The following is a 144,179-nucleotide window of genomic DNA, read 5'->3' as shown; positions in this document are numbered from 1 at the left end:
TGACAGAGGAAACTACAGTAAATCTTGTGATTTCACCTGTTGAGAAAAGTGAGCAGAGTCATCGAGACCCACCCTCCTCTGGTGTATACTTTTCTTTCTGTAATTTCGCCTTGAATAATCATTTGGCATTGTACCCCACTATTAAGTCATTTTCCAGGAATTTGGCTTGGTTGTGGTGAAACAGTAGATGAAGTGGTTCTGGCTGGGCCACGCTAAACCAGAGCTGGAGAGTGTGTTTACTCTCCTCTTCCTCCTAAGTGTCATTTGTCATGCTCTTGGCAGACATGTGCAGTTCCAAAGGAGACAAGTGAAGGTCTAAGACCTAATCCACACTGAACGTGTGGCATGTGTGCGGCGCTGCTGCTTTGTGTCATGTTAGCGGATTTGAGTGTTCACACTCTAATGACTCAGTTTCAGTGTTGTGTATTGTTCACGCCTAATGCACGCAGTTCCTAGCAAAAATAGACTGGAAAAACGGCCTGATGTGGGTGATATTGACATTCTACCAGCATTATTATATATACAACGTGGTTTTAATGTCAAAACATTCTCCCATTAGGGGTCGCCACAGTGGATCATCTGTATCGAAAAAAGAATAATGAACAAACATTGTGATAGTGAGCAGACACGTGTACTTCCAGAGAATTCAAACACTCCGCATATCAAAATAGTCCATTCCAACTGAGTGCTTGATGCATGTGTACACACACTCAAATGGAACGAATGAATGAATGGAATGAAAACATTTTGCACATGTAAACATAGCTTCTAACTCCTTTGAACCGTCATCACCAGCAGGAGGAGCAGCAGCAGCAGCAGCAGCAGCAGCAGCGTAAATAAATATCTCAGCTGTCCTCCTAATGAAGCAAAACTAATTCGAATCGAGCAGCGAATGATCAGTTTACAAACATCACCGGGCCTCCCCTGTCATCCCGCCGCCATCTGTAATAATAACACAGTTGATGCTAAACCCTCCATGGCTCATCCCCCTCGTCCTCTTTAAACGCAGATTAATTTCAGCTCTTCTTTGACAGACAGACACGTCATCAAAATCTGCTCCAGTATACAAGGTTACTGAGTCAAGGCTGGTATCAGGAATGTGCGTACACCTGTGTGTGTGAGTGTGTGCGTGAGTCTCATTGCCTGCCTTGTCTACATCACCTGCCGAACCCACTTCCTTAAACATGTCAGATATAATCCTTTCATTGCTGGAAGGGAAATAGCCAATGCCGGCAGGCGAGCAAGCCAGGGAGAGGGTGGAGGAGTAAAGAGAGAGGCAGAGGGAGAAAAAGATGATATCCTCCAGGTTATATGTCCAGGTGTGTCTCCACCACACACCTGCACTCAAGACATATTTAGAAATTACTTTAATTATTCTTTCCAAACCCAGTGTCTGCTGGCATTTATGGAGGGAGGATTGCTGTATTTTTATGAACACAAAGCCACAGAATGAGCGGATACTGGATGTGGGTTTGAGGTGTTCCTGTCTTTTGGCAGCGTGTCTCCCTAAGTGGAAAAACACAGATGTCAACAAGCCTTTTCTGGAATCTTGCACCCCACTCCTTTCTCTCACTCACGTTGGTAACAATTTCAAAACCAGATGCAGACATTACGAGTCACCACAAGTGTGCACACTTAAAGGATATATCATAATGCGGGTCTTATTTTGGTATGTTTGGACATAATGTCTATTATTTCTGATAAAATTGTACTCATCAGTGTAATAGCAGAGATCTGGTAACACGCACACAAAAGAAATACGAGCAGTTCAATCAGTCATTCTGGAAACAAGCTAAACTACATTTCTGCATATAAACGGCTTTATTTGGAACTGAGAATGTCAAGTATAAATAAAAAGCCCACTTTGCACAGGAAAACTGTGTCAAACCAACCAATAATAAAAACCTGGTTCCCTTATAACACTGGGTTTGGTTTATTTTCTGTTTTCATGCTGAAAAAAATCATTGTGCTCTGGCACCAAATAATAATTGTAGTTATATTCCTCAGACATTCTATGTTTTCTTTAGCGCACAGGCTTAGATTAAATTTGTTCACTGTTTATGTAATATATACCTTGATTTTAGTATTACATTATTAAAATAATTGGGTTAATGAAACTTGCATATGCAGACATATGCAAACAGCCAGGCTTCAAAACCTCATTGTATTGATTGTTAATGTTTCTGAGGATTTTTGTATAGTTGTGGCCCTCATGGTATCATTTTAAAGTCATATTTTCTTAAAGAAAAAGCTCCACTCTGAGTCACAGGAGGAATAACAGATGGTACTTATTGCTCTTTCAACTCACCTTCACCTCTCAAATGTGGGAATCCAGAGCAGCAAATTTGCAAACCTGTGTCACTGAAACAGTATGTGAGCGTATGGAAAACAATGTGAATATATGTTGTTTCTCCTGTCACTGGGTGCTGTAAATGTGCATCACTCCATAGCAACAGCAAAGAGTGAAAGACCCCACCACCAAAAATGATGGAGGCACCGACAAAGAGTGAACCAACAGGCTGGCAGGAAGAGATAGAAGATAACACCCTTAAAATATAGGAGTCAGCCTCTCCATCCTATCTGTCACTGACACTGACGTGCTGTCTCCTCTGCCTTAGATTGTATTGTCACCCTCTGCCTTCCCCTGTTCACGTGATGTATTTTTTATGTTATTTTTTTGGCTTACATACTGTACATGAAACAAATTCAAAGAGCACTTGCAGTAATTGAAAATGGGCTCGGTTGTTTTGTTTTTTTACCCGTAGCTTGAGGCTGTACATGGGAAACCATGAGGTGGTGTTTTACAAAGGAGCTGACTTTATATACCAGAGAAAAAAACTGATATTGGGATGTGAGCGGAGACTTCCACTGTCACTTTAACTATAGAGTCAGCTGGCATTGCATCAGTGGTCAAACAAGTTGTCTTTCAACCTTGAAGGTTGTTTGATTCTGGCTACATGTGGATGTGTCGTTGGGTAAGACACTTAGCCCCCACATTGCTCTTGACGGCTGTGTCAGTAAATTGTTGTGAAAAATGTGTGAACACTAAAAACTGTAGTGTAAAGCACTTTGAGTGGCCGTCAAGACTAGAAAAGCCATTTAGTTAAAAACTTCAGGGAAATCAACAAACACTGTGGGTGCAAATAAAAGCACAGTCAAAAAACGAATGCACTTTAGAAGCTCCATAGCTTCGACTAAACCAAGCTCAGGCAGCATGACATACCGTCCACTTAATCAGAACCTTGTAGCCTAAATGAACATGCAGTCAACTTTACTCTACATGAATTATTGAAATAAACATGGGGAGCTTTGCAGCACTCAATTTAGAAACTTCATACTAATTGACCGAGTGACAACTCACCATGACGTCTTCCATTGCTTGGTGAACTAGCCGAAGTACCAAACTTGAGACTTCAAGAGACTTGAAGTCTTGGTTTTTTGCTTTTCCTAAAACCACAAGTAACCTTATTAGAAAGAGCAGGAAAGCCTGACAGAACAAGTTCATTTGTATCCAGCCTGGGTGGTTTAGTGGTACAACGATTGTTTGATCCATCAAAATGGACATCTTACTCTCTGAAGAGTGCCTGAAAAAATTATTGATACTGTTTACTGATGTTATAAATCAAGTAAAAAGTATGCTTAATTTTCTTTGAAACAAACAGTGCAAAGTGACTTCTTTTTACAACCAGTAGAGTCACCCTCTGATGACCATTAAAGAGAGTACAGCTTCCAGACACTTCCGCATTGGCTTCCTTTTGGAGACCTGGAGATAATCTCCATTTTTTATATTCCGTCTGAAACTGACAGAAACATTTATGATTTACACTCATCTGTCTTTAGAAAATGAAACTTAACCTTGCAACAGTTTAAAATTTCAGCTGACTCTCTTCCCCCAACAACAGTTGTTTCTTTATTATTCCCCCCTCACCAAGTTTTAAAGTTTCTCCCTCTTGACAAAATGAAGGACAGCATTCCAGAACCACTACCATGCAGCTGCAGTCCAACATTAACAAAGTCTTCCGAACCATATATCACCCTGCCATGGAATTCAATCTTTCCCAGAGGTTCAAAAACAAACCGTATCCCCACGAACCAGGGCTAGAGGTAGCATCTGTCAATAAAGTATAACTGAAGGGCTTGATTATACAGCTGGCTGGCTGGGAGCCATCTCTGCAAAGACAGGAGAGGAGGAGGAGTGAAAGAAAAGAATAAGAAAAGTAAGAATTTGGTTGTTTTACCTCGACCGGGCCCTTCCTTGCCCATGCAGCTGCTGTGAACGCACCAGTCAAAACAAATCAGGGATGCCAAGGGCTATTCTGCTTTCTGCACACACCCTGACTGCACCTATACACACAAACCTGTGCTTTATTTCTTTACTGACTCCTTCACTCCCATGTATGCACATGGTGAGGTATCTCTCTGCGATAGTCTTCGTCAGTGTTGGGTAATATGTGAGGCTTTGCTGCCTCAGTGACTGTTCATCCACTTCTGCACTGAAGAATGAACTTTCTCATGTGGACTCAAACACAAATAATTTATTTGTGATTGGTGATGTTTGGTTTAAGGGCCAATGGATGCAGCAGAAGACCGTGGAATGTGAACAAAATGGGGGCCCGTTATTCAGATGTATGTGCTCGTTCTCAAAACACGTTACCTGCAAACTATTCCAGGTCAAAAGCACACTACAAACTTGCCTGATGATGAAGTTTGAGAGCAAAACGGCAACTGGAGATGATGCAAAAAGCAGAGGCCAGCTGTAAAAAACTGTCTGTAAATACATAAATATGCACAAACATCTTTGGAGGAGAAAAAGACAGGTATGCTTTTATGCTGAAATGGCTGTTTTTGTCTCTCGAGGTTAGTACGTGAAGACAGACCAAGGGGGGGCGCTGAACCGCGGCACATGTGTTTGTGTGGAAGATCCGCAGCTCCTCACTCAGTGGAGTCGATTGTGCTCACTGCATGGAGTGCTCCAGTATCCCACCTAGCAAAATAAACTGGCCGATTCAAACACAACAAACAGGCCCAGTTCCACTCTGGACCTACACCTAAACTTTTCTGTGCTACCCCCTCCTCCCCGTCCATCCCCCTTTCTCCCACCTCCTATCCGACTCCTTTCTTCTTTTTCACATGCTTTTACAGTGAGGTACGCTGAAAGCTGTCTTTGTTGCCACGGTCTGTGGCGTTTGAATGGTACCAAACAAGTGCCCAAGTGCACCGAGCCCCCAAGACAGTCACTGAATAGAATTCCTCCCCTGACTTCTCCCTGGCCCAGTGACAATGAGTAGGACCACTCCTTTCTAGTCAAGCCCGCACTAATGGCTAAGACAATATTTGCAGGAATGAGGGGGATTTAATTTGCATTCAGGCTGTCTCCGTTTCTTTTCACAGGACTCGGGTCTGCTCAGTTCAACTGTGCCGCGGCTTCTGAAAGTACGCATTCTGCCGATTCCGCTTTGATTTTCCCTTTTCACCTTCTTTGCCAACTTTTTTTTAATTTGGGTGGGTGGGGGGGATTTCGTCTTTTAAACACCACTTGCAGCCCTGTGCTTAGTTTCTGTAATTCAGAAGGGAGAAAGAAGCGAGGGGTTCTAAGGAACAGGTGCAGGTCAGCAAAGGAGAGACAGTGTGGATTCTGAGGTGCTGCTCAATTTTCCTTATTAAAATATTAGACTTAGCTTTGTTTTCTCACTCTAATTGCGGTGGTTTGCAGATTATCCTCAGGTGAAATGCATCAAAGTCCTCGTGATTTTGTAGTGTCCATGCCTTGAAATGCACAAACACAAACGCCGCCAGGATTAACTATAAAAGCTTATTCTAATCTTATACTGATATTCAGAAGCCATTGATACTGTTTCAAAATTAGCTGTGGGCTACAAAAATAATTTCTTGGCCAGCACCTGATTAAATAAAGTAATTAGCAGAGTGTTTTTAAAAGGACGGTGCTTTAGATTACAAAAGAAAAATACAGCGGGCAAAAACAGCGCCTAATGCTGACTGACAGCAGAGAGAGTGGTGAGATGTCGTAAAAACACCAAACTGTGTTTTTCCTCCAGGCTTTCTGAAGTTCTTTAAAGCAGGTTCCACACAAACCACACACACATTAAGCTTTGCACGCAGCACTAATTATCACGGCTATGTTTTTACCCATTTGATGCTGGAAATGAAAATGTTCCTGAGGATTGTTACCATAGAAATCACCTTACTCAATGCCTGTCACATCAATTGCTACCATTTAACTGACTTTTTTGTTGTCTTAACACGGCGAGAGGCGCCGCATGGCGCAACATCAATTTGGGTATTAAAATCAGAAGGAGAGGAAAGCAGTCCATCTAGTGACAGACAGATCATTTCCATACTTAACGCTGGGAGTGAAATCTATATTTGGATTGCAGGGCTATGAAGCAGTGATCTGTTGTGTGTTTACTTTGCTCACTGGCAATAAAAGCAAAAAAAAACAAAAAATGAGCTACTCACAGTGACAGCCTCTCGTAAGCACTTTTATCTCCATTGTTTTTGTATTTGACCGAAACAATATATTATGGAGAAAATGAATTTACAGTGAGCGAATAATTTGACATTATGTGAGAATAAAACAAGATTTTTATAGAATATGCACATCACATTTGGCCTTTAATATCTGCTACTGTAGGCTGTATCATTATTCTGAGGATTCAAACATGCTGAAACAAAAAAAATTGTATGAATTAACCTGAGTGGCAGGCTGTCTATAAACGAGAAATCAAGTTTAATTTTGTGAACAATTTAACTGAATACAAGGCTAGTTTCATTTCATGGCGTACAGAAATGCAACTGAGGTGCAGTTTTAATGTCGTAGAGCTAAATCTGGAGCTCTGAATCATCCAAGAGAAACCAAAGAGACATTCACAGGCTGTTGAGGGTTGCCACAAATGGTTATATACATTAAAACATCACTGAGATTTTCCCCTGCATATTATGTGTTTCAGTGTAATGCAATATTGGCTTTTAAAATGAAATCAAGTCAATTATGTGTTTATACTTTATTTTGAAAGGAGAGTAACCAATTCAATTCCATGAAAGAAATGTGTTTAGCTTCTGCGTGTCTCAGCTGTCAATTGAAGTGCTTCACGCTTGTTCTCAGGACAGAGACCCATGGCTGGATACAACATATGGAGATCATCCTCATGACTGACTCATGGATTCTTTTTACACCATTTTCTCTCTGGACTTCTATGTGAGGACAATGGCTTTTTTTGACATTTTGCATCAAATGTGAGACACAATCTTGCTTTCAGTGGGTCACTGTGCTGAAGCTGGCCATGGTTTACGACACATTTTCAAAAGCATTGTCGACAGCCACAGTGTGGGAGTCAGTAATGGATGACATGTAGCTATTCCTGATCCTGGTATACATGATTACCTGAATAACAAACTCTTACAATTGTTTGTCACATTTTCCCCCAACATCAGGTACTGTGTGACAGATTATTTATGGAATTAGATTTGTGTCAATATTTCACAGATTAAGCAAAACAAACAAACAAAGCAAACGGCACTTTATGAATTCGGGGGTTTTTTGTGGTTCATTTGTTTGCTCAATTCTTTAAGTGTTGCTTGCTTCATGAAAAGTGTTGTTTGAAAATATTGACACAAATCTAATTTCATAATTATTGGACTGGACCTCTTGGAAATATATTTGTTTTGACCTGGTAGCTGTTTGCATCATTGATGTAGCGTGGAGGATACCCATGTTGGCTGCACCAGTCGACCTCATCACCCCATTACCAAGCAAGAGAAAGAGTGAAGGTGTTCCCTGAAAGTGTGTGTAGCACTTGGTAACATCTGCAACACGACTGTAGACATCATGGTGCCCCTGCCACCACCTGTCCGTCCAAATCACGTTTGTTTCATGCTGCAACGTAAAGAAATGGCTTTCCTGATACATTTTGGAAAACAAAAGGATACGTACAGCGCAGTGAGTCAGACGATGGTGAGAGCAGAGGTTGAGAGAGATGGAAAGCTCTGACAGAAGAACACGTTTTTTTGTTTGCGGATCTAAGCAATGTGTGTTGCTCACAACAATGTGTTACTTAGATTTCATTCAGCAACTAAAGAGGCTTTGCTTGTAGTTCTTTCAGTGAACACAACATGACTCCATATAAGTTATTTAAAGATTTTGAACAAGCTCAGCAAAGAGGCCAAGAAATTGTATTCTGGAAATCCAGAGCAGCTTTTCATCCCCTGTTAAGTGGAAGCAGGACTCTTTCTCACTTACTGTACCAGCAGGGTGAACATTTATTTTGAATTACCTCATTTTTATTGAGAATTTCAATGATGCACACATACAAAAAATAGCACTGACAACCCCCCACCCCAGTGTAGACATCACAAGGCATAAGAAGACAAATACAAAAACATACACACACACACACACCATCGGTCTGTACGTGAGACAAAAAAAAAAGTATAACAAGGCCTGGTCTTCTGCCAGTTAAGCATAATACAATATGATATACCTTTATTGTCCCACAGTGGGGAAATTCCCATAAGATGCAGCAACAACAACCATGTCATTTATCTTTATAATCCAAAGATTTAGCTATTTTCCAAAATCGCTGAATAATATGGAAGCTGTGATCAAACTGCACACAATGATCGGACAGACATACAAATGGTATCCATCTTTCCATGGTGTTGATCTTTTTGTCACCAAACCAAAATAAATAACTGACTTTTTAATGCAACCTGCCACTTCATTGTTAAAGGTCTCTCCATATTTTCAGCACTTCATGTCCACTCATAGTTATGTGTATCCCCCAGTCAGATATTGTTGTGTTCGGTTCCAATTATAATAAAATGAAGATCTGCGTCAGTCTAACATTACGGGCATGAATGCCTGATCTCACACATCACAAATGACCGAACACATGCAGTCGGCAGACACAAATATTCGGCTGCACGTGGGAAATGGGTGATACTGACATTTATTTCACAGGGAATTAAGCCGACATCAGCAGACATGGAAACAAAGAGTTAGCCTTAAGGTGTGGGCTCTTGTTCAGCAGGAGAACAAACACTCTCTTACAAGACAGTTTGTGTTGACTCTAATTTGTCCATCGAGGCTGTGACTCTCACATCCCTCCCACCTTAATGCAAAGCGAACTGATGGTGTTAAAAAATACATCTTTGGACAGGAAAAAGGGAGTGGGCCTCTAGGAACATGGAATAGTGAACAGACGTCTGACAGGACACACACACACACTTCAAGAAAACAGTGAGTGCCTCACTCGGGTTTAGTGTAGATTTTGTGAGCTTTGCATACATGCAGGTGTGCCTAAAATGTGTCTTTTCAATATAAATATTGAGGACAAAGTAAATAATAATGTGGTGGATACACAAGACCTAATGAAAGTCTGTCTGAACCCGTGGTTGACCCTCAAAATAATGACTAATACTGTGTAAATATTTAATTCTGTTTTTGTTTAATTCGGATTTTCGTTGTGTTACCTTGGAGCTCATTCTATTTTCACGTGCGAGACTCTAATTATGTGTTATCCTGCTCCAGTATGTAGAGACAGTGATTATGCAGACAGGATTGTCTGCATAATGTGGGATGACTGTTAAACAAAGGTACCAGGTACTTCCTCTCTGACTCGGGCGTTAACTCCTTATCACTCTTCAAATTGACATGGCTGAACTTTGATCGCCTCTCAATGGGGCAGAAAATAATGTGTAAACTTTCAGGTTGGAGAGCAGTGCACACATGGCACACACCACCACCACCAAAGTCCTGTAAATTTACAAAAATGAAATAAAGGTACTCTTTGCCCAAATCCAACCCTCCCGCTCCAGCTTTCTCCACATTCTGCAGGTCTGCAGGGTCAGCAGTGAAGGGAACGAGAGGCATCTACTGTCAAATCAAATCTGCTTGTCAGAACGCCGTGCCACACAAACACGCACACACACACAGACACACACACACACACAAACCAGCAGCACTCACCTTTACAAAAGAGTAAAAAAAAAAATCATGTATAACTTAGAACAAAAACAAGGAGGGGCAGAGAAAGTTGGATTCAATGAAGTGGGAGAGTACAGCTAAAGGAAGGTGTGTGTGTGTGTGTGTGTGTGTGTGTGTGTGTGTGTGTGTGTGTGTGTGTGTGTGTGTGTGTGTGTGTGTGTGTGTGTGTGTGTGTGTGTGTGTGTGTGTGTGTGTGTGTGTGTGTGTGTGTGTGTGTGTGTGTGTGTGTGGTGGTGGTGGTGGGGGGTTACAAGGGCTGAAGTTTTGATATGTGCATTGGGATGTCTGACGGGAGAGGCTTGCTCATACTGAATCATCACCACGCTCGTGGTTTGCTGCTCCAGCCAGGTCTTGGATTGAGGGGGACCGACTCCACCACCTTTTTTTTTTGCCTGCGGTCATATTGACTCCAGCCAGGCTGTTGGGTCTGATTTGACTCCAGGCTATGTGTGGGCCTGGCTGCCTGGCTGGTTTCCCCACGGGTGGAGTGCAGTGTGTGTGTGTGAGGGGGGGGGGGGGGCTAAGGTTGGGAGAAACTCTGAGTGTACTTAGTTTTCCACAGGGCAAATACCCGCACTACCAAATTAACAAGATGAAGTCCCGACGATAACGATTCTGACAGCTTGTCTGTCTGCTGTCTGCCTCACCGGAGTGAGAAGGAGATACTTGAGTCTACATGGCAAGAATTCCAGTGAGATCTATCCAAGGACAGTTTGGATTGTGATTGCATTCCCAGAAGCCATTTTGATAAATCAAAATAACCAAAACCTCTATTTCTAAGTCGATGTCCGATCTGGACACTATACTTCATTAAATGTGTATATATTAAGTAGTTACAACTCTAAAAGTAACACATTTACTCAGAAACAAAGGAGAAAGGCTCTCTCCACGCAGAAATGGACCAAACCTGAATTATCTTTTTCTTTGCCAATTTAAAAGTGCTGCATAAATATGGCATTGTTTTAGGAAATTCCTTCATCCACTAAAAAAGCCCAAAACAAAATCGAAACACTGTAGTACACATGCCAGGCCTGTATGTGGCGCTGTAATGCTGCTACACCAAAATCAAAGAAGAAGACGATGACCATGCATACCATGAATAGAAAGGAAAGGAAATAAAAGCAATCATAAAGCAAACAATCGCCAAAACACAAGACTTCAAAACTTAAGAGCCCTGATAAACTATTGTCGTAGTTTGAACGATGAACAATGAATATACATTTCATAAAAATGAAAAACAAGAAAGGTAATATGCTTTTAGAAGGCTTATTGGATATTATTTCTAATATCAAACAGAATGCTGAATGATACACAAAGCTTGTGTATGAAGCTGCTACTTTTGCCGTGGATGGGTCACATATTGGTTGTCTACATAAACGCAACTGTGACGTGTTGAGATGTTCCCACTCTGCGCCCGTTATCATTTCAGGGTCCCCAAAACATCATTTCATTGTGAATAAAAAACTCACCTTGACTCATTTTTTTCGTGTGAACAGCCTCTCACTTAGCAATAAAAATTCCATTACTGTAAAAAGCCCCAACTTTTTACATTCCTGTACATTTTTAGATCACTCTGTAAGGTGCATACCACAGGTGAACTGTTCCTGTGTTAGAACTACTGTACACTTAAACAATGACAGGTGTCCACCCTCAGCACCGTAAATGTCTCTACTGTAGCAACTCTTCTGATTCACGGTCCTGTGCTTTACAGCTTCCTGTCAATTCATAGGTGAATTATGATGACAGCTCCTTAAACAACACGCACATCTGTATGTGCTTGCACACGTGTGCACACTGATTTAATCATGTAAATATAATGTAAAATGTCTCTCTCTCACTCTCTTACACATGGACACTGGTTTGCATAGCTTTTCACCTTAGGACACTGCATTGACTTCCATTTATTTTGACAGGCTACACAAATTATTAACCCAAACCTTAACCATAACCTTCACTCATTCATGTTCTACCACTTTTTCTTGCACATAAAGCATGTCCAAGCTGACATTGGGCAAAGGTTGGGGTACACCCTGGACTGGACCTCAGTCTGTAACAGGGCGTACTGTTGTGATGACATAAAATGTGCCACATAAGACAACAATGGAGGACAACCAGCAACTCTTTTCTTCCTTCTCGGTTTGTGGCTCAACAAGCTCTATAGACTGTGGTTCCCTGACCCTGACCTTGACCTTACGGAACCATTTTACGTACCAAAAAGTCCAAAGAGTAGGCACTGGTTATTTTGGTACTAAAATACATACCGTACTGTAGCAAACCGAACCGTTCCAATTGATAGAAACAGCATACAAGGACTACTGTTCATGTTCATACCAGACAAGGTAATAAATACAAGCACACACACACACACACACACACAGTCAAGGTTGTAGTGGTTAAATGAAAACCAGAGAATGTTCAGAATTGCAAATGAAGTATCTCAAGGGGAGCCTGTGTTTACTTGTATCACCATTCCAGATCGAGCCAGTGGCCAATCAGATAGAAGAACACCCCCCACTCATTTGGGTCTCTCTCTCTCTCTCTCTCTCTTGTCTGTCTGTCTGTCTGTGTGCAAGACTGGATTCCCCCAAATAGGAGACATTAGCTAGCTCAAATGTGCTACTAGTGAGTATTTCCCTGGGTACCTGATGCTGGTCTCATGCAGAAAGCTACTTTCATGTCTTTCTGTGTTGTCATGATCATAGACGTCTCTCCTGTTGGATCATCAAAGTGAAGACATGTTAACTAATGATTGCACTCTCTCTCTGCTGGGTGGTTAATGGGTTCATATATAAAGACTGGCAAGGACAGTACAAGGCTAAAAATGTATGTATGCATTCATGCATGAAGAAATTTAACACAAACATTATAATCAAATAATACATGTTTTAATGTGTTTAAACAGTCTACGTTGGGTGCATTACCCAGAGAGTTGACCCACAAAAAAAGCCTTGTTTCAATGACATGGTCTACAGAACATGGAAGGATGTTTACCTGGAAGACAACAGTGACCAAAACAAACCTTAAGGCCTGTAGTGGCAGAGCTGAAGGATTTGATCATGTCACGCAATCCTAATAACCACACAAAGTACATCCAGCTGTTATAGAATGTGTGACAATTTTTATTTTAAGCACTTCTTTGCACTATGAGACTGAAAACTGGACTGGAAAATGTCACGTAGTATATTGTTCACTGTTTTCCATGGATGAATGAGCGAATGGTAAAAAAAAAAAAAAAAAAAAAAAAAAAGAGCTTTCAGTCCCAACTGCTACAACAAGCACAGAAGATGATTCCTGTGCTCAGTAAGATGGAAATTTGAACATCAACATATAACTCTGTTAAGATTGTTCAGACCCATCATATCATTGATTATGCTGCAGAACAGCGAGTGTATTGTCCTTGTGGTTGAAGCATTCCACCAAATATTTATTCAGTTACAAATTTTAAACTAATGTTTGTTTGACAAAACATGCACATTAAGATAAAGATAAATCAATGTGGTTCACTACCTATGAGTGATAAGTTAATCTCCTTTAACAAAAAAAAAAAAAAAAAATGGCTTAAAGGGAGAAAATGAGTCATCACATTTTTACTAGAAAACACTCTCTCCATTTGTACTTTGCGAGCGGAAAGCAGTGAAAGGTTAAAAGCTGAAATGCTCTACCTCATATGGGTTGATGAGGCCAATTTTTTTTTTTCACGCCCCACAAATTTTGATGTTATTGAATAAAACAAGTCTTATGTGTGAAAAGTCACCCCACAGCTTTGACAGTGGTCAATTATCACAGTTCATGATGATAGATCTTGCCTTGGCGCTGTGTGCAGATTTATAGCACATGTGTTTAAGGAAAACAGTCAAACAAAGAGACATTAACTGGGATTCTCCTTCTTCTGGGCCAAATCACACTGAACTATGTGATGATCTACAAGGGTGGACACGACATCACGAGCAGCTGTATAACACAGTACTGTTCAGTCCAGCAGCAGTAAATCAAATGTGAAGTTTAATGGTATTGTTTTTTTTTACTCTGTGTCAGAGTTGATTCCACTGTGTAATACATGCATTAATACTGCATTTCATTATATCAGTGATTTTTGTTCCTGTCACAATTTATTTTAAAAGATCAAAAAGTTTAAACGTATTAAACAAAGTTGAGGTTGCTGACTCAATTATATGAATAGCTATGTTTAGAATGATTACTTTTGTAGAGGGTTTTTTCACAGCAGACATTCTGACAAAATGAACAATGGCTGTGTTCAGTTCATGTAAGACAGGACAATGCAACATGAGCCACCATGCACCCTGAAGCTAAGGCCTTATCCACATGGAAACACAACTTTACCTACACAATCTTTTTCTAGATCTACATACCAAATGACTCTAAACCCAGTGGCGCTGTTATGGAAATACACCAAAAACAGAGAGGGGGACATTGAGTATGCACTTTTATTCAGATACATATTCATTACAGTGTCGTGAATAGAAAAAATAAAATTACTGAAAGTAAACGCTGATTCTCTGATTCTCCTGAACTTGTTTCCTTGTGTACGGAAGGCAGGTAAATGGAACCAAATTGATTGTTTATATCTTTTCGTTTACTCTGATCTGATAAAATGTCATAACAAAGGGTAATGGGTCCTTTGCACAGCAGCAATTTTGCTTTAGTTGGCAAAGTAAGTGTTTCTGATGGCTCAGTTCAGTACATGTACTGCTACATCAGGGTTTCCCCCAGAAAATCCGCTAAGCCCGGTGGTAGGACCTCTTGGGCAGCGCATTGGCGGCACACAGCGTTTTTGTAAAAAAAAAATTAAAAGTTCACAAGTTTAAATAATGACTATTATGTGTTATTGAAACACCAACTATAGAGTCTTACAAAAAGACACACTCTTGAAATAAATAATATTTTTTTTTCACTTTAGTTAAATACTAATTAAGTAATTGGCCGGTGAATCTTAAAACTAACTAAAAAATAACGGATGCATCAGATGAGCTGATGTCTTTAGTTAACTGCTCAGAGAGAGAGAATGTTCTCTGCTGTGAAGAGTTCATGATCTGCGCCGTATGCAGCCAAGCTTCGCTTTAGCGCAAAGAGACTTTCCAGCATTTATAGGTGCTGTTCCACAGTGAACTCACTGTTCTAACAGCCGCCGAATTATCGGTGCAGCCCTAAATATAGCATCTGTATTGACAAGAACAATGTAACCGTAATAATGACGCACTCGATAGCGTGACTTGGGTTTCAGTCGGCACCTGGACAAGCGTGCGCTGCGCCGATTACACGGGGGCGCATGGGCCCTTGTTTCCATGGTGTATAAAAAAATCGGAAGCGACAAACAGGGAGACAAAGGGGTCAACTGCTCACATCAAATCAGAGTGACTTGCTGCTGCTGATTTTTAACAGGTGTGACGGATAATGAGCTGAGGCAGGAACGGGCAGGTGAACTGGAGCAGGGTGACCCAATCACGGTGGAGGAGAGCAGGCACATGATAGGTAGAGGAAGACCAGGCAGGAACCTGAGGCACCAATCAGAAGAACTGGCGGCACACGTCATCAGCATACTAGAATTTTATGACAGACAGCGGGGCAGGGCATAACAGCCAAGGGTGACAGTCATGTTTCTTAATTAACAGATAAAAGGTTGCCATGTGTCCATGAAATGACTGTTTGCTGGGGTGGTCTTGCCCCTGAGACAAAAGCTCTATACCCACACCTTTGTCTACCACTTTGTCAGAAGGCTTTGCTGAATTAGCCTCTGCCACCTCTCTCAGCCCCCTCTCCTCCGTGAACCACCATGAATTCATTGCCATTGTTGCGCCACATAATGTCACAGTCTCATTATTATAACCTGACTGCAGAGGTTGGACATGCAAGACCTAAGCAAGGCGGCAGGTGGTGGTGTAGGTGTGAAGATGCAACAGTGGCTGGAGTCTGGGGGGGACTGTTTTATCAGGCTCCAATTAGATCTAATTGGATTGCTAGTCACCTCTTAAATTAGCCTGACTAATGGGGTCTCCTGCTGTCACACAACTGTGTGCAAAATAATGAATAAACGCTGGATTTGAGTGTGTGTGTGTGTGTGTGTGTGTGTGAGAGAGAGAGAGAAACTAATTTCACATGGAAAACCACATAGATTCAGAAAGAAAGAAAGAAAGAAAATGTAATATTTGCCTTCCTGAGATTGAATATTTGCTTTAAAGAGTTACACAATGCTCAGGCATCGATTTTTCTATTAATTTTTAACCAACTGAGCTATGTAGTCTGTGGTGTATTCTCTAAAATCAGTTTTGCATATAAAATTAGGATGCAACATGGAAGCAGGACATTTAAAAATTAATCACACGTCCAAATGGACACGGGCTTATTATGCTGCAACAGTTACAATACAGTGTTTATCAGCAGGCAGGAGTGGCTGGTGTTTTGACGGATGTCAAACCTCTCGGTGTGTGCGTGTTTGTGTGTTTGTGTGACCTCAGTGGCCATCGAACCAGAGGATATTCCAGTGACCTTGCGTGTAACGCTATCCCTGCCTGTTTTTGTTTTTCTACACATTTGTGTTGGGAGATTGTGATGTAAAATGCCTCGAGCAGACAGAATGAGACACTGTACCTCGATGTGCCATCCCAGCAGGAAATCAAGGCATATATGATTCAGCTGGCGGGAGAGAAATGGAAAGCTCCCCAATAAATGATAGTCAAAATTTTATACACACTTAATTTTTTAGGACACGTCTGCATCAACTGTGTGAAACTTTCCTTCTTCCAAACTCTATGCACAAGTAATTCAGAGAAACAGGAAATGGTCATGCATTTAACAGCTATTGTATGTGGATATGGAGGCTTATTGCATGAGCTGCAGAAGCCCCGAAGCCCACGAGGATGTACCATGTAGCACAGCCTTTTCAATCAAATCAAATCGCATGAAACTTTGGCCTTCACCATCGGGAGAAAATGTCTTATCCTCATAATTACAATGGGATGTAGAGATTGCATTGCCACAGGGCTTCAAAATACTCCCCTTGCTCAAACTTCTCAGCACAGCAGCAAGCACAATGAGCCCGAGACGTCTGACCATGTTTTATCCTTGCTGGAGAATGTGTGAGCTGGATGAGCACGTGACCAGACCAAGATACTGCTTTAAATTAACATAAGACGATAAAAATCTCTTAAAACCAAGGATTTCTTTGCTTATTCATTCATTGCTTACTTGTAGAAAATACAGAATTGTGACTGACAGTGAATACCTCTCCATAATTTCCTTGTTTTGTGACTGTAGAGAGTTGCACTGGCCTTCAGCTCATGCATACAAGCCATCTCCATTTGCACTAAAATGTGGGTCTGTGTGAGAGGATCTGACACCACATTCTCTTGTCATATCTAGCACACATGCAGTCAATGTGTATGGCTCGTGTGGTCACACATGACCACATGGTGTATGCGCATACGGGTCATGGACAGACTTATGTGGACTCACAGATAAAGAAATATGAATAAGGCTTGAGGTTTTAGCAACACAACATTCATCACTGGTGAATGTTATAAGTCTTATAACCATCAAGACTTATAAAGGTCCATATTTTCCGAACACAAACTTTGGGCTTCACGTGGGGGTAGGGTAGGAAATATGCAGTGGCTTTGGGCAAATGTATGTGCTTTAAGAAAAATATATTTTTCATTAGATCCATACTAATCCTCCATTATATAATTTAAACTGTTATGGTAAAGTTGGCATTAAATGTAATGTTAATGTCATGTGTTCTTAAAACATTTGGAAAACCCTGATTGAAGGAACTACAAATTTCACAACATTTTATAAAATTGCAATGGGTGTTATCCAAAATGCCTGTGAAATGTCACAGAAGCAACCAAAAAAAAAGTCCCTTTAAATAAAGTACATTTCCTATCCTGCAAGGTGGCGTAGGTAAATGATGACATTTGCATCACAAGTACCATCACCAGACTGGTAAACACAGAAATTAAATTGAATTTGGCTTAAAACCCTATTAGGAAAACTGAATTTTTCTAATGTCCTCCATTTTATGGGCTCAATTAGTATTAACGTAAACACAGCAAAAGTGATTTGTTTGCAAATTAAAACATAGTAGTGGTGGGTGCAGCCTGTTCCCTGATCACACAAGTCAGCAGCATTAGCAAGACAATGGGTCGTGTCTGCAGCGTTAAATGAAGCGCTTCTTTTTTAACTCTCCTGCTAATCATTTGTTTGCACTGACAGTCAAACAAACACCAAGCTGTGATACAGTAATGGTGTGATTCTTTAACTGTGAAGGCAGTCAGTGAAATCAACTTCTGCTGATTGTTGACACTGACACATTATGTGTCACTGCGGCTATAACTTTAAGAATAGGTGCTTCCACAACCAACAGTAAATTAGCTTCACTTGGTAAAAAGACTTTGATTGAAAATACATCAAAACATCAACACCCTTTTGTGTTCTGTTGTGGAGGCCAACACAGTCTTAATGTCAAAATCTGAGAAAAAAAAAAATTTCAACAATTTTTTGTTCTATCCTTCCACAAAATTAGGCGATAAGCAACTCAAATGTGACTCTGAGGAGTCCTCAAAAAACGTTACATGCTCTTAAATACTTTTTGCCTGTCAATTATCTATTTTTTGACTGTTCTCAGTTTCACTGTCAAGTTTTGGCAGCTGATGTATGTAGAATTGTGTCGAAAACAGGATAGTGCACATTTGTGTACAATAATAGAACAGGACAGCGAGTATCCATCAGTATGAGATGCTAAATATTGGTTGTGTTCTTCTATGTGGGTTTTATGGGTGCTTACATAAATCTTAAAGCAGACCTAGACCGGAAGTTCCAATTAACGCTGTTTTTTAGTGTGTATCTTCATCATTACCTTGCTTAAGAAGCCCTGAAGGTTCAAAACAAACAGTTCAGCCACTGCTGAGAACGTTGTGTTTTATTGTAATCTCGGGCTCAGCGAGATCTCGGAAAAAACCCGGTCCGGTGACTTATACAGAGGTTCTCCTGAACAGCAGATCCTCCTGCTCCGGGCACTAGTCCGGGTACATCCGGTTGCGTACATTGAACCGCAGAAGAAGAATAACGTCCGTTGTGGAGGTGTTTCACGAGCGACAGTGTCTTCTGACTCTGGGTCTGACTCTGGGTCGAAGGTCGTCAAAGGGACTGAGGCGTGGAGTCGTGAAGAAGCTATTTTTAAACACTGTTAAAACAATGTTTTGATAATGAGTAGCAGTGCATCCACCGTTCCAGAGGGGGGAGCTGTGCTTCTGAGAGCGGGTGTGCTGATATGTCACTTCCGGGTGTTGGCCAATCACAAGACAGTTGGGAAGGCTCTACGCTCGCTGGCCAATCACAACACACTCTGTCTTCTGGGGGGTGAGATTTATGTCTGAAATATCGCGGCTCAGCACAGCGTCAGAAATGACAGATTTCTATCGGCTCGTTTACAGCAACTAGGAGGTTTAACTCCTAGTTGCTAACATATATGTGCAACAGGACCACTCTATGTGAGCTTTAAGTTTATAATTAAACTTATCCTGAAGTGGAGATCTCCTGATGTCTGGCTTTTCAGCAGGCCACAATATAAAGTGTTCATCTGTAAAGTGGCTGCCTGATGAGGCGTGGAGGCCAGGTTGTAGGTTATGGGAACCTGGGCCATGGTCAGACCCTGGAACTGTGGACAAACAGGAAGACACATACAACAGATGAGATCCGATACTGGTCCCATTCACTCTGAAAGAAGAGGAGCGTAGACACAAGAGTCACTTCCTCTTGACTTAAAAGTTCAAATTACTCGTGTTCAGTGTAAACCTCCAGTGATTAACTGCTTTGGAATGATCGAACCTAAACCATTACGTTCTTCTGTCTATTTTTGGTTTTCCTTCAGGGGCAGTTTTGCATGTCCTTTCCTGTCTTGTCTCACTTTCAGCCAGGAGGAGGGATAGAGAATATTACAGTTTAGAAGACGGTTATTATCTCCGATCACTTAAGCAAAAAAAGCAGTTTATACTCTTGACTGCTGCTCTGCCTACTACGGTGTCAGATTAGGACTGACTTGTTCATGAATATACAGCTGGTTACCCACATTTCATAACATGAGTCGCTGTTTGGCTTAGAACCAGTACAGTAGGGGTAAATAGAGTAAATACAGACAGGTCTTGCAGATGCTAATGTACTTAGCGATAGCGGTAAACAAAATGAGATTACTGGGGAGGGAAGGCAAAGTCTGAATTTGATTTACTCAGGCTTAGCGTAAACAGCTTGTCAAACTCCTGCTCTGCTGCTATGAAAAGGCTGCAGAATGTGTATTTGACTAACAAGCACAGTAAGAGTTTCTTGCTATTCAGAAAATTACCAAGGCAATTGTCACTGTAATTGGTAGTGACTGTGAAAATAAAGTGTGTAGGCATATTGCCACAGAATATTGTTTTTTGTTTGGTTGTTGTTGTTTTTTTAACTTTTTCTCCCTGCTTCATTTATAGTGTTGTTTCTTTTGATTGATAGGGGAATTAACGCAAATTGTCAAGGATCAATCTGTTCAGTGATTATAATAATGGAATCTGCATAATGCCAAATTGAAAACACACAAACAAGGTTAGCAGAACGTACAGCAGGGAGAGATCACCTAAATGTTAGTGTGTCCATGTGTCTGCGCACACATTAACATAATCCTCCACAGTATAATCCATAGGCAGCAGCATGGGCCTCTCCATAACGAAGCAGATAACGAGCGTAAATCACCACTCCTTATGGGAATAAAAACTCAGCTAAATGAGATGGAACCAGGCTTAGTGTTGCTGCTCTTATTATATGATAAATAGGATTTTCTAAGTTAGAATTTTCTGGGAGGTTCGATTTTTGTCTTCACTTTTTTAATGGATGACTCCAGCACTCATAATATTTCTCCCTCCTCACTATGTGGAGAAAGTTTTCAGTGTCTCCCAACAAAAAGGCAGGCTAATTGCATGTCAATAATTCAATGCTTAATTTTAATGACCAGGAGAGTTCATTTATTCTCTGTCTAGGCTGCCTGACGATGTGATTAATAGGGATGAAAGATAAAGCTCGCAGAGGGGAGAGGGGGGAGAGGGAGAAAAGCACAGGGATAGATAATGTTGAAATCTTCTATTCTCTTCCTTCCTCCGCCTTTCCCTGATGGCAGAAAGGTCTCGCAGACTCCTGAGTCGACAGTTTGGAGGAGTGTATGGGCCGCCGGGGCACATACCGAACAGGAGGAAGTGGAGGAGGAGGAGGGACGGCACGGGAGAAAGTGTCTCTGGGTGCACTTGATGGCCATGAGAGCGGCAAATTAGCATTTTCTCATAAAAAGAGGAATTTTAGCACTTTATGGATGAGTTGAGATCATAAGCTGTATCTTCATAAACAGTCCAGAAACGTGCAGGGGGGGGGGTACATTTTGTTTAGTTGTTGTCAGGTAATCCACAGATGATATTGCATAATCTGGAGCAGGGTGCAACCTTTGTGCTAAAAGCTTGAAGGTATTACAGGCACGTTAATATGAACTGAGCAAAGATTTAGAAGTAGGAGAACCCTTGCCCCCCACCCCAACCTAAGATTTCGCCCCCCACCCATATTGGATGAAGATGAAGGCACCACAGACCACTCCTCACAATGGAACCACTTCCTCCAGGCCTAATGGCCTCTGAGCTGCAGCTTTTGTCCGCTGATTAGCCAGCCTATTCAGGGCTCAGCCCCCTAATTGCGTAGCCTGTTTAGCTACCCAGCATTACAGTAAGAATTAATGAGACACAATTACTGCACCCAGGAAATCTCCTGTCCCAGCGACCACTCCGATCTGCAGAGGAACCTCAATGAATAAAGCCTCCTTGAGTCTAGAATTCAACCTACTGTCAAAAAAAACTGGAGCACGAGGTTTTTCTCCCTTCTCGCAGGAGGAAAAAAAAATACATGTATTTATTCGAAGCTATCTCATAATTAGGCCCTAGAGTGAATGAGTGAGTGAGGGAGAGAATGGGGGGAGACGGGAGAATGAGAGAGTGGAGGAGGGGGGCGGGGGAGAAAGCAGCATTCAATAGCAAAAAGGCCTGTAGATACAAAAGGCAGAAGAATGACAGGCACAAGAGTGAAACCTGCTCAGAGAAATGAGGGAGACAGAAAAGATGGATGAGGGGGGAAGGGAGTAGAAGAGACAGAGTCAGACGCTGATCCAGACCTACAGTTCAGCAACAGATAAACATCTTGTCAGTACTGGTTTGTGAGAAAATATGGGAGTAGCCTGTGGCCCACAGTGCCTTCATCTATCCATTCCCAGATGGTCACCAAATTAAATTGCTCAATAGTTCCACCTTTTACTTTACAATGATGTTATAAATGTTCTCAACATCATGCCTAAAGTGAAGTTGTGATTAATTTAGCAAACTATTAAATAAATCTATTGGATTTATTCGTCTAGTTATGATTTATTATTATTATTTATTCGTCTAGTTGTCTAGTTTACCTTTCCAAATGTATTTATTATTTATTTGTAACTGAAGTACCATTACAGAATTAACTCACAAAACAATGTGAGTACCAAAATACTTAAAAATCAGTTTCCCCAGTTTAAGAATGAAATAATAGATGATGTGGTTTTAGTAATGAATGAATTAGTGGTAACTAACTACAACTAAAATCTTAACCAACCCTGATGAAAAGTATAGCTCATTGAAGGATTTGACAAGGATTACATCTCTGTGCATTAATGTAAAGCAACAGTTAGCTTAGCTTAGCATAAGACCTGATGCCTTTGCCAGGTCAAGGAATACTTAAGCTCTCAATTGTACCAATTTTAGCTGTTTTCGTAATGATTAAAGTGACCTGAGGCGTAACATATTTGTTCAATTTTGACATTTTGGTGTAAACTGTACTCTTTTCTTCCCCCTTTTCTTTTTGCAAGCTATCCATTTATCCATCAATCATCAAACCACTTTGAGAGATTGGGTTGTGATATCCATTTCCTTATCAACAATTGGCAAGAGAGGTAAAATGTGTCATTCCAATATGTAGAACTGTTGTATGAACCTCGGCCAAAATGTGGATTTACTTAGAAATTGTAGTTTAATCTTACACATGTATAGAGAGCAAGTTATCTCTCTTTGGGAATCCGTGATGTTTTGTTTCTACATACATACCTGATAATGATGATGATGGTGATTAATAAAATGTTCAATTAAATAAAAAATGTTTTACATTTGACCCATTCTGAGGCATAGTATGCTTTCTTTGTGAGCTATGTATTTTGTGACAGTGTCGCTAATGGAACTGAGCAGTTGAGTCATCAGTTCCGGACTAATAAGCATGTCAGTGGTATCCAGTCCCCTGACAAGAGTGGGCCAGTTACATAGATGAGATAAGGCTGAAAGGGTGAACATTTCCAGCCATAATTACCATGGATGTCTGTCACTCATCAACATTCCGTCTGCAGCACTTTGCTGAAGAGGTACTAATCAAACACAAAGCATATTGATTGTTAGCACATAGTGGTGTATTCCACAAATGCACTTTGGAGTGAGAGAGTGTGTGGGGAGAGCTTTTCAAGTCCTCTTATGTGGTTTGCAAGTTCTGAATTTGCCCAAGATTAGCCTCCGTAAAGAGGATTACTACTTTTGTATGTATTTTCAACACTGGCAAAGTCATTTCAGGAATGTTCAGAGGGGCTTTCAGAGCATTGTGTTTACTCACCTGTCAGTCTGATATTTTTTTTTTCGTTCACTGACTGAAACACACACACCTTACCAACCCTGAGCAGTCACTGCAACTGAGTCTAGTGACACTGCCTGTGCAAATGCTAGTGCATTAGCCTCAGTGTTATCTTCAGGGGGTGCCTGTCTGTCTCAGGCCAGCTCGGAGCAGTTTACCTGAATGGCCTTTGTTTTACGGTGACCCCCCCTGAGAGGAGGTCACAGCCTGGAGCCATTCCACCCTGGCTCTGGCCCTGCTCAGGTTTCCCCCCCTCTCAGAAAAATAGAAAGAAAGAATCGCGGGAGGGAAAGAAAAGGAAGACGAGAGCTACGCAGATTAAAAAAGGGAGGTCAGAGGCTCAGGTGGTCTTAGTGTGTAGCCTGTCAATCAGACATCATACAGCTAAGCTCATGTGAGGCTCACTTCCATGCACCGTCTCCTCAACCTCTGGTGCTCCATTCGCCTTCATATGTCTTTCACAGCACTCTTGAAACACATTAATGCCGCTTTTTCACCACATGGTCCCGACACGACTCGGCTCGCCTCAGCTTTTCCATTACGGATAGTACCTGCTCTGTCAAGGTTCCAAGTGAGCTGAGCTGATACTATTTGTGATGTCATCAGACTGCTGTGCACCGATTGGTCAGAGTGCCGTCACAGGAAGAGTCATGAGCGCGACGTCCGACCATGGATGTATTATATGAACTGGATAGAGCTCTGTCCTTTCGCTTCCGTTCATTCCTATGAAGCTGCTCACCCAGCGCATATGCCAAAAAAGTTTTTTGACATCCGCGTTAATTTCCGGGTTATGGGGCCTATAGAGCATGCGCAGTAGTGTCACTACCATATAGATATATATAAAAGCCTGTGTCCATGTCTCGAGGTGTCCTGTGGACACTTTTACAGGCGTCTCTTTTACTATTGCTGTCAATGGGAAAATTGCTTTTTGGGCTTTTGGGCTTTTATGTGGTTTCCTGTTGCAGTACCCACAGTGGCCACCATGTAAAAATTGTCTCCAAGGCAGAGGGGGCGGTGCTCTATCTAGTTCATATTACACATCCATGCGTCCAATACAAGAATCAAACTGAACTGGCCGAACTGTAGATCAATGAAAACGACTTAAAAATCCTCAACGTGCGTTAATCTCCGACATTTAGCAATCACAACCCCTGCCACTGTGTTTCAGTTCAGTGATTGTGTCAGATGGAGTCTGTGCTCCGGTCATCCAGGAAGTACTGAACGATTCTGTGAATTATTTTAAACTAACTGATTCTAATGAGTCAGTACACCGAAAACAACTGCTTTACAAGTCACGAGTTGTGTGTGTCGTGTGTGAAATAAAAACGACGTCACAGCAGTTTCATGCAGCTGTGCAGTGATGACTCCACCTACATTGAGGAGGTACTATATTGTAAGGGAAAACCAACCAAACTGTGTGTGCAGTCTTGGGCCACCATGTTTCTAAAGTAGCCCAAATGCATAAACCCTTACAATACTGCACAAGTATAGAAGAGTGACATCTTATCTGCTATGCTCCTGTAGTCCCCTTACACGTTTAGGACACACATTTGTACCAAGATGTTTCTGTTTGTCCAAATATGACTAAATTAGACTGTGCTGTGTTGATGGCATCAGATGTTAAACTGTGCCGCTCTGCCACACTTCACTAATCGTGCTTACACACTTACACATATAATCAAATGACTGACATGATCAACATTTAACAACTTACATTTCCTTCTGTTTAGCTAATTAGCAGGTCACATAAACCAGGCTGTAAGGCAACTCCCTAATAAGTGTAAAAGCTCAATAAGAATGCGGCCACAACCCTCATGTTTATCCTGCCTGATTGCACAATTAGTTTAGCAGCCTACTAAGCACACTTGCATTGTTAGGAGATACCAATCTTAATGGTGTCATTGGCTGATAGAGACGTCCTGTGTCTACACGAGGGCAGATAACATCATCAGCCAGAAAGTCAATGCATTATTAGCTTGTTCCTCACCTGCCTGATGCAATCAGTGAACATAAAACAAAGTGCACTCAGTAAGCAGTAAGCGGTCCAGCCTGCTTACCTCATTTCAGCAACATTTCAATTGATCCAATTATCGGTTGGTGAAGCGGAGACACGCTCCCCTCTGCGCTGTCAGAGACGGAGGAGAGTGTCAGGTGTGAGCTTTTATCACCCAGTGTTGTTGCACATTGCACAGTTGGATCTGGATGAAGTGGTTCGAAAAAAGAGCCAACACAAATTCTAATTGCGTGGGTGCATTTCCTCTCAGGATGGGTAATCAAAAGGCCGTTGACCTTAATTACAGCAAAGGACAAACAAGACCATTTTAGTCATACTGTGACATTGCTAGGAAGAGAAGTGTAAATCAGTAGTTTTATTATACTGTATGTAAAACTTTTTAACAATTGTCCATTATGAATTCTACAGCTCAAAAAACAAATATGAAATGTATGAATTAATGGGAGTCACTTTGAGTGTTTTGAAAGATGCTCAATTAATAAAATGTTTTATGATTTTAACTATTCCTCAGTCAGATCTGATAGTATGGTTTTACTTTAGTCTGTCCTCAAATGAAGGATGCAGCAAATACATGTTGAATCATCTGTAGCTTCAACTACATGTGTCAGTTTAAGGCCACAGTATACTTCTCCGACTGCGTAATGTGTTATCCAACTGCGTAACCACGGAGACCCCTCAAGCACTGCAATTTTCCGCCCGATCAGTAGGGGTCACTACGCAAGGCTGTTGTGCTTCTTGCTACAGTGAGCCTGTTGTTGTTGACTGTTGTAGTTGCAGATGAATAACATTGAAACAGTGGCCATTTCTCACCTGAAATAAATATTTCAGGTTTATCTTAAAACTCCGTTTTAAGATCAACATCATTTGAGGGCGAGAAGGGGTTTACGAGTTTACCAGCGTCGTTGTCAGCTCCTCGTCTGTGGACCCTCTGTGCGCACGGTGGCCAGCACAGAGCAGCGTTATCTCGGACTGTCCTTAGGACCAATCGCAGCCCTTGCCGCCTCCGTTGTCCCTTGACGGAGTGACGTACACAAAATATTTAGTGCACCCGGAGACGACGGAGAGACTCTCTGACAGCAACGTAGAGGGGTCTCCGTAACCTACGTAGAGCACTTTACGCAGAAGTATACATTGGGCTTAAGAGTGAAACAGCCTTCACTAAGCATGGTTCCAGTTCTCTGAATTACCACCTCTGATCTATTCAGGTCTGATCACACTGATCAGCCACGGGTTAGGGTTACCAAATATTCAAATATTCAAATCTTCATAGTCTTAATACTTATAATACTTATTGATACTGATATTTACTTCCATTTGATTTCACAGTGTCAAGATCTTCTTAATTTATTATGATGAGACACTGTCTGGCCTACACTCTCTGTGATGCATGGATAACAACAATGTACAATGGACATGAACTCTTTAGCTGGGAACATGGGCTGTCAGCATTTCTATGAGGGACAGTGGTTTGAGCTTGTTGAGGTTTGGAGGTGGTCCAGACTGTGGTGAGACACACGAAGGCTGGGATTCATGCAACAGAAAAGGTCATCAGTGTCTCATTAACTGGCCCCGGTCAGCCTGGGCTTTCCCTCACACACAGTGCCTCCAGCTTGTCACAGATGTTTCCCCCCAAATAAAATTATGTTTACTGTCAGAGAGTAAGCCCAATGATTAGCCAAACTAGATTATTAGAGTAAATAATGCCTCTGTTTACATAAATTAACATATAACGTCTTCATCAGACTGCTAATGAGTATGGACGCCCAAGGTTGCTTAGCTTACATCCTCTAATGTGAACAGTATGAACGTTTAGGGGTTTGATCACAGCGCGCCGAGAACAAGTTGCAAAACACCACAAGGTCATTTGTGTTTTACACATCTGCTACCTCAATGCTTCGCCATCTCTCGCCCCCTGGATCTGGTTTCCCACTTTCCTACCTTGTTGTTTTCTGTCTCTCACACTCGCTCCCTCCTTCCCTCCGTCTGGCGATCATCCTTGCCCTCGCCATCTGTCTCACAATATGCTTCACACTGTGACAGAGGAAGGAAAACGGTGCTGAGAATACTGTACATGCATCCAGAGCTAGACTGTCTGGAGTCATGTTCTCTGCCTGCTTTCACTAAAGGCCACATTATACTTCTCCGACTGCGTAATGCATTATCCGACTGCGTAACCGCGGAGACCCCTCGAGCCTTCATACTTCTGCGTCGTGATACGCACTGCAATTTCCTGCCGGATCAGTAGGGGTCGCTGCGCAAGTTTGTTGTGCTTTTGGCTACAGTGAGCAATGGCGTCCGAGAGAGAAAGAGAGAGAAAGACTGTTGTTGTTGAAACAGTGGCCGTGTCTCACTTTTCTGTGTGACAGAACGGAGTTTTAAGATAATTTGAGTTGAGAAATTGTCCATTTAGAGTCTAAACATGTGCTGTGTGTGTTAAGATATGACGTATTTATAGTTTGGCAGCGACGTTGTCGGCGGTGATCAGCTCCGCCTCTGTGGACGCTCGGTGCCCTCTGTTAGCGGGCACAAAGCAGCTTCGCTCGGCCTGTCCTGAGGACCAATCGCAGCTCTTGCCGTCTCTGTTGTCCCTTGACGGAGTGACGGACACTTAAAAAATATTTTGTGCAGTCGGAGACGACGCAGAGGCTCTACGACAGGCTCTGCGTAACCTACGAAGAGCACTTTACGCAGGAGTATATATTGGGCTTAAGGTGCCTCACAGGCTTTAATCAGGAGAATATTGAATGATAAACTAATTTATTAAAGATTAAACGGTCCGTAAAGCATCTTAAGCAGCACCAAGGAAAATCCCTCGAAGATGGTGACCCAATGAGACCATAAAAGACGCATGAAAAAGGTCAGAATTAATCAGGAGTTAAGAGCTAAATAGCCACCAGGGAGTGACTCCTCTGGTTGCAAAAGTAACTCTGTTTGATTGGAAATAAGTGGGTAAATTGGCCCTCTTCTTACTTGATTTATAACATCAGTGAACATTCTCCTGAGGAGTTCATGGTCTCATTTGCCAGTGTTGGTTCTTATTCAATAGCCCATGATGTCGACAGAGTGACCTACAGGTGCTATTGTATAACAACAGCCTGGTTGCAGATGGCATCTGTGAAATGCTGTGTGCAAAATATCACTGTGATACTGGTCAAATTACAAATATCAACGCTTCAGAACAGGAGTTCTTCTGTCATGGGCGGTTGCCACTTGGATTAGGCTGGTGAAGGATGAGGAATGATGAATCAGATGTGCCTTGGCAGTGATGGGGAGGTTTAGGGTGCACATGACCACAGAGCAACAGAACCAAGAAAGAAAGAGAAGTCATAATGATTGGCCACTCTCCTCATAGTAGCAATCTTCCAATAAAACTCTCAGCAAGTAAGAATCAACATATTTCAATATTGCAGAGTTAGCAGAAAATGTACATGTACATTTTATGTGCAACTTTATATCCATTTAAAAAAAATGTTTCAGTGGAAACATTTGTACCCTTGTTTTGCAGAAGAAAAACTGTTTGATATACTTTTTTATGGAGTTACAGGGGAACAGAAAGGGAATAGTGTGCAATAAATACAGTCATTTTGTTTAAAGACAACTCTGATACCTGAAGAACGGTGTAAAAAGCTCCATGTGAATCAAAGATAGATTGTATTACACTGAACCTTACACCAGACCTGAACAGAATCTACCAAGATGAAAAGTCAGATGTCTGTGAAACCTGCAGATTAGGAGTCTAGGGGAGCTGTACATACTAATGTTTCTATCACTGTATTTTTTTATTTTTTTACTGTTTCTCAGTGAGTTCAATAGACGCTGCAGGAGTCTCAGCTGACACTGTAAGATCTAAAAAAAAAAAGGGATTTCAAGCTCAAAGCAGTTTACGTGAGGAGACATCAATACCTTGAGAGGAGGGTAAAGGAGTATTCAAAAAGGGAATGAATAGCAATCAGATGATTTAATTAGGAATCACTTACTCATCCCTCCCTGTAGAAATGAATGCAGACACATTGTGGCCCCTGTGACCCTTCGACAATCTGGCCAGAATCCACATTAGAGTAACCAGACCAGCACTTCCACAGCATCACGCTATTATCAGCTGCTGCAACAACAGAAACAAGAAGAAGCAGAGCATGAAAATGGAACGACCATGTTCAGGATTCCAAGACAAGTGTTCCACCCCATGTGCTACAAACAGATGTCATGTCTACATGTGGAAGTGGTGGCCGTGCGTTGTTGTTCCACACACACACACACAAGCCTCATCTCTGGTTACACACAGGGGTTAAAACAATTAACTCAATTATGTGCATTTTTGTACCTGTATGTATATGTTTGTGAGTTTTAGTTGTGATGGTTAAAGCTGCAGTGTGTAAGTTATGGTGCAGTGCGTAACTTGGTAATTCAGCGTTTTCCCAAAAAAGACCTGCTGTAGCACATATGCCAGCACTCTGGGGTTGCGCTGTAACGTTAAAACCAAAAAACAGCAGAAGACGTTGCAATCATTAGATATAATAACAGGAACGGAGAGAGTGTGAACCAAGAAAGGGAAATAATGTGTGTTTGTTTTAGTTTACGTGTGCATATTTAGCGACTTTACAGTCCCCCGGTGAATTTTTTTTTTCCGAGCAACAAATCTAGCGATTCTCTGTCAAAAACCTAAATACTTTACGAGAACGCACAATTCTGCCGCACAAGTGAGACACACACACAGAGAGAGAGAAGCACTGAGGGAAGTCAAAGACACACAGCGCAAGTCACAGAAGCTCTGTGGATGTACAGCTGACAGTGTGTGTGGAACAATCACTGATCTGTTTTGTTTATTCAAGTACAAATAGGTTTAGGTGAGGTCACTAAAGACAGGACATGCTCTAGTGATATCTAACATCTTTTCAGATGGACTAGTTACTTTTCATTGACAATAGTTGGTAACACTGTCCAACAATCTCCAAACACATGACAATGAATGACAACACAAGAGAGAGCTGGGAATATGACATCATTGTTTTCCTAAAGTATTGCATTTGCTGTCTACACTGAAACAGAAGGCCGTGTGGACGGAAAGGCTCGCTGGCAAAAAAAAACTATACATATTCAATTTCAGTGTGAACAACTCCTTGGTTTAAGGGTTAGGGTTAGTATTGGGTTTAGGGTAAAGGGTTTAGGTTAGGCATTCATTTTTAGTGGTTAAGTTTAGGTAAGGGGTTTTGAAAACTGTGCAAAAGTATGTGTGCTTCCTGAGCAATAGTCTCTGCAGGTTGGCTTACCTTTCTGGACAGAGAGAACAAGTTCCATGCTGTTTTACAAGAGAGGAGATCAATCTGACAACAGTGTCAAGTAGCAGGCAGCGTAGTAGCCAAAAGCAGACCTCTTCTGGCCAGCCAGATTCTTCAGGCATCGGATGACTGAAAAGGCCAAATCATGGGACGATATCACATACAGTTGGCTGTGAGAAAGTGGTTTAGATATTGCTCCTGCAGGAAATGTTGTTTTTTTAATTAGCTGTGAAAGTGAGAAGTGAAACCGTTTTTCTCATGATTTTAGGAGGAAAAGGCTCCACACAGATGTTTGTGACATTGTGAAACAGATTCACACTGTGGTTTCACAACTCATTACATAGTAACTTGCAGTTTATGTCAAGACTTGTTGTGAAGGTTGCCACAATTTATAAAGAGTTTATTCACAAAATATACAAATATTCACATACAATAAATTGTCCTGTGTGTGGACGTGTGAGATAATTAAAAAAAAAAAAATAGAGTGCCTTGTTTTTAAAATAGGGTTAGAATACATACAAATCAACATTAGTATAGTGCCTCTTCTGAAAACATTACAATGGAGTATAGTGTAACAAATGTCTTTAATGCTTTGACCATCAAATTATATGGATTATAAAGAAATCATTTAAATGTCATCAGATCTGTGTGTAATTGTGACATTGTTGAATGTTAGATGTTAGGGACTATTTATTTGGGGGAAAGAAGTTCCAGTTCAATGCAAAGTATTGTTAAATCTGACAGAGAGAGATAGTTTCCCTAATTCTTAGGGAAAATTGACCCAAATATCTGGGTTCCATAAAGTACAATGTTTACTTTTTATTGTCCTCGTTTTTTTGTATATTTAGTTTGCTAATATCTCTGTTTTTTTTCCAGTAGCTACCTCTTGTTATCAAGCAAATTTAAATAGTGCTGCTTCAAATCTTGTTTTTTACTCTCCATGCAAACACTCACACACGGTCACTCAGAGGGACAGTGGCTGTAAGGAAGGATTTACAGAGGGCGGCTGTCCTCCCAGCAGTAGGCTGATTGGAGGGGCTGGCTGTGTTTGTTAAGGTAATGGGCCCAAGGTGAGCTAATTCAAAGGGTACACGCTCTGTGCTCTGTCACCTCAGGAATACCCGCAGTGGGAAGAGGGGTTGCCGGCGGGGGTTGGAGCTGGAGGGAAGGTTTTGAGCTCTCCAGCTCTCCCTGTGATCCCCTCAGCCTTGCTTCTACTCCTCCAGCCTCCACCTGAAAGTGATTACCAGGCCAGCCGTGAGCAAACAAGCCCCATATGGAGAGTCTATAGTGGGACTGAGGCTGAAGCACAGGGAGCCCTCCTCCACCCCCACGGAGAGAAGAGGCCTGAGCAAACACAGCTAATGAAGTCTTAACAAGCAGCCCCGGGTTAGCGCGAGCCCGCTAAATGCCACCGAGGCTCTTGGAATTGTGTCCAGCAGATTGGATAAATCTCCCCGAAGCTTTCCTTTACAAGATAAAGTTGCATTAGCATTTCCCTGTCCCACCATCTCAGGAGTAAATCTAGGATCTGGGAAGCAGTCACACTTGATGAGCATCCTTTCTTCAGCCAAAGCACTTGATTCTGGCGGACAGAATGGGACTTTCAATTGAACACATTAACTTTAGGTCTTGACGTGATTGTGGATTTTTTATTCATTGGCCACAGGGAAATTCACTGAGGCTTTGAGAGGCTTTCTCACAATGTGCAGAGCTGTGTCGTAAACAGGAGACGATACTTCCTCAGAGTAAATATCTTTCCAGACATGTTGCCCTCTCTTGCCCTTATCAATCCTCCTGCTGGTCAATCTATTATTCTCCCACATTTGTACTTTAACCTGTTATTAGAAGAAAAAAGTTACTCTGACCAAAACCAGACATTAAAAACACATGTAAACATGTCTGACTGAAATTCTACTAAATCAAATTACTATTACACCCTGGTGATATAAATTGGAGTCAAGCAGCTACTGCATGGATCATTTCAGTCGGACCAGAGTTGGACTCAATCTGGCGTGGGTGCTCTGTACAAGTCCCACAGTTCCCACTCCGGCTTATATCCAGAAATAATAAAAGGAACTGGTACACAGGAAAAGTGTGGGAATAAAACATGGAGAAATTCAGTCAATGCACAGACGCAAGTAGACGTGCATGTTGGTGCACATTTTTGCATCATTCGTTGAAAATGTTCAACTTTAGTGAAAACTTCGCCTCATACAAGGATGAGAGATTCTCTAACTTATGTCACGTACGTGACGCAACTCCATGTCCGTGTCCGGCACACAGCCAGACTCAGTTGGTTCACAATGGAGAAAAAAACAAAACAACCGGAGCTCTACAACACAAGAAGAAGAAGTTTGAATATATTAAATAAAAACAGTGAGGAGTGAGGAGGATAGCAGGTCTTATTACCACCCTCGCAAAAGATGTGGATGCAAACAAAAATAGCACAAAAATGATCTTGCGGCACGGTGTGACCACAGCATCAGACTAACAAGCTGAAAGGGGGCATTTTCGCCCCCTAGCAGAGCGGAGGCGCACACGCTTAATTCAATAAATCAATTCCCCTACTGTTAGTTGCTATACTGGGACAAGGGCATTAATCCAGTTGAACAACGTACAACAACTTAACTGTGTGTGAAAATGTACTGACTGTGACAGCATCTTACCCACACTCTCTTTTCATAATACCTCCTTTCACACATCTGAAAAACCAGGGTTTATTATTAGTGAGAAAATGTCTCACCATCCATTGTGTGTACAAACATACATGCTCTCACACACACACACACACACACACATACCTCCACTGCACCGACTAGCCAAACTCTTGTTTCCTAATCAAAAGCAAACAGCCATTAACAGAGCTCCTTCCTTGTTATCTCTCGCTGGCGAGTCACTTAATCAATCTGTGCTCAGCAGATGCTCGGCTCACTCTGGGTTATTCTATTCATTCTGCAGAAGGAAAGAATGAAAACTGCCTCACATGATAAAGCGCTGGCTCCACTCCAAACACTAAACTTAAACTCCGACAAAAAACCCTGACCCTGCACAGTCACGTATCGTGTTTGGATGGGAAACTGGGAGGAAGATGCTTACACTTTAAGACCACACATTGGCCTCTAGTGTGTGTGTGTGTGCGTGTGTGTTTGTGCATGTGCGTACTCATATTTGTTCATTCTTTAGGACATTTTTGAGCATAAACACTGACGTTGTCCTGACCAGTCATCCTCATGTTGACCCAAAGCTGCTCCTAATGAGGCAGAACCTCATTTCTGAGGAAGTGTGGGGCTAAAATATGACTTGAGGTGAGGTTAAGGTTATGGTTTGGCATTAACTACTTAAGGTTAAAGTTAGGGACAATGCAAACTTGTGTGTGTATGTGTGTGTGTGTGCTCTCACAGTAGAGGACAGGCTGTCTATTCAAAAGCACGTCCCCCTTGTTGGTGGAATGAATATCGAGTTTCGAACAGATGTGCTGATCACATGTCTGGCCTTGTTTGCTGCATTTTACCACAAGCTGCATTCATTTAAATTCTGGAACAGTCTGTGATAAAGATAATAAAGACGGTCATGATAACACAGTCTGAATTTTTAATTGGTTTACTTCACTGTCTAATTATCTATAATGGATATTTTTTAGGTGCCACATATAAGACATAAATTGTATACTTCATCCAAATAGAAAATGAATATTGAAAGGTTATGGCTTGTTTGCATATATATGGGCTTATTTGTAGCTGTAAAGATGGTCATTAAAATAAGCCCTTAACTGACAGTTCAACGGGTCGTTTTGTTTTTAATTAGTGAAAATTAACCCACAGTTATTGTGACTATAAGTACATTTTTTCAATGTAGCCTATAGTGAACAGCTAAAGTGTGAAATCCAAGTATTCTTTCACCCAATGCTTCCTCTATAGATTGCTGTGTGCACGTCACTTTAAACAGCCCATATCGCATAACTATGAAGTTATATATCTCAGGATGTATGATTAAATGCAGATGCTACAGAAGGCTCTTGTGAAGACCCTTCATTGAGATCAGTGTGGAATCACTGCAGCTCTGTGATGTGTGCGCTCCTCCTGCCTCTGCCAGTGTCTCAACAGTGTGTGCCGCGCTACTTGGTCTTTGCCTCGCGCAATTACGCCTCCCGCGGAGCTCTGTGCAAGCGTTAAACGAAACATTAGCACCTCATTTAAAAAATAAAACAGCTTTTCACAGGGACAGACAGCTCCCTGGGCAGTCTTATCATGCGCAAATTAGCCAATTTACCAAACTGGCCTCTCTCACACACACACACTCATACACAGAAACAATCATCTGATAGACTTTTTCCTCACCCTGCCTGTGTGGTAATAGGGTCTGCGTTGTGTGTGTGTGTGTGTGTGTTACACAACTATTGTTGTGTTGTGACACTATCAAAGATTATGTGTTTGAGGAAGTTAAAATATTGCGCTTCTTTTTTTCTCTCTCTCCTGTGACAAAACTTTATGCTCACCGTGTTGTGAATTTCACAGCAGCTTTGATCACTTATAAGACAAATATAATCCATACAATAGGGTTAGTGGGTTTACTATAATGTTATTGGTATGTAACAATAACAGTGCATCTGGGATTGGGATTGGCGCACATTTATTAGCACGTGTTTAATGGCTTTATTTATTTGAATATGTGCGTAAAGATGACCATTTAATCTCGGAGTGTGCATTATTGATGTGCAGTGACCATCAGCTGTGCGTAACGTGACACCATCTCATTAACATCACCTGTCAATCTCCCGGTGCTTCTGACACTGGCTGGGCCAATATGATCATGAGCCATATAACAAAACATTTTAGGTAAAGAAGGAGAGAGAAAACACTGTGACTGGCATGTGAGAAGCACCGCCCATGCTGTTCTGTGATTGGCGCAGCGGCTCTGGAGGTGCAGCCAGTGCGCCTGTAGTATATATTGGCACCGCTTCGTCTGTAAGATGATGATTTGTATGGGAACCAGGACTAAGGTGGGACGAGCCGACTGAATGTAGTCGTTGTGTTATTGAAGAAAAAAGAAGGCCCATATTTGTCCACCGGTGACGATCGAACAGCAGCACTTTTTGTTTTTGTTTTGGTTTTTTGAAGCTGTGTGAGGAAACTGAGCGCAGCCGCTCAGAGAACGTGGATCTTTCTCTCAGCCATCTTGCCTGCTGCGCGTCGCCCTGACGGTTCCTTTCTCCTCTCCTCCTCCTCCTCCTCCTCCTCCTTCTCCTCCTCCTCCTCAGCCGAAAGTAAACACGGCTCGCACATTGCTTGCAACTTCGTGCGAGATCCAGAGAGAAGCGAGATGGGCTCGCAGCGCAACGTCTAACGGGACTGGAGCCAAACGCAGGCGCCTGAGAGGATTTACTGCTGTGGGTGTTGTAGCAGAAGAGAAGGGGGGACACGACGCGCCGGAGCGATGGACATGTTTGGGATTTACCTGTTCCTATCACTCGCTCTCCTGCCCCGATCCAGCTGCACAACAGCAAAGGAGATCACCTGTCAGGAGATAGCCGTACCACTGTGCAAGGGAATCGGCTACAACTACACCTACATGCCCAACCAGTTCAACCATGACACACAGGACGAGGCGGGACTGGAGGTGCACCAGTTCTGGCCTCTGGTTGAGATCCAGTGTTCGCCAGACCTGAAGTTCTTCCTGTGCAGCATGTACACCCCGATCTGCCTGGAGGACTACAAGAAACCACTGCCGCCGTGCCGGAGCGTGTGTGAGAGAGCGCGGGCTGGCTGCGCTCCTCTCATGAGGCAGTACGGTTTCCCCTGGCCGGACAGGATGAAGTGTGACCTGCTGCCGGTGCAGGGCAACCCCGACACTCTGTGCATGGACTATAACCGGACTGACTCTACCACAGCTTCCCCTGTTCTCTCCAAACCCACCAACCACCCGGGCAAGAGTCACAATACGCCTAAAAATAAGCCTGGCACTAGACCCGGCGCGCCTGGGAAATACAAGCCGCCTGCTGCACCGTGTGAGCCGGGCTGCAAGTGTCTGGAGCCCATGGTGCCTGTGACAACGGACCGTCACCCGCTTTACAACCGCGTCAAAACGGGCCAGATCATGAACTGTGCCATGCCGTGCCACAACCCATATTTTACGCACGACGAGCGCGCCTTCACCGCCTTCTGGATCGGACTCTGGTCCGTGCTGTGCTTCGTGTCAACTTTTGCCACAGTCGCCACTTTCCTCATCGACATGGAGCGCTTCAAGTATCCAGAGAGACCCATCATCTTCCTCTCAGCCTGCTACATGTTTGTGTCTGTGGGTTACATTGTCAGACTTATCGCCGGACACGAGAAAGTGGCGTGCAACAGGGACTTTGACGTGGAACACATCCACTATGAGACCACTGGACCCGCGCTCTGCACCGTGGTCTTCCTCCTCATTTACTTTTTTGGCATGGCCAGCTCCATCTGGTGGGTCATCCTGTCGCTGACCTGGTTCCTGGCTGCAGGGATGAAGTGGGGCAACGAGGCAATCGCCAGTTACTCCCAGTATTTCCACCTGGCCGCCTGGCTCATCCCCAGCATGAAGTCCATCGCGGTGCTGGCGCTGAGCTCCGTGGACGGAGACTCAGTGGCTGGTATCTGCTACGTGGGGAATCAGAACCTGGACAATCTGCGGGGCTTCGTTCTGGCTCCTTTGGTGATTTATTTATTCATCGGCACCATGTTCCTCCTGGCTGGATTTGTGTCTCTGTTCAGGATCCGCAGCGTCATAAAGCAAGGCGGCACCAAAACAGACAAACTGGAGAAGCTGATGATTAGAATAGGCATCTTCACGGTGCTCTACACTGTGCCAGCCACGATCATAGTGGCGTGTTACTTTTACGAGCAGCACAACAGACAGACGTGGGAGATCACGCACACCTGCTCCAACTGTTTACTAGAGCGGGACCGCAGGAGTCCGGACTATGCAGTTTTTATGTTGAAGTACTTTATGTGCCTTCTCGTGGGCATCACGTCCGGAGTGTGGATTTGGTCTGGCAAAACTCTGGACTCTTGGCGGACTTTCTGCACGCGGTGCTGTTGGGGCAGCAAAGGCACCAGCGGCTCCATGTACAGTGACGTGAGCACGGGACTGACTTGGAGGTCAGGCACGGCCAGCTCCGTGTCCTGCCCCAAGCAGATGCCATTGTCCCAGGTTTGAATGAGAAAAACAAAAGCAGCTTTAGGAGGACTGCTAATTGTTTTGGAGATAACCCATCACTCCCTGTCTTAACCAATTTGCATAGTAATGAACTGCTGCTGAGGTGTTCCCCTCATCCTCTTCCTCATTCTTCATCATCCCACACACTCTCACACACCTCTGTGGGGACAACTGGCTGAAACAATGTACCGAGCATTCACTGAGGTTAATTCTTCTCTGTTTATATGTATTAGTGGTACAGGCGGAGGCTTTTTACGCAAACTGGGCATTACTTGTTGACAGTTTTGTTCCCACTAAGCTTCAGACAAAGAGCATTTTTGCCTTCTTTTTGTTTTACATATAAATTACAATTTTATCTACATAGTGCCAGATAACATTGTATAATTCAATCACATCAAAAATTACTTTTTAAATTAAGCCTTAATAGTGCCCAAGTATTTTTTTACGGGTCATTGATTTTTTTTTTGTATTTATATAAAAGTTATGTAAAAACGTGTACATTTGTTTATATATATAAATATATATAAAAAGAAAACTTTATATGCTATTGTAAATTTGTACAAAGTGTAGATGTCTCATTTTGTGAGAAAGCAAATATGACCTTTATTTTGACAATAAAATATGTGATAAATCTAAGGATCTGTGCAACTTTGTAGTGTTTTGCCTTGTGAGAGAGAGAAAGAGAGAGAGAGAGGTTTTTTCCATGTGCAGGCATATTTTGTGGTTCCTTATGTTCACCGTATTGAGGATGGCGGCTTTTGAGAGTCCATGGCTAAAAGGGAAGCCCTTTTAACCATCACAGACCCGGTAATTAGAGGCAGGGGTTGAGTTGGAGCATCTCCATAATTGTTAAAGTCCTCTTCACATGCCTGCTGAAGCCCGCTTTCTTAATTTAGTAAAAGAGGGAGTGGGTGAATGGGGATATAAATGCAGGGAACGGACCCTTTTCATCTGCAGAAACTTTGATCTTTCTTTTTTAACAGCCTAGAATAAAGGTGGTGTGTATTATAGTGTCTATGTGATGTGCCAAGGTTCCCCCTAAACATCCCCATTTGGATTCTTTGATGGATGTCCTACAATTGAAAGCATTTTGGAGCCCCCTCTCCCACTCCTTTTCTCCCTTTTTTTTTATTTTCTGGGTTTGTCAGAGCTGAAACCTGCCAGAGCCCCTGCGTCTTGTGTTTGGTTTTTTTCGCAGGGTTTGAATTGAAACATCTTCTCCCCTCAGCTCAAGCTGTGTCAGTGAGTGCAGGGGCCTTGACATGAATGATATTGAACTAGCAATGAAAGCCCCACAGGTGGTCTGCTCACATGATCTCACATCTTAGGAGCCTCTAATCGAGGCATTTTTCGCTACAAATGTTTCTGGTTTGGTCCCAATTAACCCAATGCACTGGCATAAGATGTTACTCTGCAACCCAGCGTAGAAATGCCTTTGATTTCCTGGTCAATAGTGACAATGGGCTTTGTCCGCACTTTCCTCCTGTACATTCAGCCTGCAGATGTGAAACACCAAAGCTTCTTTTCAGTGCAGTGCAGACATGCACATGTTGACAGTGTAAACCGGCCACACATAAATCCTGCAGCGCTGCTGTCAGTGAAGGCAGCAGCCAGTGGAAATATGCACAAAGTATAAAAACAAATGTGTGGATGCCTCTTTAGCATTTCACGTCCACATAATATTCCGAGTTAGTTGTCGTTTGTGTTTTAATAGTGTTCAGTTGCAAAGTTTAATAACAAATTATGTTGCCCAGTTTTCAGGTTGGTGGGAAAAAGAAAACATTTAATAGTCACATTTCAAATGATCCAGTCTTGCAGCTTGTTGTGGTTTATGGTGTTTACACCAGTGTGCAGCTGCAGCTCTGACTGCCAGTGCCAAACTCACAGCAGTGACATCAATGTGCAGCCCCACCTAGTGGTAAAAGCAGCACCCCACATACACACACACACACACACCCTTCACGGCAGCATAAAAAGTGTGTGCGTGTTTTGTCCTTAAAAGCCACAAATGATTTTTTGCCTTTTCTGGGTGTTCTTGGTGTCAGCTTGCAAATTATCTGACTGCATACAGTAGATCTGATGTGGAAAAATTATATTTAATAAGTTCTTATCCGTTGCTGTCATGTTGCCAACATATCAAGGCTGTAGATGTTGTGTGGCAGATTTTGAAGAAGCAACAGACATCAAAGAGGATAAATGAACAGTGAACTTTAACTAAAATCACTTTTTTATATAATTTAACTTGTTTTCATTGTTACAAATCAACAAAAACTTCTCTATATTTTCTGAAAAAATATTGTCATACACATGTAAAGGAAATGTAAAGTTCACAACATAGAGGGGCTCATTGGGACTCTCTCTGTCACAGCTTAACATAACATTTAATTATTGTATTACTACTACAAGACATAAGAAAGAGTGCTGATTAATATTTCTGGTCCCTGTGTAGATACTTTCAATTAAATTAAATTAAATTATGAGCTGCACAAAAGTGACGATGAATAACGTGAAAATCATCAAAAAAAAATTTGGATCACAAAAACAATATAATCTCCACACATTATCACAAAAAATAGTAATTAATTTATAGAAATGTAAAATAAAGACCCATTGACCCATTTTGACCTGTACATTCTGTCAAACACACCACCCTGACCTGTCTGACCCCAATACCCACAGACCAACTGTCCAGGAACATAAAAGCTGTTGTAAACAAACATGGTAATTAACAGGCAGCGGCTTTTTTTTCTGCCATTAACGTGCTGTTTACAGGGATAAGGAGGAACGTCACAATTGGTGGGTATTAACTGGTAATAGTTGAGGTCAAGTCTGAGTTTACAGGTTTATTTTTATTAGGGAGTATTTTGCGGAGCTTGTTAAGGCATGTTTCTCAGCTGTGGCCTGTTGCAAGCCTGTGTTACCAGCAGTGCAGAACACTCATTAACTTCTGTAGTCAGGTGAGGAACAAATCCCTCAAACCACACAGACGTCAAAGAGCTGATCTCTTGCTTGTTTTCTCTTCGATTGAAACGTCTTCTCTCCTAACTTCTGCGTTAAAGCCTCACCAGGCGGATCCTCCTGATAACACTGCCTATAAAATATTAAGGTGGTGTTTGAGAGATAGGAGAGATGATTTACAGGTCTTGTTTTTCAGTACTATTGAACTCTTTTGATACACCCAAGTGATTCCATGGATGTAATGTTCGAAATTGTATTTTATTTTTAGGCCTCAGACCAAGATGTATTGAATGTGCTCTGCCTATGCACCTGTAACAATGTTTGGAAGGGATTTTTTTTCACATGATTAGACCAGATTAGATTAAATTAGACTTTACCGTTAACATACCTGGGAAAATATCCATTATATAACATGGCAGAAAAAGGCCAGTGGTAAACAAGTGACTAATAATAAACAGATTTTTGCACATGCTTCCTTCATGACAGGAGATATTACAGCTCTGGACAACATCTTGATAGTATGTGAATTTGTTCATTCTTGTTTAGTTTTATTAAAGCAATCTTATAGCAACAACTGCTATATATTTTTTTTTTAATCATTATTAAGACTGAAAAGCAAAACAGGCAATTTTTTGTTGGTGTAGACCTGTGTGTATGTTAAACAGGTGGAAGAGTGTTTAACATGTGGTTACATTAAAGTTTTGTAAGTATAAAAATGGGTTAATTTAACATCTTTATTTTCCAGATTGCTCTCCACAGTGGAAGATGAACTATAGTACTAAAGCCCCAGAGTTTCCTTGGTTGCATTCTCCAATGCACAAAGCATAACAGTGACCTTTGCGTTCAGTGACCCGTTTAGATTAATGGTCAAGCTCCTGACCTGCAGCTCAGGTTCTTTATTCCCGGCTGGCCATTTGAGACGCCAGATGTTGGGGAAAACGGGATCTTAGCATTTCTGTTATGGTTTCTTGGGGATATCACTGGAACTGTAGCAGCTTGGTTTGCACATTTAAAAAGCAAGACGCAAACTTCTCTCACTTAGTCTCATGATTTTTATCTAACCATATTTATGTTGGCTTTTGTTGTCTGGCCACACTGAAAAGTGGAATGAAAATAAAAATCAAATAGAGAATGTATGCGAGTGTCAGTATTCAGCCTGTAAATGCTTGAGAATACTGCTGTGTCTGCATCCAACACACATCAGCAGAGGAGGCTTTACGTTTTTAACTAGGTTCACTTCGATTGGGATGTTGCAATCTGCAATTTACATGCAGTAATGAAGGCTAGTGACAGAGTTAAAAAGGACATGGATGTTTTTTTTGAATGGATGCTATAGACAAACTGCTACTTACATCAAAACAGTGTGTTAAATGTAACACAAGTAGGAACACCTGTACATGTTTATTGTGTTTTTCTACACTTGAGATTTAGATAAAGATTTGATTTTATTTAGGATATCATTTTACAGTAATACCAAGTTATTTTTGAAGCATGTTCATATCATTTCTGAATTAAAAATATGAAATAAAAATGATGTCCCAGAGACATTTTCCATTGTTATTTCCAAGCGGTTACCTGGTGATTACTATAACAACAATATACATTATAACAATATAATATTACCTGTATATTTCAAAATTATTACCATATTGTTTATTTAGTATGAATAAGTGTAAGTGTTACTATTGACCCCATGAGTCTTTGCTAAAAATTACTCTTTATTACATGCAATACATAACTTTGACCACATGGGGGAAGCATTATGCAGATGTATTTTTCCTCCCATCAGAGTTAAATAGAGAAAATGTTGCTCGCACAATAAAGTGAACATAAACTCATTCAGTGAAGGTGGCACAAAACAAAACAAAACTCTATATTGTATTTTCTGCCTTACTATGAGGTCGTACTGGCCAGTGTTGTAAGTACCTAAAGTATCTTACCAGAAAACTATTTTGGTTTAAGTTGAAGTCACTTTTAATAATATTACTCAAGTAAGAGTCTTAAAGTATGACATTTACTGTACTTAACACTGGTACTTGTCACGTGTCCATCAGTCTGTATTAACTTTCTATATTTCTGCAGTAAGTAGGTCTCAGTTGGACCTTCATACAGTAAGGTTTGGGAGACTGAGTGATACCATAAACCGGTGTGAGGTCTGGCTGTCCTGCGTCCTCAGGCCAGACAAATTTGAACTTCCTTAGCAAAGTCACCATGATGAGGAAGAGCTCCATACGAGCCAGGCCCTCTCCGAGACACGCACGAGCACCTGAGATGTCATTAATTACAGTCAGTAAGTCGTGAAAATGTCGAAACACAAACGCTGAGGTTCAGGGTCACATACCTGCAGAGAACGGTATGAAGGCCTCTGGTTTAACAAACTCTCCTTGGTCATTCAAGAAGTTTTCAGGGTTGAATTCGTGAGGGAATTTCCACTGTTCCTCCTCATTCAGCACCGACTTCAGGTTCTGGATAATTAATGTGCCCTGTGAGAAAGAAAATGGGACAAGAATAAGAGCAGACAGAGAGGAAAAAGACAGCTGTTCCATCAGAACAATCAGCTTCAAGTTGCTTCATTCTTACCCTGGGAAGGGAATATCCCATGAGCTCTGTGTCTCTTGTTGTACAGTGGAAGACACTGAGAGGGACAGTGTTGGCTATTCTCTGGACTTCATGGATCACGGCCTGGTTCATAAAGACGAGACATGTACTCATGTTTCATCGCACTGAAAAAAGTACAAACTCAGCCTTTGTAGTATAAAACTGGGAATATGCTGCGAAGATGCTGAAGATATGAAGACCACAAAGTTATGTCAAAGACAGCGGAACCGACAGGAGACAGGAGGCAGAGCTGGAGGTGACACAGAGCTGGAGGTGACACAGAGCTGAAGATTCAAGATTCAAGATTCAAGATTCAAGATGCTTTATTTATCCCGAGGGAAATTATGCAGAGAGTGCAGAGATGCAGAGAGTTGACCGGGATGGGCAGGATTAGAAAGGAGCAAATTGGTCAAGTGTAAAGGAGGGATAGTGATTAAATTGGACAGAGGATGTTGAAGATGGAGTTGCTAGGGAGGAGGAAAAGAGGAAGACCACAGTGAAGGTTCATGGGTGTTATGAAGGAGGACATGAGGACAGTTGGTGTAACAAAAGAGGACACAAGGGAGAGGACAAGATGGAGTTAGATGATCCAATGTCGACCCTTTCTTTCTGAAGAGAGAAGCCCAAAGAAGATCACACAGAAATCTGTCTTGACGTTTACCTGCATGAAAGGCATATTGTGTCTGTCATCATAAGTGATGTGATCCTTATTTTCCAGCGTTCGATCTATCTCCTGCTGACATCTCTCTGACAGACAGATGCAGAGAGCTGATGATCACCTCATGCACACGAAAGACTTAATAGTGACAGAATCAAAGACTGAAAGTATACCTTGAATGTGGGGGTAGGTCATGAGGTAGAGGAAGCCAGTCAGAAGGGTGTTGGATGTAGTGTCGGTGCCAGCAAAGTGAAGATCCAGGACAAACATAATGAGCCGCTCCTCACAAAAAGAGGAGCCATCGTCACCTCTCTAGACAGAGATTTATTTTATTGTATTGTTCTTTCTCCTTCATTGAATGTTTGTAATTGCATGATACGCACCTTGTCCAGCTCATCCAAATAGCAGTCCAGAAAGTCTCGCGGTTGCCCACAGACTCTGGTCTCTTTGTGCTCAGTAATGAGAGGAGTTATAAGTTTCTTAAACGTCTGAGAAAATCAGAAATGAATAGATTATTTTTAGATCATTGACCAAAATAGAAGATCAGGCACAAAGGGATTAAAACATTTGACTGACAAGTTTCAGTGTAGTGCATTAAAAATGCAAAAAAGTCCTTCAGTCGTGATCGATACAAACCTCAATATTCTCAAAGGCCTTTGTGAAGGGCAGTGAAAGGTTTCGAATCATGGGTACGAAGTCATATAGCTGAAAAAAAAAAAAAATATATATATATATATATTATTTAGCAGCTGAATAAAGTTAAATCTAACATATGTGTACAACAAGAGCTTTATCTACTATCTTATTGATTGTAGTTCCCTTCATCATCATCATCATCCCTCATCAAACATCTATGGGTGCTGTGTCATAAAGCAGAGAATATCTGCTTCATTAAAGGTAAGTTGGGAGCATTTTATTCACACCCGATCATCACAAAAATAAAAAATATCAGTCAACTGTGGAACAGACAGGCCTGTAAAAACACCATCCAATCATATTGAACGGCCTGAACAAATTAATTGTATCTTGAAGCATCAATCAAATTGCCTGCTAGGTCTTTGAAATACCCTGTTAATGAAATATAGCTACAATTGCTCAACATTTCAACTGCAATGCTAACGTGATTGCTCATGCTAAAATGTGATGTGGTTGAATGCTTTTTTTCCACAGAAGCAGGACTTTGTCTACTTTCAACAACATTTGTAGTGACTTCATTTGCTAATTCTAGAGGATAAATGTTTGGTAATGTTGAGCTAAAATTGTGACTCACCAACGCCCAAGGCCCATTAGCTATCTTAGAATTCTCCTTAAAGCACTGAACGACCACTTTGATGAAGTTGTCGTCGTAGTCGTAACGTGTCCCAAACAGAACCTGGCAGATGATGTTGGAGGCTGCGTTGTGAAACATGACTTTAGGGCTTATGTTTGTACCTGTGAAAGATGCAACATAAACACAGTCCGATGAGTTACCGTCATGCCAACAGTCATTAAAAGGTCCAGTGTGTCCTTCTCTACCCCATAGACATTTATATGTAGATTTGACATTGATTGTGTTGGCCTAATTTAACTGCTTGGGAGTCCTCAAAATCATGAGGTCTGATCGGACTGTCTTTGAATGGTGAGAATCGAAAAATTGAGAATGTTTGAGGTGGGACTACTACAATGGCCTTCAGATACCAGGAAGTTCTATGTTACGGTCTACATTAGTAATGTTTTGGCAACATATTTTACTCACTGGAGAGTCAAAAACATAAAAAAAAAGCTTATTCTACAACAGACTACGAAAAACCAAATACACTTATACAAACATACTTAAGGATTACATTTTTCGTTTTCTGCCTATAAACTCTGCTTAATGTTGCACACTGGATCATGTGGTAATGTGATAACACTGCCTGCTATACAGGAGAGCACAGTCAGTGCAGCCACAGATGCCACAGTACCAATGCTTCTCTCCAAGATATCCACTGTGAACTCCATCTCTCCCAGAATCCTCTGCTCCATGGACCGCTTCCCCAGACCAAAATTCCTCAGGGTCATCAGAGCAAATCGGCGATGCTCCTTCCAACTCGGGCCATAGTCTGCCAGAACAATTCCTACAACAGGCAGTGACATGAGCTTATGCTGCTTGAAAAAAAAAATTATCTGAAGTGATCTTCCATATCTGTCCTCTCAAATCTGATCTCTGTCCTACCGTTTCGCACGAGGTCACTGACAAAAATGTCCTGGGGTCGTCCAGCAAAATCTGCAGCTTTAGTTATCATGGCCTCCTTCATGGCCTGCACCCCGTTAATGACGACAGCGGGTTTGGGACCAATGAACAGGGTGTAGATGTTTCCATAGCACTTCCTCAGCTAAGTAAGGACAATTTTACAATGATCATGAATCACTGGCCAAATGCTGCATGGAATGGAGCTCCTTTGAATTCAAAACAAGAGGAGATGATTGACCTTAACATGTTTTTATCTCCACTTCCTCTGCATTCATTAAGAACACAACCTCCAAACAATTCACACAGTGTAGTACAGGCAACCTGGTGTAGCCTTTAAGCACTGGACCGCCTCAGTAATTCATAGCCTACACAATCATGCTTACTGATAAGTAGTTTAAGATTCAACTTGTAATGTGATGTGTGAATCTTGGAGGTTATTACTTACCCTCTCAAAGTCCTCCATGGGGTTGTCTATGCTGAGGTTCAGTAAGTTCCCCAGCACCGGCAGTGGACGAGGTCCAGGAGGAAAGTCCTTGGGTCTCTGACATTTGAGACACACAACAAGCAAGACAACACAGAACCAAAGAAGCATGAAAGAAACAAACATTTTAGAATGGTGAGTGCTGCTCAGCGGAGGCTCGTGCTTAAGAAAAGCTGGTCACAACTCTCAGGCCTGAGTGTGAAAATATGTGAAAACACGCTGGAAAGGACAAAGTGAGCCGAGAATGTAACAGCTCCTCTGTCTCAACTTGTCCTTGTGGCTGCAGCTCTGTTATGTCAGGGCAGCATTATCAGCAGCATCAGACACACCTGTGACCTTCTAGGTGTTCCTCTGAATTCGGCCTTTTACAAGGATCAACCTGCACCTGCAATAGAGACATTTCCATTATGGTCACAAATGAAAAAAGTCCAAACAGAGTCATATCCTGTCTTGGACGGATTATGTCTGATAAACTTGTGATTTAAAGCACAATTTGGTTTTTCTGTTGCAAGGGTCTTTTAGTCAAAGTATGGTGACATTTTGAAGTAGTGAAGGGTCATTGAAGTTGTGTTTACCTCCATTGCAGTCATAGCATCCAAAATCCTTTAAAAACCACTAAGATCTTAAAGTGTGTGTCGTTAAAAAGTATATTTTGACACACCTGGACGAGAATCTCAATGCTGATATTTATAAAAGGTAATGCGGTGCGATTGACATTTGATCATTTACTTTATTACAATTACAGATTTCTATACATTTAAAAACTGCTGGAAACATTGGGGACAATGGAAGTGCACAACTGTGCATTACAACATACTGCAAGTCTCACTGTTTTTAGGTTTTGTGGCAATATATAGATTAAATTAAAAACAATCTATGTTCATATACAGAAAGAAACAACAATAACAAGATATTTGTTGAATTATGTTCTTTATATCACAAAAAAACATAAAGAAATAAAGAAACATTACAATAGTTAAACATTCCTTGGCAACATTTAATTTACATTTCCTGCAGTATGCACACCTGCAATATAATAATATCCACCCCGAGTAACAAAGCCAGTATTTAAAATGTTAAAAAGTGACACCAGCGCCCACAGTTTAATTTTGCCCAAGGGCCATTCAATCAGGTTACCCAGCCCTGCTTACCAGGCAGACCTGTGCAGCTGCAATATACTATTGTGGTTTGGTTATTATTAATTAGGATGGCCCAAAAATACCTCAAGGAAAGCAGAAGTCCGTTATCAGCTCTTTATGTACTTTATTTTGCAAAATCTCAAGTAATGTTTTTTTCCCCCCCAAAGATTAAAAAAGGATAGATAAATACACATATCAAAAGTAATTAATCACAATTCCAGGGCCACTGATTTCAAGTTTTGTATTCCACATGGCAGCATTTCACATTTTGCATCACCAGAGGGCAGCATGATATCAAACTACAATAGTGATGAAAAGAAGAAAAGAACAATGAGCTGGACCAAACTAACTGTTACAATAAAGTGCTTTGAACAAACGCCATAGAGGTTTATATGTCCATTACACATTAAAAGAGCATCAAAACATTTGGAAGTCAACAAGTAAAACACGTGGAAAAACAAAAAGATCAAAAAAATGAAAACCATAATTTGTTATTTGTTAAGTACCGATGTGTAGCTAAAATGGTACAAATGCTTGTCACTGGGGGTGTACCATTTTGTGAAAGTTAATTTTTGGACCATATCAAATTGTACAAAACTACAATTTAGTACCCTAAAGGACATTATGTACAATATGGTACATAAATGTACCCTCTTTTTATAGAGACAATTATGAAAAAGAACTATCCACACAGTAATCACATTTTGATTGTTTACTTGCATGGAGAAAAAGCTAATTCGGGGGTAAAATTGCTAATGCAATGTGCCGTGGTAATGAAAACAACTTTTCTAAGGAACATTTGTCTGTAGGGTGAAAAAGGCACAAATCATTCCCTTCTTATGATTTCATTCATGTTGTAGTCAAAAGGTACATTTCTGACATGTCCAAGCACAATATTGTACTCGTGAGGCAACCCTTTCCAAATGTGTACAAACGATCTTATATTTTACCCCTATTTTTGAGTGTGTACCCAAACATTAGACTGCAACACTTCCAGTAAACAAACAGAGTCCAGCTCAGGTGAAAGAAGTTACAGCTGAAAGTCATCTCTACCCAAGGTCATGCTTTCACACCAAACACTGGGTGTGTGAAGAAGGTGTGGCATCATCAGAGCTGCCATGGCCGGATGAAAACTCCCTTTGGTCGCCCTCACGGGTAACCAGGGAGCAGCACTCAGGATACGTGAGATATAAAGTTAGGAGCTTTTTTGTCAACTTCAAAGAGCCCCATAAGAGGGGAGAGATCAAAAGCTATCGGTTTACACAAAGACAGGCCCCTCAGCTATGGAGCGACAGTAGAATAGTGATGCCACTGATTTACAGAGGGAGCGTCACAGCACTGGGATGTTCAAAACAAGGCTTACGCCAGTGTTTATGACCTAGAAACCTGTCAGCAAAGGAGCATGTTCCTGTTTTTGTTATAAGGTAGACATGGAAGGGGGCTCTAAATTGTTTTAGCTCAGTGAAGCAGTTCACTTTCTGTTGTACATGTTATGTACCTCTGTTTCAATCAGCATGCGATGTGCATTGATTTTGGAGATATGACTCATGGATCATTTAGTTTTGGTTCAAGGAGGAAAAGAAAACCACAACCTTACAATCACAGCAAATCAGAATCAAATCTTGACCCCAGCCCTGTTACAAATTCTGTGACGCATCAGTGCGTTTGTGTGACCCAAAGTGGTGACAGACTCTTGATCAAAGTGAAACCATCAGCAGCAGTGAGCAGGGTGCAGATACCCTGAAGAGCAACAGACAACGGTGTACCTTTGCAGAACCCGGTCGTGCTCTATTTCGAGTGTCAGTGTTTGCTAAGGCTTGTTTTCCTCCTAAGCTCCACAAGGCCTTGAAATAGAGTGACAAGCTGTCTCCATAAATACAGAGCCCCTATGGGGGAACATAATTGCTTTGTGAGCCTATGTCTGCTTTAGGGGACTTCATAGTGTCCTTCACTTCTGTCAGATGAGTCCTATTCTTTTCTCTGAGCCCGGTTACAACACCTTAGCAAGATACTGTCTCCTATTTCAATCCTGCCTTTTCATTCTCAAAGGTCACATAAACACGAAACATGGGGTCTGGAGGCTATACCTCTCTGACCCTATGCACCCATTCTGACCCTGTGACTGACACATACACGAGAGACGGCCCTTTGTTGTATCATGTTGAGTGACAATGGTAGCGGTGGGTGTTTGTGGAATGGGTCAAGGCCTGCTTTTGTTTATGTACAGTCAGTCACTGGAGGTGGGGGGTAAAGCCAACAAGGGATGAAACAGGTGGACTGAACTCTTTTTAGAATTTCTCAAGGCTGTGCTCGGAGACACACACGGCTAGAGTTTCCTCTCACTTCTGACGTGTTTTGCACAGAGAATTCCAATTCATGACTTGATTTCTTGTCACTTTGCATTCATCAAAATAAACGCTCTTCAGAAAGCACGGATGGCGTGATTTAAAAAAAGCAAAAGAGTCTGGTGATTTGCTCTGCTGGATTCTGATTTTTCTCAAGTGACAGTGCAGTTGACAGTAGTGACTGAGGTAGAGAGTGTGGTGGAAAGTAGCTCCAACAGTTGTTGCCATGTGTAAACTTGACGGGGTTTGTTTTTCCACATTGATCTCAAAATAAGGTGGAAATATCGCAGTCAAAACTTCGACAGACTAACCCTCAACAGTCAAACCCACTCTGATCTTTTCTCCTGTCCATCATCATTATTCTGTGTCTCTGTGCCACTGCCAACCTCAACTAACGTGTACTGACCCACTCTTCTTGTACATGTTGTTGCTGCTGTGGAAACGTCCCCATTTGGACCTGCTGACACCACTGAGGGCAACCCAAGGTCCCGCCTGGGTGGAGGTGGTGGTTTAAGTCGATTGCGTTTGTTAACACGTATGGATCTGGGTGTCCCCATTGGCTCTGGGGGGCAGAGAGCCACTTCACTGCCGCTCCTTTCTGGTGCATCCTCTTGGGAAACGGAATAGCCATTGTTCCCATTTGTGTTGCTCCCTAGGGCACCCAGAGAGTGCACTAGGCCAGGTGGTTCCTGACCTAAAGCAGGAGTTACACCACCACTACCTTTCCTTTTCCGGAAACCCACATTCTGACCAGTTTCACATTGTAAATCCTGCTGAGCTATTGATGTATTTACATCAATTCCCTGGGAAACTCCCTCACCTGAAAGGTAACATTGTTCTTCCTCATAGATCTTTTCAGTCCTCATTTTCTTCTTGCTCTTTATCTGCACTGAGCGTTTTATTGCACAGATGAAATCCAACACATTTAGAAGCAAAGACAGAGCAGCCACGCCAAGCATGAAGTTGAGCATCACAGTCTTCTCAGTGGGCCTGGAGATGTAGCAGTCCACCTGTGTTGTACATGGTGGATGCTGACACAGGAACCTACTGGGGATGTAGAAGCCGAATAGATAGTAGTGAGCTACTCCAAACCCAGCCTCCAGCAGAGTTCGAAACATGAGATGTAGGATGTATGCTCCAGTGAAGCATCGGGCCCAACCTTGCTCAGCCCCTGGAGGCATTTTGTTTATGGGTGTCTCATTGAATGGTTCCTCTTGGATCTTGAACAGTGGTGTGACTTTGATGTAACCAGAAGAATTAGATTCCACAGTGAGGGTATTTGAAACCTTGTGGACCACGTAGATGACAAATATGAAGTAGGGGAGACACATGATGGTGAGCTGCACCAGCCAGAAGCGGAAGAGAGAGATGGGAGAAAAGAGATCATAGCACACGTTGGCACAGCCAGGTTGAATGGTGTTGCACACAAATCGCTCCTGCTCATCCTGGTAAATGGGGTAACCAGCGAGGAGGAGCATAAGGATGCGGAGGAAGATCATCACAATGAGCCACACCTTCCCTGCAAGTAAAGCAAATTCAAATTTGTAACTCAAAGCCTCAGAAACATGACAGAACGCGTCCACAAAGAAACATTACTAAAAATGCATTTTCATTTGAATGAGTCACACATTAATCTATGTCAGTGAAGTCAACTCACCCATCAAAGTGATGCTATGATTCACAGAGATGAAGATGATCTCTGAAGCACTCGTTCCCGCCATGCTTTGTTCATTCAAAGCCCTCAAGAAAAATCGAGCTCTTCAGTTTCAGACCACAGGGTAAACTCTTAAGCCAGCACCTCACTCCCGATTGCATTTACTTCTCCCCTTTCAGCCCAGGGGCACAGTGGTTTCCAGTAGCACAATACCATCCAGACGCAACGCTTAGTGCAGGAGTAAGACACTCCAACACTTTCCTAGACTGAGCTATGTCCCCCTGTCCTGCTTGGAAAACCTGACCTGATCCATTCAAGTCTCTGAATTCTCCCGTCTTACCTCTTCCTCTGTCCCCTGCAGACAACGGTCTGTCCTCAGACAACGGAAGACAGGAGCGAGCCCCATTGTGAGTCTATTCTTAACACACTTCCAACAGCACGTCGCTGTCCTGGCATTGCAGAGATATTTTGGTGCTACTGGTTGTCCTTACAGGAGAGGAGCGAGCCTCTTGACTTACTCACTCCAAATTGCGGCATTAAGTTCTACAGCACAATGGTAAGCATGTTCAAACCAGTCACTCCATTAAAATACAAGATCTTACTGTATATCATACAGTGATAAATCAGTGTTGCACATCGATAGGCGGGCTGTGGATTAGCTCTCATGAAACCTAAGAAGGCTGTAAACTGGATTTTCCCACAGGTGGTGCCAGTTTATAGTATTAGAGTGTTAAGGGCCTACTGTATAATCAGTTAATATGATTAATAATGTAATATAGAATAATAATATTAATCTGAAGAATGATAGAAGTTGGAATTATTACTGACACAAGAAAAGGTTTATTTCCAATAAAACAGGTTTAAATCTAAATACTCTGACAAATCTGGCTCATTATTAAAACCCACATCAAATTTGTATCTGTTCATAAACATCAGCAACATATGCTCAATTTTTTGTAGTAATATATTGGGTTCTTCACAGGATCATACTCAAACTCCCACAAAGCTTCAAAAGCATTTGTTCAGTAGTTTTACAGAGGCAGTGAAAACATTGTGCATATTTGGGGCAGATCAGATTCATTTTCACGTGCATCCTTTTCCATGATCAAAGATCTCTGCTGTGACACATGGAAAAAATGCAGTTGTCCTGATTCATAATGACCACACAGACCAGTGGTCATTAGCACTTCCATACAGGATCACAGCAAAATGCTAACACGTCCACTGCAGTTTTCAGAACAGTGACTGACTGAGCTCAGGGCTGACCAGCCTTATTTAAACTGGGACATACCAACTGTTCTATTAAACAGGGGTGAGGAAAAACAGGTGTTTATCTCACCCCTGTTTAATAGAGCAGGTCCATCAATACTAAAACTAATTTAAGATATTCTGACAATATTGAAATGTCAAGTTGGCACAAGGTCCCAAACTGGCTAAATGAATGCAGAACATTTTCATCCGCTCACTTCAGCCACATGAGACTGACGTTTGGACAATGAGGCACACCTGTTGTCACTTCCTGTTCTGATTGAGCTCATGAGCTACAACAGCTAACGCAAAAACAAAAACCTGTCTTTCCAGTAAGTTCCACTTATATACGTCACACTCTACTCATTACTTGTAGAGCTTGGTTTAATTTCTTGGCTGTGTTTAAGGAAATATTAACAACTAAGAACAGGTCGGAAATAAAGAGTTTTTATAGGGAGCGACAACTGGTGTGTGGCTACTTTGTGCTTTTTATAATACTGACCAATTAAAAGTTTCTGCAGTTGACGTTTACACCTTGCTCCTTTTTTCTTTTCCAGTTGTTATTCTCCACCTGCAGCAGGTGTCTGATTTCCCAACTCACTAATTACTTGACCGCTGATCCTCATTTCCTCATACTGAAGATATGATCATCATAATAACTCTTGGTTGAAGCTGAGTTTAAATTATGTATGTGAAGCTAAAAGGTAATAGTTGCCTGACTTCTTTATTGTTCTTCCCTTTCTGCAAAAACAGTTACTTCAGTATTATATTTGTTAAAGTGAATAAAAATTACAGCACATTCAATTGTTCTTCTTCAATGCACTTGCTCCACGTTTATATGAGGAATTATTTCTCCCAGCTACAGAATGCTGTGTTTCTTTCCCCTCCCCCCCGGCAAGTGATTTTAGAAACATTGTTGCATAAACAATAGCATCATTTGACACAAAGGCGAAAAAGGCCTCAAGACACAAAAGTCACTTGAGAAACAACAAGCATGACAATAAAAGGACTCGACGTGTGTCAAGGCTGATTCTTCAGACTTGACGTTGTGCATCTGGAACATTTACAGTTGTCTGAATAAAAGCTTGAGATGTGCTAGAATCCATCTCACGTGTTTGTCCTCACAGAACATTCTGTGAAAGGAAATCAAGTGTTTTCATTTGCACCTACGGTGTCATCATGTGGTGTTATCCAGCCTTCTATGTTAGTCTGCGCTTCTCACTGTCAGTTTGTATATCTATTCTTATATTACCGTATTACCACATTTTATTTTTTCTTGGGTGTTTATTATTATTATGGCCAGAAGCAACTGGGATGAGTGTATGAAACAAAGATGAAACAAAAAGCTGGACAAATTATACCTTACCCTGTTCATCTTCCTTTTTAATAATTTGTTAAATTGCCTTTATTAAAACATTTTAGAACTGCAACCAAACATCTACGAGAAACGTTTCATCCTAAATGCAATAATCATGTAAAATTCTTGCAAACCATTCACACTGACACCAGCCTCCATTATCAGTACTGTGCATGTTTTATTTTTTTTATGTTGCCTATTGGCCTGTGAAGGATTCAATACAGGTTAATTGAATTAATACAAGTTGTTGTACTGCTTTGTGTGTTGTAATGGGTGATGCTTTATTTTATCCTGTTAGGCATTTTGTGTTACATCATGTTGGGAGTGTCCCTTCTTTGTGATGTCCTCATGCAGGTGTGTCTAATCTGTACCTCTCACTGCAGGTAACCGATTGCTATAATTCAGAGCACCTGCGTCTAGTGTTGGGCGTTATATATAGAGCTCCAGTAGCTGACTGCATTGTCATCATGTAACATTGGGAAAGAAAACAAGGGTTATGGTGCTGTCGACTGAATACAAATTACATTTTAATGATACACACAAGGGAGCTAAATTGTATGTTTTAATTAACCAAAGCAATGTGATATTTAAAAAAAACAAACATGTTTCCTTCATTTTGTGACAGATATTTGGACAGTGCTTTCACTCAAAGCACTTCTTTGTATTTAATTGTTTTGGTTCACACTTCACCACAGTGGTGGTTGGGATGCAAATCAGGGCTAATATGGAGGATAAACTGTGCCCCTTGAGTGACTATATGGTAGAACATAATCTCTGTGTTGCTCCAAGACATTTCAATAAACCTTCTGGGGGAAAAACCCCCAACCCTGATGAATATATCAAATGTATGAAAAGCATTAGTGAATTGAATGATAGTTTTGAAGTTTCAAAATATGACTGTTATGCTATCACCAAATAATAATTTACTTGAAACAAAAGACATACAATGGGATTTATTGCAAGGCTGTAAAGTTTAATTCTTGCACAGGTTTCTCTAAACATTGCTTCAGAAGAGGAGGAGGAGTTGGTTGCAGTTCTTCCAATTATAATAGAAAACATACAGAAAAGAAAAGAGAGAGCAGATCAGATTTTGGCAAACTGAGAACAGGAACAACTGACTGACTCACTAAAAGGAAAGTAATACACTGACAAGAACAACAGAATACAGTACAACTTGGTGGAAAATATCCATGAAAAGAAACAGTCACAGCTACAGCAGTTGACTGATATTAGCACGGGAAATTGTCGAGATCAAAGCTGAATTTGTAAAATCCATAAATTGTCATTGAAGAGAAATGAAGACAAAAGTAAAACTCTATGTAGAGGTAGAGTTCAGTGCATGAGGCTATGACACACACCTAGTAACCAGCCGACAGTACGTCACAGACTCAGGGTCTTTGCTGTCGGAAGTAAATCTTCCAATTTTCCATTTGACCAGATGGTATCAGGTCAAATGGAAATCACCAACTAAACTAGGCTGTATGCACTCATACGTACAATAAATAGGATATACAATCTTTTAATACCTCTACCAGTTTGAACTCCAGTTGCTTTCATAATAAATTCTGTACTTAATTTTCCACTCATTCAAAGCACCGTGCAAAACAACTGCTCTCCTTCCAAGTCCCAACTCATTTTCATATACTATTATGTGCAAGTGGGCTGGTTTAGAGCAACACATGGAACAGCATCATCCTTCATTTCTCCATGACTTTGGTTCGGTTCTGTTCATTTTCACACAAGCTGGTCAGGGTTGGAAACCTCACAGACCTGACTGACTAAGTTTGACAAAACACGAGTTGAAATCACAGATGTTGAAGCTGCTGATGAAATGCACAACACAACCCAGAGGCTCAACTGATGTCACATCTGAATCTGACCTTTTCATGACATTTTGTTTCAGAGAAGAAAATGCATTTGACAGACAATATTTCCCAGGTATTTTTAAGCATACAGTGATGTGCAACCAGCTGACCATAAGGCAAACAACCACTGTATTATGAAGTTGTATTTTTAAAAACTTGACACTTCAACTCATATTCTTATGACATTAAGACAAACAAAACCAGTTTACCCTCTGCCATACTCCTGTACATTTTCCTGTTTAAAGATGTCAAGGTAAGAGTAAAAATTAGCATGATTTTCAGGAAGAAAATATGGAGCCCCAAAACTGACAAACTGCTGTAAAAGGTTATCAAACTATTTAATATAGCACTACACAATATTCTTAGTTTAACAAAAGGAAACTTTTTGTCAGTTGTAAAAATTAAATAACCTTTTTTATCAGTTGACAAAATGTTTTTAAAATCCTTGATTTTATTTTATTTTAGTCTTAGCACACAATTATCGTTTATCTTTGTCTTTGTCATTGAATTTCAAAAATGTACTTTTCTAAATGTCCTCATGTTTATGTTTAAATTAACAAATCACACCCATGTTGTCTATGTATGTCCAAGAATGAGGACTGTGTTGCTAGCATAGCTTTCTTTGTGCTAGCTAAACCAAGTGTTTTGCCTCTTCAGCTAACAGAACCTAAAAATAATGCTATAAATGCTAGCATGTGAGCTAATGCTTAAACTGTGCTTCGATTGACTACTGAACCATCAGCAAAAAATGTAAAGGTAAAAACACCATGAAATGAATAAACAAATTCTGTATCAAGACCAAAAAAAAAGGTGCTAAAAAAAGAGAAGACAAATTAGCAAGAGATACGTGTTAAATGAATGTTGAGCTATTAGCTCTATTTTCCCACCAACCAGATGATTAAATGTTATACTAATCAGTTATATTGGTAACCAAGTCTCTCTGAAAACATGATAAAACATTTTGTAAGTTTCAGGACTCCATACAAATCAGGTGCTACTGATTTCATCGAAAACATGTGAGCCTGGCAAAGTCGGGGTAGTTTTAATATATATATTTATATATATGTATATAAAATAAAATGCCACAAACCTGAATTGTCTTGTATTTATCACTATACTCTATACAGTATGTAACACATAAAAGCAACATTTTCTGCAGTGTGAAAAAACATCATAACAAGAACAGACAAAAAGATCTTTAGTGGTGTCTCCCATTTAAAACCTTAATAGTTTTCCTATCATGTACAGTAAAAACTGATCCAATATAAATACTCTAATATGATTCTGGTTTTTTTTTTTGGGGGGGGGGGGGGGGTACGGTTTCAGTCTACAGATTTGCACACTGGTGCTGTATTTACACTGTACATACGCAATTTAGACATTTTCTTACATTCTATCTTTTCGTGAGCAGTGTCTGACTTGTCACTTGATGCATTTTTCATTGGTTCCTCTCTGCAGCAATGTCACCCCAAAAAACAACAAAAACAACCCTGAAGGATCATGCTTTTAGTGGCTTCTAAATGTCATTATATTCTGTTTGTGCTGTTTGTGAGCTGCAAGAAAAATACAAAATGTTAAAGAAAGAAAAATACTTCAGTTATTTGTTCATTTTCTCCACTAGAAAAGGGGAGAAGTGTTTGACTCATAGCTTATTACAGGCACCACAGGTCAGGACAATGGCAGTGAATAAAGAACAGAAGTTCTACAGTATGTCTCACATCTGTCTCAGAGTAGTGGACACCTATCTTCTCCCAAGTGCACACGCTTTTATTGTGTTTAATCACAACAATAAAGCGCTGCATGAATATTGCTTTAGGCTATATCTGAATGTTGGCCAGGTGGCCTTGAGATAAACCAATCCTGTAACTGGATTTAACAGGTCCTGTCTAAGCGTCCTTGAGCTAAACATTGAATTGCTTTCACTGTTGGCTCTCTGCATGAGAGCTACTGTTAAATGGATATGATATATGATGTTGAGATGGCTGATATTTGTAGTTCGGCCAAATGTATAACGTGTTTAGTAAAGTTAACATCCATAGTCTATCCTCCTCATGAGGGCCGTGTGACGACCGGTGCCAATCCCAGCTGACAAAGGGTGAAAGGCGGGGTGCTCCCTAGAAAGGTCACCAGTCCAGTTGCAGGGCCAACATAGAAACCGTGTTTCCACAGAGTGGAATGGTACGGTTCAGTACAGTTTGGTTTGGCGCTTCCATTAACTGGTCCCAACTATTCCATTCTTGGCACTCTTCCCTTGGGGTACCAGAGTAAAATGATGATACGGTACAGTCAAGGTGGAGCTAGACCACCTTAACTCACCACAGTCCGCTAATTGGGCGCCCGTAAAATGTCACTCCCTTGCAATCGGTGTAAATATCCCATGGAAGTTAAGGCAAAAAGGAGCTGCAGAATGTCCTCCACTGTTGTCCCACCTAATAAGTAAAGGTACTGTTCTGTCGAAACACAAGCCTGACTCCGGGCTTTACCACGACAAACCATCCCATACTGTACCATGATGACATACAGACATATTGCTGTGACGAACACAGCAATAGAGAGGAAAAACCATTACCTTGCAATTTAGAGTGCCCAATTAACCTCTTAACTTAACTTTTGGACATGTGGGAGGAAACTGGAGAACCCAGAGAAAACCCACACACACACAGGGAGAACATGCAAACTCCACACAGAAAGGTCCAGACAGGGTAAAGTTAACAGTGGAATGTAAATGTCTCTCCTGTCTTCTCCATGATGGGGATGTAAATAGAGCAATAAAGAACTAAACACAAAGAGAAACTGATTTAAGTTTGAGGTGTGTCCGAATGCTGATGAGGTGTTTCCAGGAAAAAGACTGAGCCAAAACATGAAAATGAAAGGAATGTTCAAGTCCTCCATCAATCAACTGCACAAGCTTCAAAGGGAGTCATGGAACGGTGTTGCTGTTGTCATGAGTTGTGTTTCGTATAAAACGTGTTCCTATTTCATTTCTCAACTTCACACTCTCTTATCTATCACTGGGCTGTATTTCCATTTGGCCTCTTCTTTTCTTCGTTGCAACAACTTTCAACTGCACACATTAAGTTTGGTTCAGCTCTGCTCCGCTTGGTTCAGTGTAGGCAGCCGGTGGGACTCGTTTTATGTACAACCACCCAGGGAGCGTGTTATCACACTTGTAAAAGTGCCACATTGTGAGTGCATGTGTATGTGTGTGTGTGTGTGTGTGTGTGTGTCTGTACTGAACCACAGGACTGCTTCCCACCTAGTTTGCCTGCTTACCAGGCAGCGATAGAGTGAGTCTGACAGGTCTATGTTCCTCTGCCGTGTGCTGCCTGAAGCCAGTGTTAGGAAATGATGGCTGGACACCACCGCACTACCGTCAGGTTGTCCGCACTCGCTGACCGCTTCTTCATGAGCTTTCTCAAGTCCTTGTATCTGTCGTCACACAACCGCGAGATAGCCTGAAAATCAAAACATAACACAGACACAATTAAGAACATAACTGGTTGAGATCAGTCAGCATGTGTCCGGTATGAGACACTGCAGATTGGTTTGCATTAAGACATTGTAGACAGAGTAGGCTGACTATGCTGCGACCTCCTTGAATTCTATGCTTGCGCCAAGGAAATTTTGCAGCAAGGACATTTTTTTTACCTGTGCCAGATACATAGTACAAAAGCTTCACCTTTGATAATTAGCCATGGGTGTGTTTTTTTGTTCTTTGGTGTAACATGCTGTACAGAGTATGCCAGTCAAAGTACCACCCATCTCCTTCTCTCTTTAAAGGCCAATGCAGTCGTAGTAATAATTAGGCAATTACTGCAGCAAGTCCCTGAGTGCTTAACAACCATAATGCACCCTTAAAAACAACCATGAAATACAGTGCGACCGAATTCAAATCAAGGTGTTTGTTGCTTTGCTCAAGAGAGCAATGTGTTAACAAATCACCAGAACACACTTTATTTTGAGAACAACACAATCTGAAGTGCATTTGCTCAATAGAGGAGCTGAATGGGGGAAAAAAAGCAGAGTTGATGTGAGTGCATGAATGTAGAATAAGGGCCAGCAAGTGCATTTGTAGTAGAAGTAAGTAAAAAAAAAATATATAAGCAACTGAATATTGGGCTAAAATGTCATATCAGGCAAAATCTAAACAATCAAATATTGCACAAAAAAATTGGTTTCAAAAAGTAATTAAATTGACTGTTGGAAAAAGTCTTCAGTCAGAAATGAGAACCCACATTTGTTCACTGCCTTAACCTAACAATAGTCACCTGGTGATAATATTGCCATTGTCTTTAATCACCTACAACTTGTTAAGAAGACTCTCGAGACAAAAAAGATGCTTGAGATGTAGAGAATAAGATGTCAAATAGTTTTCTTAACAAACTACATTTTCCCTTTCCCGACTGTTAAAAATGATTGTGTAATAATCTCTTTGAATCAGTACGTATTTTTTTAAAGAATAAAGGTGTTGAATTCTGGATTAAATTGAAGTTTATCTGAAGACAAGCAAATCTTGTTTTTGAAATCACTTGCTGGGCCAAATACTGATGCTGTCAGGCCAGTTGCTGACCAGGAAAAAGCTCAGGTGAATTGGTGACAAAAAAAACATCTAATCAAGCATAACAAAAGCCAGAGACATCATGCACAATACAATGACTCCAGGGCATGAAATAGCAGATAGAATGTAGCCATTATTGATATTTATTACACCTGTGCTTCACTCTAGGGAAATATTAACATGTCTGCTGTGGTCTATTTTATATGAAAGATAAAAAAGCAGATGAGCATCCTCCAACATCACCACTGTGGCTTATATTAGGTTTGTTTGAAATGCTGACTGCAGTAGGCAGAGGGATGGGGAGGGAGACAGACGCTGAGGTGGTGAAGCTTTACGCAGCAACACGGCCTTTACATCCTTCACCCAAGAGCTGCACTCTGTGCTTTGTGAGTTGTGTTGAGCTAAGGTTCTTCAAAAATACAATTACCTAGGTGGCCTTGGTGTTCACATTGTCAGCAAACATTTAATTGGCCTCTTTGCTTTTCTTTTTTCTTCTTCTTATAAGCCCTCAACTTCAAAGTATTCACCTCCAGTTTCTGAGCCTTGTCTCTGCTGAGGGGTTCCAAGGGGAAACTGAGGTTGTTGGACTCAGCCAGCGAGCGCAGGTCGAAATAATACTTGGCGTAGACGCTGGAGGGTACGTTGATGTTGAACTGCAGCAGCTCCAGGAACTGACGCTCCAACTCGTTCCTTTATCACGGAGAGAAGATGAGAGAAATTAACCCTTTTTTGCAGGCTTACAAAATAATTTAGCTATTAAACAGAGCAATTTCTGTCTACAACAAAATCCTGCATAGAGATACTCAAGTGGAGTCATGGAGGCTGGAGAACTGAATCTATCACCTCACATTGGGTGTTATCTTCAAATGCATCGTTACCAATGCACAAGCACTGAGTAAATAATCCCAGTGCACCCACCACTTATAAGCCTTTCCTCTTAATGAAGGGAAATTATACTAGAGCAATGTAGGCCCTGAGCATCACATGTAAAAGAGAATATTAATCCCACATCATCAAAATGCTGTTGTCATGCATCGCCTCACAACCGGCTCTGTGATCCTTCCCACAGTGTGATGACAGCCGCTTTCATCTCTTTCTCTTCTTCATCATCAATTCATTTTGCATTGTAACCAGTGAATAAAGCACAATCCCTCTCTTCTTTCTAAACCCGTTCCCCCACCCATGCACACTTACAGGCATGCAGCAACAGACAAGCTAATTTTAGACCCCACAGTATCCAAACTCTGCCTAATAATACTGCCTTCTTTTCGTCTCGCTTTGGCACCCACTCAGCTATTCTCATGTGTTCCTCATCGACTCATAATTCCTCTGAAACTCCTCTGAATGTATTTTACAGCCAAGAGGTGGAGAGGGGAACTCAGCAGAGCAGTGACATGATAAAACTAGAAAACCCATGGTCAAATTCTGAGTCACTGTCCAGTACGCTGCCATACACACAGCAGAAGCACATGTTCTCACACAGGTGGATTACGGACGGTCAGCTGTGCCCAAAGACAAGAATATACAACCACAGTGGAGCGTGAATATAGAAGAGGTCAGAGGTTGCAGCAGTGGTAACACTCTTACAGCATCGCGTTTCCACTCAAATGTGTCCGGCACTTCCTGTAGACGTCTGTAGAGACGGATGTAGGCACATAAATATAGGACAGAGTGGTGGGTCCTCATGTTTAAAATGCTTTTTACTTGTCTTTACACACAGCAATGTCAAACATCCAACTAAATATTTGAGAATGAATCTATGAAACAACAGTCAGACATCATCTTTGCTAGGTTGCAGGTTGTTCCATTAGGTTATTCATTACAGATTAGATTTGACCGTTCCCATTTATATCTACAAGTGCTGGTGACAGCCCTCTCAAAAGGTATGTCCACAAGAGAGACTTCAACCTGGAAATCTGAATGTAACTTTAAGACAGGGCATCTCTCATTGTCAGCCTCTTAGAACTAATAAATCATCCATGCTTAAGATTCAAGACTTAACATTATGTGTAATATTGACATTTATTTTCAGCGCAAGAGCAAGAATGATGAGCTCTGAGTGGCATACATACTCAACCACATGGTACATTCTACCTTCTGTGTCATGACACTTTATGACAATGTTTTCTTGACCACCAAGGCTATTTGACAGTGTGGACAGAGGTCAACCTGAACATATCTAGACCGCCACACACGTGACTCTTGACAGCTAGCTCTTGACCCAAGGCTGACCCACATCGGTCTATTCTAAGCATAGAGAGAGCCAGACTGTCACAAATGGGTGAAGATAAGCACTGAAGTGGAGTAGAACAGTGAGCCACAGTGAATTACAATGAAACTCAATACCAAAGAAGGCCAGTGCTGAAGCAATGAGTCAATAAATCTGAGTCTACCAGAAGAAGACTATTCATTTCTGGACCCTTTTTTAAAGTAGGAAACATACAGATTGTATGTCATCAACGTCATGTCACCAACATCACAAAAGCTGAATCAGGTGCTATGCTGTGTGTATGTGTGAGAGTGTTGGGTTCAGGGGAGGCTCCCTTAGTGATATCGCTATTGCATTTTTACCGATATCTCTTGTACCTCATACCCAAATGTCAGTCTGCACTGCACACACTTGTGCCCTTAGTAAGTCACCTTTCAAGTAGGCCTGCAATGATTATTTTCATTATCTATTTATCTGTTGATTATTTTCTAAATCAATCGGGTACTCGTTTGGTCCGTAAAATCTTGACAAATGTTGATTGGTGTTTTCCAAACCTAGAAACGATGATGTTCTCAAATGCCTTGTTATGTCCACAAACCCAAATTAACCATTTAAACAAACAAGCAAACAATTAATAATCAATAAATGGAGTAAACATTGCAGGCCTGCTTTTTTCAGAGCATTTTGAGATGAAATAGTAAGAAACATTTAACAGGATTCCGTTCCAAAGTGTAAGGGTACGTCACACTAAATACTTGACACTTAAACCCGTAGAAGCTTTGTTTGTAAATAAAACATCCTCCCTACCACCGTCATTCACTATTCACTAAGAGTTATTGTTTGAAATGCAGCTCATAAAAAATAAATATGCACCATTATCAGCTGCAACTGTTTGGTCTAACTTTCTATTGTGTGTGTGAATTACAATTGTGTTCACGCTTCATTACCTATATATCAATATTACACACACACACACACACACACACACGCTTCCTCAGTGACTCACATGTCCTCCACAGTGATATCCTTGAGAATTTGGCAGTAGTCCACGTTCCAGACAGCCTGGTCGTCCCACACCTTGGACGCAAGGAGGATGGCTCCCAACACAATACGTTTCCAGTTGGCGGGACAAATATCAATCTCTGCGTAGGTCAGGAGCCTCTCCAAATACACCTGAGACAAAAAGGTTTGCCACACATAAGTATCCTGGGTAAAGTTTGTCATTTCTGACTAAGTAATTGTGAACATAGTGCATTATGTCTGACTAATCAGTATTGGAACAATAAAATGTTTTCCAATTAAATCAGACCACGAATATATTTCCAGATGTGATTGGCATCTTTAAAACCTCTGTTGCTTTATGTACATTTATAACATAGACTTAAGATTAGTAATTAAATTACACAATAAAAACCACATCAACTCTATTTCATTTTCATTAGCATGTTCTTGGATTATTTCTGTTTTTAGCTCTGTCTGCCTGTACATCCCTTTGCAGAGTCCGCTTACTGTTTAACTGTTTAGCATTCCCCTGCCGACTTCTCCTCCAGGTGAAAACCAAAATAACAAGCTGTCAAAGGATGATGAAATCTTCCCTTGAGCTCTTCATGAAATATCCATGTGGATCGAACACGTCCGCCTCACTGCTTCTCTCCCCCATCGCCGTCTCTATTTCTCTGTTGCAGCAGTCAGAATTCCCACAGAGCACAGATCACAGAGCCTACTCTGCCCACAGGTACGTGTTCATTACAAGTTGGAACACAGGCTCATGCTTTTGATCCAATGATGATCATTTTGTTAGGCTATGTTGCACACAGTGTTCTCCCACATCTTAAATCTTTTGGCAGTGGAAAGTGGTGATTCACTGCAGGGAGATTCATTCATGCGCCAATTACTTACTCACAGGTAAGGTTTTTTTCTCCAAAAAATAAATAAAATGCAGAAACACACGTCAATTTTGTTCTTTATTTCACATTTGAGTGTGTGTTTAGCAGTTTATTTTTTAATAATTCAGCAATACACAAGGATTTCCTCACCTAACATTAGATCCTATTCTGGAAGTGATGGTAATTTTAAGGATTAGATTTGTATTTACATTTTTTTAATTTTCCATGAATAATAAGCACTGCACTGAATAGTAATCTGAATTCAGACCATTCACAGGGGCTTAAAGGTTTGAAGTCTGACATCTGATTTGACAAGTCTAGGGAGAAAATTCAAGTTTGCAGAGACACTGTATTTTTTTATGGCAAAGAGGAGTATACTGCACATTCCTCTCTGTATAATTCAGTCTGAATCTGCACCGTGGCAGAACTGTCAGTGTTACGACTTTAAAACTTTAACAGAAACCGAGAAAACTGTTAGAAAGTGCAAAATGTTCATTACTACAAAGCTACTGGACCCTTGGACAAAAGGAGGGAGAGAGGAAAAAAGGAATGATACTGTAACAAAGAAATGAACAGCATTTCATCCTTTGCAGTTGTGTTTTTATTAGCCCACGAGCTTGGCTCTGGTGGCTAATTGGACAAGTCATGCTGGGCTGGGCTTCATGCCTGCAGGGCAATGCAAAGATATCTCATTGGTGGCCCATCTACTGCCAACAGACAGCTCATATGCACTCATGAAGAAGTAAAAACAAACACAGAAGAAAGCTTGCGTGAAATGAGAAGAGCCCACATACTGAGTGATATGAATGCAACTGCACAGAGAGACAACTTTACAAACAAACAGGTCGCCGATCACACCAAGGTGATTTCAAGTTGTGATTTCAGAGTAAATATCCTTGATTGGGTTTAATATGGCAAAGCTCAACATGAAATGTATCTTTTAATTCACCATGAGGCCAATTTCTGAAACAGATTACGTGTTTTATTAGATTAAAGCTGTAAAATCTAAATGTTTAATCGACAACGCCATACTTTTTTATACATTATTGTCCAATTTCAGGGCCTCAGAAATAATTGGACAATTGGCTAAAAAGCAGTTTCATGGCCATGTTGAATTTGCATTTGGTGACTTTTCACTGAAATGTTCAATATGAGGTCCAGAGATATGTCAATTCAAATGAAAAGAAGGTCATTAGGAGTGGCAAAATCAACAATATGGTACATTCGTAAAAAAAGGAATCCACTGGAAGAAACACCAAAAGACCTATAAGACCACGGAAGACAGGTAAAGTGGATGATCTGAAGGTGACAACAGAAAAAAGTCCAGCCAAGTCAAGAACACACTTAGGGAGGTAGGTGTGTCATTGTCAAAGTCTACAATTAAGAGATAGGCCTTCATGAATGTAAATACAGAGGGTTTACACCTTGTTGGCTGGATTAGAATTTGCTAGAGAATTCTCTGGACAGATGCAACAAACTTACCAGAATGATGGGAAGAGAAAAGTATGGAGAGGGAAAGGAGTGGTCATCAGTAAAACTGATAGGACGGCATTTCACATTACAGATGGATTATGACCCAAAACATACGACAAAAGCAACACGCGCTTTTGACGGTAATGAAATGTTTTTCAGTGACCAAGTCAGTCACCTGATCTCATGCTTTTCAATTACTGAACACTAAACGTATGGAAGAAAGACCTGCAAACCATCAGCCTGGCAAAGCATCGCCAGGGTGGAAACTCAGCATTTGGTGATGTCCATTGGTTCCAGACCTCAGGCTGTCACTGACTACAAAGTGTTCAACCAAGTATTACAAGAAGCCTTTAATTTATCATGATTTGAGTTTGTCCTATTTTTTCTGAGCCCCTGAAAATGGCGATAATGTCTAATAATGTTTATAATTCCTCAACAGTTAATGCAATATTTTGTTAAATCCCTCAAATTAAAGCTGAGAGTCCACACTTTAATCACGTCTCAATTCTTTCATTTCAAATTCATTGTGGTGGTGTACAGAGGCAACATGACAAAACGTGTGTCTTTGTCGATAAGTGAAAGGCAAGAAAATCACCAAAAGAGCAACACCAAAGGGTGTTCCACAATAACTGTGTTTACTGGATTAGATTAGATTTTACTGACTGATTTACACTATATGACAACTATATCAACAAGAACTTAAAGTTTGGCATTTGTGGTTTACTCCGATAACTGAGAAATCAATATGATCACACTGACCAAGCTCAACTTCAAATTTCAAACTAAAATTTCACGACTAACGAGACATAGATCCCTCACTAGGGCTGTTTCTACTCAGTATTGTTGTGTGTATATCTATATCTATATCTATATCTATATCTATACCCATAGATATAGATATAGATATAGATATAGATATATATCTATATCTATATATATATGTGTGTGTATATATATATATATATATATAAAGTTTGCTTTTTTAATTGTTATTGCAGTTCAAGAATTAAATTAATCACTTCAATAAACCATACTGGTCTAAAGTAGAGGAAACAAAATGAAATTGGGACTTTGTTTCTCTCTTTAAGATTGCTTAATCCATAGTCCAATCCAATGGCCCTATTCAGTTACTGATAGCATTCCTGGCATTACTCTGAGGGACAGGAGGAGGCCAGGCACGTGCCAGGCTGTGCTATGTGTCTTTCATATGTCTACAGGTGGTCATCAGCAAAAACTGTCGACAAGACAGAGACGGTCATAAACACAGATTGTCCTTGGAACAGCGTCCTGCCTTGTCTGACTCTGGACACAAATTCATATCCACCCACACAGTTGACATAGGAGTCCAGAAACAGAGCAACACAATACCAAGCCACTTGTGTTAACTTTGTACTTCCTTGTCTCTGGGGAGACGTGTGTCATCCAGAGCGTGGACAGAAATGTTTCTGAGCAGATGAGTAGGGTGTGAGAGACTATCATTTACCACTCACTGATAAAAGATACAAAACTAAGTATAGAATAATATATAGCAAAAATAAATTAAGCCTATTTCATTAATTAACATGTACTATATTATATGTATCTGGAAAGTAGCACAAAGCACACATGGACAAAATAAAGAGAAAGAGAGAGAGAGATTACTGAAGGCTGTATTCAAGTCCCATTCAGATGCTGGCTGCATGCACAGACCTACTTCACACAGCTGAGAAAGGAAATGTACAGATCAAACAAAACTTCTCACAGTGTGTGCGTCGTCAACAATCGCCGGGACACAACCTCCAGAGGAAAAAAGAGCATTTCATGTGACTCTGGACGACAAAAGAGACTCAGAAATAAGTAGAAGAAACAGAAAGAAGACAGTGCATGTCCCCAGAGAGGGATAAAAAAGGAGAGAGGCAGGAAGCAACACTCCCTCCTAGTGTGAACACTGGAACACACATACATACAGTATATATACATACTCACCAAAGTGACAATTGCACACTCAGCAGTGAGCTGTGCAGCGCTGAACAGCGTCCTGACGAAGCGGTAGATCTGCTTCTGCTCAGGGTCATGTTTGTCATAATCAGCAGGAATCTCAGACTTCTACAATGAAAAGAGGACACACGCAAATTAGTGAAAGCAGTATAACAAACCAAATTAATTCATCTGACTCTTTGCTACAATAGAAGCTGCCCGTTGAGTATTTTTGCTTTGAAATGTTTATGAATTAAATGCTGTGTTGTGAAGGGTTTAGAAAAGGAGCACGTTCTTGAAGATGGATTCTGCGTGAGATGGATTTTCCCACTATTTGATCAGTGATTATCCCAGGCAACCCTGTGGCATAAGAATGAAAGTCTTTATGTAAGGTCTTACTGTGAGCGGGTGCTGTTTCTCATCGAAAATGTCTAACAACATTCTGCCATCGTTATCTCTGAAAACACAAGCGGAGAGGAGGATTGTCAGAGTGCGAAAGAAACAATAAACAGGTGGTGTGAAACTTGGTTCATTTTAAAATACGAGTTGATGCTTTATTAGACATTGTCTGTTCAATCTCAAGCATTATTCTGAGAATTTAAAAAACTGGCCTAACAAGTAAATTCTGTAAATGAACAGTAAATACAGACTAGAGAAGAAGACTATTCTCATCCTAATCCTTTCTTCTTTTTTCTGTTTGGTTTGCTCGTTTTAACAAATCCTATTTACAAAAGGTGTACACAGCTACTAATGTGCATTAGTGCATTAGTTATAGAAATAAAACATGAGCTAAATGATAAAGCAGGTGGTGCTACACTTACCAACCTGCACAAAGACCCTAAATGCTGATGTCAAGAGTGAAATAAAATAAGACAAAATAGTAAAATCTCTCCTCTTATCACTCACGGTGACAGAATAAATCCATGAAGTTTTTTTATTTTTTATTTATTTCATGTCAAAATGTAGTCAAATGAAAGAATGTCTGTATGTGACTCCTATGCCACTTACATTATTCATACGACAAGAAAGTGGGTCATGCATGAGGCCCAAAAGATAGAATGAAAACACTCATCATACCTGTTCTTTATGTGGTAGTATATCGCCAGGGCTACACTGTAACAGACAAAAGATGACATGACAGTGCATTTTAAACTAAATCCAGCAAAAAAGTAACCATCTATAAGCTGAACTCATCATTACTGAAATCAAATCAATATTAAATCAGACAAGTTATTTCCCAAAAGAAGAGATATTTTGTCTCAGTGGGAACTCCCTGGTAAAAAGGAAAGAAGAACGGGAAATAATTTGACGTTACCATTTGATGGTGTATTTGAGGTTGGGCTGACTGACAGTGCTGTCATCGAGGAATATGGTGGAACACGAGCTGTATTTTCGTCTCACTGGGCCTGGATGGTGCTGGAGTTCACAAACAAACAGCGAACACACACACACACACATAAACACATCAATCTATGTTTCTGTGACACTCGGGGGGCTTAAACGCGCATGAGCAGCTAGAAAAGTGGGGCACCTATAAACCCACAAACTAATTATGTCTGTCATCCTTCAGCATCTCAGATGTTTGCATGCGGGAATGACATTTATGGAGCAGTTCATCTCAACCACTATTCACTGAAGAACCACTCTGTTCTCCTTGGATCTCTTAGCCCTGGACAATAATGGGATTTTTCCAGATTTTACTAATTATTAAATGAAAATTAATTTGCCAATTAAAAAAAAAAAAAAAAAGGGCAATTGGGTCATTGAATAAAATAAACAATGCTTTCTCTTTTTCATGATAAAATCTCTACTTATTTTAAGGATAGATGGGCAAAGACGAACCACAGCATAATGTGATGAAATGACTTCTATTGCACTTTACTGTGTGACTGAAGCTTTACATTGAATCTATAAATGGAGTCTGTGGAGTTTGTAGAGGGTGGGGCAATGGAAAATGTTTGAATGGTTATCCTCAGGACTGTACCTTGTTCTCCGAAATGTGTGTAAACTTGCAAAAAAAAATACAAGACATTATCGGCACAATTATGGTTTTCACAATTAAATGACTTCAACTGAATAACTAGATGGATTTTATTAAAATAAAATGATCAAATTAGCAGAATCAACTTTCACAGTGGCTTTCTTTTTACTTACATGGTTGATGTAAAGGCTCTTCCGCTTTTCTCGGACTGAAAAGAAAAGATGGAGGGACAGGGTTCAGAATAGAAGAAAGCAACTCCACATCAGTGCAGTACACTACACTGACAGACAGGGGGCAGCATTTACCCAAGACTTATAAGTTGCCAGGTTTTGACTGAACACTTTCTTTTTAATTATTCTACAGTACATGAAACAATAGCAAAGCAATTAAAGCGCCAAGCTCTCTTTGAATTTGTTTTCTCTCCTGTTACACTGGAATTTGATGTCTTGGGATAAAGGTGAACTAATTAATTAACCCATTCTTCATTTTGGTCAGCACGACTCCAATTTGTATAAATACAAATGCACTTTGTAGATTGAGCTCATGTATCTTTATTTTTTTTAATTCTGTTCATTTTAAATGTAACTTTAATGTTTAATGTGATGGTGATTCAGTTTTGTAGAACTAACTTCTCTGGGTGTGGTAGTGTAACTGTAACAAACGCGCACACGCATAAAGCTGCGTGTCAACCCAGCATCTATTTTTGTATCCCCCAGTGTGTATAAGTGTATATGTTTGCGGTTATGTAGGAAAACGCACAAAGGAAAAAAAAAAAAAGGGGAGGCAAAGCAAACTGGAGCAGTGACATTGTAAGCTGTCTAGCACCTCTTACCCTAGTTCTGTCTGTCTCTCACCTCTCTAAAACACATGAACACACAAACACACACCCATTGCCACGGTGCAGTTGTGACTGTGTGTGCTGCCTTCTAGCAAACAGCAGCAGACTCTTACATCATGAATACGGCTGCAGCCACAATACAGAAGACAGATTTCAGAATGGATTGGTAAAACTATATGAAAAATATCTCTAATTTAGTTTAGACATCAATGTGAACACTATTTGTCCACAATGTACTGTGCCAAATCAGTTTCATACTGTGTTAAATCACTGCTTATTTCATTCAACATTTCTACAGCAGTGCTGATGAGAGAAATAAGTGGTCATGTGACATGTCATGCAGCCGTATTCATAACCCTGGACCAACACGTACGTACACACAAACACACAAATATTAGCAGCTCAGCAGTGGAGGCAGATACCCTGCTAATGGATGACAATACAGATCAAAGTACGATAAAGCTTGAGACCACATGAAGTCAGTGTTTAGCCCAGACACAGAGAAAGCATCAGGCTAACTGCTCACTGAGACCACACGGGCTTACCTCTTCTGTGGGGCACAGCAACTGAAAAACAAAAGGCCAAGTCGTCTCTAGGTTTGCACAGACACAGATGTACAGTGGACTTGAGTGAAATTAAGAGTGTACAAAGCAGCCCATTGTGAGGGATCCTGCAGTGGCATTTACGCAATACATTGAGAAAATACGTCAGCAGACACTCACACTAAAGTCTGGTGAGGATAAAAAAAAAGAGAGCATGAGAGAATCAGCCCCTAATATGAGATCAATATATCAGCCTTCTGGCTACAAACCCGTCAGCTGAACAAGTTTTTCTTCAATGAGTGTATATTGGACAATATAAACCTTGTTGTCATCACAGTGAAGACTCAATTTATACTAAAAGGGATCAAAAACAACAACATCACACTTTTACGTTGCCAGTAGGCATAGCAGATACTGAACATCAGAGAGGACTTTTACAGGAGTATTCATGCAGACTTTATAAAGGACTGGGCTGGGGCAGCGGTGGCTCAGTTGGTAGAGCACCTGCCCCATATGCTGAGGCTGAGTCCTCGCTGCAGGCGACCCTGGTTCGAATCCCGCACCAAGCGGTCTTTCCTGCGTGTCATTCCCCCCATCTCTCTGCCTCCCGTTTCCTGTCACTCTATACTATGCTATCATTAAAAAAAAAAAGGCAAAAATGCCCAAAAAAAAAAAAAAAATATAATAAACAAATAAAGGACTGGGCTATACTACTTTTGTATCACACCTCATCTTTCCAGACATGGAAATCTGCATAATGTTGAGAATCAGTGTCAGTTGATAAAAACATATACGATCGACGGAAGAGTGATTTAACTGCTAAAATTGAAACACTTTTGAGAAGAGGTGCCCCGAATTAGCTAGTTTATGATGAATGTGATCAAAAGACAATAAAAATGCAATAAACCATCGGGACAGTGCATGTGCAACATCAATATTTAAAGGATGTTACATTATATGAGTTGAAAGCTCTGTGGAAGTGTAGTCAAGCAGTCTGACGTGCATAACAGTCCATAACTTTGCTTATGCATTCCCTCACAGATGAGGTCTTTGTTTACCATTTCATTATCACTGAATAGGACATGCATCATTCCACAGTGCTTTAAAGCTGCACATTCTCCACTCTCCAAGCCAACAGAACTGATGGGACACACACTGCTCCGAATCACTGCTGAATGCAGACTTCTCCTTACGGCCACCATCTTAGATTCTTACTTTTGATATGCGTTCTCTTTATTTTACAGAAGAAGCACAGAAAAGAACAACATGGGGCATTTCTTCACATGGCAAACCACAACACATGTGTTAGAAGATCATGTCTGAAAGGAAATCTGTTTGACTGATAGAGAAACACTTTTCAACCAGATCTACAATTACTGCTGTGGAGTGATGTCGCCCTCTTGGAACTTTCTCAGGGACTGTCCAAATGACTTTAACAATCATAGTGACAAAACTGTAAGAATGCATTAGCAGCACAAGAAGTGAAGATGCAGAACAGAACTCACCATCCGTTTGGGACTTGCTAAGGAAGATAGTGCTGGCCCGGGGATGATCTGAGGGATTATACTCCATGGGAAGATCTGGGAAAAAAATGAAATAAAACTTAAGTCTTGTGCAGTTTGTGCAAAATTTACTGTTAACTTGCTGGAAGAGAAGGAAACCGAGCTTGTTAATCTATGTTCAGCAGCTGACAACTGTGGCGGGGAGAGTTTTAACTAAAACATATCATGGCGTGGCACCTTTCATTCTGAGGTTACAAATGTGGGGTTGGTTTCAATGAACTGGGCTGAAAGGAAAAACAATCTGTCAGGAAACACTTTGCAACACTAGCTCTGTGTAAATGGCAGTTTGTAAATCAATGCACTAAACAAACGGGGCAGAAAGGTATAGATCTGTTTTAGATCACTATCTGCCCACACACACATTGCAGCTACGAATAATAACCCGTGGACCAGATGGTAGCTACTGCAACCAATCACACACACACACACTAAAGATCTTTGAGATACAGTATGACTAAGGTCATATGAGTTATGACTATCTTAATAAAGTGTTTTGATCGGTTTGTATTGGGACTGTCAATGGATATAAAACAAATATCTTCATTAATCGTATGACTGTACACAGCTAACTCACAATTATTCCTGTATTTTTATCTGTTCTAAGACATTTTCAAGTTTTAATGTTCTTATCAACATGATAATTATTTATACACATATGTTCAATATTGTTGATAGGTTTCCAAACAAGGTGTGTGTCCCTTTGGTAGGTGAAGGGTTTGAGAGAGCAGTGCCATCACAATTACCTTCTGAATAAACTGTGTCTGTTGTACAAATGTTAAGTCTGTTGCGTAGCATTTCCTTCCTCATTAGTTTGAGTAAAGCACACTCTGTTGGATGTGAAAGGGTCAGCATGTGGAATAGCCAAAGTGAAAGTAGCTTCAGAATCGTGCATCATTTGAAATTCGACGGCGTTTCCGTCTTTAGAAATTCATTATCACAGAACGTGCATACAATAATGGTGTCGCCCTAAAATACATCTTTAACACATTATTACATTGATTTTTAAAGTACAAGTGCATAGTATATAGTATGCCTTCTTACCAATATGCACTTCATTACACTACATACAGTTTTGCTTAAAACAACAGTTTTCTCATAAAAATATCAAATTATTGCCAATTTTCCGGTTTGCTTAATGGTAAACATACAGTTGCACAGCTAAAACAGCTTTGAATTCACATAAACTCCACTGCCCTGGTGGATCATCGCGACCTGTAACCTTCCATCACTAGTAGCACTGCTCCCTTCTTCGTCGGTGTTGCAGTTGCACTTGTACTCTTTTTTTTTCTAGAGTGTAAAGTGTTTTCTAACATGGTCATTACTTCATTCACCTAAATCTGCAGCCTGCAGACATGGCATTCATACTGTATGTGTGAATATAGAGAGCCTTAGTGTTTGCACAGTGCAGTGGTATTATACAAGCAAGACAAGAAGCAACATTTTATGGCGCCAGGTCAGTCAATTTAATATCCTGAATGCCGTCTTTCAAAACGTTTGTTTACATGAGATTATGATATCTCTCCTGTCAGGAATCTCAGTACAACCAAGAACAACGATACACAAATTTAATCAAAGAACCATGAGTGTAAAGACTGAAAAACCCTGACAGGTGACCCCATCTGTGGCTGTCTTGTATCTTAGATGTTGTCATTGAAACAACAACACACTAGCAAACTAATGGAGTGGACGAGACACACAGGCTGATTTGACACAAAGAGGGCGAGAGAGCATAATATCAACTTGTGACTTCTGTGATGTGACTGACATGGAGGAGAGAAACCAGAGGAGGTGATAGAGGCAAATGGAAATGAGCAGAGAAGTAAAGGAAACATGAAAAGAAAAGTGAAGATAAGAGGCAAAGATTAGGGAGAATGTGAGGGTGGAGCAGGGTCTCTCTGTGCACTAGACTAGAGGTTACACATGTGAGCCACTGCTTTTGTGTCCAAACTCTTTTGAACTACTATATTTTTGTGTTGGCGAGCCACTTGAAGAGCATCAAAGGACACTAGCACACACAAAAAGGTCACAAATACAAGCATGATGTGGGAGGAAGTGATATATGGTGGAAAACGTGTGGGAACAAGCAAATAGTAGTGAAGGAGAACGGTGGGTTAATGATGTTGTCAAGTCAGTGCGCTCACAACCTAGACCATACATTTAAATATATTGATGTATTCTTTTGGTTTGCTGGTTGAAGCTAAGCAGGATATAAGAATATAAGTAGCCACCACAGGGGGATTCTACTGGTTGCAAAAACAACTGGTTTGAATGGAAGTTGAGAGGAAAATGAGCTTCTCACTTGATTTATAATGTCAGTAAACATTTGCCTGAGGAGTTAATAGTCTCAGGTTTTCTTCATGTTGTCAATTTTTGCAAATGTTCGCATTTAGAGGAATATAGATGATTAAATATGGTAACTATAAGTGGACAACAGTGTGATTGACAGCTAGTATCATTCAATAGATGTCTGGTTGCAGAACCTCAACATTTGGCTCCGGTCAAATCTTGGCTCACACAAACATCTGAAACACATTAACCACTGAAAGTGGTTAATGTGTTTTGAATGTGTGATGAAAATTGTGCTTTGTGTTCTATGAAATTTCTACTTCACAAATAGACTGAATGAGTATCCTTGCTTTCATAATCCCTGATGATGTAATGTTTTCTTAAAAGACAGGAAGCTGACTGACTGTCCACAGACTCGGTGTGTGTCCCTCACCACGGCCGGGTGTCATTGACCTCAGCTGCGGCTCCACCCTCCCCAGCTCTCTCTCCCTTTCTCAAACCTTTGGTAGATGCAAGCACTCAGCTTCCTGTATTTCAGGAAGCAGAAAGGAAACAGAGCAAGGGGGTGGTGATTACACATTGTTAGGGAGGGAGGCAAAACAAAGACGGGAGGGAATAGGTCAGTGTGAGGATTTAAGACAGACGTGTACAAACTTCCACCACTTCCTACAGAAACCCCAACAAAAGATGCCAATAATGTAGAAAGATGAATGACAACACCTAAATACTATAATGGCCAAAATGAATTGTTTCGCTTTTTCTGCTCCATTGTTTTCTACTGATAAATGAACACACTAATCCCTGTTTCCCTCTTGCAAGCTGCAGACCCATTCAAACGTATAATTTCAAGCAATAAAAACTGTATATTGTATTGTCAGCAACTGCACAATCACTTTATTAGAGCTGTAGACTCTCACTGGTCACAACCAAAGGTTAATAAAAACAACAAATTGTTTTTGTACAGTCTGTGGTGATATATTTTTTTATCAAAGTAAGAATATTTTGGCTTTTTTTCTTTAATGATACTAAATGAGGGAGGGTAATAGGAGAATTTGCAATAAAGTGTCAAGACAGCCAGAGGTCACAAACTGCTGCTCAAGCTGTATGTAGCGAGGGCTGCAAGGATTATTCAATGAATCAATTATTAATCAATTACTAAATGAATCATCAACTATTTTAATAATCGATTAATTAGTTGGATTAAATTGTTCTTTTCAATAATCAATGAAAGCTTTCTGATTTTTCAGCTTCTTAAATGTGAATATTTTCTGGTTTCTCAAAACTGAATCATTTTGGTTCGTGGGCAAAACAACATGAACATCATCATTCCCAGGTTTGAGAAACATGGATCAACATTTGTCAACATGAAGTACTCCATTTAACAAGAAAATAATTCACAGATTAATCAAGTATCAAACTAACTGTTAGTTACAGCCCTGTATGTGGCCATACGAGTTGCACCCCAAGTTTATGTCTTTGAGGCCACATTAAAAGTGGGAATCTGTATGACATTCACACATGGATTCATTTCACTGGATTTCTTTACCTAATTACTTTTTTTGTAATTTATTTAAAGGAATAAAACGCATCAATGGTAGTTGTGTTCATTAATTTTCAGCTACACGGCACTTTGAAATTTTTGAATCAAAACAGATAAATCAGTTGTTATTGTTTCTAGTCAACTACTGTGTATCCAGGTGGGTTACTGGAATCTGTATAGGACAGAACCAATGTTTAAATTGCCTTACTACAACAAAAAAGTGGCACCAATGTCTCATTTAATCCACACAAACTTTGAACCATGCACCTCAACCAGCTGAAACCATCTCAGAGGACTGATGCCCTTTCTAATGCTGTTAGTTACATTGTTAGCAGGAATATCTGTATTTGTGTGGTTAGCGGTTAGCTGGCACTTTGTCTGGCTGCCCTCAGAATCTGTCATGAGGGATGCAGCTTCAGCTTCCACATCAGCCCAGACAGGAAAAGGCTGATTTTTGGCTGCCCTGTTGAGGTGTCACAGGCTGGGGAGGGAGGGTGAGTTGGGGGTGGACGGAGGTCCAGATGGCACAGCATGGCACCGCCCTGCTGTCAACAGCATGCTATCAAACAATCCGCCCACATGGTTAAGATAAGAAGCATGCAGTAGATCTTGTGAGTGCTTGAGAAAAAGCACAAGATGCAGTTTGTGGTTTAAAATAGATACATTTAAAGGAATGCTGCGTTGCATTACGTCAGACTGTTGAGTCTGCTTGCAAATGTTTTTTTACTGGGAAGTCAGAGGCATGGGGCAAAGCGCAGCTGCTCTCTCTTAGTACGAGGATTTACCTTGAACAATTTAAGCTCTTGCCCCATTTGGCCAGTGTTTGGCTCTGTCTTGATCTCTCCTTGAATCTCATCCATGGTACTTCTGGTATAAATCGGTTTCTCGAGTGCAGCTGTGAGCTGCGAGGCAACACAGTTTTCACCTGACTTATCACAACCTCCTCACTACATGATCTTGTGAGCTGGAGCTGATAACAGTTCTGCATACGCTTGTGAGTGTGTGCCTCAAAATAGGAGACAGGATTACAGTGAGAAGTCAAACACAGAGGATGTGGATTTGGATGTGAAGATAGTCATGAACCATGACTTCAATTCAATACAATTCAACCTTTATTCTCATTCTTCCATTTGTACTTCAGAATGAAACGTAATTTCTAGATCTATAGCTCGTGTTCATCAGCATTTGTGTGTGATCTTGAAACAAATTGGGGTGCAAGGGGTTGTATTTGGTGTGATCACAAGGTGTGTTTTGTGTAACATCAATTAAGCCAATCAGAACTATTTTGCTTGTCATTCCCTTTGAAATTCATGATGAAGTGTCTGTGTCAGGAGAAACAGGACGGCAAATCAAGAAAGACTTTAACTTTAAAGAAATGTGCCACAGTCAGGTTTGAAGTTAAGAACAAGTGCCAGATGGTAGGGCAGTTTACAAATGGAGTTAAAAAGTGACAGAACCACAAAAGCAGATATGAGTCTTGTAACCTCTCCATTGAGATATGAAGGATTAGCCTGTGTGTCGGTGCCATTTTTACACAAAGCGTAAAAATGGCACAACCCTGACAGCAACCCTTCCCTGCACTAATGGGTATGTGGTCCTTGGCGGTGGACCCTCTGCATTTGCTGTCTACCAATCCTCTGTCACATCACCAACTACATTAGACTGCACACAAGGTAAGTAATCAACCTTCATATTACTAGTGAGGAAGTGGAGGAGTAGAAGTAGGCGGAGCACTGAAGCACGTTCCTGTGTTTAACAAGCAGAGTGTACGTTGCATTGTGAACACGCCTATGCAGGCGCATCTAATGCACATTTTAAAAAAGGAGGAAAATACTGCACCATATGGCAACAATGCACCCAAGCACACCTCATGTGAAGACCAACACAAGTGCATTTGCAGGCTACACAACATGACAACACAAAACAACTGTGTCGCTTGCAAAACTAGCAATGACAATTGCTCTGTGCTATGTGCCACAGGTGTGATTAAGAGCTCACAGTCACAATCAGTAACCAAAAACGTTCGTCACACAGTAACTGTACTAGTCGAAACAATAATAAAACCCAAAAGAGAAAAACCTGGATTTCATGAAACCCCACCTTTATCACTAATGTAAACTATAAATCGTTTTCAGTAGAGTGCAGACCTACATAGTTCAGTGCAAACACTGACACAAGTCAGGGATGTTAAGGGCAGAAGAGTTCATGGGCAGTAAGAAGACTTCCTCTCTCTGCACATTGATGGGGACCATAAACCCTCCTACTTTCTGTCTCCTCCCATCCCTACATCCTCTGCTCCCTGTAACTAGGCAACACTTGCTTGAAATTATTCAGATAGTAGAGGCAAGCCCATCAAAGCCAAAGACGACAAGCCAAGCCCGCTGTTTTCTTCCTTTCGCTTCTCTAATCCTCTGCCACCTGCTTCTACACCACACACTGTACTAATTCATATATTGAGTGCTTGATGAAGCAGTAACAATGTAACCACTGCTCTTATTTCTTATATATACACACTTTAGCACACTGTCCTGTCCCATGGATGAAGGGTAAATGACAAAAAGTAAAGAAATGTGTCACAGTGGACCACACAAATGTGTTTGATCAAAAAAATCCATATATGGCGCTATTCTGCTATACAGGTCTAGTACGGCTCTACTCGGTTTGATATCGTTTATAACTAGAGTACCTCAACATGGGTGGAGTCATAGCATGGCTTCATGAAACTGCTGTTATGTCATTTTATACGCGACACACACAAACTAGTGACTAGTGACTTGTAAAGCAGATAATTTTGGCGTACTGAATCAGTAGAATCAGGTAATTAAAAAGACAAGTTCAATAGTTCCTGAATGATCAGAGCACAGACTCCGTCTGACACAGTCACTTAACTGAAATAGGGCAGAAGTGGTTGTGATGTGGCTCGCTATTGCTGGCTTTCGGCAGTGTGGTCGTTAAATACACCAGACTATTCTGTTAAATATTGAATTTTTTGGAAAATTGTGCTTTTCCACTATAGTAAAGTCAGGGTAGAGCTAGACTGGTCTGGTCTTGTGACCAGTGTAAAAATATTTGGCTGTGTTTCTCTTCAACACATTGAAGGCACAACAAATTGACATCTTGTTGAGACAAACAAAGGCAGACATACAACAGCTACATAGTACTAGTACTGGTGTAAAGAGAAACAGCTGCATACAGTTGGACGATGGCCAAAACAGCCAAGAAGCAGCCATGAAAAGTTTTAGATGTGGATTCTACTGTTAAAAATTAACCTGAATGTTCAGTAGAGCTGCACACTCTTAATTTAATCCCAGTCTTGGCTCCTCACGATTAAATGAAAGTGATTCTCCGATAAAAATGTGTGCTCTGCCAATAGAATGTGAAGCAAATCATATGCTTCCTAAACAACTGCTTGACCACAGAACATGTGCCAATCACAGCTGCTGCTCCTTTAAGGAAAGAGACATGAAGTGTTGCAGTAACTTGCCAACACCAATGTTCCTCTCGCAACTTCTAGTCCAATCTCTTTCTTTCTCTTTCAGTTTGTCTACGTCTTTCTCTCTCTGCAAGGTTCATCCAGTGACAAGCTGTGAACAGAGCTGTTGGTGAAAGGAAGGCCATCTGTGCCAAGCTCTGTCACACTCTGTCTGTGTTTACATTTCCACACTACACATTCGCACATGCAAAGGTTGGCATGCATGTGCACAAGTAGAAAAGGACAACTTAACACAAACACATGCAAACACACTGATGACGTGTGCTCACTGATGCAGAAACTTGGTATTCGCTGAGGAACCAAAAGGTCAAAGATAATATCAAACATTATGATAGATGATGAATTATCTGCACTATAATAACACAGAACCAAAATATTAGAACCCTACAGTTAACTAAAGGGTCAGGCTACATTTATCTTTTGTCTGTCAGGAAACGCTTGCTCATACTGCTGTCAAGGTCAATTTCCGCAGCATGTAATTGCCTACACAGTATACACCTGCTCACCAGACCTGCACCAACAATTCCACTGGTTCCATCTGATGTCTGTATGCTCAGTTAGCTGACTAATTTAGCCTTCACTTCACCAGTCATCAGAGAGCAAGATGTCTATAGCACAATGCAATATAGGTCTGTAGTACATTTAAAGTGCACATATCACTGTTACAATGTGGTAGTGATCAATATAGTTTTCAATATAAAATATGAAAACTGCTGCCAGGATAGATTAGACATTCCAAGACAAACTGAGAACAGTACCTTTACTTGGTGGGTAGGATGTGACGCTGTTTGTCTCAACAAGAAGTCAAGCTTTGTATCAGAATAGACTGCCTTGAATTCTGAACTGACTGAATTCCCCTAGACTTCTGATCGCAAGGAGTATGGATGTTCTGTTGCCCAATCAGTGGACTGTCATACCATCTTACTCTGTTACCCTAAGGGAAAATGGAGTAGTAGGGGCTGGTTATGTTATATTATTTATTTAAAAAAAAATATGTGCTCGTACTGTACCGTATCGACCCGTTCCACTAGGGAACCACGATTATACATAGAATGTATATGGGATGGTGTAATAATTGCAAATCTCTGACATGGTCATAGAATTTCATGTAAATCTATTTTTAATGTGGCTGTTTCGGTCCTCTCTGGTGCATCACAAATTTGTCAATGTCATTCCGACAGCTGCGGCCAAACAAACTACAAACACCACATCTAATTGCCATCAAGTCCCCTTTCCACAGCATGCAGTTAAAAGCCCCCCTACACTGATTTCTAAATATAACATCTAGGAACACTGATGTTTCGCTCTTTCATCTTTAAAAAATGCCCACACTCAATATGGACAATTTGGGGAATACACGACTAACAGAATGAAGCCTCGACTACAGACATTCCCACAGATCATTATACAGACATCTTACAAAAGCCAGAGTTAAACACTTTGACAGGACAAAACTGAAACAAATGAAAAGATTAAACATTTCACTGCACAAACCCTTGTGTTTATTCACTCTATAAGCATTATTATTAGTATAGCATTAGTCTGCTTTGACCAAAACATTCAGTGCAGGCATGAAGGGGAACCTATTTTCTCTCAACTCCTAAAAGCCCAACTCCTAAAAGCAAGCAACATATCAGGGTTTACCCAACCTGTGGAAGTGACTGCACTTCAGCCAAGTATTTTGCTAATAAACCCTGATTGTTTTCCACAATCACATCCAGCCTATACCTCTGTTATAACATATTGTCTGTCATCACAATGGCAATGTTAAACATGTGTGGAAAGAAAATATAATTTTATCATTACATGCAACTGTGAACATGTCAGTGTTCTGTTTTAGTATCTGTTACATACAATGCAAAAACAGAAGAAACAGTGACATGTCATGGTGCTTAATAAAATGAAGTGATCTACCCCCACTACTCCACGTCTGAGATTATCCAAGGATTTCACACTACCTATAAGAGATTTGATTGGTTTTTACACTTCAGTAATACATAAAATGAATTCATTTCTTACACACTGAGATATCTATTCTATTTTCAATCAGTGATCCAGAGGCTTCGTCTAGTCTTTTAATCAGGAGGGGGAGAAGAGGATTACAATGTGTATTTCTCTGGAGACAAGTGCACAATTATTGAACATTTCAGCAGGTAGTTTGTGGGCAGCAGATGCCTCTTTCCATTATCATTGTGTTTGTGTGGATACATGTTTATACTACTTATACACAAAATCATACACACACACACGTATAGCCAAGAGCAAGCTTTCAATTCATCTCCTATTTGAGACTCTGTGCAATAGGACCAATACACACAGGCACCTGGAGAGGCTCGTAGGTTGAAGAAATTACAGGACTGCATTAGAAATCATCTCCCAACAGTTTCTTCCAGCAGTAACGCATGGTAACTTTCTGTACATAAAGGAAATAAAACTACTGAACAGTTTCACATGCACACATTAAATAATGTTGCATTTACTGGCATTGTGCCATCTAGAGTGGGCAACACTGTTCCTTCTTGTGTCTGTTTGTTTCCCCACCACAGGCTTAAAAGAACAAGACCTATTTTTACAGACTTCCTTGGTGGAAGGCTGATCTCGATCATATGATACATATTTGATTTTTCTGGTCCGAAGTCCTGGTGGAGGTCTCTGCTCTCCTATTTAAATTATATATTTGTCAGACAGATTACGCAAAAAGTGCTGAACTGATCTGAACCAAACTCGATGGAGCGCTGGTATCTGGGCCTGGGAACAACCTATTGAAATTATGTATTTAGTTACAGGATACGATCCTTAATCCTAACGCAAAATCCTTAGCAAGCAGCCCTAATCTGACCCTGAGCCAGAACCTTTACTATACAAAGATGAAAATATCTGCTGACGACAAAATGTGAAATCGGCTAACCCAGTTTTAGACAGCTCATCAAATTGTAGAAATGGGTGTTTTTACAGAGTGCCTCTTTTGGCTTGGTTCACTAATGAATACTGTTGGTGGGGGATGTGCCATAATCTTGCAAAAGTGTCTACCACCAAATGAAATATTGCTTAATATAGAAATTATATTCATATACTGTAGTGACTTTTAGAAGGATATACAGGATACAAAATGGCTTTAAAACCATACAAACTGCACAGGTACATGTGTTTGGCTTCGATAATTATAATTTGTATGTTATATGTTTCTTGTTTTTAACTCCTCAGCCATTTCTGCTGCTGGGAGTCTTTCAGTCAAAACAATAACAAAAGACCTGTGCTTGTGTGCTTATGGGGAGAGCTTCGGCAAAAGAATGTGCAGCAATTATAACTAATTAATATTTTCATAACAGATTAGTCTTTAAATTACTCTCTCGATTATACAATGACTCATTTGGGTCTTATGTCTAATGTTGGAAAATGTGAGATAATATCTTATTTGTTATATGGAGAAAATATTCCCATTTAAAAAAAAAATAAGACTGCTTGTTTTAATATTAAAAGACACATACACAAACCAATTAACTGCTTAACAAATTTGATGTTTCATATGAGGTTTGACCAAAGAGTTCTAGCAGAGATGGTAAAGTAGAGCCAATTATACATAACATTATTCCTGTTGTTTTTAGATGTGTTGCTGCATAAATGTTAAATATTATCTAGACGTTTCAAATATTATGTTTTTCCAAATGTGCATATATTTAGAGCGTATTTGTTAAAATTGTTAGCTAATGGCATGTAGGTATTAATAATAGTGGTTTGTAATTGTGTCAGTCTGAAAGATGAGTTTGGCTGCAATTATGGGAAAGAGGGAGATGGTTAATTTAATGTAAATGTTTATGTTCACATCTTTGTCTAGGATATAAGGACTTCAAAGAGAATAATTGAATGTTTCGCCACATCAGCAATCAAAACACTACAGTATCATGCACCCAAGATCTAGGTCAACTCGTCTGGAATTCATAGTTAACCTCCCCAGGCTCATCAACCAGGCATGAATAATCCATGTACAGATTTCAATTAGCCTGTAAGGAAGATTCATCTATATGCACATGTGTGTGTGCTCTAGAAATAAGTAATTTTAACACTGATGGGACTGAGATGAGCACTGGGCCTGGAGCCACAGCTCATTTACCGATGTCCAAGTTAAGTAAAATCTAAACAGTGTGAGAAATCCATCTGTTCTGTCTTCCATATCTCCATCCATGTTCCACCTTTTACTTAAACCTGCTGTGCAAAAAATCTCCCTGATCGTTTATCTGATCTGATTAGTCTAAAATTAGCTCAACCTTTTAGATAAAATGTCCATCTTTCGTCTGTGCACTGCAGAGGCAATGAGTGTAGTATTACTAAGTTACATATGACACTGTGTGTGTAAACACTAATCCTTGTCTCTTCTATTGTAGACTTCCTCTGCTACACAAAACAATCCTGAAAAACCTATGAGAAAGTGGTAATTTGCTTTTCATTGTGTCAAAATTTGGATTCAAAACACAAAACCACGTCAGTAAAAATTAGTTTATGGGAAGAAATTAGGAAAAACAACAGTATTTTTCTATTTACATCCAAGACCGTTTTTGTGTTTAAATTATTTTTTTCACATATTTAGTTTAATGTGATATGATCATGGAAAAGAAACCATGTTGACACAATGTTAAAGATGAAACCAAAGATTAAATTAAATTTATTAAGTATGTGCAGTATGTGTAACTGGGGTGAAGGATGTATAAATTAATGAATTCTTTATTTTGAAGATGTAAGGGAAGGTTCATGGATGTTGTGAAGGAGGACATGAGGACAGGTGGTGTTACAGAGGAGGACACAAAGGATAGGGCAAGACGGAGGCAGATGATCCACTGTGGTAAAACATAAAGGGAGAAGCCAAAAGAAGAACAAGAAGATAAAGAAGAACAAGAAGATAACCTTAATATTTAAGAAAATATGTATATGAATGGAAGACAAATATAAAACAAATGGAAACAAACCAAAATCTTTGTAGAAATTTCAAATCTGAATATCCAAAAGGCCACCATTAACTGACTTTCACTTCTCAGTGTAACTACCGAAGCATGGTTCATATTAAATCAATTTAGAGTGGAAAGAATCTGCTCAGTGACCACACAAACTACAAAGTTGAACAGTAGCACAAGTCTTGAATGAGTGACTTCCTTCACCTGGCAATTAATTACTTAACTTTTGAGTTGATAGCAACCATAAAACATTACCAACCTTTAGGTCAGTCAGTACATCTGCAGCAGCCAGCATGTCTTCTGCAGCATCTGCAGTCAGCTGACTTTCAAATCAAATTAAGTATACTGAGTGGCATTTTTCTATTACACCAACTGTCCTCACAACATCCATGATCCTTCTCTGTGGTCTTCCTCTTTTCCTCCTGTCCAGCAGCTTCATCTCCACCTGCCTCTTTTACATTATCTTCAAACCTTTCAAACTGAGCTGTCCCTCATATATGCTAATTTTTAATCCTGTCCATTTTGGTCACTCCCAAAGATAATCTCAGCATATTCAGCTCTGTCACCATCTTTGCCTCCTGTTTTTTTAGGCAGTGCCAGTGTCTCCAAGCCATACACAACAGCAGATCTCACTACCGTCTTGTAGAACTGCCCTTTCACTTTTGCTGCTGTCCTCCTGTCACATATCACCTCTGACACTCGTCTCCACCCAGTCCACCCTGCCTGTACTCTCTTCTTCGCCCTCTCTTGTGCACTGTCCAGTTCTTTGAATGGTTGAACACAAGTAGGAATAAATGGAGACAAATTTAAGCTGTCGGAAAGGGATGAATAATGATCAAAACAAAGGGGAATGTATCCTGAGATCAAGGAATCTAATCTAATCTAAGGAATCTAATCTAATCAGATTATACTGCTGATTTGTAAAATGGGCCACTTGAAAGATATTTAACTTGGAAAGAGAATGTTTCAATGAGCACTTGTGCGTGGAGAGTGTGTATTTTTGCATGCACTACAGCGTGCATGCGAGCCATCATCACGCCAGTGGTTCACATGGCTGATTTTGTTTTTTGGGGGGATGTCTTTTTGTAACCACACGTGTCCACACCTGCAATACATACAGTAAGACACGCAGAAGCATTCATGCACTGTATGCAAAGAGAGCCATACTATTAGTAAAAGTAAATCAAACACAAATAGGATATGCTAATTTCATTTTGTCTAATACTTTGATCATTTTGATAATTGATTTGATAGGATAGTCTCTTAGGTTTCCGTTTCTTAAATGGGACATTTTGTGGACTTTGAGACCAAAGTACTCAATTAATCGCTTAAAATAATCAATCATTAAATTATTGTTAGTTGCAGCTGAACACACAACTGATATGCAGACACATAGAGGCCATAGAGGCAAGAAAAACACAACATATTTTCAATTCACAGTGTACTCAAGATTACACCTGCTCCTGGGTTTGTTGTGCTGACCTTCAGTAACGTTACATTTTCTTTTAGGGCAAAGTTGTGTTACTCTACACAGGATACACACTGGGCTCATCAGGCTGTGGAATGTCATTAGAGGTCTAGTGACAGGGTCAAAGGGGCATTACCTAAAGACTTGTGTAAACAGCTATGTTGGATAAACACTAAAAAGCCTGTTATTGCACTCCCTTTTCCTCAAGTGTGCAACAGACACAATCTTAAGCCTTGTGTTACCATTTGTTGGTGAAACTCCTCTCCCTTCACAAGACAAAAATGACCTCTTCTTAAAGATTGTTCTGGTATTAAATGTATGCAATTATGTATTAAATGATCTTTGAGATAAAACACTCAAGTATTAATTTTTCCTTAAATGAGTGAACAGTTTCATCAACTTTTATTCAGAAGCACAACAAACACACTTCTTTGCATTTGTGAACATGGACCCAGCTAGATCTGCAACTATTGCTCAATCTGTTGATTATTTTTTCTAGATTAATCTATTAGTTGTTAGATCCATAAAGTGTCAGTTAGTGTTTCCTAAAGCAATTATGATGCCCTAAAATATCTTGTTTTGTCCACAAGAGCAACAAAGAAAATCTGAAAATATTTAAATTTATGAAGCTTTGTTTTTATTTACAAAAGCACTGAAATCAATGACCAAAATAGTCCGAAATTAATTCCCCCAGACCCAGCAAACACTCAGGTTTTACCAGACAAATGACAGTATTAATTGATTATCCAAACTGTTCAAGATTGTATTTTCTCACCAAAATTTGCACCTCTAAACCCTATTTAGAACATTTTATATAACGTTTATATCAGAGGGTCTTTCAAATTCAACATTGTCAATTTGAAGTCATCAAAGTTACACATACAGTAAATATTACTGCCACAAATCATTAAAGAATTATATAACGGCCACAAGCAACCAAAGCTTCCCTTTGTCTAAGCACAACTGCTGCGGAGAGGAAGGTCTCTCATTCGCGTGGTTTGCTCGAATTTGCTCCTCGAGCTTGGTATACTATATTTTATATCACAACAGGTAACAAGGATAAAAGGATGTCAGGGGCATTTTCCTTAGCGAAATAGCGTATGAGCAAAGAAAAGTGTCCAACTCTTTAAAGATTATACTGGTTAACTCACCGCTTGACTCATTATGCTGCCCGCTCACAGTTCAGACCCTGAAGCTCTCCCAATTACTCACTCCAGGGAGCCCAATTCTCACAGGGAGGAGTACAGTGAGGGTGACTGGCCCCTTTTTTTGCAGCTTCGACTGTGCAATACAGCTTTGGTGGAAAAAAGCTGCCATGTCAGAGAAAGTGAAACAGACATAAGCCCAAATGGAATTTGGACCTGTTTTTTGGCAGACATCATGCTATCTGTATCCAGTAAGCTTTGTTGCTGTGTGACAAAAGCCCTGTTCTTGACCCGTTGTGAGGACTGAGACAATGTGTTGCCAAGTCAAGTGTGACGCACCACAGCCTGAATTGAGTTTTCTCCAGCAGCTTAAGCGTTAGGACTGGGTCCTGTCATGTGTCATGTTTTCAAATAACCACACATTTACACAAGCATTACTGGTAATTTCCTGTTAGTGGTGGCATGTTGGAGTAATTTCCTTCCCTCTCCTTCTTCCCATTTCCTTACTAATGACTGGGTTTCCTACATTTTTTGTCAATGACACACGATTACATACACAGAGACCCATTGGGCAGAATCATTTGTCTGTTAAAACTGCACAATGGATCTGATAAATTGCAGATATTTTTTCTTCAGACTCAACTGTTCCTCACTTTGCTGCAAACACCAACATTTCTACTCTAAAATGTGCAGTAAATGCCAAAAGGAGAACATTTGTTAGTGTTAATGAGGGTTAAAATGTGCTGCTGTCACCTCCTGCGAGGACATGAGTGGACACCCTGCCATAAACACTAACCATCATTATCACATCACCTCCCAGCAGAACACAAATCTACTGTCACCCTTCAATATGCTGTCCCAGCCTCACTTACACACACTTTCACACACTGTGAAGATGATGCAACCTTGAGGTCAAGCCATCAAGTCTTGTCTCCATAACAACACCTCATTTATACCCCATCAAGTTAACAGAGACAAATTAAACCACAGAGGGTTTGAGCAAAGGTTTTGGTCGAGACAGCGCCAGCCTGGACGCCTGTGACAGAATGAATGGATGGAAGGACACAGTGAGCCTTGAAATATTCATATCACCATCATTCTTAGAGGAGAGACCTGCAGCAAATGGCTGACATCAATAGTAATGTGTTATGGGGGGGACTCCTGTTAATTACAGACCCATACTGATTTCAAACGTGCTGTAGGTCCAACAAAAAGAGGAAGCTTACAGTGGTGTAGCTATTGGTACAATGGATGGGTGGGTCCTTTGCACAGATGTTGCAAGTTTTCATTATCTGTTAATGCAGCAGCCTAATTCTGCAGAGGCGTACAACATTTGTGTAAAGTTGTGGATAGTGATGTAGGTCTTGTACATCACTATCCACAACTATTTTAACCATGGCTTAAAGTGTAGTAAACATGTAACAATACTAGAAGATACGACACAAACATAACAGAGAGGCAGCAAATGCACAACCAGTCAAAGATCAAGTGTTTTTCTGCAATGTTGGAGGCCATTTGACATAAAATGAGCAATATCAAAGACTTCATAAATAAAAAGGAAATGGGGTGTGCATTATTAGGTACGGGGTACAAGTCAAGACAATCTGCATTCGTTTTTTATTAAGCCCCCATCCGTCATGAAACAATGGGCGATAAAACATGCTCATTCTTGTGTTGTGTTGTAATAAAATAATAATAGCAATGTTGCTAAGCGTATCTTCTAATATTGATGTGTTTTAATATGTCATTCTTCTTACCATCTAAATTTTCTCTGTCGCTGATGTGCTGCAGGTTGCAGCCCGTGTCTTCGCGGCTCAGCTCGGGCTCGGGTCGGTAGGTCTCCAGTCTGGAGTGTGTATTCCTCCGGTGCTTGGGGCTCGACGACACGCAGCAGGAGGTTGTATTCCCCATGGTGTCAGCGGGCGGTTGTGGTGGTTTGTGTCGTCTACCTTGAGCCCTATGGCTGCGCTGCTACAAGAGAGGAAAAAACGGGGCGGTAACGCGGACACAGACCTGGTGCAAAACTACTAACTGGCCCCGGTGTCTCTTGGCGTTACATGCCCGCCCCTCTGTATACACTACGCCGAGCTGAAGTCATTTCTTAAACCGATAAAATGGTAAGTGAAGCTAATAAACGAAGAGTAGCCCACCGTCCCCTCTGAAATATCCAAGCGAGGACAGAGAGAAGTGTCTATATCACAGGCTTCGGTTGCACTGACGACTCCCTCGCCTTGTTATTCCCGTGAGACTCGTCTTTTTCTCATTAACACATGTTTGCCTCACACTGACTTCACAGCGACGTGGTGAATATGAGGACACGTTGTTTCAGTTGACTAGAAGAAGATAATTTCGCCCCCAGCTCTACATGGTTGCCATGTAGTGGAGACTGTGACTGCTGCTACTGCTGCTACATCCGCTGCCGTGCTGCGTTCACGTGCATCACGCAAAGCCGTATCTTTTTGGAAACTACGTGATACAGACATTGTCGTAACGTAAATAAAATACTCATAATAGGAGTATTTCATGATAGGAATATTTCATTTAACTCCTAATTTGTGAAAGATCATACCTTTGTCACAGAATACCTAACTTTACCTCACGAAACTGTGAATAAAATAACTTTAAAGTTTGAGCATACCAAAAAAGCATGTTAAATATGTGCATTAACTGCAGTTGTTTCTCTCGAAGGGATTTGGTCCCTCCTTTTATGTTTGACTGTTGTTGTTGTTGTCGTCGTTTTCGCTATTTTAATATTTTAAATTTGTTTTAGTGTTATTTTCTAATGAAGAGAATGCGATATTTCATTCAAGCGACTTCTTGTTTAAATGAAGGGTGAGGATTAAACAAAATGTATGACAATATAATAATTAATTTTTCAACTAAATGTTCTTCTTACCCCCAATGGGATTGAGCACTTTTTATGCATGACATTAAAGAATCAATCAATCGGTCGCTCGGTAGCTCTTTACATAATAGCAGTGATTATATGCATATTGTGCAACATGGAAACATTTAGAGAACATTTGTTAAAATGAGCTCTGAAAGTGAACGGTTTTCTCCTGCCCTGCGTTGAAGTGGGGACATACCTGTGATAATACGTGCATGCAGTCTAAAATCTCCGACAGTACTTAAACGTACCTTTAAAACCCTTTCAGCGCTGTAATGGAAAAGGTTCCGGTTCAAGTGGGTGGTTACTCCCATGGTTACTACTGTGTAATAAACGGACAATTATGACTGTCTCATGGGACACAATAAATCATTCAAGACGAATATAGTTAAGAGTGGAATAGAGAAAAGGAAATCAGTCAATGATTCAAGTGGTTTCCTGAGTTGCTTAGGTGTTATAATAACTTTTCTGGTGCTTTAATGAGTGGGTTATCACTGCTAATACAGCTGGAACAATGGCACTGTTTAGGACCTGTGGACATCTGTCATTTCTGTCTCACCCACATTTGTGTTTGCCACTTAATTATTTGAACTCAGCTGATGTTTGACAAATCCACAAAGGGCTTTGCTTTGCCCGTGTCAGAGTGAAACGGCTGCTCAGTCTAAATCTCTCTGCAGTATTAAGTAGGGTTAGTGGAGGTCAATGTAAACAAAGTGGAGTCCTGAGGAATGACCTATTCACTTTAGATGATTCCTTGAAGTGTCAGACACTGATGTGCAGACACAGAGGCCACAGACTTACACTGATGATTGTACCTGAATGAAGGATGAGAATACATGGCCTTTTTGCATGAGTACACATATTGTACTCTAAGATCTGGTATAGTGTTACAGCACAGCCTGCTGGTAATATTAATATATTGCATTTAATAGGAAGAAACTCCCCAAATTGACTGCTACTGATTTGTAGATGCTGATCTGAAAGTTGTTTTTGCATGAATCACTTGAGGGGTAGCTGTCCTAATACCCCCAATTTCAACACAACACTTTTGGATTCGCTATATTTACAAGCATAGTTTAAACATTAAAGATACTATAAACTGGAACACAAACTGTCTGAAATTGAGATTGTCTGAAATTCAAACATCTGGTTTAAAACATTTGACAATTAATTAGAGGCTTGAGTGGTTGTATCAGTAAATGGTCTGTATACAGTACAGTATATAGCTGTATCTCAATTACCACTCAAAGCTGTTTTACACTACAGTTTTGCAATTCACCCATTTTTCATACAATGCATCTATGTGCAGAGCATTTTCTATCATACCCAGCTGGTACAGCCGTCAGGAGCAACATGGGTAATTAAGTGTTAAGTGTCTTGCCCAAGGACACATCAGCATGTAGACTAGTAGAGCCAGGAATTGAACCCACAACCTTCAAATTGAAAGACGACTCACTGTACCACTGAGCTACCATCGCTGCCCTAACCTGTACTGGTGCCAGTCTTGGCCAGAACACGATTGCAAAAGATATTTTTTATCTCAATTATCTTTTATTCCTGGTTAAATAAAGGTTAGAATAATACAAATAATAAGATCAGTCTACACTGTGGTGTCTGGTCAAAAAAAGTGTGGTGTTTTTTAAAGGAAATATCAGGAATAAGGTTTCAAAACAGGTTCTTGTGCAAGGCTCCACGGTGTTGGATTATTTCCCTTTGTCATAGTTTTTCTCCCAGAAAACAGCTTGAGAGTGACAGAGCAGGGACCTCACATACAACCTTCTGCTAGGAAAGATTACTTTGCTTTGTCACTGACAGTCCAAGCAATCAACACACATACTTGCTTTATCTTTCTTTCTTTTGTCTCCCTGGCTCAGATTAAGAACAAATGGACTCACTTTGTTGTGACTTGCTCTTTTTTTTTTGGAAAACATTATTTATTGAGGCAAATATATGTTTTTAACTATTAATAATCATCATATTCATTTTGATAACAAAGAGAAAACAGTTCAAGCTGAAGTAAAATCAAAATAAATAACTAAAAGCAAAGTCAGATTTAAACATGTATACATCTCTAAACACATCCAGGTGTGTTTAATTTAAAACCGAATAAAAGAAACAGTGTTAAAGAGTTAAATCTTCAATGTTTAATTGTGTAACTTGCAGATTCATTTTGGCTTTTTCAGACGAAGAGGCGGGCAATGACATCACATGTTCACTACTCCTCAGGTGAGTCTGCAAAGCTTTCTAAAAGGATATCTCGAGGTCCATATTCTAACCATTGTTTTATTTCTTTTTGGCTCTGAGCTTCTTAGTTAGAATCTTGTTTTGGCGTCTTAGTACGGCCACGCGTTCTTCCAACTTTTTCACATATTCCTTCTTTATTCGTAGACATGTCTGGGCAAAAATCCTGGAAGCAACAATGACAGTAAGCATCAGCATGGCCTTTCTACAAGCACAGTAACAAACAAAACCTGGAAATTGATGTCATGGACCAGAGGAACAATAATTCAGTCGTGAAGGTCTCAATAAAAGGCAAACAAATAGTGATACAATGTTGTTTACAAGAACAAAAATAGCTGCTCAAATCTATGCAGGCTTTACTCCGAACATACTGTATAAGCTGTAGATCAGATAATGTGCAGGGAACATATTATTAGATTAGAATGATTGCATGTGGAACTTATTATGACAACTATTAACATATTTTGGCATTTGGCTAAGAGAGCAGATCGAATATTAAATCCCCAAAGGCTAACAGGTGTGTTGGAAGACCCCAAATAATATTCTCAAACATTATATACTGAAAGTAATATAGCCACATTCAAGTGCTAATATCTGCTGTTCATATCAGTATCACTGACCCAAGAAACCAAAGTCAAGGCCAATTCGTGTGAGCAGTCATCTCTACCTTTTCTTTATCAAGCAAACTTTTCTCTTTCGTAGTTCTGCTATGGATATTGAGCAATGATTGACGTTATTGTAGCCCACCCCATATGGAATCCTGGAGCTGGGATTTTGTCGTTGGGCATCTTCAGGAGCTGGAAAGACATAAAAAGTCAGACAACAAGACTGGGTTTTAGTAGCTGTCTGTAGAGCTGTAAACAAACGGTGTATGAATTCTTTAGTAGTGATAAAGTTACTTCCCACCACCAGTGTGAAAACATTAGAACACATACTTTCTACATCCGCATGTCCTCAAAAGTCCACTAAGGCCTGCATGATGTGAATGGTCAATCGCCCATCCATTCAATGGGTGAATGATATAATTTTCCATCAATTCATCCATCATCAACCGTTTATCTGAGATCTGGTCACAAGGGTAGCAGCACTAGCAGAGAGACCCCTGGTGACATTGTCCAACTCTGACTGGGGGATCGATCCCCAGGAGCTGCAGTGAGGAGATATAATCTCTCCACATAGTCCTTGGTCTGCCCTGAGGTCGGGACGTGCCAGGAGGTGCCCCAGTGGCATCCTTACCAGGTGCCCGAACAAACTCAACTGTCTCCTTTCCAGAACAGCAGCTCTATGAGTCCCTCTCGGATGAGCTTTCTCTAAGGGAGACCCCAGCCACCCAATATTGTCCTTTCGGTCATGACCCGTCACTTATTACCATAGGTGAGAGTAGGAACGTAGATCGAGAGCTTTGCCTTTTGACCCATCTGGGCCCATGTGGGCCATATGTGACACCTACGCATGCTACTGGTAGTACAAAACTTTCCAGTCCAGTTGCTAGGTTGCTATTCTTTTGGTCAAAAGTGACAAAAAAGACGACAGTAACCGTAGACACTTGCGTTAGGTTTTACTCTGGTACCCAAAGTTTTTAACCTAGCACTCAAATAATTACAGGACATGAAAATGGGGCGAAGCTCCTGACAGGACATCGCTGTTCCTGGAATGTTAGACTGAGTGCACATGATGCACAGTATATTATTTTTTAATAGGCTGACAACATATTCACCCTCTTAGTATTGTGCCATTCTGAATACTAAGTGAACACCAACAAGACCATTCTTCTGAGATTGCTACCATTTAAGATTAAGCCAATATATCAGGCTGGCATTAGCAAGTTTTGATGATGCAAACAACAGAGCTACAAATGTACAGAATTCCCCCAGAAACATTGACGAATTTACTGCTTTATTATTTCCATCAAATTTTGCTTAGAGCACCGTGAAGGTTTGGGCTGGCCCTGCCTTCATGACATCTCATGGTAAACTGTAAAATAATACAGCGGTCTTTGCATCCCAGAATTTGTGTTGTTCTCCTTAGTTTGCTCAGTAATGTTCTCAAAATACTGTAGAAAAGGCCCAGTGATTTTCAAAAAATGTTCTTAATGTGCAAAGCACAAGCGAATCCATGTTAACCTGCACTCACAACCCTGTCATCATGATGTCATTTTAAGTTTAGTTTGTGTCTTTTGTTTTTGCAATGTGTTGAATAAATAATGTGTTGAACTGTGATTAAGAACTTCGGATGGAGGGCATCATTACACCTCTCAGTGTACAGTGTGTTGGACATAGTATAATAATAATAAGAAGGGGTTATTTATGCATTCTGTCCCTAAATTATGTCATTTTGACTTCATATTCATCATGACTTGATGGTGAATGACTTGATCATGTCAGGGAGATGTTGCTCCCACTAAGCATCATAAGCTTTAGGTGTACTTCAAAACCCTAACCTCTGAAGAATATCTTTCCCATAGATTAGTATTAGTAGAAAATATCTAGTTGTGACAACTTGACCAATGGTATACTTAATTATTTTGGTGTTATTAGGATATTGTTATTGGAGGTTCATTAGATTGAGTGCCACTTCAGATAGAAAATGTCAAATATTATTACAAAACTGAATAACACTTACATTTGCCTTTAACTAAATCAATATGCCCTTTTTTTATTCAAACCACTGTCTGTCGTTTTCATTGTCAAAGCAAACATCAATTCACTTTGCACAATATGATCCTGTGAAATCCAGCCAGAGCACTGAAGTACCAGTAAGAAAATGGACGGATGGATGGATGGAGAGAACCAGAGCCAGTAGAAATTGTCCCACTATTGAAAATAAGACAAAACTGACCCTTTGCTCTTTTGAATAGATGATAGCGAACATACCTGTTTCTGTCTCATCCCCAGTTACAGCCATACTGTATTTACTACAATGTTTTTGTCACGATCTCACCTGCTTCCGGGTCCACCTGTTTAAGCTGTACCATCGCTCCTCCGAGGCGATCACAACAGTTTTCCAAGAAGTTAAGAGAGTCCTCTCTGACTGAATTGTTGCCACAGTCAACAACCAAGTGAGCTATGATGTTTGTCTTTTGAGGTGGAATGTTCTTTCATCTAAACATAAAAGCAGTGCAGCTCTTTGAAGATTGATATGCGTCACAATAATTGGATTTTCATGAATAAAGTTTTTCATATATAAACATTATGCCGTTTCTTTGGCCAGAGCCTTAAGCACTTTAGGCATCGAGGGAAAGAGAAAGAGGATGGACATCCGCAGTGTACCACCAAAGCGGGAGCGAGGGCCTCAAGAAGGCTGTGGCTCAAAAGAGGAGAGCCATGGAGGCATGAGCTGGGGTCCGATCAACCCCGGATGGGTCACCTGGTGGAGGGTGTATGATGTTGAAAGACCAGAAACACCCGATGATTCCAGGAACATCACTGACAATGTGTGTCATAGACACTGTCTGCTCCTTGATCACAGAACTATATACACATTTTTTCCAAACTGGGGAAACACCAACAACGCTTATACATACTTTTAAAACCCTATTAGCGCTGTAAAGGAAAAGATTCTGGTTCAACTGGGTGGTTACTATATGCAATAAACAGATAATTAAGACAGGCTCTCATGGGACACAATAAATAATTCAAGACAAATACAGTTAAGAGTAGAGAAAAGGAAGTCAATTGATTTCGTGATAGAATTGCTTTGTCTTTCTTTCATCATTTTGGTCTGTCTTACTATGTAAGATACACTCATACATGGGAAAACGACAAACACACACAAGCAACAACTTTATTGAGGCAAATACATTTTAAAAATATTGACAATCTACAAATACATTGTGGTAAAAAAGACAACATGGGAAAACATTCAATAAGAGAAACAAGTAAGAAATAAAAATAGAAATAAAATCAAAATATGTAATGCATGCGTTTTGAAATTCATCCAGGAGTGTTTCATTTAAAACTGAAACAGAGTTAAAGCTCCAGTGTAAAATGTGTGGATTCTTCTTGGCATGTTCAGCCGAGGAGTCGAGTCGTGACGTCACACTTTCACTACTCTACAGACAAGAGTTGGCAGAGCCTTGTAAAAGGATGATTCTCGGTCCATATATCCACCCGTTTGTTGACATTTTGCTGTCATGCTTTAGCTGTGAAGTTATTTATTCCACTTTTTGCTGACACATGTCTTTTAAGACTCTGAGCTCCTCAATTAGAGTCTTGTTTTGATTTTCTAGCACCCCCAAGCGATCTTCCAGGCATTTGACATATTCTCTCTTCTTTCGTCGACACTCCCGGGCAGCCATCCTGGAAAAACAAAATCATTTAACATTGTGGTTTAAGTAAAATAACATACAGTAGAAAATCACGTCATGAACCAAAGGGGTAATGACTCGGTCGTGAACAGCTAAGGCAAAACCATGATGTACATGGTACATCAAGTAGTGATACAATGATGTTTACAAGTATGAAAACAGCCGATCAAGTCTGCCAACGCAGTCTTTACTCGAAAAACATAAGCTCATGATAAGATAATTAGCAGGGAACCCAAGAATGAGCAGTTTAAGGCTCTGGGTGGATTAGAATTTTGCAGCTGAGTAATGTAAGGCTTGTGGATCTTATTATGACATGTAATTATTATCGTTCAGTGGCATTTGGTATTTGTCAAGGTGTCTTTAGAGTATTTTACCTTATATAAAATCCAGAAGGGCTGACCGTATTTTGGAAAACCCAAGTAAAAGTATACACTAAAATCTAACTGAGCAAATATCAATGTCTGCTGCTCACATCAGTACAGTTAATCCATCAACCTCATGTCAAGGGTAGTCGTGTGAGCGGTCCTTTCTACCTGTTTTTCATCAAGCGAACTTCTCTCTTTTGTACATCATCCACTGTGGACTTCTTGGAGCTGTGTGCGGTGGCATTGACAGCCACCCCCTGTGGAAGACTGGAGCTGGGTTTTTGCAGCTGGTAGGCAGTGAAGCCTCCTCCAGGAGCTGGAGAGACACACAACAACAAGTTAGACAACAGGACTGAGTGAGTTAGTTCCAAAATAGTTATTTATTTGCTCTACCAGGTGACAGAAGTAAGGCCCAGTGTGAAAGAATGGTCCACCAAGTGTCATTTTAATTGAATAACAAAATTATGTCATTTTGACTGTGCATGTTCACTGTCATATAGAAACATTCCAGTCCAGTTGGTGGTGTCCTCTGCTTTAGGTCAAAAGAGACAATATCGACGATAGTAACCACAGTGCTCAAAGAATTCAAGGACAAATGCCTGGTGAGAGATTGCTGTTACTGGAAACTGCAAACTGCAAAGGCCTTAGTTTCCTCAAATGATGAGATTGCAAATGGTAACAAACAGAGGACTCCCTTTCCCAAGAGGATCAGGGAACTATAATGGTCTTTGCCAACCAGAAAGAATGTTGTTCTCATTATTTTGCATCGTAAGTTTCTGCCTCATAATGTGAAGCAGGTGCAGTATTTGTGGCATGTTTTTATCCATTCGAGGTGCTGTCGAACTCATAACTGCCGGTGCTTTTTTAAAAAATGGATGACTCTCATTTGATTATAATAATAATAATGCACATGTTGTGTGCAGGTGATATTGTAATCTGTAGTGAGAGTAGGGGATGAGGTGGAATAGAGCGTGGCTAGGTGGAAGCATGCACTGGCGAGAAGAGAAATGAAGGTTAGCAGAAGCATGACAGATACCTGTGTGTGAATGACAGTAAGACAGGTGGTATGGTGAAGGTGTAAGGGTTAGAGGTAGAGAAACTGGGGTCAACCATGCAAAGCAATGGAGAGAGAGGTTAAGGAGAGAGTGCAGACAAGGTGGAGATGAGTGTCAGGGTGAAGGACAGCAGCAAAACAGAAAGAGAAGGTCTACAAGATTAGTGACACCATCTATGATGTACACTAGTATGGCTAGTACCAACCCTGTGAAGTCCCGTGAGACAAACTATGTTTTGTAAACTGTGGGCTATATAAATAAAGATTGACTGATTGATTGGAGACAGTGATACTGGAGGGTTAGGTCCACAGGAGGTGGACCTAGAGGTGACATCATGTAATCATGATGTCATTGTTTCACTTTTGTCTGTCTTTGCAAAAATGAATGCTTCCCTACACAGCACCATGTCATTTTCTGACTTCATAGCCATGTCATGAGGATGACGTTCATACCATATGACCATATATCATTATAAGCTTTATGTGTTATTGACCTCCAGTAAACCTCTGTTCCATGCATTATGTCATTTTATGACAACATCTCCTGACTATATGGTGAAAACTGTACAGTATGTTTTGAGTTTTGGTATTAGTTAATGTCTCATAGATCATAACTGGTAGGGATAACCCTAACCCCCAACCCAATGCCATCCATACTTTTTAGGTTGATGTTATTAGCATAATAATGTGTTGTTGGAGTTGGAGATTCAGTAGATTACGTCATCATTTTTGTGAAATGTAATTTGATAGTTATTAAACAAAATGTTCTTTAGATGTCAGGCCAAATAGAAAATGTTAAATATAACAAAACACACTAGTTTATATTGGACACTTTCAGTATATTGCAGAATTTAGCAACATATATTGGTGAAGTTACATTTTCCGTGTGTGTGTGTGTTTGTGTTGTCACTACATAGAGTCACTACATTTAGTTAGCATCCAAACTCCAAACATACTTTGTTTCTCCATTGTGGGCTATTGTAAAATGATGGTACATTATGGTTGAACACCTTTTTTATATTTTACACAGTGGAACTTTAATGTATGTAAATAGTCTTTAAGCACCCTTAAAAAGTTCTATAAACGAATAAACGATAAATAAATTATTATCTATTATTATTATTATTATTACTATAACTATTGAATTTGCAAGCTGTGCTGTAAAATACAGTGTATCAAGTGAAGGTACAGTATGTTAAATAGATAGTAATAATGAGAATAATAACAATTATTTATAACTGTTGGAACAAACAGTTCTCTCTCAAACTATATCAGCAGCATGTTTGGATATGAACATTTGTGACACACACACAGCGTCAGAGACGTTCTAATCTCCTTATCTACTTTTCCTTTGCAGTTTGCTCAGTGCCAGTGAAAAGTCCTTGCACCCCCACCGTCAGCTACACTGGTGAGTAATTCTGTGAATGCTGGAAACACATAAAGGGACTGCTCATGAACCCAGTGTGTTCAGCCACTGATGTCAGCGTACCACTTATTCGCTCATACACATCTACATGTCATTGCTTGGAGCCTGTTCCAGGGCAAACAGTGACATCAGCCACTGCTGCTATGTGCCCTGAGTGGGCAGAGCGCTGAAGCATTTCACAGACAAACACTCAAACTGATCCTTTGCTACTTTTTTTTGTCCACATGTTACTTAGAGGAGCTGTTGGTCAACCAAATCCTGAACTTTAAAAACATAAGTTTTGTCTTAAAAGTCACTATTATCAGTATATTTTAATTCAAACAAACCACAAAGTGTAAGAATTTATCCACACTAGTTAATACATTAATTATGATCACAACCTAAGTATTTTAACTGAATAAGAACGTTTAAATTACTCAGAAGATCCAGAAGAGGAACAGATGATAGCAAACATACCTTCTTCTGTCTCATCCCCAGTTACAGCCATACTGTGTCTACTCCAATGTTTTTCCCAGAGACAGTGAGCCTCCTTCAGAGTCTCCTCTCTGACTGAATTGTTGCCAGAGCCAACAGCGAGGCTGTGAATGCATTTTTACAATTGGAGGCACTGACATCAGCATGACATCACTGGCCTCCTGATGTCAACTGTATGGTTCACTCACTCACTCGCTCACAGAGCTTATGAGTCAGAGGCTCTGATGTTTGTCTTTGGGGAGGAATGTTCCTCAGCTAGACTGGAGCACAACAGTGAAAGACGCCGCTTGTCGAGAATGGATATGCCTCACAATATTTGGACTTCATTTAAATGAAAATATATATATATCTATATGTTGAAAAAGCATATGGTAAAACTGCATATTTTGGACACTGTCAGTGCAAAACATTATCTGTCAGCGGATTCATCTTATATCCAAAGCTGGTGGCACGCTCAGTAGATGTTATAACAGATCCTGTGGCGCAACGGTAGCGCGTCTGACTCCAGATCAGAAGGCTGCGTGTTCAAATCACCTCAGGATCATTAATGGTTAAAGTACCAGTTTTTTCTTACAATAAATAGGTACATTACGTGACCATCTCAGTGCATTGAACTGTATGAGTAGATGATATGCAACATTTCTTCATCAGAATAGCTAAAAATGATGCAGCTTGTATGTTGTCGTTGTTTGAATTTATCATGCTGTTCTTTCATGCTGGTGCAATGACCTACCAAGCGCAACCATAACAGGGGGCGTCCACCTGTCTATCTTCAAGAAGCTCTTGAAAAGAGCAACATTTATCAGTGCAAGTTGTATGCTGCAGCTGAATATCCCTCACCTCATCATTCCCCTCCAAGTGTGTTGGAGAACCTATTTAATGGCAGCTCAGTGGTAGAGTGAGTCGTCTTTCAACTACTTTTGTAGTGTGTGTAGTGTAAATCTTTACATGTAATGTGCAATACCAAACTGTAAAATACTAATTTACAATTAAAAGTACTAAAATCGAACCGGTGAATTTGTTATCATGTTCTGTTCATGGCACAATAATTGCCATATTTTAAGTGAGGATTATATTAAGTGATGTGAAGTGAATACACAAAATGACGTCAATAAATCAATCCTGCTGCATCTTCTGTGGGAGAAGGTGATTTCGATCAACTTACACAGTCAATTTAGCTTCATGTGACTGAATAATTTAATCTGATGTTTATGGAGATATAAGAAACACTAAAAGAGTGTCCTTTTCATATCTCTTTGCTTCCAATAATCACTATTTAGAAAAACTATTTTAAAACTCAACAGTGTTGGCTTACCATTGATTTGTGGACCGACCCTCGTGTCTCCAATGTAAACAGGGACGTTTAGTGTTGACTGCTGTGTCTGCGGCAACCAGTTCCATGTCTGCCCAGGCAGGGACTGAAAATGACCACCTGGAAAAAAAATCCAACATCATAGGATGAACAGGTGCATAATAAGAGGTCTGGCAATTTTTTATGCAATACATTTCCAGACCTCTAAGAAGACATCCACAGCATACACAAACAAATAAAGGACCAACTCTACTGTATGTAGAAACTGTTAAACACTTGGCTGGAACTGTGTTTTCTGGGTAAACACATATTATAGAAAAAGCATGTTACCTGACAATGTTTGCATACAATATATCATACTGAAAGGTACCTGGTGGAGGCTGTGGTACTTGTTGGTTGGGTAGAGTCATATATACTCCGGCTCCCTCAGGGACAAACTGTTGGAGCCCAACTGTGGGAGGGTGAAAATTAAGAAATGAAGGAAGCAAAGTCAACATAAAAATATATATGCTGTACTTAGTTTATACTAATGACATACATTGTTGAAAACCCTATATGAGATTGGTCACTTGCTTAAGACATTACACATAGTCTGTCATAAGTCTTTTATGGTGTGTGTCTGCACTCTAGTGGCCAATATCTATTATATCAGGAGTCATTTTCTTCAGCAGGGCTATTCAATTACAAACTCAATTGTGCCACATTTTCAAACCAAGAAATTAAGCTGGGCCAGACATTTTTTTCCACAGCCAGTAAACGGCACAAATGCATGTATTGAAAAAAAAGTCATGTTTAGTCAGTGTTTACTCCTTTGAATTTGACACAGGCCCATGACACAGGACCAAAAGTGTATACCAATTATAGAAGATCTATACCTGTCCTAGCAATAATGTTTTATACATACATTGCCGGCTGTGGCTTTGCTGATCAACAGGTGCAGTAATTACGGACTGACGTTGCCCCTCTGGCTTTGGTTGGTTCATTGTAACAGCCAGAATTGCATGGACTATAGAGGATTCTCCACTTTATATAGTTTTGTATATTGGGCCTTTCTTCTATTAATAATACCAATTTCTGACAGGCTGTACATTGAGAGCTGTAATGCTGCCCTCCACAGTTTGAAGTTCTTAATCACAGTTCGAAGTTCATTCTCCACCTCATTGTTTATTTCCTCATCCTCATTCCTGAATATTTCTGGATTCTATCTGTTTTTTCTTCCCCATATTTGGCCTTTTAACTCTTACATCAAAAGACAGAGCCATTTTTTTTGGGGGGGGGGGGCCTTCATGTGTAACTTCAAAGCCATAATGTCTTTATTATATCTACAGTATATAAGTTAATAATAACTTTGAAATGTGTCGGAGTATACGGAGATGAGAAAAGGATCCAAGTGGTTCTTAAGGAATTAGAAGAAGGATGAGCCTGATGAGAAGAGGACAACACTGGTGTAAAGGAGTGTTCTAATTTTGGAAGATGGTAGTAAAGCACAATCGTGAATGCAAGGTGTTGTTAAACCCCATAGAAGAAGTAGTTTAATACTTTATTGAATACATTGGAGTAAATTGGATAATCTTGTGAGAATGCACAGTCAGTGTTTTCAACCGCCCACGGTAAGTCATCTATCAAGTACAACATTGCCACCTTAAATTTGAGCATGGCAATGCATTAAGTGTTTTTGTAACATAACATGCTCAGTACAAAATATTTCACAAAATGTTTAATGAGAGCATGAATCATCAGGGATTGTGAGATATAATGGACCAGCCAGGGACATCAATAAACAAGAGGATGTTTGTAATGGTGGTGGTAACATTGAATATAGTGTTAAATATTATTTCCTATAGATGTTTTTCATTGTTTTGGCTATTCTGTTAAAGTGATATAACAAAACAAGAAATATCACAGATGACGATGAAGTACATCAATAGGTAGATGAGCAAATCTGATGTCTGCTAGTTTTTAAATAAATAATAATAATTTAAAAAAAAAAACACCTTCTCGTTAGCGATCCAACCCGATCAAAGACGGTTAATTCATCTAGCGCCTTTGTAAATATTCTGCTGTATCTGGGGAGTGATACTGGTGAGCCCAGCGCGATGTAACAAAAACGAAACCAAAAATTAAGTTAAAACAAAAACTCCGTGTCAAGTTCATTATAAATAAGTCTGTGAATATATCATCATTACGTTGTTATAAATAATACATCAATAATATGCACTCACTCAACCTCGTAGGATTCCGTAGTTTTGGTTGATACCACTTTTGTGTGGGTGTTCTTATGACTTGAATCGGAGTGCGTTTTGTCGTATTACTATCGGTGTGTATAGAAATCACATCAACTTCTTTTTTTTAAACTTTTTAAAAGATTTCAAGAAAAATAAGGAGCAAAATGCCTCAACGTTAATATATCTTGTTCAGGCTACACCCCTATGTCATACATTGGTATAATCCAGGAGGTAGGGGAGACCTGTGAGTGAGTCAAATCAACCCTGTGACAGCGGAGAAACTTGAGTTTTGTAACAAGTAAATACATTACAGAGGTATGTATTATTTTAACATTCACACTTGACCTCAGTGCCCTGCTTTGTTTGACCACAGCAGCATCTTTTGCTGAGCTGTCAGTCCAAATGTGGGGCAAATTAAAATAAGATGACCATTTGCTAGCGGTAGCTGAGCCATCGTTAGCTTCCCGCTAGCTGATGCCTTAGAATTGCTGGGACTTGAGCAGGAAGAAGTAGCGTTAGCTAGCTAGAAGCTAGTTAGCCTGTTAGCTAGCCATCCTATTTTGGGATTGGCATCCCGCAAGCTAGTATCCTTAACTTAGCTGCTGCCCCATGGCTGCTTGAAGGCTGTTTGTTTGGTTGCATTGTATCTTGAATTTTAAATACGGATATCGGCATATGTGAAGGGGTTCGCCATGGAAAGTGTGTGTGATGGTGTTGCTGTGTTTTCTCTGACGTGAAATCAAGTGGTATGAATGACGAGAAACAACGCAGGGCCTCGTTTCTCTGTACTTGTAGGTGATGACTCTTCTGACATCCATATAAAAGCTGACCTGCTGTTATGTGCAACAGTTTCCCCAGATAAATTGCACAGTGCTGGTATATAGTGGTTTTCCTACGTGTGCTGTGTTGATGAACGCTTCTGTTACCTCCATAAACTTGAGCACAGTCTGTATGTCATCTGTTGCTACCCATTGCAGTTGTCATGGAGTAGGTTTGATATCATGACACTAATATCTGTTGATGTACATGTTCACTTCGCCTTTTGTCCTGTTAGCTGTTATGAATGCTATTTTCAAATCCCCATGATGTTAAATTGGGGTTGGCTTACAATAACAATCATTTTATTGAATAGCAATATCACAGCAAAATTCAGTGTATATTTATATTAGTAAGTATATACGTTTTTGTGTTGCACAAACACTTTTTCAAGTGTTTGAAGTTGTCTATATATGAAGAATTAAGTTGTTTTTTTCAAATTAATAAAAAAATATTGATATTGATTGATTTGACAGTGTTAATTGGGATAACCTTTTTGGCCACATCCCTTACCGTCCTATGTACAAATTCATTGTAAAAACTCAGAAAACAACACATTTATAACAGCTGTTTACTCTTGTATTTGTTTCTTTTTGTCCAGATTAAGGAAAAACATAAAATGTCCTTAAAGCCACGGGTGGTGGATTTCGACGAGACATGGAACAAGCTACTAACGACAATCAAGGCTGTTGTGATGCTAGACTATGTGGAGAGAGCCACTTGGAATGATCGCTTCTCGTATCCTGTGTTAATGTGCTCCATATTCTGCAAAGTTTCACTTCATGAGTGTGGACAGGAAGTCACACAGCAACACAAGTGTCCTACTTGCATTAAGTTTAATATGCAGTATATTTGACCAAATGATTTTTCCAGTTATATTTAGATATATAATTTACCAATACATTTTTCTTTCAAATAATTACAGTGCACATAAGTAATTCACAAATGTTTATATCCAGTATTACATGCATGTCGCACCTTTATTAACTATGTGCTTCTCTACATGTAATGATATCCTGAACTCTGACAACAGTGACATTTATGCCCTGTGCGTTGCATACCCAGAGCCTTTGGGTGAAAGATTGTACACAGAGACCAAGGTGTTTCTTGAAAATCATGTTCGCCAGTTGTATAAGGTAAGCACTCACAAAAGGTAACCAGAGGCTTGTTTTTTTCTTTTCATCATTATTCTGTGTTTTTCTAATTCCTGTGATTTTTGCTTTTATTTTAGAAAGTCCTGGATTCAGAGGAACAGGTTTTAGTGATGTACCACAGATACTGGGACGAGTACAGCAAAGGAGCTGACTATATGGACTGCTTGTACAGGTAACCTTCATGCCTCTTATTGCCTTTGATTCTGCTCAATATGCTGATGTGTTATATATAATACAGCAAGTTGACTGTTGTATTTCAGTATAATTTTTAATAGACAAAATCCTAAAACTTAATTTGGGTTATGAAGTGAATCACAAACATTTTTTAAAATTAAGAGTTGCCTGAAGGCTACAGAATATATATGGAGGGCTTCCATAAATGATTGTTGATGTGTCATCCCAGAATAAAATTATAATCCTTATTTTAGTATAACATTGAAATAATTTTTTGTATGAATTTGAATACCTATAACTGGTTAATTTCAGTGCTTACTAACCATTCATTACATTTTTTATTAACAACAAGACTAACAATATTTTAAGTGGTCATCAGAAAACTTAATATCACTTGCATAACTTATTTCACTTTCACGGTTTAAAAAATATTGAAAAGTTGTTTTTGAAATGTAAGCGTGTCATGTCGTGGATTCATGGTTTAAAACTTAGAAATGCTTCAGGAAAATCATCAAAAGATTCAATTGAATGTCAGGCAGTGTCATAGTTAGGTCAGTGTGAACAGTGATTAATCACAATAACAACTGGTAACCACCACTATATATAATGCTATGTATAACATGGCTCAGCACATTAGGGTTAAGTGTACTTATTTAGTTACAACCTGTAGTATTCCAGCCTCCAGCTTTTGTTAACTTGGTAGTATTTAGCTTGGTAGTATTTAGCTATAAGCTTAGTATCACCAGGTGTGTGGTGCATTCTGATTTATTCTAAATCAATATTCCCTTGGGGTGTTTTATGTTTGCATGAGAAAAAGGTAATGTAAGACTCTTGGCTTTAGTGGTAACATAGTGATGTTTAGTCCTTAAAATAGAAGAGCGTTGCTTATCTTCTTTGCATGTGTATGTTTGCATCCAGTGTAACATATAGAGCAGGACTCGAGATGTAACTTTTTGCACTGGTCGCATTGGTGTACCGGCACACAATTTTATATCCAAACTCAAATATTGATACGTCGCAACAATTTTAAGGGTTGACTTTTTGTCATTTCCCATTTACATTTATACAATTGTAAACAAGAATGAGGTGTAGGTCAATGTTTCTCTTCATTAGAAGCACAAACAATGTGTGTACACACCAACACACACACACATTAAGTGGTGACATTGCTTCGCTGGTTAGAGCAACAGGCAAACAGGTCTGTTTTGTAGTGTTTATGCATATTATGGTGAATGTAGGGAAAAAATGCCAGGAACACCTTTCTTCGCATTATCGTTTGATATATATCACCCGTCTGTGTGTGTGTGAGGGAGAGAGCTGCATGAAGATGTATGAACGAAACACAACACTGCGTTGTGGGGGTAAAAGACAACCATTTGAGACGGTCAGTGCTGATTCTGGTGCCACACACTGATCAATATATGGGAAATGTTAGGTGCACTGGTGTCACACTCAAGAGCCCTGTAGAGGCTGGACTGAAACATGATTGCTGAAAATCTTTGGTCACTCTTATCTATGTTGCATGTTGATTGTGGCACTGACATTGCAATGGCAGCCAATCAGAATGTGAGTATCAGTCTGTGTCACTTCCTTTAAAAAAAAGTTTCAAGCACACCACAGGAATAATACTCTCAGCATATGTCGACATTGCTGCTTCAGTAACACAAATTACTTTTACTGTAAAATTAATCTTCCTCATTCTAATACTCAGTGACTGTTATTTTGTTTGTCTGCGACTGTTATTTTGTTTGTCTGCTGTTTGGCACTGGGCTGGATGTACACAGTGTGTTTATCGGATTGTCGTGCCATAGACTATACAGGCCTAATAAGAGCACTGAGACACAGCTACACTTTAAATGTGTAATCTGTAAAACCAAAACAGTGAGGTGAAGTCTTCCGGCACGCAACCCTTCCAATGCAAGCAACTTTTAAAACAATGTTTCAGGTGATAAATGGAGGCAAATAATCATCTCATCAATCCAAAACAATGATAATGATTATTACTAATAGAGATAATATGTAACATTCTGTGTTAACATATCTAAAAATGACTAAATTAATGTTGTACATTTTATAGAGTAGTGTACTGTAATGGAATAATAACATTTATTCTAACACTGCTTCATTTATTAATTCTCATGATCCTGACTTACTTTCTGTTTGATGCTTGGACTTCTCTGGGCCCAGTTGATTTACTCCCAGTTTGAGATCTTAACTTTTCAATGCCCCATATCTCTGCCTCCCTACAAAACAATAATGTGTTCTGTGTGCTCTGTTTACGTGGTACCTGCTCTTCATTATGATAAGCAATATGCTATACGCTATGTAGCTTTCTTGGTGCCTGTTCATTCTGGCTCTCTCTTTGCAAAGAATAAACAGTGCTTCAACAATTAATTCGACATTTTAGCTTTATTTCCTCATCAGGCATCAAAATGCTAATTTTTCCACAACATGTACTTACAGTACATTAGCCACATACACTCTTTCAATCCTCCAAAGTCTGTATTTCTGTTCAAGCTAATGGACCATTTCATTTTGGTAACATTTAATGGTGTCATTTGTTTTACCCATCTCGGCTATAACTTCCATTAGCTCTCCCCTTAAAGCGTAAATTGCACTGCACAACCAAACAATCCCCATGATCTGATGCTGCCTCCTGACATCAACAAACTAGGTCTTTTGTCATTGTTTAGTTTTGTTTTGAGTCACAGTGTCTGAACAAAAGTGAAACAGCAAGTGCATTTCAAGCGACTGAAGTAGATATTTACTGTTTGAACCATTTCCCTATTCTTGTGTAGATATCTCAACACCCAGTTCATCAAGAAGAACAAACTAACAGAAGCAGACCTACAGTATGGCTACGGGGGAGTGGACATGAATGAGCCTCTCATGGAGATTGGAGAGGTACTTGACTTGAGTGACACACTAGTATCAACTCTCATACACAGTGACTTCCACACATGCACAGCATGATCAAAAGATTTGTGGTATTTAGATTTTGGATACAGAACTGAGCTCATGATTTCAATGATCTGCAATTTGACTGTTTGCATAATTTCAACATGACATTGTTTGATATGTTTTTGCAGCTGGCACTTGATATGTGGAGGAAGTTAATGATTGAGCCCATGCAGGCCGTCCTGATCCGGATGTTGCTGTATGAAATCAAAAAGTATGTTTCTCACTCAGGCTAAGCCACAAGAGTTATTTTCCAAAATCCACTTATGCTTTTTCTAAAAATGGTATAATCTTCTGTCTGCATTTGTAGAAATAAGTGACTCATTCAGCCCAGTTATGTGTATGTATTTGGACTTGGATCTTTCATATGTTTCACATCAACTTTTATTTTATCGTAATTAATGCAATTCTTGATTTTAATCTGTACTTTAACTATTGTTCCCACTATTGTGCTGCAACTGTTTCAAAGACTCATGCTTAACAGCAGCCTTCTCGTGTCCTACAGTGATCGATGTGGTGAGAACCCCAACCAGAAGGTCATCCATGGGGTCATCAACTCCTTTGTTCATGTTGAACAGTACAAGAAGAAGTTTCCACTAAAGGTGAGAACTGGTGACCACATTCTAGAGCTGTAACGATACACAAACTTACGATTCGATTCGAATCACGATTTTTGACCCACGATTCAATACATTCCACAATTTTTTTTAAATTTCAAAAACATTTTATTTAAACAACATTTAATTATATTGCAACTTAATGTAACATTTAATAACAATATTTTGGAATACTGTGAACAGATTTTAACATGAATAAATAAATAACCAAAGATTTCTCTCTTTTCTGTAACAAAATAATACTGTTGAAAAATACAAAGTAATGATCAATCAGACTGGGATTTGTCCCCAAAGCATGCTGGGAAGTGTAGTTCTTCATTAGAAGCACTTTTGTTCCAGTGGAAAGACAACATTTGCGCTTGTATTTCTTGAAAGCCAGTTGTTGTTTTGCTCTTATTTTGGGGCTGGATCCGTGAATCTTGTTCGTAGAGTGATACAAATCTGTGAATTCTCCGCTGTTTACATAATCGTGCTGACGCTCCGGTGCCGCTTTTCAATGTGTGAGCTGTAACGGGTTTTTTTCGCTCCTGCGGGTTTGATCCATCTGTGTTTTAACTGTGTTTGGTGAACCTAAGAATGGTTTATATGAGCTTTTAGCTGAGTTTCTGACCTCTCTGTGAGTATGCAGCATGTATGTGTTTGTTAAAGTTAGACATGGTTTTATGACGCTTTTGTTTCGATGCGTCTGACGCTGCCTCCGGTAGCGGGGACATCAGTGAAGAAGGGGTTAACGCGATTAAAAAACATAACACGTTTATGATGACTGTAATTAATTAATCACAATTAACGCGATAATTTGACACCCCTAATAAAAATAAGTTTGGTAGCACTAACAGCTCATATCATGTGGCTGACTGGAAAAATAACTGGGAGTTAGAAAGGGCGTAACGCGATTCTGCCTTCTCACATTGCGACCATATTCCCTGTTCTTTGTGGAGCTATCTTAAAGCCGCAGTGCGTGACCTTTGGTGATTTTTGTGGTGGTGGTGGTGTTATTACTCTGCCTCTGCACTCAATCGCTCTGGGGGAGCGATTGAGTGCATACACCAGCAGTGCAGGGGTGGGCGGGGACAAGACGCATTTATCCTATCAAACTGCTAAATGACGTTTTTTGTTTTTGAGCAATTCTAATTCACTTCTGAAATTTTTCTGGACTTTTTTGGGTTTTCTATTTGCCAGGTCAATGTTGCCGTGGCCTCTGTTTGTCTTGACACAAAATAAATCAGTTCTTGTGTGTATGACAGGAATCATGTCACTGGGCAACACAAGATCTAACCACCACTATACTAAGAAAAACAGAAGGAGGCGTGTGGAGCTGAGGGCTTAAGCAGTATTGAGTGAACTCGTATGACAGTGGCTTGAATTTAATGTATGCTTGCGTATATTTAAAAGTTGCACACTACAACGTTAATGCTAACAGTGAAGGTTAATACACTGGCAACAAGATGTGCTTTATAGTAAACATCCACAGTATTTTATCCACACATACTAAATCCTGTGTTTTCTACATTGTCTTTTTGTCTTACAGTTTTATCAGGAAGTCTTTGAAGGGCCATTTCTGATTAAAACAGGGGAGTACTACAAACAGGAGGCCTCCAATCTACTGCAAGAATCCAACTGCTCACAGTATATGGAGAAGGTGGGATAAATGATAAAAGGTTACTCATAGAATGTACAATTTGAAATTAACAAAGTATGGTCTAAGTGCCATGTAAGTGCCTTTAGGGTTAGGTAAATACGGTTTGACTGTCATGTATGATTGGAGTTTATGACTAACTCTGTGTGTGAGTTTGTTTGTATCTTGGCGCCAAACAAAGTAGTGTATCACTCAATTAAGCCCCTTTTCCACCTATGGTCCCAGCTCGCATGGCACGACACGGCAAGGTTGGTCTTCCACTACAAAATAGTACCTGCTCATGATGCTCTGTTTCATTCTTCAGGTTTTAGGGCGATTGAAAGATGAAGAAGTGCGATGTCGGAAGTACCTGCACCCCAGCTCCTACGCCAAAGTCATCCATGAATGCCAGCAGAGGATGGTGGCAGATCATCTGCAGTTCTTGCACGGGGAGTGCCAGAGCATTATTCGACAGGAGAAGAGAGAAGGTCTGCCTCCCACTGCCCTTTTTCTTTATTATTTTTATTCAAATATCTGTTTTTGCATGAATGCAATTTTCTATATTCAATCCCATTGTGCACAAATCTGTGATGTAACCCATGTGGCTTGCTTTTGTTGTTTTGTCCAGACATGGCCAACATGTACACCCTACTGCGGGCCGTGTCCAACGGACTGCCTCACATGATCCAGGAGCTGCAGGTTCATATCCACAATGAGGGCATCCGTGGCACCAGTAACCTTTCTTTGGAAAATGTACGTACTGCAGCAGTGTCTGCATACAAGTGCAAAAATGTGCATTTCCATAATCTTGAAAATATATTGTTGTGGTAGTTGTTTTTGTTGGTTCACTGCTTCAACTTTAAAGTGATTTTGATGTAGCTGTGTAACCACTTTGTTTCTCTCCTCCTCTTCTCCAGATGCCAACCCTTTTTGTGGAGTCAGTGCTGGAGGTTCACAGTAAATTTGTTCAGCTCATTAACACAGTTTTAAATGGAGATCTGCACTTCATGAGTGCACTCGATAAGGTATTGAACAACATACTCATAACAGTCAATAGATGTTATTTGTGAGGTTGTTTGTTAAGCTCCCTTTTCAGAAAGCATATAGTGTGTAATTGCTCGATTGTCATCCTCAGTATTTACAAAGTATGAATAGGTTCACATGTTAGTGGTGTTTGCTTTGTCTGTAAATATTTTATGTATGTTTACTTGATTTCTCTCATTCTCAAGGCTTTGACATCTGTGGTGAACTTTAGAGAGCCCAAGTCCATCTGTAAAACCCCTGAACTCGTGAGTGCGCACACACACACACACACACACACACACACACACACACTGTAACACACAGTGCCTTGACCTGGTCATGTCCCTCCTGGTGTCTCTCTCCAGCTGGCAAAATACTGTGACAATCTTCTGAAGAAATCTGCAAAGGGAATGACGGAGAACGAGGTGGAGGACAAACTGACCAGTTTCATCACAGTGTTCAAGTACATAGATGACAAGGACATCTTTCAAAAGGTAACAAAAAGGCTTCTGGGCTTAAAATGTCAAAAACAAACTTTAATCTAAAGAGAAACAGTTTGGAGCTTAAACTAGTTCAAGAAGTGTTAGCATTGTCATTTTCAGTTTGTCAGTATTCAGCTTTAGAATAAGATTTCACATCACTGCATAAATCACTTTGTTTTTTTCTCCCCACAGTTTTATGCCAGAATGCTAGCGAAGCGGTTAATACATGGTTTATCATTGTCAATGGACTCAGAAGAAGCCATGATCAACAAACTTAAGGTAAATCCAAACTACACATTATAAAATAAGACATGTGGTGGGCCTGATTATGCATTCACCCTGAAACAAAAGTTAAGCAACATCCACACTACTATGTTTTGAATTTTGATCAAAAGAATCTGCGTCCACATGAGCATTTCAGTTTGTTATCAGACAGAATCTGACTGTAACAATCTGCAATTTTCTGTTGTAAGACTGACAATGAATTGAAATGAAGGCACTTTTATTTTGAAAGCTATTACTAATGAGTTTTGGCTGACAAGAACCAATCACAAAAGTATTTGTGCTAACTGCATCATTGGATGGCAGACATATTTGGAGCAGAAGTTATCGGTTTATAAACAAAAGGGAATAGTGTGATTTTAGCTTCTCCACAATGCAGGTGTGATTTTGTCTCTTATCCTGTGATCTACCGTTTGGCCACATGGGACACACTCATACAATTCCCCATTCTTCTCACTCTGTTCTTCCTGCTTTCCCTTTTATTCTCCTCCACATTCCCGCTCATTGTTCCTAATCCGACAGCAAGCGTGCGGCTACGAGTTCACGAGCAAACTCCACAGAATGTACACAGACATGAGTGTAAGTGCAGACCTCAACAACAAGTTCAACAATTTCATCAAGACGCAGGAGACAGTGGTGGACCTTGGCATAAGCTTCCAGATCTACGTATTACAGGTAATTGTCCGGGTATAGGATGGAGAAACTGTTGCCAGCAGACAGAAAGATCCCGTTATGAATGATACAGACATCCAAAAACACACATCAGTTAGTCTATAATCTCTGCTCTCTCGGCTCTATTTTCACACTGTAGTGGCTTAGATCTGATTTTCTTTTTACACAGATACCGATTGATTTCAACATGGCTTTTATTTTTTTTTTATTAAAGCATGTCACTGTTTTCACCCATCAGACACTTTGAATTCCACCTGTCACAGCATGGTATTGTACTGCATATTTGTTCATTACAAATGTGTAATGATGTGTATATATACTAATGTTTACAGGCTGGAGCCTGGCCTCTCACACACGTCCCCTCCTCCACGTTTGCCATCCCCCAAGAACTAGAAAAGAGTGTGCAGATGGTGAGTGATCTCTCGTGACAGCGACAGAGGTTCATGTCGATTATAGAGGGTGACATTGTAACGTGTACCTCCTTCTCTTACAGTTTGAGTTGTTCTATAATCAGCACTTCAGTGGGAGGAAATTGACTTGGCTGCACTATCTCTGCACGGGTAAGACACAAACACACACAACACACACACTCCTAACCCATTTTAGCTCTAGATGCTTGTGAATGGAAGATTTATTGGTAAAATAAAATAAGAGATCATGGAACATCAACTGTTACACCTCAAAGGGATGATGTGATTATTCACTGCTGTCTTAATCTACACAGTAAAGTTTACAGTGTTAAAGTGACACAAAAAGTGTCACTTTAACCAATTCAGATTGGGACAAGATACAATTGGGATTTGTGTTAAATGGTATATGCCGATGTTTATGCTAGAAAAGGTTCTAAAGAGGTAACAAATTCATACACACAAAATCACTTGTTTAAAATTTGGTCTTTTCTGTTTATTTATATTTCAAACAAATCTGAGAGACTGTTGAGCTCGAAATTCAAATTTGAATCCTTCTCTTGTTGCCACCGCCAGGTGAGGTGAAAATGAACTACCTGTCCAAGCCGTATGTCGCCATGGTGACCACCTACCAGATGGCTGTGCTGCTGGCCTTCAACAACAGCCAAACGGTGACGCACAAGGAGCTGCAGGACGGCACACAGATGAACGAAAAGGAGCTTCAGAAGACCATCAAGTCCCTGCTGGACGTCAAAATGCTCAACCATGACTCGCAAAAGGTCTGTCCTTTCGTGTACAACGTGTACTTCTCACACCTGAGTCTAAAAGAATCCTGTGTTCATTCACATCGGAACCCCAGAGTTCACCGCGTTCACAATGCTCTACTCGACAGCATACCAACATGTATACGGTTCAAAATTAAACAGTACTGCGTGTACGTCAGATTTACTTTGAAACAAATACAGCAGAAGTGATATTAACGGTAAAAGTATCAGTGATTGTATGATGGCAACCATCTTGGAATCCTAATTTGGAGCACATGAGGTTTCCATGTTCGAAATCTGAGTTCCAACTCCAAATGGAACGAAGCAGAAGCTCTTTTGACATGGTGTTTTTCCATCAGTTTTTGGGAGGTTTACAGTGGTTTACTAATGTGTCAGCTAAAATTACGTAAATTATTTTTAAAAGATGTATGTAAATTGATAAGTAAATGAGCAAAATAGTTTGTTTAATCTTAATTACAAAAAGAAAACATTGATTAGTTCACTGATTCAGCCCTAATATAAACATGTGGTCTCAAACAGGAGGAGATTGAAGCAGAGTCCACGTTTTCGCTAAATATGAGTTTCACCAGTAAAAGGACAAAGTTCAAGATCACAACATCAATGCAGAAAGACACACCACAGGTGAGATGAACAGATAGATATCAGTCCTTCTCAGTCCTTTCTCTGGGTTCATTGTTACCCTGTTGTTTGACGGCTACATTGACATTTGTTTACACGTCTTCCCGACACTTAGGAAATGGAGCAGACGAGGAGTGCAGTAGACGAGGACCGCAAAATGTATTTACAAGCTGCTATAGTGAGAATCATGAAGGCTCGCAAGGTGCTCCGACACAACGCTCTCATCCAGGAGGTGAGTGGCAAACATCTTTCATTTATCCACTTCATTATTTTGATAATCTGAGGGGCTGGTGGAGGCGAGCAGGAGAGTACCATGTACTGAATGTACATGCCACTCAAAAAGTCTGGTCAAAGGGATTTACAGGAAATCTGGTAATATGAGAAGTTTGTAATGGAGGGTTGTTTGGAGTCTGAGAAGTAAAAGAGGTTGGCTAAAAAAATGTTCACTTTCAATAGAGGTATAAAGTAACCGGCGATCAGAAAGTGTCGGTGGAGGACAATTGGTAAACGGAGGAAATCCAGTAGTGTTTGTGTGAGAGGTGAATTATCTGGTGATGAAGTAATAATACTGCTGTGACAGGGGGGTGGAGCTATGATGAATAATGTTCTCTACCACCGAAACCATGTTCTAGCAGGTTTACAGTGGAGTAATTATGACCTCCATGTCAGCGACACACACTTATCTCCCTGTAGTTGTGAGGACATTTAGAGACATTATCCATTCCATCACCCCTTCACCCTAACCTTAACCCACATCTAACCCCAAAACCAAGTCTGAACAAGTGGCAACCGGTTGTGATGTCACAAATATTCACATCTAAGAGGCTAAAAATCAGGGAGCTTTTTTTAATTAAATATAAAAAAAACACACTCAAAAACTTGAAGCCATGAATTTAGTGGGGCACTAACACATACAGTACACAAATCTACTTGTGGTTAGAATATCAAGTCTCTTCCTATAAACCCTCCTAAATATGAATAGACTTAAATGGTATTTATTTATTTATTTTTTAAATGACATGACATGAATATTCTGTATATCGCAAGACCAGTATATAAAAACTGGAACGTGGCACAGCAAAAAAAACTGTTTGTGGGGGGACCCTTTTCACTGCTGCACCACCTATGCTAATATGGGCTTAGCTGAAGAAGTGTGTAGTAATTGCAATTTGCTCCACTACCTGAGCAGAAAACTCAGGTAGTCACAGCAGACCTATTACAATTACAAATCCAGTTGTGCTGCATTTTCATAACTGAGAAACTTAGTTTTTCTGCAGCCAGTAAACAGCAGGTGATGTTAAAACCAGCACAAATCTATGTAAAATGTAAAAAAGAAAAATAATGAAAGGACAATACCTCAACAGAATCTGGGGTAATTACCCACTTTGAAATAAGAACAATCCTTCACAGTCTGAGAGTGCATAAAAACAAATAAGTGCATAGTATGAGCTGTAACTATTGTTTCCCTTTTAAAATTTTAAATCGAGTGTCATATTTGACCCTGGTTTAACTCAAGTACATACAATCAAAAAGGTGCACAATATTAGCAACAGCATGCGTTTCTCTTTGAAATGGGACAAATAATATTTGTAAATGCATGTAAACATTTGTAAAACGCACTGTTCATGGGTCATACATGACAAAAAAACATATCAGTGCTATGAAACCAGGCGACGCTGAGTTCTGCATTCATTGTCACTACTACTGTAGGAATTTATGTAGGAATCTTTGAGGGACAATGAAAAATTTTGTTGGATTTTCTCAACACCTGGCGTCGGATAGGGCCTGACCACGTGTCTCCGCTCCACCCGCAACAACTGTGCAGAGCGGAGGTACTTGGTGGCTCCGAGCACAACTAACTTGACAATTGTCAAAGACGACTTGTTCCCCTGTTTCAAAAAGAGGAGTCCATACATCCCATACCTAAGGATGGCATGCTTAAAGATAATTTAAACAATTCTGCAGCTGGTATGTGTCGCAGCATTCTTGCGGCGCCGTTTTCTTGATTAATCGTAACTGTTGTGCGTTGTTTCTCACTTGTCCCGATGTGCAGGTCATCAATCAATCCAAAGCCAGATTCAACCCCAGTATCAGCATGATCAAGAAGTGCATCGAGGTGCTCATCGACAAGCAGTACATCGAGCGAAGCCAGACGTCGGCAGACGAGTACAGCTACGTCGCATAGACAGAGGAGTCGAGCCATTGGCTTCCTCCACACAAACACTCACCTGTGTGTGACTGACCCGGCAGATCCAGGTTGAAATCATGAAACGAAAAACCCAAACGAAACCGGTTCATTCATTCATTTAAGTTTTGGACTGTCTCTGTCTGCTGTGATGCCCTACGGTGACCAAAGCAGGACTGGTGCCTCCATCTTTGAAAACTACAACAGCCACCATGTTTCGTCAGACAGCCAGCTGACGCCACCGCCCATAAGACCCCACGCCCCCCACATCACCTGTCTCTGATTTTAAGCTGTTTACAACATCACCAGTGCCACGCACCTGTGCGTCAAACAACAAAAAAAGAAAATGCCTATGGCAGTTTAAGAGGAAAGCAGTGATAAACATGCGAGTTGACTGAAAAATACTAGGAAAAAAGAAAAGCAGGGAAAGAAACGTGACACCAGTGACACGTCGGTGGCTTCACATTAAAAACTAACTTGCTTTCTTTTCTCACATTTGCAGTTGTGTGTTTATTTTTCTTTCTTTGTTAAATGTATTGAATTTAGGAAAAAAAATGTAATTAAAACTGGTATACTGACTATCGTATCTACTTTCAAATGTAAAGAATGATGAGGTGTGACAAACATGATTCTGTGCTTGTCGAATAAATAAAATAAAGACACTGAAGGGTTTTATGTAAACATGAACGGAATTCATATTTGTGTCACTTCGGGTGTTGTTTTTCAGAGATTTGTGAAAACAAAGTTGTTGAAGTCTTTGGTGCCAAATTTCCTCAGGAGCCTCCTCATCTTGACCAGGTGACGTCTATGGGGCCTCGTTACTCCACAGTGATGTCTGTTGAGGTTCAGGTTGTTCTCACACACCAGTGTGTGTGTTCATGTGCAGATAAAGCAGAAATGTGTATATTTTATAAGATGGATGTCTTTGTACTTAACCTTCTGTATGACTTCTCATTTTTGAGTTTTTATTCTGTCTTTGATTTTGACGTTTTTTTCACTTGTTCATTTTTCATTTATCAGCCTTGGTTGACTATTACTCTGTCCTTATGTGTCTTGTCGTGTAGTTGCTGCCTTGGGGATCGTCTCCTCCTCCGCACATGTGATTCACCTCTTTTCTTAGATTCAACATAAGTGTGTTAGGCCTTGTCCACGTGAACATAAGTGTTAGGGTTGGGCCATGTGGTCTTTGCTCTCTTGCCTTTGCAGCATGAAGACCTGAGTTCACGACTTGGTTGAAGCAAGGGCCTTTCTGCATGGAGTTTGCATGTTCTCCCCATGTGTGTGGGTGGGTTTTTTTTTTCCAGGTTCTAGGTAAATTGGACACTAAATTGACTGTTGGTGTGAGAGTGAATGGTTGTTTTTCTCTCTGTGGCCTGGCAATGGACTGGCTACCTGTCCAGGGTGTACCCTGCCTACTATTGCCCTATATCAGCTGAGATTAGCACAGCACCTTTCTGTGTGTGGGGGTGTGTGTAGTGCAGTTAATGAGACCTCCTGATCTTGCAAGGCTCCTAATCTTCCCTCACCAAGACATTTAACAGTCATCATGACTCTGAAGCTGCTACATTAGCGTAAAAAATCCTGCATAGTTCTGCTTTAAATCATTTTCTGCAAACATGCCATAGGAAGATAATCCTTTATTAGTCCCACAACAAGGAAATCACATTATTACATCAGCAAAGACAGTCATGGTAAAGATTATAAATTCAGGGAAACATTGTCATGGATTGCAGATGAGACATTGCACTTGTAAATGTAAATAACAGTGGTTATAATGCACATGCAGTGCTTATTGTACAGTCGTAACAGCAGGACATTTCAGTCTGTCACTGAAGGAAATGCCCATTCCTGTGATGTTGCCCTGGACGGGGAAAACGGGTTGTCCATTGCTGTGGAGATGGCACTGCCCCAGCAGACCACTCCAAAAAATGATGGTTGATGCTGCTACATGCGTAGAAGGTCTTTGGGAGTGCAGGAGAAACACAGCAATCGCACTTTGTTCCGGCACAAAATCAACCGGTTGCCGGTTGCAGTGTGTGTGCATGGCACTGAATGAACCAAGCTATATAACCATGCTGCTTTCCTGATGCAGCTTTAGAATACAAACTGTCCGGTGAATAGGTCAGTCCATACCTCTAGTCTAGTTGCCCGCTCACATTGGAAAATGTTCACATACTGAACACAGATTTGCAAAATGTGGCTTGTAATCTGAATGTAGCTTATGTTTCTTGATTTTCATATCCCTGCTCTTCATGTTTCCTGGGGTGTGTTGTATTTTCTCTTCATGTCTTACCTTTACCCTCACATGCTGCTTTGAATTATTTACTTATTTCTTTTATGAAAGACTTGTATTCGTTACTTCATTCCAAGGGTTGTGGGTCCTCGATTTGGTTGAGCAGTCTTATAATAGCACTTGTCACGGGGAGGGGCACTCCTGGGTGTCCCTTGTCCTTGAAGGGCTTGGGATCCTTCCTCCTGATCCTCTTCCTCTTTTTACCATAATTGTCTCTGGTGGACCATTCGGGGAACTGCTTCTCATGGAGACGCTTCAGGTTCTCAGCCTCACGGAAGTATCTCTCTTTTTCCAACATCGACATTGACGTCCACCGCTGTCCGAGTTCGGTGTTGACTTCCGCATTGTTCGTCGTATTGAGACCAGCAACGACAGTTGACCTTTGCTCCTTCAGGAAGAGTATGAAGGCGTTCGGTGGCTTCTTGATGTAAGGCTGCTTGTCGTCCTGCTGCCTGCCCGGTTTTCTGGGGGAACGTTTCTGTGGAGGAGCAGCAGGGGCTACTGGAGGAAGGCCATACACCATCTCTCCATTAAGTGTTCCCACTGGAACCATATTCTCAATTTTGTTGTCAGTCAACGTCGGCACATATAGGTGTTCAGTCTGTGGCTCAGGTGGGGGAGGAGGTGCAGGCTGTGGGTAACTCCATGGTTCAGGTTGGACAGTGGGAGGAAAAAGTGAAGGTAACGGGTGAGGTACAAACCACAAGTAAGTAGTAGGAGGAGGTAGTGGTAGAGGTTGGAGATAAAACAGTTGCTCAGCCGGTGCAGGGTGAGATTCAGGAGTGTTTATCAGCAACACTTGGAGAAGGTCGCCCCCTGCAGTCTTCATGGGGTTTTTGTTGGACTCGCGTTGAGTCATGAGGTCTATGGTCATGAAGAACCAGCTTCCTTTTTCTTTGCTTGTTCTTGTTTATCCTTCAAGGGTATATTCTGTGTTGTTTCTCCTCTTCTTTACCATTTCCTTATTGTTGTCCTGGGTGTTTTAGCCATAATGTTGTCTCATTGCCTTCTTCCTCTAGTTATTTCTGTCAGATATAATGCTGCCCTCCGCAGTCCGAAGTTCTTAATCACAAAGTTCTAAGTTCAAAGTAATTTTTTTTTCTTACTCTTCTAATAATTTCCAGCAGGTCCAATGTTGCCCTCCAAAGCCTTTAATTAATTGCCTTTACTGCCCATTGGGCAGACACAGTCCTTTATGGAACAAGTCCTTTATGACTCATATAGCAAAGGGATTCACTTTCACCGTCTTTGATCTTGTGTTCAACAATTGCATCAACATTATTGATACGGCAAATACAAATAACAGTTCATTCCATATAGGGTGATTAATCTGTCTACTTTCTTTATTACATGATCAATAAAATGCGGTAAAACCAGTAAATATTCACATTTAAGAAGCAGGAAAAATGAGACATTTTATTTTATTTTTTTCCCATTTTTTCACCCATTTTCTCATCTTAGCAAAATAAAAAAGCCAACTTCAAAGGAAATGTTCAATAAAGTCAAACACATTATTGCATCATTATATCAGACTGGTGTGACTGTGATAATCAATTATTATTGTTGTTCTAATTGTCCCCGTCTAATGTCCAAGGACTACAAAAATGGACGTAGTCTTTTGACTTGAAAAGTGAAGCCAAGGAAGAGGACAGACATATTGGTTAGCCACCAGGGAAGAACTCAGTTTGAGAGGAAGGGGTTTTTCAAGGGTTCTTGGTAACACTAATGGTTCCAGTAAGAACCATTTTGATCCAGAGAACCCTTTAAAACCCCTTTCCTGAATAAAGGGTTTTTGGTGGAACTCTCCAAAAGGGTTCGAGGTGGAACCTTTATAAAAAGGTTCTACCTGGAGCCAAAAAGGGTTCTCATATGAGGACAAGCCGAAGAACCTTATATGGTTCTACTTAGCACTTTTATTTCTAAGAGTGTACTCACTTCACTTGATCAATAACATCAGTTTTTCCAGAGGAAAACATCACAAATCAAGAGGCTTTGCAGCAGGAGTTGGTTTTGTTCTCAATAGACTGTCCTGAGTAAAGCAGAGGATAGACGATGTCATCTTTTCATTCATTATTTGCCAGATTAGGTGATAACACAGCCATGAATTTGTGCCCTGACGTGATGACATGACACCAGGGAAGGAGACTGTAAACAAAGGGCAGAAAAAACATGCATGCCAGAACACGACTCTCCGTCGAGGTCTGATTAATTCACTACACACACAATAGAAAATGCGTAACAAAGGCAATACAAAACTTCCAGAGGCCAGAAGAGCAGTACAACTGGTTTATTCCGTTAAAATCCTCAGGGGGGGGTTGAATGAAGAAGAAGAAGAAGAAATAAACTTGTTCCATTAAGCTTTGGCCCGAGCTGCTGCATTAGAAATACAAAGGCACATGGAATTTAAAATGTGTGAATTTCATGTGTCTATCTTGCCTTTACAGGTGAAGTTGTTGATGATGTCACTGGTCCTTGGGGACCATGAGCCCATTCCTCCTGACTCTCTTCCTCTTTTTCCCATAATTATCTCTGGTTGACCAGCGAGGGAACTGCTGCTCATGGAGACGCCTGAGTTCCTCAGCCTCGTTAAAGTACTGGTCTTTTTCCAACGGCGACATTGACCTCCAGCGCTGTCCAAGCTCAGTGTTGATATCCGCGTTGTTAGTGAGGTTCAGCTCGGCAACAACGTTTGACCTTTGCTTCTTCAGGAAGAGCATGAAGGCGTTTGGCGGCTTCTTAACGTACGGCTGCTCGTTGTCCTGCTGCCTTTGACGTTTTTTATGTGACCGTTTCGGTGGAGCAGGAACAGAGGAGAGAACAGCGGGGAAGGTCATGGGTGGGAGACCATACACCACCTCTCCATTCACTGTTCCCACTGGAACCATGTTCTCCAGTACGTTGTCAGGCAACGGTAATGTTGACATGTGCATTTGACCCACCTGTGGCTCATGTGGGGCACTGGGAGGAGGAGGAGGTGCAGGGTGAGGGAAACTCCATGGTTCAGGAAGGACAGTGGGTGGGAAAAGTGAAGGCAGAGGGTGAGGTTCAAACCACACATTAGATGAAGGAGAAAATGGGGGTAGAGATTGGGGATAATGGAAAAGCTCAGCCGTGGAATGAGGAAGTGTAGGGTTGGATGCGTCGCCTAGCAAGGCCTCTACAAAGGCCTGTAGGTGGTTTGGCTTGTCACTGCTCTGTATGGTGTTTATGGCCGACTCCAGCTCCACCATGAGGTCCATCATTGCGATTAAGTGATTACTGATTGCGGTTTGACTGATTGTGTGATTGTTCCTGGTGTTCACTGGCGGTTGGTGTCCAAATTGTTGCCTTCTCCTCGTTCTTTACCTTTCTCCTTCCCCTCTTTTATCCGTTGTGCGCCATCTTCTGTTGTATCTCCTCTTTCATTCCTTATTCTCTTTCGTTGTTGTTGTTCTTGGTGTTTTACAGCAGCAAAATGTTACATTTCTGCCTCCTTCTTTGTCTTTTGCCCCCTGATTCTGATTCTCCTCCTCAAAATAATTTGCACACATTTGTTACAAATCGCTTTTTTTTTTTTTTTTTTTTTTTTTTTTTTAAATTCCAATTGTTGCATTAACTGCCTTCCCTCCCCTTCACCCCTGCTGCACTATCGTAACTGTCCTCTTCTTCTCACAATGTCCGGCAGGTGAATGCTGCCCTAAATCATATAACCTTCTCCTTTTATGTGATGACGTTCTTTGATCCTCATGGTACGTCGTCAAATTATTTTTTTCTTTTACAGGAGAATAATAAGTGTTGTTACCTTGGAAACACATATCAACTGCTATTGAAGTAGTCAAGTGAAGTTTAGAATATCTATCAATTCAAAGAATATCTGTCTGTCTGTTCATCACACAACTGTCCTAATGGTTTGCTTGACAGGCTCCTGTGATTTCGGACTTCAAAATGTGTTTATGACGTCCTGTATACAGCCCAAAGAAGATTATTGGAAGAACTACTGTCTTTGGTGGTGTTTGGTCGAGAAATGTTATAAAAATGGGCAGGAATGCCTGTATATTGCTAACAATGTGGTGCAACATTCAATTTACTCCATCCAGGTAGAAACAATACATAATGATATTAACTATGAAACTAACACGAGATAATTCCATTTAATATACAACCTACAGTATACATACCTCATACCTATTTAAACAGATGTAATGGTATATGGTACAAAGACTGGACTGTTTTAACTTTAACTTTAAACATTATTGTCATTAAGAGCAAACCAGGCAGAGGATTTAGTACCTGACTCATTTATGATTCTTATACCGTGGGTCAGGGTGAGACAGCCTTTTAGAAAATGTTTCAAATGTGTCTGGGACTTCATTACTGTTGACTTCATATTATTATTTAGCTCCAGCGTATTGCTCGTAATCGTAATACCATGCACGGTAAGTAGTCTGAATTGGTGTCAAATCGGATTAAAATCTTAATTAAAACTTAAGTCATATTTATATATGTATTTATTTATTTTGATATTTCATACCTTTACATATTATTCAATAGAAGTTACTCTTAGGTGCATTTTTGGTTAATTTTATAATGTTACGTTAAAGCATTGATTCAGTTAAGGTTTACATGTAGTACCAAATCACTAGCACTATATAAAGATAATATAATGTATAGACCTCAAAATATTAATGAGTTGTTTTGTGAAAGAAGTGGAAGCTAACAGAAAAAAAAATCTGTTTAAATAAAAATAATATTAAATGTCGTTTCATGATGTCTCCTGTTATTCACCTAAAGCGGAGGTATTACTTTTTGTCTTTTAAAGTTAATACATTATAGTGGGCGTTACCGAGCTACTATACCACACCCATAACATATCGATAATGTCGTAAGCTTCCGGGTTAAGGTACAAAGATTCAACCATGTACAGCTGAGTTACAGCAATGAGACTTTATTTGTCGAAGGTAAAACTGTATTCATATATTTAATTTAATGTACAGTATATAGCATATTGTGTGTGTGTGTTTGTGTGCGTGCGTACATGTGACAAAAGCTCGGTTGTGACACGTTGGATGTAAGACAGTGTGGTTTTTAAATGACGTCACGTTTCCACTTTGGAGGAAAAGCTTTAGCAGTGTAATGCGTGTTTCGCTTCGTCATGCATTTATTTAACATGATATTAAAAACACAAAATCTTAAAAACGAGCAAAATGTGTCTCGGACCGACCCCTGCTTCAAGATTACAGTCGTCTGCATGCGGAAGACTAGACCTCGTGGCGCAACGGTAGCGCGTCTGACTCCAGATCAGAAGGTTGCGTGTTCGAATCACGTCGGGGTCAGAATGTTTTTCCTTTGAGATGTTGTTTTCCTCAGCCATTTAAAATCATGTTATACACGTTCAGCATTTCATTTACCACAGTGTCGCTTCACTGTAATTTGAGCCTGCAACCACAAGTTATATTTGAAAACATAGGTTGTCACAGCAGTTGTAGGATTTGCTAAGATGTGTAAATATCATCATGTGTCATCATATGTGTCACTGGTGACAAATGAAAAGAATTGAGGCCTGGGAAAAAAGAAGCAATTTCAGGATGAGTATCTGTTTGGAATGATGCAGATGACGCTCTACACAGGTTTTAGTACAGAAAGTACAGGCAAGGCCTCATTTGTCACATTTCAGACACATCTGTGCAATGTGTATTTTCTCATGTATTAAACTACTTTTTTCGACTTTTATATCACGTGTTCAAGTGTTCAATAAAACAGTTTATGGCTTTGTTTCAAAGTTCCTGTTCTATGTATTTTCAACACCAGATGGCCAGATTGAGCTGTGTCTTTCTTTACTGGCCTGTATCTCAGAGGGGGATGGGTCTATATGAATGATCAGCATCTCATTGGCTGCCTTACAGCCAAGAGAAGGATGTCGACAATTGATGAAAATTGATTGACAGCTTTATTAGCCAATGAGAAGCAGCAGAACGCCAAGATGCGACGCCTTGGCAGCCTACTCACCTTCTCTCTACTGCGCTTGTCGGTTGCAGAAATGGCTATTGTGAGCAACACAACATGTGCTGTCGGTTGCATTAATCGTTTTAACAAACAAGACAAAAGCCTAAAGTTTTACCGGATACCGAGTTGCAGCCCTTTCAAGACTAACCGGAGACGTCTTTGGTTGCAAGACATCAGGAGGAGCGACTGGAACTAGCACATGATAAAAGAAGTAAGAAGTTGCCGTGCTCACTCCATATTAGTTAACGTTACGTTCATTTGTGGCATCAGGTAACAAGCTAACATGAATTAAGTTATTATTACTATGCATAACAGTGTTAAAAACAATGTTTGAGCGCAACAGCGTAATTAAACTCAGGTTTAAGTCAAACTACCGTAGCTTATATAGCTAATGTACTCCGGTTGTTTTGCTAGTTGTGTAGAACTTCCAGCAGGTATGGAGCATGTATATTCTCCTGTTTTTCATCTGTAACTGATCATCAGAACCTGTTTGCTTTGTCGGTTTACAACCTATTAAGTAGTGTATTAAGTAGTGTGTAGAATAAAACCTCTTAAAGACACTCACGTTGCCTACTTGTTTTGCTAGCACTTCCCAGGGTAGTTTAGTGAGCTGTAGGAAGCAGCCGGTAAAAATCTGGACTAGTTGTGTTGCTAATACTGTAACAGTTCACTTTTGTAAGCATCCAGAGTCGTGTAGGACTTTAAGTTCTCCTTGGAATAAAGACTCAGAGTGTCGCTCAGGTATGAGTGGATATTGGGCCACTGCAGACGGGGTCACTTCGTCTTGTCATTAATCCACTCACCGGCGCCTAAAGCATATGTGTCATCAAGCTGTATCCCAAGGTGAATTTCCAAGAATAACTTGCTTTATCACTAGGCGACATGCTGGCGTAGAACGATGAAAACATCTCCTTTTTTTAGCCGTCTGAATTGGTACATGAGAGCCGACTAACAGCACGACAACACTGAGTGGTGCCCTTCTGCAACCGGGCTGCCTGAGCATCTGCAATTTTTGTAAACAACCGAGAGCCCTATGTGGTAATGCTCCCCCTCGGGTCGTTATGTCAGCTAGAAACGCCCGGAATCTTTTGCGTTTAAAGGTGAAGTAAGTAGTTTATAGAACCATCTAGAGGAGAGGCTGAAATTTACAACAAAGACCTGCTGCTCTGCTCACCCCCTCCCTTCCCTGAGCGCTACGGTGTCCTCAGCCGGTCAAATGTCGTCCTTGTCGTCTTTCTCCGTGTCAGCAGATGAGGTTCGTGAGGTGAGGGAGAGGGCGAGTTACCGCGGCCGTAGCAGACGAAGCAGAGAGAGAGGAGGCGGGACTTCAGCTACAAGTAAAGAGACGCTTGATTTGTTCTCTCGCGTTTGTCCTTACAGGCTCCTGTAGAAACATGGCGTCTCTCTGCTAACAGTGGCTATGCAACCACGGCCCGCGACCGTGTTATTTAACATGACTTTTTGAAACACTACGAAAATGAAACAAAAACTATTATACAGCGACTAGACAATGCAGGAGCACATAATATGTATAAAAAAGTGGATTTTGGGTCATATAAACCCATAAATACTACACAGTATCCCTTTAAGTCATTAAGTTGTTATTTGAGCGGTGTTTGTCACTTTTAAAATAGGTTTATCCGGCAAATGATTTACAAAGAATCGCTCAGGTTCTCCCAATTGGGGGTTTAAGGGTAGGCAGGGTACAGTAGCCAGGGTTGTTTTGCTGTTATAAATCCATGATCTTTCAGCATAATGTTAATCAACTTATCTGAGAGAGAACGTCACCTCTGCACCTCCTCTGAACTCTGAAGATTGACACCCTAAGACTCTATTTCAGAGAATATTTGACAAATCACAGAGCAGTTCCATTCCACTAAACCCTGAGAAAACTGGTGGTGCTGGATTGCTGCTCCATTACAGGCAAACAAAGAAATCTGAAAAAGGAAATGGGTGTAAAAGAGAGTCCAACAGTGAATGCAACTTAAGATATGGAAATATGGGCAAAGCACAAAAGTGACTCAATGTCTGTCTTGTCTCACCTTACAAAGTGAGCTCAGATGGCAGAATGTGCAAAAATAGGTAGTTGTGATCCATTTTTGATAAATACATACACGCAATACATTGAAACAAAGACATCATATAAGCGGCATCATCAGTATTCTCATGAAGAAATGTCACATGGTATCATTTACTAAGAGTTTCCTTACGTAGACACAACTGCACTGAGGTGATTATATTGGCACCTGTTTATCGTATGAAAGAGCTGTCATTTTACTCCGTGATTGACCCTGACGTGATTAGAACACGCAGCCTTCTGATCTGGAGTCAGACGCGCTATCATTGCGCCACAGGATCTCTTTAAATCAAGGTCAAGTCCCTGTCCACAGCTGTGAGAGGAGTTCAAACACGTGCATAATAGGGCACAGTATTAAATGTTATTATTCACATAGTTTTAGATTTATTTCTGTCTGTTTTTGGATATTAATAGTTTTACTATTGCATCATATACAATATAGATGTGTGTGTGTGTTTGTTGAGAGGTTCATTACATTATATATTAAAACAAACACTTTTACTTTGAATTTCTGTGAAATATCACCATGAATCTCTTAACTGCGATGTGGCGATGGAATATTGTGTGATCATATTAAGATCATATTTTTTGTTTTGTGTTTTTCTCTAGACCATGCTCATTGGCCCCCTAAGTCATTTGAGTTTGACACGCCTGTGTGTTAGGTCAACAACATCACATGACATGATTATCCACAACTGAGGTAAAGATCCTTTATTGTCTTTTTTTTACTTTGTTGAATATCATTTATCCTAATCCCACAGGATGTAACATTAGCAAAAAATGCTTAATTAGTGGCTTCCATAATATGTTTGCTACAAAGCTATTTATAGTAGTTCAAGAAGGAACTTCTCATCCTGCATTTCCTGCCTTGCTGTGACTTTAATCGATTCAAAGTGGATTCAAATTTAGTTTGAGGCATTTTGCAGTTTTGATCACAGTAGCAAAATGACTTTGGTGCCTCTTTTGAAATTAGAGGAATTGTGTCACATGAGAAGTTTAATTACATTTAATTATATTATCATTTTCTACAAAATAAAATAAAATGCTATTACCATGATCCCCATGGTAAATTGTATTTCTAAATGAGAAATGGAGAACTACAAGGACAGGGATGATATGCAAAACAGCAGCTGGCAGCATTTCCTGGCGTGTTCACTGGCTCCAATCTCCACAAACAGTTAAAAAGCTTTTGGCCTAATCTATACAAAAGAAGACTCCTGGTCTTAGTCTCAGTGGTTCCCCTAAACTCTTAATCCCTGAACCCTCATATAATTTTGACGATATCATCTGTTTGAGAGTTTGAGACACTGCAAAGGCTTTTAAATGCACTTTTCATTTTGTGTTGTCTACTTTCTGTTGACTTAAAGAGTGGATTTAGGGATTATTTAAACAAAATTAATTACTTTTTTGTGTTAACATGCTATCATTACACAATACATTTATTTTGCGTATATTAGCACACTCTTACATTAATCTGATTACATTTTCCTCATGCAAAGTCTGGTCATAAAGTGCTCAAAAATGGCCGCTAGAGGGCCCTCACACACTTAATGATTTCAAGGTACAGTACTTTGCTTCAGCCTGCAGATGGAATACTTCAATTTGGGTGGGGGGGGGGGGGGGGGGGGTGCTTGTATGACACATTAGGTGAATTATATGAAATAATTTTCTTATAGATTAGTGTGTATTAAATTAACCATGTCAAGATTAGAGTTACATTGTCATATTGATCAGTAGTAGTAGTAGTTTTAAGTGTAACGTTATATCGTCTTAGTTATGAATGATGAATCATAGATTGAAGATGTTGCACAATGCTACATAAACTCAATGTTGAAATTGACGGTAATAATGATCAGACGTGTGGTTTCAGCAAACGTTAAACTTTCTTGTTTGTCTGTCACTCAGCCCTCATGTTCTGCCGTGTCTGTATCTGGGGCAAGTGGCCAATATCAACGAATTACCGGGTCATCATGTGCAGACTCACACGCAGCCTGCTGGTGAATAACTGGAAAAGGATTGGACAAAGATGATATGATGAAGTAATGGTGAGTACATAGAAAAGTGTATGTGTAAACAATGATGTCACCCTCCTGTCTACCTGCCTCCTCCTCCTTATGACGAACAAAACAAATCAGATACAGATGATGAGATATGCTGTACATGCAAGAATCTAAGGCCAACAGATGGATGATGTGGGGTCAACTTTTCTGCCAAGTAGTTTGGAAGCAAGGATTAGGTTGATGTAATGCAATCTCTTATGTAATTTAAGCCCACAGCAATCTGATCTGGAGTCAGAAACTTGAGTTGATAAAGGTTTTTTTTAATTGGTTTCTTCAAATCTGTGGATCACTGAAGCAGGTGACCCTTAGAAAAGGGGAAGCCAAAATATACAGTATATGTAAAAATGGAAATGAAAATGCTGCAAATGCAGCCAGAGCAATGTAGAAATAGAAAAAATGGTTAATAGACAAAACACACTCTCACTGTGTCAAAACTACAGAAGATGATTTTGGGCCGCATCTGACTATTTTTTGTGGGGAAACTAAGTTAGTTAGTTAGAATCCTGAGAAAACAGTCTGACTTTCTGAGCTTAATCTTGGAATTAATACCTTTTTTTTTTTTTACCTCAGAAATCTGTGACTTCATGAATATCACGATTTCAGCTTTTTTTAATTATTATAATTTTTGTAAATCACATGTGACCCTAGTTCTTCTTACTCTTCTTCTTTGGCTTCTCCCATTAGGGGTCACCACAACGGTCGTTCACCCTAAAACTCTAACAATATCTTCTTTGCTTCCAACAAAGAGACAAGAAAACTAGCTGAAAACATCCTCAGTGGAGGTAATAATTATTTTTTTTTTATCTTTGAGAGTGTTGATAACATAAGATGGAGCAAGACCACTCAACCCCTGTCAGTTACGACACACACATAATAAAGAGGTGCAGGTACACGCATGCTTTATTTAACGTGTTCCTTCTGTAACTGCTGCTCAGTTCTGCACAGAACAATTCTGAATGAAGAATGTGGATTTCCTTCAACTTGATCACAATTAGAGTCAGAAATACCTAATTCTCGATGATGATGAGGATAGTGACGAAGGCTAGTGAAGGATAGTTCTCGCTGCTAAACAAATGTATAAATCAAGCGTACAGTGTGATATGACCTCGTCAAAGTGAAGCTTTATTTGCCTCATAAATCATACTGACATCACAGTCTTTTAAATCTGGGAGAGGAAACTCCCAAACTGCTCTCCTTTCACCACTGATACTGTGTCATATTTATTTTTTATTCTTTTGCATCATCATATTTAAACATTACCAACCTGTAAAGTAACACTGTCAGATGTTGTTAAAATCTGTCACTCTCTGACACAATCATCTCAGCTCATATATCATATGTCTCATATACATGTGGGGGAGAAAACAACACCATTTTACTGTTGTCTCTTGAAATAACACATGTTTTCCTGTATGCAGTGTGTGGCAGTATGTAATTTAATTTAATACTTCTATTGAATAATTTGTTTTGTATTTAAAAGTAAAAAAAAAGTGTTTGATCTCTTTCTATTTAAGTAATATCATTGCAATTCTATGTTTTATTTTGTGTGCATTTTTCCTCTTCAGTAAGTACTAACCTAATAATCACATCACTGGCTCCCAGTGCATTTTACAGTACCTTTTAAAACCTCTGTAATTACTTGTAAGTGTCATAAGAGTCTAATTCCTGTAGTTAATCACCATTCCATGGTCTAATTCCAAAACTAAAGGTGACTGGGTCTGTAATATTCTGGAATCATGGCTTCACTATTATTTTTGCTTTTATTGTCACTAACAACACAACAGCTGACAAACACCATGTCTCAAATTATGAGATGTGTCCTGTGATGTGTCCTGGCTTATGGGAATTTTCCCATTTAAAAAAAAAAAAAAAGAAATACATGCCTTGCACACACCCGATAAGTAATGCAAAGGTCATTTTCAGTTTGCTCTTCAGGGAGGTGTTTTATCCGTATTTGTCACTAGGGGGAGCATCAGTTTTGTGACAGTAATAGAGCAGAGTTCAGAATATGACCAGTGCATTGATACAGTTTAAACACAGCGGAAAGCCTGAACTGGAGTCAGATTACATGCTCTACCTTTGCAACACAAAGCCAAGGTGCACATGCATTTGCACGACAATGCCAAGGTGCATACATACATGTAACCTGTGGGTTTGTGTTGAATAAAAAGAAGCCAGGGCTGAACCACAAACTCTTTTGGCAGCATTCTTACATTTGTGACAGAAAATGTAAAGGTCAAACACACATGGAGCCCACAAACACATGGAATAATAATAAAAAAAATGTTTTCATACGACAAGAAAATCTCATAAATTCAGAAGTTGCAGAACAAAATGTAAGAGTTGAAAAAGCCACGTACCTCTTCCCTGGCATATCCCAGCAGAGTGGGAGGAGGTAACACAGAAAACACACCTTCATACACAAAGGCACCCACTAAAATGTAAATGGTGAAAGACGCAACAGAAAACAAACGTTCCACATACAAACTATAGCAGAATGTATATTTTGTGGAATTATACATACTATAGTCTATACTATATATAATAATTATGATTGGCATTGTTACAGTCATCTACATTGAATGAAATGTAGATTAACTTTACCCATGAGTTAGTGAAGCTGAAAGAAATGTAACTGTTGGAGCCACGCTAATGACTAAATTAGACTAAATAAACATTGTGATGTATTATGTTTAATGTTGGCACAATACCACTATTTCATGGCTGATATCACAAACTCTATACTATGAAGTTGTTAACAACACATTTGTGCTGAGTCATCTCAAACACAACTCTCTGACTAACAAATATTCTTCTTCAAAGAGGAAACAAAGTGCCCACAACATGACTCGGCTAAATGCTGTTGCTTTACTGTCTGTGCACAGCGACGCATACGATATACGATAACAATGTTTGGATCGTGTCGGATTTTACAATTTAATCTGTCCAGTATTTACCAGTATCTGCTCATTTCTAGTTAACATTGATAAACGTATTACTGAGTGAGTATTTACTTGAATAATTTCATTGATATATTTGTGATTGTGTGTCTTTGGGATTTGCATTAGAAAGAACTAAATGATCTGGTAAAACTATTACGGTGGAAAAAAAAAAAAAAAAAAAACAACAGATGCCAATGTTGAGGAAACCAGTTCAGCGAGGATTATATTCTTGTATCTTATGTGTAGATAAAGTAGTGAAGTGAAGGATCTGCAGATCTTGCAAGTGTGTTCATGTTCACTCACTTGAACTGCATCAGTTCATGAGGAGCAAGAGCTGCAGGCAGCGAGGGAAGCTCAGTACAAAGGTTGTAGCTTTTATCGGTGAAGTGGGTCATATTGTAGGTCCAGCCCTGGGCTGACATCTTCTCCTGTACTCCAGTTCAATAATTCACACGTGTGCGTGACACAACCTTGTTATCACTAACATAAAGTGCAGGTCAAATATGCAGAGAGAATTAACAGTATATAGTACTTAACGTACTAAATCCCCCAGGTAACTGGCGGCTCGAGGGTCAAAACTGGACCACCAGGATTAATATCTGGCCCAGCAGATGATATCAGAGATCACTTCTTTTTTTTTTAAATGTCCACATTGAAGGTGCCATTCTTTATATCGTGGTGCTTTACAAAGACATTTTGTCCTGCGAACTCACAGCGATTTGCTAATTTCTCTCAGCACACAATATTAAAAGCTAAGACGTAGGACATTTACTCTCAGAACCTGGCAATCCAGTGGTGAAGCATCCCCGCGCTTCACCACTGGATTGCCAGGTTCTGAGAGTAAATGTCCGTAAAATAACTATCTTAGAAACAGGGAAATGCAGCCCGTTGAGGGCATTTCTTTCCCATTTTACTCTCATTTCATTTACACTCATTCACGTCTTAAATGAGTGTAAAACAAGTAGGTGATTAAAGAGAGTGTACACATTATCACCAGGCGACTTTTACCTTGAGTCAGCAAAAACATTATGTTTTTTTGTTCCTGAATGAAGTGGGTTTGACAGCCTGTGGCAAATTCAAGTTACTTTTTTCTTTTATCAAAATATCTTAAATGAGTCATTTTATACAAGATTGAATAGTTTAGATTAAAAGAGAAAAGTTCAGTTTAGTAGATTAAAAGGTTTCGCCTGATATAGATATGACGTATTTCTCAGAAAAACAACTTTTACTTGCCCCTGACCTCTGACAGACGTAATCACAGTCACTGCATCACATTCAAGTAAATGAAATACTCCTAACATTTTAACTGATCATAAATCAAGATGTCTTTAATTTACGATAACTTCTCAACTCAGCTCCATCTGATAAGATGTTGTCTGATTCCAGAGGAATTCCTTCAAGAAGCAGCAGGACTTGATTATCCTGTGAGCATTTATCGAACAATATTTCAGCCAGCTCCTGTGTTAATAATAAGTCTTACTCATGCCATAGTCCCTCCCTCAGGTAGAGCTGGATTGCCAAATGAACAAAGGAGGCAACGCCCGAGAGCCTGAGGCCCCCAAAGCCCCCAGGGTGCTGAAAACAGATGGTGACAGGAATCACGAAGCAGCCACTTTATTAGGTACACAGGACACCTAATTAAGTGCCAGGAGTGTGGTCTTCCATTTCTGCCATTTTCTCTTTTTTCTCTCAACCTGAAATGGTTGTGAGTGAAAATCCCGATAGATAAGGAGTTTCTTAAGGTAGATTAAAGCAAGAAATGTACTTTGTTAAGATATAAAACGACCATGATACTCCAGAAGACATTATGGAAACAACCTTAAACTATTTGGCAACTTCAGGTTGCTGGGGGGAAGGGGGACAAAGTTCTTTTTTAATTTGAATTATACTATACTTATAGTGCCTTTAAATCATCATTCTAATGCTCAGAGTGAACTTCAGCACGTCTACATGTCTAAATGTGTCGAGTTGCCGCCATGCAATGGGCAGATAAGATATTTGCATTTACCAACGGTTGAAAAGGTGTACTTAAAAAAGTGGCCAGTGTGTAAATATCACGCAGTTGGTTTTAAGGAAGCATGTGAGTGCCACAGAGTTTATTGTTCTGTGAGATTGTCAGCTCTGATAACGTGTTCATGTGTAGGGCCATGACAGGGCATTTTGATTTCATTTGGTTTATTTGACATAATGAAAATATATAAACACATTTATACTGCATCACAACTTTTTAAGGTGTCGAGGATAAACACACACTCTCTCTGTGTTTCACCCGCCAACATTTTAAGAATTTAAGATTGCTCATTTAGTGCACATTTGCCCATCTGTTCTGAATTAAAAAAAAAAAAAAAAAAAAATATTAAAGGAGTTTACTTGTTTAATTCAGTATCAACACACTTATGGACTGAATATGAAAGTGCAAATTAATACGAGGCTATTTTTGTGATTTTACTGCCCTCTAAGGGTAAAACACTACACCAGGGGTGTCACACTCATTTTCATTGAGGGCCACATCAGCGTAATGGTTACCCTCAAAGGGCCAGATGCAACTTTCATACAGAATAAATGTAACTAAATGTAACCAAATATGATGTAAAATAAAGGTAACTACTCCGTAACGTATTGCTAAATAACTTCCTGTATTTATTACTTATTCAAGTTACAAATATTATGCATTATATATGTAACCCGGTCCATGATGGTGTTTCTTGACAAACAAACAGTTTTAAGAGTCTGTATCTGGTCGGGACAGACCTGCTCACACACCTTCAGCACTGCTTCAAAATCGCAACCTCAGAAAAAGACTTTGAAGCACCGGTGATTTCTTCAGCCACAATAAAGCGAGCTTTCACTGCCACATTGTTTTTGGTTGTGGCTTTTGAGAACACATTCTGCTGCGATCACAGTCTCAATCTCATTTTCACTCGTCGCATGATGCATATACAATTATACACTGTGATCTAGTGGCGGGATGCCGTCACTTTGCGGGTAACGCAATCGCCATGCATTGTGGGAAATGTATATGGTCAACGCACGCCTTAAAGCAGCATAGACCTATTTTAACACAGATTTTTAAGACCAATTGATCAATTGCGGGCCACATAAAATGACGTGGCGGGCAACATCTGGCCCCCGGGCCTTGGGTTTGACACGTGCACGAGAGTGATACTGATTTGGTGTCAATAACGCAAACATAATTAATGACATTCTTAATGTTATATTTATATCAATAATAGTAGTCTGAGATGGTGGGAGGGGCCCCCCCCCAAAAAATCAAATTCAGCTTAGGGCCCCATAAAGGCTTGGGCCGGCCTGGCACTTATCCTCTCCTAATTTGAGACAATGTTTTTTCAGAATGCTCTGAATTGTGTATTTTAAGCAAATAAGCACATTTATACATATATAAAAAAAATCTAATTCGTGAAACCATCTTGTCGGGTCAGCTAATAACACTGGTGGGCCAAAACTGCCATGGCTTTATATGAACTCAACAAAAACATCAAAGTCCCTTCTGAATGAAGCTTTTCACACCACACATTAATCCATCAACTTTCTACAACATGAAAGCACAGAGATGTAAACAGAATGTGTTGAGTTGCGTGTTGAGGAACTGGGAACATTCTTGGTGCTTGCTCTGACATGTGTCAGTGCAGACGTGCGCTCTGCTCTGCTGTTGTTTCTCTTCTCTCTCTGTGTGCAGACGAGAGGCGGTTTGTTCTGCTGGGAACTTTCTGTAAGTGAGTGAGTGAGTGAGTGAGTCAACACACACGGCACAGAGGAGGACGACACCCTGCACCGCCGCTCGAACACACGCGTGGACACCTCTTGTCCAACCAAAGACGCGCAACTCAACACAACTAACTTGGGTCCTTTCACTACGGCTGTGGATTTATTTGTTATATTTTGCTCCCTCAACGCGCTGGAGATGGTTGTTGACGCTTGGACGCGGCTTTTTCCTCATTGGAATTAAACGCAGCGGAGGAGCAATGAAAGTGACGGTGTGTTTCGGGAAGACCCGAGTGGTCGTTCCGTGTGGAGACGGGAGTATAAAAGTGCAAAGCCTCATCGAGAAGGCGGCCATGAGGTACAAAAAGGCGATCGCAAAGGTGAGTGTCACCGCAGCCCGACACCGTGTGCTTTTGTACCGCTCTTTCCTCCAGAGTGCGCAGAGAAGCTGCGCGCTGCTGCGTCCACTCTGGAGTCCCAACATGGCGCTTCTACTCCGGCTACACGCAGGGACAGAGTGGGCTGAAGAGCCGGTGTCTCCCCCTCCTGTAGAAGGAGCCAGTGGAGACCCCCAGCTCAGATAGGGGCCCTCAGGTAGAAGGAGAAGTTTCATTGGTACTGAAATGGAAATAGAAAATCAGGAGTGTGAGCAGAAATCAACGAGAGAGAGAGAGAGAAAGAAAGAGAAGAGTGTTGAGCAATGACAGTAACAACAAAGCAGCCCGCGCTGTGTAAGAGTGAGTCAGAGTTTGAGCTGGAACTGCAGGTAGAAAATCATAGTAACATCATCAACACATGGACCTGATCACAGAATATAGTCTCCAGGACAGAAGAGTCTCAAATTCAAAGGGTCTAGGGGCCACATGAACTTCTAGTCTGGTGAGGAGGGGCCACTCAAGTGAAAAAAAAGTCTAAACAAAGTCTATGATATAGCAATAACAACATTTGATACAAAATATTATATCATTTCAAAATAAGTGTTAGTTTTTGGTTAGAAATTATAGATAATTCATAATATAAAACACATGTATAATGCAACATTGATCAGTAAATATCCATATAAATAAAGGAACAAACAGCCAAGAGTTTATTTATATCCCACTCAGTGCCTTGTGTAATCCAGTAACTGGATTTTCCATCCTTTTCCACACTGGGAGTCAGTGCAGTGATTTAAGGACAAGTGTGACATGGTCCATTTTCTTGGTGATGACCTGCATTTCCCCAATATATTTTTGTTTTACGGAGACCTATAAATGCACCAATACAGTAATCTAACCTCCTGAAAATTAAGGCGTGGACAAGTTTTTATGTGTCTTGTTTTGATGCAACAGTACAGCAACATGGCATTGCTGTAAAATGTCACTCTTACATGGACTCAAATTGACTTCCAAAAGCAACGTTACGGCATTACATCAAGGCCCGAAACTGCCCGTCATTTTCATAATCAATTAATCACTTTGTCCATACAATGTCTTAAAATATTGAAAAATGTCTATCGGTGCATCCCAATCCTCCAAATGATTATGTTCTTAAATGTCTTGCTTTATACACAAGCCAAAATTGTTCATTTTTAATGATTTCTTTGCTATATGTTGCAAACATTATTGAACGAATTGATGATTAATTTTGCAGCCCTGATTACATCCCATGTCATACAGAGAGTTTAGTTTTGCCATGTAAAGTAGGTGAACCAGACTTCATTCAGCAAAAGAAAACAGAGGAGTGAAATAGGTGCAACCCACAGTTTGGGAGTGGTAATCTGCAAAGAAATTGCTGTGTTTCCATCATGGTATGGTCCAGTTTGGTACAGTACGGTATGGTTTGTAATGGTAAAGAGAATGGACTGCAGGAGTCAGCTGACTGTCATGGACTTGTCGTACCATTTTACTCTGTTATTCAAGCACAAGGATGGGTGCTAAAGAATGGAACTGTTGTGGGCTGTTTATTTTCACCTAAAAATACATACCACACTGTACCAAACCGAACCGTTTCACTTGTTGGAAACATGTGCAACAGGAGTGATACAGAATGTAGTTGCACTGCTGTCAGTCCATATTTGTGTAGGACATGGGTGGCATGCTCGTGTAGGAGTTTGTCTGACAGCTGATGAAATAAATGTCTCTAGTTGAGATCCCAAGACCTGCGGTGTGTCAACACATCCGGATGTGCTCTCTTAGGGAGCTGTCACATTTGCAGCATGGCTCATTTTTAACAGAGAAAGAGAAAGAAAAACATACATTGTTGACTTTTAGTTCTGGTCCAGTTTGTGCTTGTGTGGGCATGAACTCTACAGGCCTAGTCTTAGTTATTCTCATTTACACTGCCATATATCATGCTGGAATCATATCAGTTATTAATTAAATCCCTGTTGAGATGGGTGTGGCCTTAGTGATATTGATCAGGAGGGTTAGTCAAAATGTGACTGCTTTTGTGTCAGCCAAACTGAAAATTTTATTTCAGTTTTACTAAACAGGTTTTGTTTGAGTAAATCAAGATGAATGCCTTCTTTCTATGTTGTACCAGCAGTTCAACAGGTCTGTTGATCTGTTGAAAAACTAACAAGCTACTACACATTCTTTGAACTTCCTACATGAGCTGTAAACCAGTCTCTCATCTCCACCTGCATTCTGCTTGACTCTAATGTCTTTATCTTATGTGTAACATATTGATTGGCTTGTTATGGCAGTTCTGTTGTGCCTTTGTATTTATTTTCCTCTTAGTTGCCAATATTGCTAGTCAGAGAGTGTCTTATCTCAGCGTTCTGTTAAATTGACTGAACCGATTGTGTTTTGATCTTCTCTGGAGACACCTGAGGGCTTCCTCGCTGTCTCAGAGGGACCAGGAAGTGTGCAACAGTCACACACTCAAGCACCATTAACTCCACAGTCAATCTGGCCCACAGTCTGTGTGGTCATGAAGGATTAATGCTAAATGGCCTTTCAGGCTCTTCATCCTGCATTTACCTCGTTTACTGCCCTCAGTCAAGTATTAAGTGAGCATTTAGCACATTGTAGACATGAATGCAGGAACAAAAGGAAGATTTTCCTTTCTCTCTAGAATGTCTTGTTGGTTAAAGTGCGTGGTGCCACATGGACATGACTGGGAGGTTCAGACGTTTAGTCCATGCCTGTCTCATTTAATTCACATATGGTTTACCATCAAAGACATAAAACAAAAGGACACTAAAACATACAGCCACTGCTCGATCCATAATTTGTGGCTCAAGCTCTTGAAATGGCTGCATCTCCAGATCATATTTTTCTTTCACTTTCCCAACTCCACCTAAATGTAGATTAAAGCCTTAAACACATAATTGCCCTTCCCCCCCACAAGTGTAGGCTTGCGGAGATGCCACAACTGAGTAAAGAGGGTGAAAAACACAGATGCAGAATGTCCTCAGGGGACAACATAGTATGGGGAAACAACTTGTATTTCTCTCTAATAGTTTATTTTATTCGTCAGCAACATATGATCAGCATGTGTTCTTTGTTTTCATTATGTGTGAAGTAAAGACCAAGAACTAATGATTTATGTTTCTTCAAAACCCGTACAGAGGCACATGATATCACAAAAATACCAAACGCCTCGCAGTCGATTTAAGCATGACTGTGTTTACATTGGATATAATGAAAACCATTTATCTAGAAAGATTGGACATTTTTGAATGATTTGTTTTGATTGATGGTTTCCATTGAGTACAACGTTTATATAGAAACCATCTGACTGAATGCTTTACATTGTTGTCTATGTTAATCACCACCTAAACACCACTGCTATGATACACCCAAGTTATTATTTTTTTATTGTCACCATGCCACATTTCTCTACACCCTTTTCAGGGCATACCCTGCTTTTCACCCTATATCAGCTGGAATTGATTTGCTTTCAGGTGCATCTTCAAATTTAGATTATAGACAAGAAAGTGATGTCAGCTTTTTTTATTTGCTATTTATGCTTGCAGCTCCAAAAAGTCACATGTTGTAGATGTTTACCAAAGCATCCAGAAACAATAGCACTCAGAGAGAGGAGACCTCAGTCATGGCTTGAACACTTTAGTCATGTATTTTCCAAGTTGTCACACAATATCTTTAGGGTTTAAATAATGTAGGACAGTGTTGGTGGAATGGTACTTGTAAATGTAAATCATTAGAATACTCTTGAATGAAAACCAGAAATCCAGTGAGCTGTCGATCATGACTATATCATGTTGGCCATTCACAAGTCCACTGTGCTGTAAACTTATTCTTTCCATCCATCCTTTGTCTACCACTTCATCCTCCACACGAGGGTAGCAGGTCAATGCAGCCAATCCCAGCTGACACAGGGGAAAAAGGTACATTGTAGACAGTCCACTGCAGGGCCCACACACAGAGGTGGACATTCACTCTCACATTCATACCTACAGTCAGAGTGTTCAAGGAGTACCCAGAGAAAACCCATGCACACATTGTTTGTCTCTATGTGTTGGCCGTGCCATGGACTGGTGACCTGCCCAGTGTGTACCCCACCTTTCACCAATGTCAGCTGGGATTGGCACCAGCGCAGCTGTAACCCACATGCAGTAGACAATGAATGCTTCCATGCAAATAAGTATGAAGTACCCAAATACTTTCACGAAGCTAACACTGTCATGTCAAAATGTATTGTAAAATATCTGACTCAGATTACCGTTTGAAATATTCAGGCCGCACATGCAAATTCAATAGACGCAAGATGATAAACAAAGAAAACAAAAGCCAGGAAAAAGGAATCTTCACTAAATACATCCAGTCTGTGCTTTTTAGGTGAAATCTCAGGTTTTGTGTTACTTATTTTTTTTTTTTTCCTTTTAAGGTGATCCAGATTACACGTTTGCTGCTAATGCAGAGCAGGCGACTGAGTCATTTTCTCAAACATTACTTCCACTAAATGAGTCCATTCATGGTTCAGAGTTGTACAACAAAGCATGAAAAAAAGCTGTGAATATTTTCTCCTTCGTATCCAAGAAAGAAAATGACTCAGAGACAGGACACACTCGCACTGAGAGCACTTGACAAAAACAAGAAAAAAACTACAGCTCCTTGGACCCACAATATTACACGACTCAGGCTCCTTGTGAGTCTGAAGCAAATTGGTGCTTTGAAATAAAAATAGCGGAAAGCTGCTTCCTTCAGCTCAGTTGAAAAGGTCAGGATAGACACTGCAGGACAAAGTAAGGCAGTTGAGTAACGGTGACTTTTTACTAACGGTTAATCAGGTAATTGTTTGGTCCATAAAATGTCCGAAAAGTGTTCTACAAACCTGGAAATGATGATGATCTCAAATGTCTTGTTTTGTCCACAAACAAATGATTCAGTTTTAATGATTTCTTTGTTATATGGAGCAAATAAATTAGGAAATATTGACATTTAAGAAGCTGTAAACCCTGAAAACTTGTGAAAAAAAACAAAAAAAAAACTGTCGATTTTCAAAATCGAGATTTAGTAATCGATTAATAATTAATTAATCAGGTCATTGTTTTAGCTCTACTGCGGAGCATCTGCTTGTAACAAAAAGGTTTGAAGCATCAAATGTTTAGGTTGAATGAGGAAAGAAACCTCTGTAACACAAGTTAGCTGCATCTGTTTCTGGAGGCGAAACCACAAGGCTCTGCCTTTTTTTAGAAGAACCATGCAGCATTGTAATTTAGAAAATTTTTAACAGCATGTTTTGCATCCACACTATTATGGAATGAGCAGATCGGTTTGACTCTTCTGGGAATTGTGAGCCCTCTAAGGAATCACTACCAAAGTTTATTATGGAGATCTATTCACACACAAAGACCGAACTCAAGCCTCTGCTTGTGCAGCTACCAGAAACACAGAGCTAATGGAGAAAGTGGGAGGTAACTTTGGAAGACTTGTCTGTGCTCATTAGCTCACTACACTCAGCGGTTCAGTGGTTATGTAATGAAGAAGAGCTGTAGAATGTAATTGATGGTAACTGAAAACGAGAAGGGTTATGGTTCAACTGTGGTCAAGCAGCAATGATTATTTTGTGGTAGTTCATCTCTACCACACCAAGAAACAAGGCATTAGACGGAAAGAAGTGTAGATTCAGTCACTCTTAACCTCTTGTTGAATTTTCTTTTGGTTTTTCCTTCTTTTGTATCTCGATCAATCTCTTTACAGTTCATTACATTGGTCTTTGGTTAATGCAGTGATATGCTTCCTTGCTTTTGCACTAAAGGTTTCCACGTGTATTTTTGTCTGTTAGGCTTGAGGATATATACACTTGCAGCTCCAAAAAGTCACATGCTGTAGATGTTTACCAAAGCATCCAGAAACAATAGCACTCAAAGAGGGCAGACCTCCACCAAGGCTTAAACACTTTAGTCATGTCTTAATATAGTGGGACGGTTCGGTTTGGTACAGTGCAGTGCATATCTTTTGCATTTCCATTAGGAATATT

At 40.2% G+C, this 144,179-nt stretch overlaps 7 protein-coding genes across 12 annotated transcripts in view; 3 read left to right on the top strand and 4 right to left on the bottom strand.

Moving 5' to 3' along the window:
- Nucleotides 1–36,062: 36,062 nt before the first annotated feature.
- fzd8a (frizzled class receptor 8a) lies at nt 36,063–38,623 on the top strand. The gene has a single exon (XM_083902080.1). It carries the CDS (start codon nt 36,449–36,451, stop codon nt 38,195–38,197), a length of 1,749 nt encoding a protein of 582 aa, XP_083758206.1. The 5' UTR covers nt 36,063–36,448; the 3' UTR covers nt 38,198–38,623.
- A 4,592-nt stretch (nt 38,624–43,215) lies between these two features.
- LOC310937547 (cytochrome P450 2F2-like) lies at nt 43,216–47,230 on the bottom strand (the record flags this gene model as incomplete). Its single annotated transcript, XM_083901830.1, has 11 exons — nt 43,216–43,421; nt 43,497–43,638; nt 43,736–43,837; nt 44,415–44,500; nt 44,585–44,723; nt 44,795–44,899; nt 45,048–45,116; nt 45,682–45,842; nt 46,355–46,507; nt 46,606–46,765; nt 47,069–47,230. 11 exons carry the CDS (start codon nt 47,228–47,230, stop codon nt 43,216–43,218), a joined length of 1,485 nt encoding a protein of 494 aa, XP_083757956.1.
- A 3,678-nt stretch (nt 47,231–50,908) lies between these two features.
- gjd4 (gap junction protein delta 4) lies at nt 50,909–52,309 on the bottom strand (the record flags this gene model as incomplete). Its single annotated transcript, XM_083901745.1, has 2 exons — nt 50,909–52,107; nt 52,246–52,309. 2 exons carry the CDS (start codon nt 52,307–52,309, stop codon nt 50,909–50,911), a joined length of 1,263 nt encoding a protein of 420 aa, XP_083757871.1.
- A 7,598-nt stretch (nt 52,310–59,907) lies between these two features.
- On the bottom strand, nt 59,908–90,706 carry ccny (cyclin Y). Of its 6 annotated transcripts, XM_083901979.1 has the most exons (12): nt 90,353–90,706; nt 73,661–73,735; nt 72,159–72,179; nt 70,949–70,983; nt 70,779–70,802; nt 70,110–70,210; nt 69,872–69,907; nt 69,194–69,251; nt 68,804–68,923; nt 64,486–64,652; nt 61,798–61,960; nt 59,908–60,167 (listed from the first exon to the last, which is right to left on the bottom strand). In XM_083901979.1, exons 1-12 carry the CDS (start codon nt 90,504–90,506, stop codon nt 60,051–60,053), a joined length of 1,071 nt encoding a protein of 356 aa, XP_083758105.1. In that variant the 5' UTR covers nt 90,507–90,706; the 3' UTR covers nt 59,908–60,050. The 6 variants fall into 6 exon arrangements, with proteins under 6 accessions (XP_083758105.1, XP_083758107.1, XP_083758106.1 ...); XM_083901981.1 differs by lacking the exon at nt 70,779–70,802; XM_083901980.1 differs by lacking the exon at nt 72,159–72,179.
- Nucleotides 90,707–97,564: 6,858 nt separating this feature from the next.
- LOC310937546 (uncharacterized protein) lies at nt 97,565–103,643 on the bottom strand (the record flags this gene model as incomplete). Its single annotated transcript, XM_083901829.1, has 6 exons — nt 97,565–98,021; nt 98,563–98,710; nt 101,331–101,452; nt 102,664–102,780; nt 102,991–103,111; nt 103,565–103,643. 6 exons carry the CDS (start codon nt 103,641–103,643, stop codon nt 97,877–97,879), a joined length of 732 nt encoding a protein of 243 aa, XP_083757955.1. The 3' UTR covers nt 97,565–97,876.
- A 1,488-nt stretch (nt 103,644–105,131) lies between these two features.
- Nucleotides 105,132–119,258, top strand: cul2 (cullin 2). The gene is made up of 21 exons (XM_083901885.1): nt 105,132–105,200; nt 106,303–106,439; nt 106,735–106,837; nt 106,933–107,027; nt 109,828–109,933; nt 110,119–110,201; nt 110,493–110,589; nt 112,133–112,243; nt 112,545–112,707; nt 112,848–112,972; nt 113,137–113,244; nt 113,449–113,508; nt 113,608–113,736; nt 113,917–114,003; nt 114,529–114,681; nt 115,011–115,088; nt 115,172–115,238; nt 115,662–115,864; nt 116,390–116,491; nt 116,604–116,720; nt 118,542–119,258. The coding sequence occupies exons 2-21, from the start codon at nt 106,321–106,323 to the stop codon at nt 118,671–118,673; spliced, it is 2,238 nt and encodes a 745-aa protein (XP_083758011.1). The 5' UTR covers nt 105,132–105,200; nt 106,303–106,320; the 3' UTR covers nt 118,674–119,258.
- An 18,752-nt stretch (nt 119,259–138,010) lies between these two features.
- LOC310937743 (partitioning defective 3 homolog) overlaps nt 138,011–144,179 on the top strand; it is a gene marked incomplete at both ends in the record, with an annotated part of 330,453 nt that continues 324,284 nt past the window's right edge. The window contains one exon of the mRNA XM_083902083.1: nt 138,011–138,130. Within this exon, the coding sequence (XP_083758209.1) occupies nt 138,011–138,130 (120 nt within the window). The remainder of the gene's footprint in view (nt 138,131–144,179) is intronic.

This window comes from Microchirus variegatus (genome assembly GCF_963457635.1).
Source record: "Microchirus variegatus genome assembly, chromosome: 15".
NCBI lineage: Eukaryota > Metazoa > Chordata > Actinopteri > Pleuronectiformes > Soleidae > Microchirus > Microchirus variegatus.
This window is presented reverse-complemented; position numbering and strand designations above follow the sequence as displayed.

Bases quoted from the DNA above. Each gene is read 5' to 3' on its own strand.
- fzd8a (XM_083902080.1), top strand. From the start codon at position 36,449: ATGGACATGTTTGGGATTTACCTGTTCCTATCACTCGCTCTCCTGCCC.
- ccny (XM_083901979.1), bottom strand. From the start codon at position 90,506: ATGGGGAATACAACCTCCTGCTGCGTGTCGTCGAGCCCCAAGCACCGG. The intron at 68,924-69,193 runs GTAAGACCTTAC...TTTTCATTGTAG, and splicing joins AGAAACAGCACCCGCTCACA to AAGTCTGAGATTCCTGCTGA. The intron at 61,961-64,485 runs GTGAGTCACTGA...TCCGTGATAAAG, and splicing joins GATATCACTGTGGAGGACAT to GAACGAGTTGGAGCGTCAGT.
- cul2 (XM_083901885.1), top strand. From the start codon at position 106,321: ATGTCCTTAAAGCCACGGGTGGTGGATTTCGACGAGACATGGAACAAG. The intron at 114,004-114,528 runs GTAAATCCAAAC...CTAATCCGACAG, and splicing joins CCATGATCAACAAACTTAAG to CAAGCGTGCGGCTACGAGTT. The intron at 115,089-115,171 runs GTGAGTGATCTC...CTTCTCTTACAG, and splicing joins TAGAAAAGAGTGTGCAGATG to TTTGAGTTGTTCTATAATCA.